Source organism: Python bivittatus, unplaced genomic scaffold (genome assembly GCF_059951505.1).
Source record: "Python bivittatus isolate LINGU-HERP-01145 unplaced genomic scaffold, Pbiv_v1 ctg000520_np1212, whole genome shotgun sequence".
Taxonomy (NCBI): Eukaryota; Metazoa; Chordata; class Lepidosauria; order Squamata; family Pythonidae; genus Python; species Python bivittatus.
In genome coordinates, this window is record NW_028277080.1 from 542,760 (window position 1) to 686,938 (window position 144,179).

The 144,179-nt window shown below is 38.7% G+C and overlaps 2 protein-coding genes across 5 annotated transcripts in view; one reads left to right on the plus strand and one right to left on the minus strand.

The window, feature by feature from the left end:
- Positions 1–4,393: 4,393 nt before the first annotated feature.
- TNKS (tankyrase) lies at positions 4,394–104,162 on the minus strand. Of its 2 annotated transcripts, XM_007434776.4 has the most exons (27): positions 103,535–104,162; positions 96,169–96,393; positions 92,362–92,457; positions 64,323–64,359; positions 63,641–63,716; positions 50,174–50,268; positions 45,834–45,900; positions 44,591–44,777; positions 42,670–42,791; positions 40,620–40,711; positions 40,451–40,529; positions 30,686–30,857; positions 28,817–28,896; positions 25,928–26,073; positions 24,802–24,967; positions 19,797–20,016; positions 19,544–19,653; positions 18,703–18,891; positions 17,686–17,923; positions 16,803–16,885; positions 15,864–15,984; positions 15,181–15,278; positions 13,532–13,606; positions 11,785–11,890; positions 10,659–10,845; positions 7,738–7,894; positions 4,394–6,266 (listed from the first exon to the last, which is right to left on the minus strand). In XM_007434776.4, the coding sequence occupies exons 1-27, from the start codon at positions 104,088–104,090 to the stop codon at positions 6,180–6,182; spliced, it is 3,867 nt and encodes a 1,288-aa protein (XP_007434838.2). In that variant the 5' UTR covers positions 104,091–104,162; the 3' UTR covers positions 4,394–6,179. The 2 variants fall into 2 exon arrangements, with proteins under 2 accessions (XP_007434838.2, XP_088003584.1); XM_088147458.1 differs by lacking the exons at positions 64,323–64,359; positions 96,169–96,393; positions 103,535–104,162.
- Positions 104,163–140,064: 35,902 nt separating this feature from the next.
- PPP1R3B (protein phosphatase 1 regulatory subunit 3B) overlaps positions 140,065–144,179 on the plus strand; it is a 75,480-nt gene continuing 71,365 nt past the window's right edge. For 2 of the 3 annotated variants that reach the window (XR_015797349.1, XM_007434774.4), the window contains exons 1-2: positions 140,065–140,261; positions 141,386–141,490. Coding sequence is in view for 2 of the 3 variants with exons in the window: in XM_007434774.4 (XP_007434836.1) it covers positions 141,486–141,490 (5 nt within the window). In the remaining variant the exon portion in view is untranslated. Of the gene's footprint in view, positions 140,262–140,287; positions 140,642–141,385; positions 141,491–144,179 lie in introns of those variants that run through there. The other variant, XM_007434775.3, reaches the window with a different exon arrangement.

The following is a 144,179-nucleotide window of genomic DNA, read 5'->3' on the forward strand; positions in this document are numbered from 1 at the left end:
TTTACTAGTAATTATTTTTCAGCAGAACCAGTACACAAAAACATCTACTTTATGATCAATAAATTACAAAAATGGTATTCAGTGGCATACAGACATTTTTGTTTAGATGCATATTTTGTCTCTTTTTATCTTCAGACCTACAGATTAAAAGGAACATGAAAGGAAGACAGGAAGAGGAAAATAATGCCTTACATTATGGCACAAACGTTTATGGAACATTTCTGCTCCACAAACAAGCTATAACGTATTTGTTAGCCTTTAAGCTGCTACAAGACTTTGTTTTGATAAAATAGATGTTGTACAGCTATTCCTTCGAAAATGGTTCTCTATTGTATAGTCTGCCTTTTCCCCGTCTAATAAAACATGAAGGAAACGATATTACAAAACTCTTGTGCAAAGCACAATTATACATTATGTATTTTGTTCTAAGCCATTAACATCTGGCACCCAGTATAAATTCTGTAAATAGAGCAAATATGCATGATTCCATTTTTTCATAACCAATTCTTACTGTTTTATCTAAATCTACATTTTTGAATAATTTAATTTTGGCATTATAGGAGGGGGCACCCAAGAAATGAATAGCACAAAGCCCTGCTTTCAAACCATGGAAACTTTGATTCTAGAATTTTAGCTAAGTTTGTTGTTCTCTCACATATAATATTTGTAATTTGAGTAACTACACAAATTGTGTTTTAATGGAGACATAATGATCAAGAATTCAGGCAATTCCAATTCCGTTCTATACTTTTCCAGAGCTATGAAAAAAAATACAGCATACATAAACCTTGTTCCTATTGGCTGCAAAATACTGAGAAACCATTATTAAAAAGGGAAAAAAGGTGAAGATGCACTCTTGGTTTTAGAGTGATGTATGAACCCATCCAAGAAATGAACCACGGTGGATGAGTTTGGACTGTGGTAATTTAAGAATAAACAAATTCCATTATGGATTACAATTATATTTGAACTCTGACTGTAAAATCTCCAACAAAAATGGAGCTTCTCATGCACGCATAATTTATATCTTTGTTTAAATAGAATCAGCTGGGGGGGGAGAATGCCTTGTTACACTTTACCACAACAGGTTGCAATCAGGTAGAGCGTATGGAAATACTAGAAATGTAACTCTTCCAGACATTTATATATTAGATAGCAACCTCATGTACAAAGTACAGTAGTTGCAAGCCAGATCAGCATAAAGCATGGTAGCAGATGATAAACTCATCGGCTTTCTCCACATTGACAACAGCTCCTACACAGACGCTGCCCCTGAAGCAAGGAATTGGATCACAAGAACCACTGCAGTTATGCAGGCAGGCCTTCGAAGTGAGGGAGTCGGCGAGTGGACTTTGCATGATGGGCTCTTTTTCATAAATGGGAACTGAATTCTAGAGTTCAAATGGTACATTTGTTTATGCTTTATGCTGCCACGAGTACATGCTTCAACAGACTGCATTTGGTTCATTATTTATGTAGTTGTGTCTTAGTCACACCAGTCCATGAGAATATGCAGTTGTGGTTTGGGGGGAGGAGCTAAGAAAACAATATTAAAATAACAGATGCCAGAATGTCATGCATGTACATTAAGTTGAAGGCATATGTACAATCAAATTTTCCAAAGTGACAAAATTCAGTATTCTGGTAGGCAGATGGGGCCGAAAATGTTTTGCTGCCTAAGGTAGAAAATGATCCAACCATAGTGAGAAAAAATAAATAGCTGATGGTTTATTGTCCTTTAAATCTCACTCCATGTACTTCTACCTACCACTTGAGTCATTCCTGCATTTATTCTCCTACTGATTCCTTAAGGGTTGAAACATATATCATGGAAGATCTACGAATTAACATCCCAATTTTTCATTTTCCAAGTGGGGGAAATCCTTGAATTTTTCTCCTTGTGCCATTTCTCAGTTCAAAATTGACCTCTTGGAACTGGTGCTTGGCCTACAATGGGGAAAAGAAGATATGGAAGACGCAGCTGCAATGGGGGGGACTGAACATCTTCCCCAATTCAATTCGAGCCTATCCATTACGATCACCTCACTATATTGGCTGACAGATCTCCTATGAAACTTCTGCTTTATCTGGAGACTCCAATCCGGAAGTTCTGCCTTTTTATTCTGAAAACAGCAGCTGCCCGCCTTTGGCCAACAAAATGCTGTTCTCTTGCATCTGTTAATGTTGTTACTTCTGGCATTGACAGATAACAGTCACAGAAGAAAAAATATTCTGTAAGTTGGTATCGGAATATCATTGTGGCAAAAAACAAACCATGATGCAATCTCAGGCATTCAAGAATGCTGAGGATTATACTCCAATAAGAATGATGACCATTCCCAAGATTCCTAGCACTTCCTAGCCTCTACACTAGGTTTTCCAGGTTTCTGGAGAAAGACTTAACCTTATTTAAATCAGAGGCATGCACAATATTTGAAACCAAATGCCCCGTGTTTTGGAACTCGCATAAAATAGCCTAAGAGATAATATTCATAAGGTACCATATCTGAATTGGTTGCAATTTCTAAAGAAAGCTGTAATATATTTTGCACTTCACAGTTATAATATTTTCAGAGAATTCACAGAGGCTGTAATGGATGTAAATTTTAAAGTACACCATATTTTTCAATGGATGACTATTTTAAAAATCTCTTTATTCTACCTCCATCCTCATTTATAGTAAGAGGACAACTATGATACCACCTCATCCTTTGTTTTCTCATTTAAAGAATTCACTAAAACGTTTCTACTGCAGATTCATAAGCACAAGTCTTTCTTCTACCAAGTACTTAACTCAGAGGAAAAGCCAAATTCTACATCTATTTGTTTTTGCAAATTCCAGCAACAAACAAAGCAGAAATAGAGTAGCTATCAGCTTACCTGATCTCTCCTTTCCCCTCTCCTCACTATGGCGTGTGACATTTGGGCAACCAAATATAGCCAAAGACATTATTATAGCTGCAATCCTCATTTCCGAACTCCCAGGATTGTAAAATAAGCAAAATATGCTCAACAGCTTTTTCACCAATTTACATTTATAGGTATATACCTAAACATGTAAACTATAATACGACAAATGTGTCTTTGCAAATACATACATCATATAAACATATTTGTCAATGAATTGGCTATAGGCTCCTTTTCAAAACTGAATGCTGCTGCAAGCAGATTCACTGCTGTATACTTAGCGCAACTGTCACAAATGACCAAGGTACTTAAATTTCCTAATTGTGATTACAAGAATAAGTGCTGGAATCAAGCTCACACAGATAATGCTGTATTTCTCTAGGGTTATACCTAACGTTGTACTGTAATGTTAAGCCTGTCAACTTTAATCTCTTTGAAAAAGTCTCAACCCAGAGCATGACCCTTTCTCTCATACACCTCTCAGTGTGGGACAAAACCAATATTTATGGCATCTTATCATCTTGATGTGGCTGGGATTTTTTTTCCCCAGTGGGTTGAAGGAGGCCCCAAAGGTAATTTATTTAAAGCTAACACAACCCTTGCTACTTTGAAGATTGTGCGCACACACAACCAAAGCACTTACCAGGCTTTCTACTCAGAACATATTGGGAGATATTCTACTGAATCTATTAAAGTCTTATCCCAAATAAATGTATTTCAGAATCAAGTGTACAAGTTCTTTGCAGCAATTCTCAACTCCTGTATCTGGGAACATTAACTGTTGTGTTACACTGAATGATACTGAATGCTATTATCTGGAATTTGTTTTTAGGATATCCCATATTAGGCTTTTAGATCTCTGAAGACTTGAGTAAACATGCATGTATATTTTTCAAAGTCTGACCAGGAAGAAGTAACAAAATCACATTACTACAAGACAAAAGTAATTGAAAATGAAATTCCTTTGACAGCACCTTTTACTCTGCACAAAACAAGTTACAAAACACTGGCAATTTGAGATTCTCAGAATTTAGGACTTAAATTATCCATTAGATTAACCATCACACTGGAGGAAAAAGACAACCACAGAATCAAATATTCTCTCCTACTGGAGAAAAAGAACATTAGGCTTCCACACCCATGTAAACCATTTGGCTTAAATACGAAGAACAGCTGAATTCTAATTAACATCTACATGGAGCTGGCAAAATGTAGATCTTCACATTTATTTGCAATTCAACCACAGTTAGCACATTTCCCAGAGCTGTGCTTAAAAACAGAGGTTTCTAAATGAATGTTCATCTGGATTCTAACCGTGAAGCCCCAATATACCTTTCCAAACTTAGATATTTATTTTAGAGGTAAAACTATCTTGGTCAGCTTGGGCCTCCATCACATGCCGAGAAACCCAGGTAGACCGAGTGACTGAGTGACCACAAATAACAGAAGCAAAACTAAAGGTTCACAGCAGTTACCTTGTTTCATCTCCTGGATCAAGTGCTGAATCTGACAAATGTTTACATGATTTTTCTTGGCTATTTTTTTTTTTTTTAAATGTCTTTGGAGGGAGTTTTTTGGTGATGGCTTTGTCATTAGGTAAGACTGTTGCCCATTTCCAAGCAGATGCCAGTAGATTTCATAAAATAACACTTTTACTTTCAAGGAATAAAAAAACTTCTATGGAAGAACTACATTATGAGTGAACTTTCTTTGGCTGTTTTAATTACCAAAGATTTTGCAAACGAGTACTGCAGCCTCTCTCTATTATATATTCTATTTATAGATTTCTATTATTATTTGTTTTTCCCTGAAAGTCATTGAATTGCTTAAAAATGCTGTTTGTTGGGGGGGGGGTTGTTTTCATTGGTAGAATTTTGATATTATATTGATGATGATGATGATGATGATGATGATGATGATGATGATGGTGATGATGATGACAATGATATGTAAAAGGATTCTTCACAAAGAAAATTTAGGGGGATCAATTTAATGGACAGAAATTAATTAGGAACTAAGTAGCAGTCTTCTGGAATAAGAAAAATATAAACTCCTTGATCTATTGGTCTAACTAGTCTTCGGGGGTGGGGGGAATATTTGCATGGAGTTCAGCATGTGAGTGAATCCAGACATAACGAGTTATTCCTATTGAAGGAAAAGGTTTAAACTTTCATACCCCAATAGCTCATCTGTAAAAAAGAGGTCCTTTTTGAGTCTGCACACAACATGTGAGATCTGAAACAGACTCCTAGCTCACACCTTTCCTCCTTTGTCATTCACTATCTGGGGAAAATATTAAAACACAAAACAAAAAACAACAGGAGACATCAAATTCAACTGACCATGAGGAATTTCACTAACTTGCTCACATCTTTGCTTGGGCAGGGAGAGGTAAGAGGAACCTCTGCCTATTCAGTTTCATCCAATAAACGATTCCTTATGCATTTTATCAGAGACATTCAAAGCATGCCGCTAAGGGCTACTGGAATATTAGACACGAGAAAGCAAAATAGAAGAACAGAGTCCATTTTCCAAAGAAGCTGCTATACGAATGCTAGTATGAACTCCTCATAAAGAAAGAGGAACTTAGCAGGGATAATGGAGGGCTTCTACCTTAAAATTATGTTTCTAGCAACATAAAAAAGAGTTCATAAAAAGTGCAAAAAGAATCCCAGACCAAAGAATTATATCTCTAATACCTTCTTGGATAAGAAATTCCTATTGCATTGTTAAGTGTTTTTAGTCAACTTGACTTTGTGCAAAAATATCCTCAAGGAGGGCCTGGCTCATTTTTGTAACAGAAGAAAGAAGTGAAAATAAATAGCTGATGAAAGACTTCTAGAAAGAAAAACGAGCCTTGAATGTTGAGAAGGTGGCATGGGTTCAACAGAAGCTATGCACATCACTACAGCTGTTGCATCAGAATTTGCTGCTGTTTTTTAAAAAGGGTCGTAGCATAGCAAGCACTACATATTATGTTCCTGCATACCCAGATTGAAGCAATAATGTTCTCATTAGACACATGGCAACTGCAGGGAAAGTGAGCCTGAGACAGGATGTTAAAAGGCAAATCTTTGTAAACATTTCCTCAAAAGGAATAGTAGCAATTGAGTACATATCAGTTACTCAGATTCATTTACAGAGCAACGCTTTATAAAACACATAAAGCAGTTCCAGAATGATGAGAATTCCATATAATGTTGATGTTCTGAAACTAATCTCAACCATCCAGTCCTTAAGTCACGTAATCTACTTCAATGAACCAGCATCTACTAGGTCTTCTGCTCTGCAGCCACTGCTGTCTGTGAAGGAGTATCTGGCTTTACAATTTGGTATGTAATGAGATACTCAGGGTAAGCCTAAGAATAAGCAGATACATTCAAATTACTGCATATTATATGGAAATAATTCAAAACACAGCAAAAATTCATTTTATCCATTTTTTACATTACTTCTGTCTAAGGAACCACAGTTGTCTGATCTTTTTGCTTTTTCTAACACAATCCATTTAATATCTATCACATTATGTGGAACAAGCACTTTTCCATGCTTCCAAATATAAAATCTTCTTTATTACTTGCTCATTGGGAGCCAAGAGCATACTCTAATGGAGCAGAATGGATGTATGAAAGCAAGGTCAGCATCTAACATCTTCCTAGGTATTGTCTGAGTCAGAAACTACTCCTTGATGAAGGTAGGTAAGCTCCGATCACCAGGAACTGCACTTAACACTTCTGGGGAGTGCAAAGGCCAAAGTGGGTGAGGCATTGGTGGAGCTGATTTTTTATCTTATTTTGGGGAAGAAGTATTGTTGTTGTTAAGTCTACTGTAGGAATTACACTAGACTATATCCAAAATATGGGTATCGGATGTGGACATATATTCTTTTGCAAAGTGCTACTACACTCCTATTTGCTGGTGCCATGCTTGCTCCTTTCCTCCTTTGGAGAAAGGAGATGGCATGGAAAGTGATAAAAATTTTGGAAGCATCACTCACAGTCTTATTCATGAAGTCAAGGGAAGAGCAGCATTTGAACAGGAGCTGGGAAGAATAAGATCTTTTCATAGTATGACATTAAGTATAACAAATCATACTTAATATAAACAGTTAAGCACTCTCCTAGACTTCAATGAGTAGAACTGCTTGCAAACCACTCTCTGTAATTTTCAAAAATAGTAAAGGATGTCCTTCTGAAGGCAGGAGCCATTATTTCTTGGAGATTACAGTATCTGCTAGAGTAGTCTGCCACAAACCATGGGTGTATACTGTTTTAGGCCATAGCAAGTTTGGATAACAAACAGAAACCTTTTGCAAACCATAGATGATGCTGTTCTGGAGAAGCATCCAGTGGCTGCATGTGGGCCTCTGATAGGGTGTATTTCCTGCGTAGCTTTTTTATAACGTATCCTCAGTAACATGAAGGCGTGGCTGACCATATGCATAGTATGTGAATGTGCCTTCAAGAAATGTATTTATTTTATTTTAAATCTATCAGCGACAGAGAAAAGTACCTCTGCGGAAGGTAGTATAACTTAATCAGACTTTTAAAGCACGTTTTGGGGACTCCAGGCAGCAGGAAAACTGAAACAAATAGACACTTGCTCCTTATGCAAGACAATTTGCACTATAAAGCATGGAAGAATCATGTATGCTTTTAAAACATCCAATTTGCTGCAGAAATATTGTGTAATGCTGAGGCTAACCACAGTTTGCTGTGAAAAACATGAAGCAGCCCTGACTCCCTTTGGTGGTGCTTAACAATGTACACCTAGTGCAAAGATTTTGGTGAACCAATGAAAAAGATCAATGTCATTTTCACATGCACCTACCTGTTCCCCTCTATAGATGACATACTCGGCATAGGCGAGCCCATTGACGCTTGGCCTGCCAATTACAGAGTGATGTCCTGGAGGGGCATGGGCCATTTTCATGGTACTAAACTGCAAGAAGGACTTTCCCAATGTCACACGGCAAAAAAGCATTTGTCTAAAAGAAGATAGGAAGAAAATCATTTGAAATAATTTAAAAACTGCAGCAAAACATTTCATATACATGATGTCAGAGATCTAAAGTTTGTCAAACTCTTAATTTTCCATTCTCAAACATTATTTAAAGTGGAAAAGAGGGTGAGTTTTCTTTTTTGCTTAGTTACCAGCTCTTATGAGAAATATGCTACTATGTTTTTTTCCCCACTTGCAACATGGAGTCCTAATAGCGTCTCTTTTTTTTTAACTGCAGTGACTAGATTAATGACAGTTCAGGAGCTAGTTCAGAAAAACTCAAGATAATTCTTCCACAAATGCATGAATGGCTAAGCAAGCGATTTACAGAATACCAACACATTCTGTAAATAATTGGGTCCTCAAGCCATTGCAGTTTGCATACTGGAAGAACAAAGCTGTATTTTGTCATTTCAACTCTTTGTTTAGCCATTAGAAACTGCCAGCATGGACTCAGAAGCTGTTCACTGATAGCTCCTTACAAGAAAAATGGTATTTTATTCTAATGCTCTTTGTACCATGTTTGACTTTGTATATACCTCCTGGAGCTTCTGGAGTGCAGAGTCCCCTACTTACAAACGGGTTACATTCCGAGAGGCTGTTCGTAAGTCCGTTTTGTTCGTAACTCCAACAAGCAAAAAAAAAAACCAAACAAACTGCAGTTCGCACCTTACATAAGCGGCAGCGTTGACATAGGCGCTTGCGGAGATGGCGTAGGGTCGTCCTCTGTAGTTGAAACAGCATCTTCCACATTCCTGAAGTGGTCCAGTGAACTTTGGGTGGTGGTCTTCCTCTTCTCCTCATAAATGATGCTGTAGCACTGGATTGCATCATGGACAGCTGCAGACATCTTGGTGAAGTGCTCCATGTTAGGGTCCTGCATTTCAACAGTGATAGCACTTTCTCAATTAAGCTGAACCCCTCTGCCATCAGCTTGGTCTGGAACCACTTTGGTGGTTCGATCTCTTCTTCTTCCTCTTTTTTTTCACTGCTCCTCCAACTCCATGAGGTCTTCATTGGAGAGGTCCTCTGTCTGTGCAGCTAGCAGCTCATGGAAGTCCCTCTCCTCCAGGTCAAGCTGAAGCTCCTTGCTGAGGGCAACCAAGTTGCTGATAACAGCCTGTGACTCCCTTTCTGCCACCTCAAGCCCATGAGAGTCTTGAACGAACCGAGGGCACAGACGTTTCCACACGCTGTTCATGTTCGCAGGAGTAACCTCATGCCAGGCTGCATCAATGTCCTTGATGGCCTTGTAGATGTTGTAGGACTTCCAAAACTGGAGCAAGGTCATCTGTGAGTCCACTTTGGTTGCCTGGACTGCCTGCCTAAACGTGCACTGAAGATAGTATTTTTTGAAGGTTGCTATCACTCCCTGGTCCATCAGCTGCAGGAGGGAGGTGATGTTGGGAGGCAGATACACAACCTTCACGTTCAGATGGAAATCGTCCAAGGTGGACAAGGTGCATTATCCAATATCAGCAGAATCTTGTACTCAATGTTTTTCACGTGGCAGAACCTCTCCACTTCCAGGATAAAATGGTGGAAAAATCAGTCCTCAAAGATGAGAAGGGTGACCCAAACTTTCTTGTTAGCCTTCCATACAACAGGAAGTGAGTTTTTTGAGATCTTCTTGAGAGCTCGTGGGTTCTCAGAGTGTAGACTAGGAGCGGTTTTAGACTCAGGTTACCAGAAGCATTGCCACCTAACAGTTAGCCTATGCCTTGCAGCTTTGAAGCCTGGCATGGTCTTCTCCTCCTTGCTGATGCACGTCTTGCTGTCTGGCATTTTCTTCCAATAAAGCCCTGTTTCATCCACATTGAATATTTGCTGGGGCAAATAACCATTTTCATCAATTATCTCCTTGATGATTTCCAGGAACTCTTCAGCTGCAGCCTTGTCTGCACTTGCTGCCTCACCACTGACTTTCACATTATGAAGATTCATACAAGCCTTAAAGCGGTGGAACCACCCATGGCTTGCAGCAAACACCTCTTCAGCAGCATCTTCACCAGCCTTCTGTTGTAAGTCATGGAATAAGTTCTTAGCCTTCTCCTGGATCAGCATTAGACTAAGCAGCACACATCGCTGATGCTGGTCTTCGATCCACATGCCGAGCAGCGCCTCCATCTCTTCCATTACTTTTCCTCTCCTCTTGCTTATTATTATGGATTGCATAGGCACTGAGCTTTTCACATGTTCTGTGATCTTGTCTTTGTTCTTAATGATCGTTCCGATAGTGGAATGATTCATGCTGTAGGAATGTGCCACGTTTGCCATCTTCTCCCCACCCCCTATTTTCTTCAATATCTCCATCTTTGTGAGCATCGTAATGGATTGCCACTTCTTCGCACTACCCCGCTCCCCTTCAGGACTCTTGTGCTTAATTGCAGACATTTGCAGTCTGCAATTTGCAGTTGCTACACACCAAACACAACCGACCATGCAAGAAGTCAGGACTGGAAGTCGGAACCGGAAGTCAGGAGATGGTGGGAAAGGGTTAGATTGTGGGATGCTTTCTCCCGACTTCCGGCCCGAACTTCTGGATCCATCTTGTTTGTATCGGTGGAAGTTCGCAACTTGAAAGATTGTATCTAGGGGACTTTCTGTACTCATATTTCAGCATTCACATTCCTCCAAGCTAGAAAACTAAGAAAACTCTTTTTTCCCATTTTTCATCTGATTTAGCATTTCTTCAGCTATGGAAACACTGTACCTGATTTTCCAGATACTCCAATTTATCAAGAACCCACCTGTGGCAGATATAGCAGGACCTGTCTTTGTGTGTAGGACAGCCTGTGCCTCCGCCAATTCCATATACATATTGGTTACTTTTAGAGGAATTTTCTGCAAAGTAAATCCCAGCTCCAAACATCCCTCCAATGTATGCATGCCTTTCATCAAACCCTTTATGAATAATAGCATTAATAAAAGGAGATCCTAAAATAAAAAAAAATAACACATGTAAACATATATTATACATTACAGGAATTGTAGCCTCATCATAACATCATATTTGCAAAATAATTAATCAAAGTTCAATCATATAAACCAAGGAAAATCTGACAGAGGATTTTGATGATTCAATGGGTTTTCAAGAAAATTATATCTGCATATCCAAGGAAAATGTTTTACCTCCCACTCCTAATCTTTTCCAGTCAACAGGAAAGCTTAAGTTATTTTATGGATTCAGATAAACCAGCACTTACTGATATGTGTTAATATTAAGTATATTGGAGAAGCTCTTGGGTTGGGCTTTTCAGAAAAGCAGAATCTTTGTTCAATTCCCTGCATAAAATAAAGTCAGCAGCTGTGCCATCTGAATCTTTTCTTCTGACAGGAAGTACTTGTGGCACTGGTTAACATCTATGAACATGTTCATTTTTATTGCTAAGCAGTGTATGCCTGAATGACTGGCAGATTCCTTTTTCTATCTGTGGAGAAGGATGGCACAGGATGGCACACGGCATGCCTCTCTCACTCTTTTCTTGACCTGCATCTTTATCACATTCCATGAGATCGGGTTAAAAAAAATGCCCAGACAAAACATTTGTCATAACAGAACTGCACCCACAATGGAACATGTGGAACAGTGTTTTCATATCAGGACTTTTCTACTGTGTCCCCTCCTTTTCATCATCCACTCCTTTCTCGGATTCTTTATGGAGTTGGGAGACACTCTAGAGCCTTATAGGCTCTGGAGTGGTGCGGATGTACCAAAGAGGCATGAAAAATCAGCCAGACCAATTTTGCTCTTTGGAATTGAGTCCAGAATCAAGCACATAGCAGAATAGTAAATAAACAAAAGTACAATTTATGTACATTTAACCAGTTTTGTTGTACTGCAACTACACATTCATAGAGAGCCACCTTACGCACCATGAAACAACATGCGTTCATTGTGATGGTTATGGTTTTCTTCTGAGACTTCTTTCTGCCGATGACAAAATCTCTCCCTCAGTTTCTTATTCACAACCTTTTGAATCTATGGAAGAATGAAAAAAAAAACATTAACTAAGACAAAATAACAAACTCCTGTGTCAATGTGACCATATAAGTTTTTAAAATGATTTCTGTGATTTAAAAAAACTTAGTTTTAGTAATGAAGACGGGCATAACCAAAGGCTACTTTAGAGTTGCTCCTTCTTTTTGGCAGCTTTGCCTTCTGATAGCAAGGCTCACAAATATACCTTAAAAACAGAAGTTCATGCATCTCGGGCAACCTCAAGCAGCCCAATTTTTTTCTGAACTGTGAAATGAATATGACTTAACTACTTAAGACTCACACTTATCGTAGAATATCACATCACTCCACTTTGTTTCTCTTTTTAAAACCATATTTATGTACCATATCTTTATCCTTAACATATCTAGTATATAATGCTTAACCTTCCCTGCAAAGTCTACATTAGCAGATTATTAACTGAATATAATTTGAATAAAAATAAGCTGTTCACCCACTCACTAGGACTAAAATATATTTGCTCTTGATAGAAACTGCACATCCTTTTGCCACCTCAAAAGAATGGAGCAGAATTTTTCCTAAATGGGAAATGGGACACTACTGTAGCTGCTTCCATGAAAGACAACAGAGCCAAATGCAAAAAGCACTCCTATTCTAACTCTATGGGGCCACATGAAATAAGTAAAATAAATTAAAAAAAAAAAAAGAGGGAGAACCTGAACTAGAAATCTGATAGCCTTGCAGATAAGTGGGTAAAGAAATTCACATATTCATATCCTTTTTAAAATCCCTGATCAGTTAAAAAAGTCAATATAAAACATAATAATTACTTATTGCATATTTACATTTACTGTATAAAGTAATAATCGAAGAGTTAATATTTTGAAGCCACCAGGGAGATGAAAAGTAGCTGAAATGTGCAGTCTTCCAAGTTGTGGTGCACATTAATATAAACAAAGCAGCTTTCCTCCAACAGCTAAATTTGCTTGGCCCTTTGCAAAGGCCTGCACGGCTGTTTCAAAACCTGTCCCCAGTCTCTTTGCTTTGCTGGCAGGCTCCACAGAAGGATGATCAATGTGTGCACCTGCAGACATGTGGGAACAGCCTTTGAAGCAGCTGCACAAACATTGCCAAGGATGAAGTTACTTTAGTGCTTCAAAGAGACCTGCTTTGCTTGCAGTAATGCACTTTGTATTTTTTTTTAATATATAATTTTTATGAAAGAAATTTTTTACAAACTTAAAAGATGAACATGAAAAAATATAGAAGAAAAGTAAGAAAAAAGAAAGATAAAGAGAAAAGTGTTGAAAACAAAAGAAGGCAAAGAAAAAGAGAAAGGGAAAAATTACTTAAAGAAGCAACTTCCAATCTTTTTTATAGCAGTTACAGATATAGTTAATACCATTTCCCCCTTTCAAAATTACATAATGTAGTTCTCTTCTCCCCATATACAGCCCTTTTTAATCAGTAAATGCAGAAATCACTAGTTCATTTTTATCCATTTTCAGCACCTCTTTCAAATGCTTCACCCTGCCCTGGGTGATCTTCAAAATCAGGAAACTGACACACAGCATCACCCCTACTTCATTCCCACTGGGATCAACTTTTTGGAGTTTCCAGTAATTATTTTTGACCTAGGCCTTTAAGGCCCTTGAAACTTACCCTAATGACATTGTACCTGTTGAAGATTCCCCCAGCATTACCACCATCTCTGTGTTCCCTGATGGTACTCTGCATCTGTAAAACAATCAAATGGTAAAGTCAGTAAATGTAAAATCTTCTTTGACTTGATATCAATCCCTGGATAAATCCAGGGGCGTGCTGCCAATAAGCTAACCACAGCAGTAAAAAGACTGTGTGTGGGTGTGGGGGGTGGGTGGGGAAGGGAGGTAGAGAGAACAGTCTTTATTTGGTGGTGGTCTGGAAAAACAAGGACATCCTGTTTGTCTCGCTTTTTCTTTCCTGCTGTTTATATGGAACCAAGTCAGTCAAGAGAGATAAGAGTGATTAATGCTGCTAGGCAACAGTGCATGAGCCCAATCTCTCTAGGGTGCTCACACCTCCTTGGGATCTAATAGCAGCCTTGGGATCTGCCTTAGCTCTTTCATTCCTGTGGTTATAACCAGGCTGCTGTGAGCAGATCCTTCCCATGTGCTCCCTTCTACTTCACCTTGCCACCACCATCCATGGTTGCAACGATAAATTTTATCAACTAATATTTTTTGACAAGAAACTGCCTTGCAAAGTCCAATCCAATGCACCTCTCTATAAATCCATGTATGTTTCTTGGCCAGCATAAGGAAGAGGTTTGCCCTTGCCCCCTGGTACATTTCTTCACCTCCAAGTTTAGCTTATAGCCGGGTATTCCTAGAAAGTCTCCCATCCAGATACCAGCCAGCCTGGGCTGACTTTGTTTAGCTTTCAAGTACAGAGGACATTAGCTGGGTGCTGCCAGATTCTGACTCATAAAAGCAAGAGACTCTTTTGAACTTTGGGCTGTATGAGACCAGCCATGCAGTTTGACTTCCCTCAGTGATAGCAAGACTTCATTCCTGATTTATTTCCAGAAGCTGGTCAACTCCCAAGATTCTATCTGCACATAATGTATTATCAGCATATAAAGACTTTCAAAAGAAGGCAAATTACAGAAGAAGGCAAATTACACAAGTCCTTCTAAACCGAACCATCACTGGGTTAGTGGGTTTGGGACTGGATATAAGGAGAAATGCTTAAACTTTTCCCTGTCTGCTACTTTTGAAATTTCCATTTTTTTTTTAACTAGAAAGAGGCACGTAAGAACTGTTCAGACTGAAGGAAAGTAATACTTTCATAAAACTCTAAACTACAGCACACTGCAAAGTCTTTTTAAGACAGAGGAACTGACATAAACCAAGATATGTTGCATTTTATGCAAACAATACATGTAAGCAGAAATATATTCCTACGTGACAAGAGAATGTCCTTCTAGTCTGAAACTGACTCAAGGATGTGACAAACTTCCACCCTAGATTTCTATCCTTTGTATATCTTGACTGCTCTTTCCTGGACTGTGCTAGCTTGTGTCCCATATTTCAGTAGATAATTTTAGCTATCATTTCAAACAATTCTGACAAAGAGTAAATTATATTTCTAAATTGTTAAGTAGGATGCTAGTAATAAAGGTAGATTGCATATGTACAAAATTCCAGTAAGTTATCTAGAGTTACTTGACTAACTGGGTGCTGGGCAGTATAAAAATGTTTGTAAACAAACAATTGTGTTATATTCAAATACCTATCCTAAGCATGTCTAAAATTGATTTTTTTTTTTACCTCCTCTTCCACGGATTGATATTCTTTATCATCAGGAGCAAGATCTATAAGAATTGTCCCTTGACTGACACAGTGAAAAGTCAGATAAGGATTGGTGCCTGAAAAAGGAAAAGATGTTAAACTTGTATGCACATATATACACCAACTATAAATCCAGGACTCATGGACTACTGTCCACTGCCATCATTTAAAAATTGCTGGATTTAAGAGTAAGTTAAATTAGTTGTGTTCTAAGGTCTGCAATCTGCCATAGAGATTACACAAGAGCTAAGATTCTGGAGTACTCATAAAATATACTTACTTTCTCATCACAGCTGATTACAAGTCTCAGAGAAAGAACAGAATGGTAGTTGCTTAGATTTGAAAGATTAGGACAATGTCCCTAAATCTGGAGAATGACAAGAGCTACATTACCTGGGAGAGGCTGATAGCATTTGGAACCATCACATGAATGAGAGTATTAGATATGGAATAGCCAAAAGGTATAATATGGAAAATGATTCTGGGTATACAAAAAAACCCAGCTCTCACTTCTTGTTTATTTATAAAATATTTTTATTTTGTTTTTATTCTCCTTTACTGCTTTCCCCAAACGAAGACATCTGAAAGATTTCTGTAACTTAGGGAGACTTTAGCTTCGTAGCCGAATCTCAAATTGATTTTCAGTATGTTAACAGACTTACCCTGTTGTCCACCTAGAAGTCTCTCTACACCTTTGATTAACTTATGACGATGCCCGTAGGCATTGATGCCAATTTCTTTCAGCTCCTCATGACCCATGTCTGCTAGTACATCCAAGGTAATCTGAATAGCACAGATAGAAGAAAAAAGTAGCATTTTTCACTAGTCACCTTGAGCCTAGGAAAGACAGCATAAATATATTTTAAGTAAGGATGAATAAGGCCCAGCTGGGTGGGTCAGATATGTTGTACTGGGGGCAGCTAAAGAGAGGAGGAGAATAGCTGGTGGCAGGTACCAACCATTCCACTCACTTTCCAACTTTCTGGCCAATTTGAGTTTCATGCCCCCAGCATAGAGAATAATTACAGAGAGCAGAATTGGGAACAGAATTATTCAGGTTTGCTGTGGGTTTAGAAAATTTTAATTGGAACTTCTCTTGCTGAAGCAATAAATGGAAAAATGCTAGGTAATTAACATAAGCACCAAGATTCATTCATTTTTGTTTTTAAGGTAGAACTTAGGCAAATTATTTGCACATTAATTGAAATGAGAAGAGACAAAGTAGATCTATGCTATACAAGATGTTGATTCCTGGATTTTTTTTTTAAAGAGGGCAATAGGGCTGAAGAAGGAATGAACTGGTGAAAGTGTCACTTCAACTGCTTTGCTCAGGTTAAGAGGAACTGCTCTTTTTAAATTTTGTTTTCTAGAAAAGCAGGGTTCATACCATATTACCACTTGATTCATTTGGAAGGCAATTTATCATAAAGTATGTCAGGTTGTTGCTTTAGAAACAAGCGCCCAAAGCTCTCTTCAACAGAGAATCTTAGCTATGTGATTCTTTGGTTGCTAACCATTATATCTTATCATTTCACGCACATTATTGAACTGAAATAGAAAAATAAATGCAACCCTAGGGCAGGGGCATACAGAGTTTTTACCTGTTCTGTTTCAAATATATCTCGAAGATGCTCCAGACCTAGGCTTTTCAAGAACTGGCTGATATTCATGTCAAGACCCACAACTACAACAAAGAAAATATCCTTCACTGAAGTATTCAACACAAACTATCCACCAAGCTTCAATTTAAATCTTTAGTCCTTTAATTGTAATCTTTTTAATCCATAACACCTCCTGCTACTTATTGCATCTTCTACAAGAAAGCAAATCTTTACTAGAAAAAATATAAAGAATAAATAGGAGATGCAGAACCAAGATGTAAGGGTTTTTTATGGGAGATACTTTGAATTCTCATTATTAATAAAATCTTCTCTTTTGGTATGCATTAAACTACTGAGGGACTACATGTGGCAGATAAAGCTACCATTTGCATATTCCAGTTTCTCTGCTCTTTCTTCTTCATCAACATCATCATCATCATCATTATCATCCTGCAATATTACACAACTTCATAAGTAGCCTACTCATGCTGGTTGATAGCATAACAAAAACAGACTCCTTCCAAGCATCCATCACCTTATATTTTTTACAAGTCTTAAAATTTTGGCTATGCTTTTATATATTCCTTATACCAATGAAGTTTATCCAAAGAACAGTTGTGTACAGGTTCATTAATTTAAAATCCCAAATTTAAAAAGATAATTAACAAAGTCCAGAAGAATAGTTATTCCAAAGGGAACATCTGTTACATCTATTTCTTCAAGTATTAGATATTTTTTATTTGACAAAGCTTAGAAGTCAGGATTTAAACAGGACCCCAGACATACTTCCTCAGAAGTAAGCCTTGCTATTTCTTCAGATGATTTCCTATTGTGTGCACTTAGGGCTGCAACTTTGGCAATTTCTTATAGTCAGGAAGAGTACCTTCTCCTTCTTTCCTCTCTGTTCCTGTTGCCCCATCTCCAGCATTAGATGCCCCTGCCACCGCAATTTCAGCCAGAGGTCCTGCAAGGTTATCTATACTGCTGGCAGCAGACAGACAGGATGGAGTTGATGCTGGTGAAATGAGAGAGGCACTAACAACAGTAGCTTGAGGTTTAAAGCATGTTGGCAAGGCTTCTGGAGGCATCGCGTCAATAAGGAGGGCTCTGATATCATCAGCCTGGAAACAAGATGATATTTTTAAAAAATAAAAGCAAAATCAACCATGTTTAAAGATATACTTTAACCAGACAATCACCTCTATACTCAAAAGCAGGTCTGTTCTTTAAACTAGCATCTACTTGCAAATATTCAAGTCATCAATCTTTGGAGTAGTTCCTGTTTTCGGAGCTACTAATATAAAGCTTGAAGGGCGTTTACCTTCCAGAGCACCTTGAAATACTACAAAATTTGTCTTTACCCCCAAACAATTCTCTGTTAGTTTTTAGCTTTTTTCAAAATATAAAATTCTTAGGTTATGTTCTCATAGCAAAGCATTTCAATGGCACATATTTGATCTTGGAAGCTAAAGATAAAATTCAAGCAATAAAACAAGATGAAAGGAAAAAAGCAAGTTATTGAATAGCAATTGCAGTCAAGTAATTGCTTGAATGAAGCAATGAGTTCAAAAATCAAGGCATTCAATTTGCACAAAACAAAAATACTTTCTAATCCTGCCTTGCCGAACAACCAATTTATACTGAGCCAATGCGGTGTAATAAACTAAGTGGTGGCCTCTAACTTCTGTATTGCTTACTGGATGATAACAGAGCACACCATACACTCAGACTATCCAGCTCCACAACGTTCCTAGAGAAAGAGATTCAGGTCAAATCCATATACATGTACTGAGATGTTTCACCATATAAATGTGGCCAGTGAAGAAAATAAATAACTGTCACAGTAGTCAGCTGATTTAAGTATTGAAATAAGAGTCATTATTTTTTAAAACCAACTTACTGTGGCCAGATCTAAAGGTGTCTGGCCTTCTTGATTCTTCATTGTTGGATCTGCTCCATGTGCTAGAAGTAGAGCACAGAGCTGCGTCCTTCCTTTTTGTGCTGCTTCATGCAATGGTGTAAATGCCCATTTATCTGTGGCATTTACACAGGTATTGTACTTAATCAGCAGAGCTGCTATATCAACATGCTGGGGAAAAATGGAAAAAATACATAATAGGAAGAATTCCCAGTTCAAAAAGAGAAAAGCAAACACGTTAAATGATTTGTTATGCATTCAGAGCTATGACGCAGATGGATGCATTCAGCACTGGAAATATAAAAATTTATATATTTAGGTAGTTCCTTATAGAGAGATCTATGAGCAATGAACATATTAGTTAGCCAGTATGTAAAATATACTACAACTCCAGATTGAGGCTCTTTCAGTTCTTCAGCGATCTAAACTTTCTTAATGAGAGATGCACTTGTCATTTTTATTTTTCTATGCAGAAACTGAAAAAAGCTAGCATCAATTACAACTAGACAGAAAATGGAAGATGCAACTTCTTATTCATACATCATTTAATCTAGTCTTGGTTTTCACCTTCATAACAGATAATTATTTACCAAGAGGTAACATGACATTCACATTACCATAAAACAATTATGTGTTTTGTAGCAAAACAAGTCTTATAATTCCCCTTGTACATATTTTAGCAAAATTTTATAGAAGACTGAAATAAAATCAATTTTATGCTGCTATTCCCTTTTGGCTGCTCTAGTTTCTTCTTGTTTTATATTCATTAGCGTAATGCAGGTTGTAAGTTTTGACTCTACTGAGATTAATAAATAATGCTTACCCCATAGGATGCTGCATTATGTAGTGGAATTAATCCTCCCTTGTCTTGAGCATTAACATCAGCACCATGTTCTAGAAGATACTCAGCAACTTCCAAATTATTATAACCAGCTATGTGTAAAAAAAGTAAAGTATCAATGAAAACTCAGCAATTAAGGAATCATAGACCAAATAAAATACATATTTTAAAAAGTTTGCTATGTCCATTCTAAGGAGGATTTCCTGTGAATAAATTAATCCAATAACTCACTTACCAGCAAGATGTAATGGGGTGGAGTTCCGTCCCTGGGTATCACGGCAATTGATGTTTTCTGGAGAACATAATTTCTGAACTCGTGCTAGGCAGCCCTTTTTAGCAGCATCCAGCAGTGCAGCATCACCTCGCAGCAGGTCCTGTATATCAGTATCTCCCTCTTTCACCAAGTCTAAAGGGGTGTTGCCATCTCTGTTCTTTTTGGTTGGATCTGCTCCATGCTGCAAATAACATTTCTACTGTTTTACAGCTGAAACCTTTATCCTCCACGCCACCAAACATAGTTCCCATGCTGTTTATGTTTTAATATTATATAGCACTCTCAAGGTGCTTTAAAAATAGTATAAGCAGAACAAGATCCCTATTTTAAGAACATGTTTTCTAAATTTAGAAGACATAAAGGAATGCCATGCTATAAATAATATCTAACTTTAAGCTGATTTCATTTCATGACCTGATTCATTCTCCAAAGGACAAAAGTTTGCGGAAGAATCATATATGTATTTGAAAATATGCACCACAATCCATTCAGCTTATCACTGCATGGAATTAATTTTTACAGAGCAGAAGAGCTTTAGTCCAATTAATGCAGTTACATGATGACTCCAGAATTTATGCATGCTCATTATTCCAAACCACCAGGCACTTCCGTGGACAGCTAGGACATAAATATTTGTGTGTGTTGCAGAGGGGAGTTTTGGACTAAGAAAAACAAAGGGATGATTATAAACCATTTTTTAAAACTTTGATCCCCATCAAAGGTTATAGTAATATATGCTCTGATCACCTGTGATGGTTACAGGAATTATTTAGCCATTACTCCAAAGCAGGCAGCACAACTAAGCTGTAAAGCCCCAAGGAAGAGAAGGCTTGGGATCTCCAGCCACCCACTCTTCAGCCTCAGAATCACTACACAGGTCATTCTTTTTTTCAGCCTTTCTCATGACATAACCAAGACCTTGCTTTGTACTTCTAAGGCCTGATGCTAGATGGCACTTGGTTGTTGACATAACTGGCATTCCTACTCTGGGAAACTCTAGCTCTCAATGTAGTTCCCATATTGGGGATTGTAATCTAACTTTCATAATCCCAAATTAAGGATACTGGAAGACTGATACAGGGTAAACCTGTTTTGAATAAGAATGCCCAAGGATGCCCAAATAAATGTTTCATGAATCTACTTGTTTCTTTTAGATTCCAGGGGATGAAAGTATTAAATGAAGCTGTGTGTGTGTGTGTATAAATATTTGTTTTGGGTTGATACTCTAGCATCATGGAACTACTTCTTGACATCATGACATCAGGTTCTGGTAATTTATATTCCAGCATCCAGTTATAACACTTAACTTTTTATTAAATGTTGGTTTAACACTTAGTTGTGCGGTCCCGTATAAGCAGTTGAGAAATATATATTTCAAGGTTTTAAAGAAAATATTTAAAAGTTCCAGTTGCAAATAAAAGAGAAACATAGCTATTATTGACTGTTACACTTAGGCAAAGTAACGTATCTTTTTGGTTGTATTTCAATAAATGTGTGAGAGAATAATAGAGCACATTTAATAATCAGGCCACAGATCCATCAAATTCAACATTCTGTCTTAAGAATAATTAACCAGATAGCTTCCTCCAGAAATCTTTTTGGCAAATCAAGAAATCTTTCTTAGTCTATAACCATAAATATTCTTGAGTTTTGATCTCTAGTCTAGTGTGTCATACCCATAATTCTCTCCAGAATGGACAGCCCAGCATGGGCATGGCGGAGAAATCTATTATAAAACAACCTTTTGAGACATTTTATGGGGAAAATTAAGAATGAAATGCTAAATTAAATTGTTAGTGAAAGAGATAAACAAATCTGATTATGTGCATGACAATGCTATTATTGACAGTCTGAGAAATATCCAAAGCATTTAGAAAAAAGCAATTTTATGCATAACTGCCTTTCTAATTATTAAAACATTTAAAAATGGATGAGGAAAGTATTGGATATATACTAAACTCTCAGTTTAATGGATTTCAATTTAGTTGGTTTTGGACAAAACAGATGAAATTTTACTCTGGATACCACACCTCAGAAACGGACAAAGCCCGTTGTAGGTTTGTTAAATCAAGGGTTTACCATATTTGTAGGCATCAGCAAATGCAAAAGAAGTTACATGTTTACACTCTCATAACAAAGGAAGTATAGTTGACAGAAAGCTAGCAAAAACAACATTCCATTTCTCAAATTGTAATGCTATTCTGAAGATAGAATTCTTTAAGAGAAGAATATTAGTAAATAGAATCAATGATGCTGAACAATGTCTGCCAAATGATATGTCCATAAAAAATATTTAAACAATCTTTCAAACAAAGCAGTATTTTTCTTTTGTGTTATTCTATAAATTACTGTATTCTTTTCAACTCACTTCTTAAACCCAAAGCTAGCTTAACTGGCTTGTTCTGTCTACCTTGAGGCTCATGAGTCCAAGTGAATTCTCCAATAATTTTCCAAGAGAATTACTCTTTAAAATAAAATGTCCTTTGCAAGTTCCAACATTAGACTTTCAAACTCATTACTATTAACCTTTTCTTCTCAATATTTACTCTTAAATACATACACACACTCTTATTAAACTACCTAAACTTCATTTTTTTGGAAGATCTAAATTTTCACTTCTTTATATTTCATCAATACATGAGTTAAGAAAATCTAATTTAAATATAATACTTAAATATAGCAAGATTCTTGTCTGAAATTGTTTCCTGCAAAAGAACTATATCTACTTTTTCTTACTCAATCCAGTTATTTTCTATCTGTCAGTTACTGGCCCTACTCCAAGTCTAGCCACAGTGTACTGCATTTAATATGTTGCTCCAAATGAGGCTATGGGATAACATTAAACTCAAAAGAAATAGATACACATCTTTATTGGCTACATGTTGACATCTCTCTTTTGCTAGATCTTAATGGAAAAAAAATTCGAATGAATGTTAATTTTTTTATTTAAAAATATCAATTATCCTGGAATAGACTCATTAGTAAAAGTGATTTCTATATATAGGTTTTTGCATTCTTTTCCTTACTCAGAGAGACAACGCCTCTGTGACTCTGGGCACACAGAAACAACAGAGCATGTGCTTCTCCAGTGCTTGTACTACATTCGTACTAGCCTCATCTTACCATTACTGCATAAATACCCAGGGCACAAGGACAATTCTATGCCTCCCTGCTGCTTTCAGATACCAACCCTACTACAACATACAATGTTGCCAGGTTCTAAGCAGCAGCACTCAAAATTTGTTGGATGATGACCTGTGCTATAAACTAGACTTAATGAGCATCATGTTCACCATATTAGAGTGTTCTGTAATTTGATAAAGTCTTCCACATACTAACCTTTTGTGCTACACCCATCTAATGCTCCTACCATTTAGATTCTTGTTTTCTATATATACTTTCTGTTTTAATACATATAACTTTTATATCTTCTAGCTCTTCATATTTTTTCCCTCTGATGTATCTTCTAAGCTTTTTAATTGACTGTACCCCAACCTCCTTATTTTGGTCTATGACCATAATAAAGATTTGACTGACTTCTCCTAAGGAACTTCCCTACCCTCTTTTTTTTGTGTGTGTGGGGGGAGAAATACCTTGCAACTACAATGGCTCTCAAAAAAATTCTGATACCATGTCAACTAAGGAGAAGCCAGGGAAAAAGATTAGAGGTGCTGTGATTTCTTTTTCCCCAGAGGAGCAAATGATCTTTCTCTTCATTGTGGTCTAGAACTAGATATGGACAATGGTAGCCACCTCCTTCACATCACAAGGAATTTGTGTATTAATCTGAGGAGATAGCACTCTCTCATTAGGTTGATTACATAAAACAGTTCAAATCTCCCCTTCCACAGACTGTGGGGAAAACAGAAAGATGGAGTAGGCCAGATATGATAGCTCCAATTGATAGCTTCAATTCCAGCCATTAAAACTTGGTAAAACCTTATGAAAGTTGTAGTTCCAAACTTCTAAGGTTAATCAATTGCCTATTCCCAAGGACAATTATCATGGTTAGTAATCTCATGACTATCAACATGAAGAAGTAAACAGGAAAGAATTATGTTCATACCCTGCTGAGTACCACCTCAAAATATCTGGGTGCTTGATTAAACACTATTTTAATCTTTTCTGTTTTTGTGAATCATATAATATTATATAATATATAGCATGTTATAATCAGATAACTTGCAATGAATCAAAGAAACACAGAGCTTCCTCCTCTGCATCTCTCCAAAGAGCTTTGACAGAATTTAGACAGATTTCTTTTCAGAATTTCTCATGGTTCTATCCCAGTGGGAGAGACAAATAATTAAATACTATTCCAATTCAACCTTGGAACCAGTTTCACTTTAAGTAAGTGTGCTCAGAAGTTGCACATCAGCATCTGACTACCTAAAAGCCAGAATTGTATTCTGATGTTTAATGTAATGTAGCAGTTAATGTTTACCCAAACAAGCTTTTTTAAAACCCAGAATGAAGTTAACACAATTTTGGTAAGAATCTCATCATGTCTCTATAATGGTGTTATCTGAGTGACCATGAAGTTTCAGCCATAGCATTTTTATCATACACTCACATGACAAAAGCAGGTTGCAAAAAAGGGGGAAAGCTAATTTTAGGAATTAATTTCTCTGCCTCTCCAATCTGAAAGATTTACTTGTGGCATTTTATTCTAATTGTTGCTAATAGTTCTGCAGCAGATTACAGACTAATACTGATATGCAGATGATTGACTGTACCATTCAGTGCACATGCAAACTATTTATTTGCAGAGATATTTCAATTTATAGATATATTGCAACCTAAAATTAGAGTGCAATGCCTTCCTTATAAACAATAGAACTGTTTATTATTATACTAATAAGAGTTTTATTCTGAAGAAAACTACATGGAATTGCTGCATATATTATCATGTGTCATAGCCTGAAGTAAGCAAAGAGTCTTTAGGAAAACAGTTTAAAGTACATACTTTGAGAAGGAGCTTGCATATTTCATATTTTCCCTTTGCTGCTGCTTCATGTAGTGGTGTAAACTTCCACAAATCGGCAACATTAACAGAAGCCCCATGTCGCACCAATAGCTCTGCAACTTCATAGTGTCCATATGAACAAGCATTGTGCAGAGGTACTAATCCACTGATAAATAAATAAAAAAAATTAAGATCATTTATCAAGATCTAAAAGTAAAAAATGCAGTTATTCTTCAAACTAATTGCTAGCTTATTTTTCTATTTTATTGACGCTATTAACTGAAGTAGTAAACTGTTTGCACTTCACTGGGGAAAAAAAATCAACTTTCAAGAACTGTGGCAATAATATAATGACATCACTGCAAGGGTGAGACTGAGATATCCAAGATGGAGAAACAGCAATCTCAGTTACTGCATGCATTAATACACTATTGAGCAAGATTTAATAGACTTGAATTTCATCTACTTTTCTTTGTTGTCTACAAAAAACATAATAGATGAAGACTTTGAACTGCACCTAAAAGGTTAATAAGGCCCTGGGAAGCAAGCATAGAAGCAAAAAGGCTGCAAATGAGTTCCATTTATTTGTTTATGGACCTAGACAAATTTTATGAATACAACAACTACTGGAGGATGGATGGATGGATGGACAGACAGATAAAATAAGAATGAAAATGAAAATTTGTAAGACAGGCCTGAAACAGTTCAGAACATACACAAGTATGATTGTCATTAGGGAGGTCGATGTATCTGCCAGTTGTCACCCTAATGAGAAGAGCACCAATTTGGGCCAAGAAGACATATATGTGGGTCATATAAAATGTTAAAAAAAATATCTAGGGAATAGTCCAGGATGAGGGGGAAATTGCACCATAGCACAGATGGTAAATACTGGCTCTGTCAGATTGGATGTCTTAATCCCAGATCCTCTGTTTAAATTTGGCCAAGCTTTTAGTGAGCAGATATTGCTGGAACCAGTATGCCAAATCATCATGTATTTCTCTCCTTAGGGAAGAAAAGAATGCATTTAACAAGGTAAAGTGAACCAAGGAAATTTCCCAAAGGAGAGAAAGAAAGAGCTCATTCTACCCATACAGAAAACAGTAAATTGCAGGGTCTCAATTACCCTTTATCCTTTGCATGCACATCTGCTCCGTGATGAAGCAAGTATTCAACTACTGAAACTCGATTATAACCTGCAGCAAAGTGCAACGGAGTTGAATGACGTCCCTCCAAATCTCTGCAATTCACATTCTGCGGACTGCAAAGTTGCTGCATAAAAATGAGAAAAGAAAACATCCATAGTAGAATTCATTGCAGACATTTCAAACAGTCCACCCCCAAAACATTATAACAACAATAATAAAGATTCATGTGACAATATAAAAAATAACTAAGTCTCTGGGTACATGTCATGTCATAATAAAATAACTAAGGTTCCACACTGCTGGGGTTTTTTTTCAGAAATTTTAAAAAATCCAAAAATTTGAGGTTAGCATAGCACTTTTCAATTTGACACATAGTGCAAAAAAAGGGAACTTCATCAATATGCCATCATTTATTTTTATTTTAACTAAGAAAAATTAATCATTTGGAGTTTTATTGAAGGAGAGCATTTCAAATCTGTAGTTTCATTAATGCCATTTAAAACCCCCAAATCATGTGCACTACAATTAATTTAATTAGGTGTCAAGAGTTGAAGCTAAGAATTATGGCATTACATAATGCTCGTTTTATTTTTAGGTGCATCGCATCACTTTCAGCTAGACTTAACCAGCTGTATAACCTTCCTATAACTTTGGTAATAAATGTGTACATAAATACACAATCCCCTTTTATACTGATTAATGTGTTTTAATGAGAAATTTTCATTACAGATAATTGATTTCAGTTAGATATGTACAACAATAAACAATAAAGCTTAAATTCTGCACTAATATGTTGTTGTTGTTGTTGTTGCTGTTGTTAGATTTTTCATCCCACCTTTTTTATACATAACTCAAGGAGGTGAACATACCTGAATTTGTTGCCTAAATCCGAGTTTAGAAAGCTCACACTATCACTGAAAATTCTACCCTAGTTTTTGTAAGATTACAGTATCTTAAATACTTTAGCAGAAAGGAGGTTTATAAAAAGATTAGGGCTGTGCAGCACCTTGGATTCAAATGGAAAAATGATGGTTTGAAACATGTGGGGGCACAGACATAGCAACTTGCTAAAGCAACCGCACTTTTCTTGGGATCATGTGGCTGCCCTCCACAACACAACTGTCACATGATCCTGAGAAAAGACATTTGGTTTAGAGAGTTGCAGACATTTGCACTGAGCATGAAACTGAGCAAACTCAGGGAGGCAGTGAAGGACAGGAAGGCCTGGCGCAATATGGTTCATGGGGTCACGAAGAGTCGGACACGACTTAACGACTAAACAACAACAACAGACATTTGCACCCCTCCATGTTTTGATGCACCTTTTTTGCTGTTGAAGCCAAAGTATTGCATAGTTCTGATATAAATGATTTTGATATGGTATGCAAAAGGTAGTCCTCAAGTAACAACCATTTGTTCAGCAACCATTCAAAGTTACGACAGTGCTAAAAAAAGGACTTAAGACAGGTCCCCCAAATTAAAGCCATTGCAGCGACTCCGAGGTTATGTGATTGTGATCTGGGTGCCTGGCAACCCGTTCGCATTTATGAGCAGTTGCTAAGCACCCTGTGTTCACATGACTGCTATTTGCAACCTTCCCTGCTGGCTTCCCACAAGCAAAGTCAATGGGGAAGCTGGCAGGGATGGTTGCAAGTTGCTCGGGTAAGTCTCCCCCACCCACCTGGGCCTTTCTTCGCTCGCTCTCACACATCGCACCGTGCCCTCCTTCCCCCTTCACTCACTTGCATGGCACCGTCCTTCCCTTCTTTGCTCACTCGCATGGACTAGTGCCCTCCTTCCCCCTTTGCTTGCACACATGGGCCACGCCTCTTCACACTGCACTGTGGCTCTGGGGCTTTGCAGGAGGAAGGCGAATGCCTCACAAATGGCCAGCAGCTTCCAATGCGAGCTGGAGAGTCCTTAGCGCCTGTAAGCACCCCTGAAAATTCCTTGAGCAAGCGAAGGAGGGTGCAGTGTGTGTGTGTGTGTGAGTGAGCAAAGGGGGAAGGAGGATGCTGGTGTGTGTGAGTGAGTGAGTGGTGGGAGCAGTGCATGCAAGTGAGTGGAGGGCACTGCTGTGTGTGAGTGAGTGAAAGGGGAAGGAGGGCGCTGGTGTGTGCAAGCAAGTGAAGGGGGAAGGAGGGCGCTGGTGTGTGCAAGCAAGTGAAGGGGGAAGGAGGGCGCTGGCGTGTGCAAACAAGTGAAGGGGGAAGGAGGGCACTGGTGCATGCAAGTGAGCGAAGGAGAGAGCGGTGCACACATGCCAGCGAAGGGAGACAGAGGGTGCTGGTGCGTGCGTGCGAGCAAAGGGGGAAAGAGGGCCAAGAAGCCCGAGCCGCAGTATGGCAAGCAGCTCCAGAGCCATGTGGTCCTGGGGCTGCTTGGAGCCCTGCAAGGCAGGGTGCAGGGCCACCAAAAGGGCAGATATGGTGGGGGGAGATAGGCAGGCAAGGGGAGTTGGAGGCAGTCCCTTACCTTACTGAGGCTCAAGGCTGGGAGTGACCAAGCCTGGAATGGCTTGGATTGGGGTGGTTCCTCGGCTAATGACTGGCAGAATTTGCTTAACAATGGCAATAGGGAGTGCCAGGATTGCTGTCGCTAAGTGATGCGGTCATGTGATGTCTCGCTTTACGACTGCATTGCTTAGCAACGGAAATTCCGGTCCCAATTGTGGTTGTAAGTAGAGGACTACCTGTATTAAAAAAGGAAGTAAAAATTTCTGACAACCTAAAAATTGAATTTGTAGGAGAGAAGCATGTAAGTCCAATGACCACTGCAGACCATCATGATAAAATAGTTTTTTTTCATGATATTTAAAGTGGCCATATCTATCTTAAACTTCTTGTAATCTTTAAACTCCAACATACCTTTACAGTTTCCAAATCTCCAGCCTTAGATGCTTCCAACAGTCTATAATCCACATCAGAAGTATGTACTGGGGTATTTTCTACTTGACAGATGAAAAAAACAGTAAGCATTGCGGCTTTACAGGATATTTTAGGTTAGAAAGTATCATTAACGCTCAAGAAGAGTGTATCATTACTTCTAGAATTGTGATTATAACTGAGTTACAAGTATGAAAATTCCCAGCTCAAATCTCATCCCTTGCTTAAGCTCATGGAGTTAACATCAGTCCCAATCTTGTAGATGGAGAATAGTGTTGACTCAATTTACATAGTTCCTGTTAAGGTAAGTGTCAATAAAAGACTTAATAGTGCTAACTTACTAATATTTAAAAATACTTAATCCTACATGCATATATATGTACCAATCATGCTATTCCCTTTCAGATGGGCAACTTTAAGCAAAGCCCAGAAAAGGAGTAAGAAATAGCAAATTTAAGAAATGAAAGGCATGACATCTGAAAAAAAGAAGGAAATATAGTTAAATCTAGTTTACACCAACATCATTCAATATACTACACCTGTAAGAAAATGTATAAATTGGAGACCTAAACACCTAAACTGCACTTCCCAATTTTTATTCCTCTTGCACTCTTTTGATCACCATGCTGCCAAATGCTTCCAAGGCAAGCATAAACTAATCTCTTGTAGTTTTTGCATTCACACTTTTTCCTTTGTACAGTGGAACAAGAACCACATTCTTCTAATTATCAGACACAGACACATTCTTCACATAGTAAAGTCAAACATTATGACCGTAATAAAGATTTGATAGTAAAGTTATACAGTCTCTTTATAAGCAAAGCTCATCCATATTTTAACATTTCTCCAGTTATAATATCTACAACGGCAACCTTACCAATTTTCAACATTCTCGCAGCACTTACGACTTAATAATTTTTTTTTTCTTGGACACCAACATTTTAGCATTTGCTATTCTGTGATATATCACAATTATTCCCTTTGAAATCTCTAGAATACTCCTTCTACGTTTCTTCACTTGTTTCATCCCAAATAATTAAATCACTTTTGCTTTTAATTCTGTTTACTGGTTCTTGTTTCATCACTTCCAAAATTATTTTTATTTTCATCAATTGCTTCTTTTTATGTTAGGAATTCCTTGTTCTCAAGGTAGATAAAATAGAGCAGTAATAATAACAATACAATTCAATGAACAAGCTCTCTAATTCCAAATAAAAACATTTTGTCTCATATATACCTTCGTCAGTTTCATCCAAATGATTAAAAACATCACCACATGCTTAACATGTGCTCTTAGAACATTTCCCAGCTCAATCTCTGTAATAATCTTAAGACTAGCACAGTTAATTTGATCTTCTATTTTCTTGTATTCCTCTATCACAGTTGGAGCCATGTATTAAAAAGGACAAGTGGCAAGCGGTAGGAAACCGACATGCACATTTTCTGTCCAGACTTTTAATGTTATTTTGTTGTTTAATAATAAAAGATGAGAGACGTGAGCAGATTTATGAAAAGAGAAATTAAGGCCCACTAAGTTTATGTAGCAGAAAATGACAAGCAGTAGGAAATAGACATGCATACTTTCTGTCCAGATTTTTAATGTTATTTTGTTGTTTAATAATAAAAGATGAGGCATATGAGCCGATTTATGAAAAGAGAAATTAAGGCCCACCAATTGAGTCATATTTCTATTCTAAAGTTTTTTTTCACACTTTAAAATTGCTCATAATTCTGCAGAACTGCAGAGCAAGATAATTAGAATGAATTTCAAAAATCTAAAATTAGAACCAAACAGGCTTTTTTTCTGAAAATCAAAATTACCCTTCTGTTGTCAAGCAATCAAATACCTACCATTCAATATCTGCTGCACTGCTTCATTGCCCATTTGTGCTGCTGTGAAACCTTGTAAGGAGACGATGGAGGGGTCAGAGCCATAATTCAACAGGAGGCGACACGTCTGCAGGTGACCTGCCAAAGCAGCCCTGTGCAAAGCAGTCTGTCCAAGTGTGTCTAGTGCATTCATCTAAGGAGAAAATAAATAATACATACATTTATACATATACACTGATATAGAGTATTTATATAAAGTTTTCCATTGAGAGCTTATTTATTATTTCTACTTCATTTCACAACCTATGTTGATAGACAGGCCAAGAAAGCAGCTTCTTATGAGTAGAACAGGTCCTACTTCTTTTTCATCTTCATCTTCCTCAGGGTGCCATAACAGAATGGGTTATTGGGGTATCAGGAGGCCTTCAATGCTTTAACGTTCCCCATTTATATGAATAGGAATTTAGGGCTGTGCAACAATCCAGACTCAACAGGAGAGAGGCGATATGGACTGCAAGTGAGTAGCACTTACAAGAAAAGGCACTCATCTTTAAGGAGTTACTGACAGGAACTACATGAGTGCCACCAAGCATTTAAAATCACCCTTAAACCTTTGAATTTGGATCACTGCACAGCCCTAGTTATTTCCCTTAAGGAGTCAAAAGGATTTTATGGGGACTGGTGAAACTTTACACTGAATACCAGGTATTCACCCGAAGTATCTCTTCCTCTCACAGAAAAACGATCATGCTTCTGTAACACTAGTAATTTGTTCTGCAGTTTGCCAAAAGTGTATTTTTAGGATTATGAAAATATTCAGTCTTCTTCCTAGGGTTCCGATTCTGAGCCAGAGGTCTCCATGCAAGATACAGTTGTTACTATCTCTCAGGAAGTGGACCTCACTGACTCAGGGCAATAAAGGAGTCCCTGTGGCTGAACCAACTCAGAAGATAATGCTACCATATATGGCTGGCAAAAATCCAGATGACCATTCAATGGGAGCAAACAGATACAGGAAAAACTAATCCTTCAATTCCATCCAGTGATCAAGATTTTTGCAAGTCCAGATACGTTGGTTGTTGTTTCCAACTCTTTGTGACTGATGGATATTATTTCAATAGGATTGTCTACTTGTAACTACTTCTTTGAATTCATGTAAGCTCATGCTTGTGTCATCAGTGACAGTACCTAACTATTGTGTCCTCCTCTAGCCTCTTTTTTGAATACCTTCAATTATTCCAAGCACCATCTTCTCCAATAACTCTTACCTTTGTGTTATGCCCAAAGTATTTAAAGTATAGCTTCATTATTAGTACTTTCAGTAAGCAGCTGGGTTTTACCTAAGTCAGTACTGAATGACACAGTCTTCTTATAGACCAAGGTATTCTCAACCACCTTCTCCAGCATCACAGCTGAAAGGCATTCATTTTTCTTTGGTCAGCCTTTCTGATTGCCCAGATTTTATAGCCTTATGCTACAACTGGGAAAATTATGGCCTTAATAACACATACCTTTTACGTCTGCGTGAAATCTCTGCACTATAATATCTTGTATAGATTTGCCACAGACTTTCTCTCAAGTAGCAGATGTCCATTTCATGGATGCAATCACCATTCCTGTGAATTTTTGAGCCTAAGAGAGTAACTACTACTGTGTCTTCTGCCTATCTGCATTGGACTGGCACTACCTGATTTCATAATCTTAGGGGGTCTTTTTCAATATTGAGCAGCAGACCAGCTTGTACATTCTTTGCTTTCATAAGAGATTCCTTAAGGCTTCCTTGTTTCTAGCCCTCAGAATAGTATCATCAGTATAAGTAAGGTTATTTCTATTTCTTTAGCTTGGCACTTCTCATCCTATATTCTGCATACAACTTAAATAAACACAGTGACACTATATAATCTTGGAACATTCCTCTCCCAATTATGAACCATTTAGTTGTTCCATGTTCTATTGCTTCCTGGTAATCACAGAAAGTATTCAATGGGCAGATGATTTGCTACATCCATATTTTCAATGGCTATCCACAATTTGTTGAGGTCTATACAGTCAAAAGCCTTAACAAAATCACAGGATTCTCCTGTGTCCCTTTCTGATTGGACTGTGAACAAACTCAGAAGTCTTCAGTTTTGAGTAAATACTCAATTCCAAACATAATTTGCATTTGAATAGTATGTGGTTGGTACTGTTTATTTGATACATATCCCATTTTGATTCAGCAGCTCAATGTGGCATACACAGTACTTTCTTCTCCTATTTTTACTTACGACACATCTATGCAAATAAGCAGCTTACTTCTTATTCAGGGTAATTACTACTTCTAAAACACAAGTAATTATTGAAATTTAGATGAAAAGTATACTGTGTAGCCTGAAATAAAGCCACATTAGACTAAGTTAGCTCTTGAGAAAGATTTCGCATATAATGATGGGAGGTCCCTCATCCTGTAATAGATGGATCCCTCCCTTATTTAACTCTACAGAGCATTTTTGCAGGAAACATCCAGGTTTAGTTTACTCCTGCAACTACATATGAAAACTGTGATGCCAAGATACTCGTGAAGATATATCAGGGATGTGTGTAGAACAAAAGCTTCAACACAGACTGTCTGGAACTCCCCATCCATCACTCCACTTAACCTGGAGTCTGAATTAGAAAAGAAAATAGGAAACCAGATTTCTCATTAAAGCCTCCTAAATATATTGCTTTTTAGCTGTTTGCTTTTTCCCCAATAAAGAAAATGTTAATATAGTAGGAAAATTATGTTCAAAATATATGCAAGCTATAAGGTACAAAAGTAAAGCATGAAACTATGAACACAGTCAAATACATAGCAAAAACATAGTAACCCAATTATATATCAGGAAGATGTCATAAAATAAACTGGTAAAAGGTATCTTCATATTTCAAATTACTTTTCTTACAGTACAAATACAGTAAGCTCCTTTTTCCTATCACTGAATTCATTTTTCAGGAGTGAAAAATAATGTATTTGCAACTACAACTGAAATGTTCCAAGCACTGCATTAGGCCTCCATAAATTAAAAGGACACTTACTCCAAGTGTATTCCATTAAAGTTTCTTTGGACTTTAGTACAAAGCAAATACCAGCAACAGCACAGAACCTTGCCCATAATCAAGAGAGTACTTTTTAAAAAACCATGAGATGTACTTTTTAAAAAAAAAGAAAAAGAAAATTGGGGATTTAATCGCCTCCATCAGGAATGCAACACAAATCATTAACTTCTAAAATGGAGATAATGTATTATTAAGGCAGGTATCTTGTTTTCAACTGGAAACCATGTACATTTAAATTAGAATTATGTGCCTTTAAAATAGGAAGTAATGCAGTTACTTTCCTGCTACTGGCAATAGCAACTATCACTTGTTCCATTGTTGTGTGCTGTTCTGATTGCTTGTTTTTCCTAAATTTCCATTTATCTTTGCTAAGAAAGAAACAATTGTTTTCTATTATCCTGTACCCAAATAAAATAGAGCAAAAAACCCCCTGCTTTTTCTTCCTAGTAGTAAGGACTATTCTTGGTATATGTTTAGATGTTCTAAATATGGGCTCTCAATTACAGTATTACTGGTAATAATTGAACATTGCCCAACTGCTGTGGGTTGGACAAAAGAAAATAAAAACATTTCATTATAGCACAAAACCAACTTGTGCCTCTTGTTGAACATGTTCCAACCAAGCAAAGCCAGTATTTCTTGCCTAAAATATCTATTCACCTATATAAACTTGAATTCAATTTTTAAAAAAGACACTTCTATTCATATATACATTAATTCTGCATTTTATTTTGCCCATTTCAAAATTAGATCAGCATTTAAGTTGATATTAAATCAAAATTCCAACTAATAGAAGCAAAACAGATTGAGGGATATCATGGTCACATTCATTAGTATTAAATGAAAATTTCTGTAATGTCCCATTGGTTTTCTTATAATAACATATAAATTTTAAAGCAGACTTCCCCAATCTGGTGCCCATCAGATGCATTGAACTTTTATGTCCCAAAATTCTTGGCCAACCTGGCTGTTATTCTGCAGCAATGCAGCATTCAGTACTCATTATAGCATTATGTTCTGCCAACATCTGTATCAGCTCAGCAGCGGAGCAACAGTTTGACAGTTGTGTATTACTGATTTTGACAGTTTCCAAATTATTTGTTTTCTAGAGATGAGGACATAAAGAGAAATTCTCAAGTATTTTCTCCTCAGATACATGACAAGAGGTTATGGTGGAAGCTTCTATTGGATACTGAAGGTAAGAAACTAGAAAGTGACTGATAGGTATCTAGGAGCAAGGTAAAATGAGCAAGCCACAACTCTCTCTACATAATTGCAACCTCCCAACAGAAATTTAATATGACCTTATTAAAGCTAAGTAAACAAAAATGGCAAAATGCTAGAAGTCTTACACCACAGTTTCAAGTCCCTATCTATATGAAAAGAACGAAATCAGACTTCCTAGTACATAAAGCACTGTCCCATATTTTGGCATTTCTGGGAGAGAATATTAGCAATTAGGTTATCTCAACCTCTCCTAAGACGAAGAATGCGCAAGCCATTAGAATAGTTCAACATGTTAAGTAATTTCTCCTCTCTGGCCCCAGTATTTATACATCAATAAGTCTCATCTTTCCCTGTTTGCGTGACATTATTTTTGCCCACTGCTTCCCATAGCCACTAACAATCAAGTGAGCATGCAGGCAATGCAGCCCTGTGGATGTAAAAAGATTGTCTGCACATGGTCAACTTCCTTTATGACAACCCATCAGTATCCATGGTAATATCTTCTCAGCTTTTAAAATAAGGTAACTTCGGTGGGTTCCAGATGAAAACTTCCACACATAATCACTGCCAACTCTTGTTGAACTGCAGCCTTAAAAATTAGGAAGATGCGCTCTTGCAATCTTTCTCACTGTCGATGTTCAGACAAATAACTCTCCTCCCAAGCTCAGTCTCTATCCACTAAATACACTTATTTCAGTGGCATCTAAACAAAGGCCACAAAAAATAACAGTCACAAGAGTGTTTACTAATTAACCTGCCTCTGAGCAATCTCCAGTGTTTACGGCACACAAAAGAGCAGGGGAGATTATATAGAAAATTCCCCAAATACATCTTTTAAGGGTCACTTCCAACAAGGCAAGCTTCCAAACACTTCTGTTAGAATAGAAGACACACATAACTGACCTATAACTTAACCCTTCTGCCTCTAATACATACTTTCCAAGACCGGAATAATTCATACCTATTTCAAGTAGCCAGGCCAATATGGAAGCTTGTCATTTGGATGACCTAGACAGAATTTCACACCATAACTGATGACATTACTAGAACTGTAATATTACCATGTGTTCTACTGTATTAAATGCTGAAAGACTGTCCAGAATCTGCAGATGAAATTGAAAGTCAGCCACCATGTTTGATGCAACTGGGATTGGTTCTGACTTTTAAAATTCTTTATGGTTTAGGAATAAGATATGTGGAACTATTCATCTTTGAATATTACTGGTATAACAGGCTCTACAGGAGTGTGGTTTGGTTTGTCCTGTCATTTGCAACGAAGTACATGGCTAACTAAGAGGAAGCTTTCTCCAATAACAGAATGCTGATCCCAGAAAAATCCACTTGGTATTATCTTCACTATCATTTTGGCACCAAGCAGAGTTCTAATTTACCAGACTTTTTTTGACTTTTGACTTCCAACTTTTAAAATATTGTTGTATTTTAATTACTGGATTTTATGACTATTTGAATTTTTTTTGCTATACAGGTAATCCTTGAATTACAACCACAATTGGGACCAGAACTTCCATCACTAAGTAATGCAGTCATTAAGTGAGTTGCACCTGATTTTACCACCTTTTTTGCCGCAGTTGTTAAGCAAATCACATGGTCCAGCTTCCCCCATTCATTCTCCTTTCAGAAACCCCCTGGGAAGTTCACAAATGGCAATCATGTGACCCTGGGACACTGCAACCATTGTAATACATGGTGGTTGCCAAACGCCCAAATTTTGATCACATGACTGTGGGGACCCTGCGATGGTTGCAAGTGCGAGGACCAGTCATAAGTCACTTTTTTCAGCATTGTCATAACTTCAAATGGTCGTTAAACAAATGGTCGTAAGTCGAGGACTACCTGTATCTGTATCTAGCACAAAGTGAATCCACTTTGAGATCCTTTATATTAATGAGACAATAAACAAAACATTCACTACCATCAGTTAAATATTCAGAGCATCCAGTGGCCAAATACATTATTCAATCAGCAAGAAGCTCACTTGGGAAACCCATTCTAATTAACAGCCTGAATGAACAATTATAGAACAATTTTGCCATTTAAATAAGTGGAAAGGATCTTTCCTAAAATGCTTCCCCACAGAAAAATAGAAAAAGTGAACAGCTGGCTTAGAATTCTAGTGCATTTGTGGATCTCTATATCAAAGTATTTTATGGTCCTATAAAACCTGCTTGGAGCAATGTCTACAACAAAAAACTAGAGAATAGCACTTGTATAATATGGCCTTAAATTATAGTGCACCTGTCTCGCACACAGTTAAAGCACTGTTGAAGTTAAATCTCTAACAAGATATAATACAGAATAGGTACATAAATTTATTTTCCCCCCTCCATTTACAATCCAAGATACAGTTTACTATAACATATGCACAGTAAACTGCATCTAAGAATTGTACATCTTAGTTAAGCACAAAATTACTTCTAACAGAACTGGCAGTCATCACAAGGCCTCTGTGTTGTCTGGTATCTTGGTGCTTAGATACCATCACTGGGCCCCCAGGCATCCAAAATCTCATTCAAACTTTATACATAATCTCAGATAGTAACCTAAACACACTGGAAGTGTGGCTTGTGAATAGGTCAGCTTTCCAGAAAAGATTGAAGAAATTTAGGAGCACAAAAAATAGGTCATACTGTGAAATGTTTTCCCCCCCCATGCTTATTATATATGCAATTACAGCATTCCTATATCTAATGACTACTTAAAACTTCAAATTAAATTATTCATCTAGAAAGAATAATTAGCAAGTGGTACAGTGGGGCAAAAAAGTATTTAGTCAGCCACCAATTGTGCAAGTTCTCCCACTTAAAAAGATGAGAGAGGCCTGTAATTTTCATCATAGGTATACCTCAACTATGAGAGACAAAATGGGGGAAAAAATCCAGAAAATCACATTGTCTGATTTTTAAAGAATTCATTTGCAAATCATGGTGGAAAATAAGTATTTGGTCAATATCAAAAGTTCATCTCAATACTGTGTAATATATCCTTTGTTGGCAATGACAGAGGTCAAATGTTTTCTGTAAGTCTTCACAAGGTTTTCACACACTGTTGCTGGTATTTTGGCCCATTCCTCCATGCAGATCTCCTCTAGAGCAGTGATGTTTTGGGGCTGTCGCTGGGCAACACGGACTTTCAATTCACTCCAAAGGTTTTCCATGGGGTTGAGATCTGGAGACTGGCTAGGCCACTCCAGGACCTTGAAATGCTTCTTACAAAGCCACTCCTTCATTGCCCGGGCGGTGTGTTTGGGATCATTGTCATGCTGAAAGACCCAGCCACGTTTCATCTTCAATGCCCTTGCTGATGGAAGGAGATGTTCACTCAAAATCTCACAATACATGGCCCCATTCATTCTTTCCTTTACACGGATCAGTCGTCCTGGTCCCTTTGCAGAAGAACAGCCCCAAAGCATGATGTTTCCACCCCCATGCTTCACAGTAGGTATGGTGTTCTTTGGATGCAACTCAGCATTCTCTCTCCTCCAAACACGACGAGTTGAGTTTAGACCAAAACGTTCTACTTTGGTTTCATCTGACCATATGACATTCTCCCAATCCTCTTCTGGATCATCCAAATGCTCTCTAGCAAACTTCAGATGGGCCCGGACATGTAGTGGCTTAAGCAGGGGGACACATCTGGCACTGCAGGATTTGAGTCCCTGGCAGCGTAGTGTGTTACTGATGGTAGCCTTTGTTACTTTGGTCCCAGCTCTCTGCAGGTCATTCACTAGGTCCCCCCATGTGGTTCTGGGATTTTTGCTCACCGTTCTTGTGATCATTTTGACCCCACAGGGTGAGATCTTGCATGGAGCCCCAGATCGAGGGAGATTATCAGTGGTCTTGTATGTCTTCCATTTTCTAATTATTGCTCCCACAGTTGATTTCTTCACACCAAGCTGCTTGCCTATTGCAGATTCAGTCTTCCCAGCCTGGTGCAGGTCTACAATTTTGTTTCTGGTGTCCTTCAACAGCTCTTTGGTCTTGGCCATAGTGGAGTTTGGAGTGTGACTGTTTGAGATTGTGGACAGGTCTCTTTTATACTGATAACAAGGTCAAACAGGTGCCATTACTACAGGTAACAAGTGGAGGACAGAGGAGCCTCTTAAAGAAGTAGTTACAGGTCTGTGAGAGCAGACATCTTGCTTGTTTGTAGGTGACCAAATACTTATTTTCCACCATGATTTGCAAATGAATTCTTTAAAAATCAGACAATGTGATTTTCTGGATTTTTTTCCCCATTTTGTCTCTCATAGTTGAGGTATACCTATGATGAAAATTACAGGCCTCTCTCATCTTTTTAAGTGGGAGAACTTGCACAATTGGTGGCTGACTAAATACTTTTTTGCCCCACTGTATAAGACATCTTCATTCTTGGTTCAAAATTACTGAATGAAAGAATATTTGATTCTTCTGAAGCATACACCAATGAATATGATAAACTTATCCACTTCTCCAGTAATCCACCCATTAATTGAATAAAAATATTCGTATTCTAGTATGTTGTCCCAAATACCTAACAGAATAAATAAGCATTTATTGACTGATAGGGCTGGGCAAGTCTTCAGATTTAAAGGTGCTTCACACTGCACGGGTATACAAATGTAGCACCTTCTGCAACTCTTTAAACCAAATACATCTTTTCCCAGTTATGTGATTCTAGGAAAAGAAACATCTGCTTTAAGGGCAGTTATGTGATTCTAGGAAAAGACACATCTGCTTTAAGGAGTTGCAGACATATACTAGGTCTGATGCACATTTTTGACTTGGAAAACTCTATTGATTAATTTATTAAACTGCACTTAAAAATGTATTAACAGGAAATGAATAACTAACCTTCACATTGAGAATATAGCCGCATATTTCATTTTTTAAAAAAAATATTACTATCACATGATTCCAAAGATTTAATTAGCATTTAGTTAGCATCCTGGTTGATTAAAACAGAAAGCCAGAACAATGTCAGGAGGAACATGGGCAGATTAGCATATGTGGCATAGGCATACTATTACTCTTGTTATATTATGGTATCTAACGTTGCTATGGTAACATCAGGAAAATATTCTTAGGTTTTTGTTCATTACATCTAATGAGAAGCATCTAACTGATTATGAATGAGTTTAGCAGAAAATTAATAAAAGGAAATTATTTTATCCCAATTCTTTTAAGTTAAAAGACTTTTTTTCCCTAAAATCCACCTCTCTAGAAGCTTATAACAGAAGACTCCAGAAACACAGAATATAAGACAAATAAATCTGATCAGGAAATATATACAATATAGTTCTTCCAAAGTTCATCTACATTTAAATTAACAATTCAGATTCTGTAAGGAACAAGACAAAGTGATCTACTCCTGAAACAGCTATCAGTGTAACCATTAGAATAAGCATGGGTCATAGCTGTGAGATGACACACAAGGCCACTTCTCCCATATACTGCATTACTTAAAATACAGAACAATATTTACCTTTGCTCCATGTTTATGAAGAACTTCCATAACATCATTGTGTGCTCGTTCAGCAGCAACATGCAAAGGAGTCATGAAACTAGATTGGAAAAGAGATAAGATTAACAGCTTTCAAAGCTTGCCTATTCCATCTAAATGCAAATGTTGCAATTTCAAAGAATAAACATACTCCTTGTTTTTTTCATTGACATTGGCTCCTTTCCGAAGCAGTAATTCAGTAACTTGCTTCCGTTTAGGGTGAAGAGAAGACACAGCACAGTGCTGCAAAAGAGACAGCATCGTACATAATGAAAAGATTGTAATACGTCTGTGCAAATTAAGAGTATGGCACTAGGAAAGCATAATTCTATGTGATCTCCCCTATTCTAAGCTGTCTATCTTCTTTCCTCAAACATTAGTGCCACAGGAGCCATGTGAACAAATCTTTCTCAATCACTTCATTAAGTATTCTTGGTTGATTTCAGCATCTCAGGCACTTCTCTTCTCAGGTGGTAGTTCTATGATCCTTCCATTGATATCTACACCAGCAGCAAAACCCAAAAACTGAAATAAGCAAGAGAAAACAACCACCAAAACCCCACATACACCTAGCCAGCAAGTTTCCATCAGTGCTCCAAAGGCATTACGGAGGTATTAGAATGGGTGTAACACTTGCTACCTAGCCTGGTTTTATTTATGTTTTTGCTGGAGGGAAGCTAATGCCTGGTTTTAGATATTCCAACTGAGGAGCCAGATTATCAGGACTTATCTGGGACAGAGAGAATGAGAGGTAAAATATTCATTTCAGCTCCCCTTCCTTTTTCATGCACTGAATCAAAGAACCATTAAAGTATGTGAAGAAATAACCTTTGCTACTACTACTACTAATAATAATGTTATGTTTTTATCCCACTTTTTCTTCAAGATGATTATAGGTCATTTACATGGAGATCTCCCTTAATTTTATCCTGTAACAAAAACTCAGAGTAGTAGTTTGTGCAGAGAAATGAGTGGTCTCAAACTACCCATTGAAATTTCAAGTTGGATACAACCTCCTTCCTCTGTGAGACCTGGATAATATGGAATTCCACTGAACATTAGTAATTATTACTACAGGTGGTCCTTGCTTAGTGACCACTTGTTCAGTGACTGTTCGAAGTTGTGACAGCACTGAATGAGTGGTACTTATGATTGGGTTAGGGTTAGGGTACTTATGATTGGTCCTTGACATTCCGGCTGTCACACCAACCCCATGGTCAAGTGATCGCGATTCAGGTGCCTGGAAACCAGCTCACACTTATGACAGTTGTAGCGCCCGCAGTCATGTGCTCACCATTTGTGAACTTCCCTGTTGGCTTTCCACAAGCAAGTCAATGAGGAAGCCAGCAGGGAAGGTTGCAAGTTGCTTTGGTAAATCTCCCCCAGGCCCAAAATCACTTGCGTGCACCGCTGCAGCCAAACATGCACACACACCCTGGCTGTAGCTACCCCCATGCCTGAAATCACTCTTGTGCGCTGCTGTAGCTGCCCGCACACCCTCCCTTACCTGGCAACAGCCACTTACCTGCCTCCCTGCTTGCGAGCCACTTAGGACTTGCAACATCCTGCCAGCTTCCCCACTGACTTTGGTTGTTGAAAGCCATCAGGACGTTGTGAGATCATTGCTTAATGACTGCGATCCTTGCTTAACAATGGCAAAGGGGACTGCCAGGATTGCCATCGCTAAGTGATGCGGTCATGTGATGTTACGCTTTACGACTGCATCGCTTAGCAATGGAAATTCCGGTCCCAATTACCATCATTAAGCGAGGACTACCTGTAGTTGTGCTCTATAATCCTTATCTCACAAGTGTGGAGATGGAATGAACCAGAGGACAGGGTTGGATGAAATCGGCAATGTGATCTTTCTGCCTAATCCCTGAAAAAGAACAAATTTTCCAACAGATAAGTAAATCTATCCTACTCTAACAAATGTTGATCATTGCTGAAACCCTTATGGTTGAACAAAATACACCAAGTATTGAAGGGACTGCACAATACATTTCAGTGAAGAAGGAAAAAATGTTTAGGGCCAATGGAAGAGATGTTTCCTTCAGATTCTTTCTTAATTTGGCTTTAAATCAATAGCAAGTCAATCATTAATTTTTAATAGGTGAAACTCTATGGATAACTACAGGTATGCCCAGAAAATCTTAAATGTACACACAGATAAAGCAAGAAGAGTGACTCCATGATCTCACCAGTGCTGTCTCATGAGATTGTGGCTGCTTAAAATTAATGACTTCCAAAGCAAGTGTTTTCTTGACTTTGGCTAAATCAGCTTCCCTTGCTGCTTGTAATAAGGAATGTCCTTTGAATTCATCTGCAGAAAGGAAAAAACATATTTACAGGTTATAAATGTATGTTGTAAAACCAGATTTATAACAGTGGTATAGAAAAATAGTGTAGAAGGGAAAAGTAATTCCTTAGTGGACTGTCCCAATATATTCTCTCAAGTAATGCTTGTGAAAGACAAAAAAAAAAAAATCCATGATTTAAGAGGTACAGACAGTTCTCAATTGAAATAGTTTTCAGTGCAAAATAAACTTACTGCAGATATAGTTTCTTTGTTATTCTCTGAAGGCAATATCAATTCTGTTTGACAACACCAAATAATTAAGGTAGTCAAAACAAAAATGGATGGCAAAGAACTTTAAATTGAAAAAAGGGACATTAAAATTGCAAATGTGATTCAGTGTATGCAAACACAAAGAACTGGAAGGAAAAATATAACACCTTCACATACAACCTGATTGAGGCTAGCTTGCAATCTTTAACCAAGAAAAGGATTCTGAGACTGTAGTAAACAACTCAATTAAAATGTCAATTCAGTGTGCAAAAGCTATGAAAAAGGCAAATCCCATATTGTGGATTCATTATGAAAAGAATGAAAATAAAAAACATAAATATGCTTTTCTATTCTGTGGTCACATTTAAAATACTATATATGATTCAAGTTGCCACACTTCAAAAAGAGCTTTGAGAGCTATAAATATAGCCACTCCTCATTTAGTGACTCTTGGTTAATGACCATTCACAAATACGACCATAATAAACAGTAATAAAAAAATCATTTTCTGACCAACACACTCATTTTCAACCAAATTTCATGAGCCTGACAACAAAAGCCTTCGGTGTGAAATTGATCATGCTCTGGTCAGTTTCAGGCAGCAGTGGGAGCTGGCTGGAAGGTTCTAATCAACTAATTAAGGTCACAGAGCTGAGCTTGTTAACTTGTGATTAGCACTTTTTAGGGGAGCGCCACGATTATGGAAGTTGCTGCCCAGATACAAAGTGATGCCCAACTAAGTCAGCTTTGAAAAGTATGGAAGGACAAATTCATGGCAAATAATGTTTTCAATGATTACTAGTTATAATACCCATAAATATTAACTCCAGTATCTGAGACAACAGCGCTTCTGAAAACATTAGGCAGAATGCTACTACTACACTCATACTGATAGTCTTCCTTTTAGCATCTGACTGAGCAATATGGCATCACAAAGCTGGACCAAAACATCTTAAGTCCAACACAGGCTTTAGGCATTTGTTTTGTAATTTTTATTGCTCCCAGTAATGAGGAAGTGATGGTGATGAGAAATTAAAACCTTACCCTCTGTAACTGATAAGGTTAGGTGGGTCCTGACTGTGCTCACTTTTCAGAAACCCTTGAAGACCTGGCTGTTTTCCCAGGCATGGGGGTTGGGCAAGTTACTAAGCCCATACTGTTGGTGTATAGTGTCTTTGGTAGCCACTCTATGCTTTAGTTGGTCCTGATATGTATTTGGTAGCCACTCTATGCTTTAGTTGGTCCTGATACGTATTTTTTATATATATTGTATTTTTTAATCTTTGTTAGACTCCCAGAGTCGCATTAGTGAGCTAGGTGGCCATATAAATAATTTAGATAAATAAATAAAATAAAATAAATAAGAAACATAGGCAACAATCTTTTAAATTTCAGAATTCACCAAGAATTCCCCAATTGTAGGGGAGCTATCAGACCAGCCTTCCTTTAAAAGACAGAATACTGTTTTTAATACTGTAGAAAACATATTGAATTCTGTAGTTAGCAATACATCCTGCTGAGAATGATAACACCTTGCACGTAGTAATACTTACAGGTGAGCCTCTCTTTGAGCTCAGGTGTTGGTGCCATATCAACAGCACTTTTGCCATGACAGTTGACTAATGTTGGATCTGCACCATGACTGAGTAACAGAGAACAAACTTCCACACGATTCTTAGAAGCAGCTTCATGTAATGGGGTAAACTGCCAAAGATCCATTGCATTAACACAGGCTCCATGCTGAGTAATGAATATAACAGGAGGAAAAGACAACCGGCATTTTATGTTGTATCAATATTATAATTATTTTTTAGTTTTAAATAAACTAGGTTTGATTACCTGGCTTGATTATTTGATAGAAGCCTTATATTAGAACTGATATCTAACATATGTGAAATAATTTAATCATTTCATTTCATTATCTGAGCAAATATATTCTGCTTGACATACCAAAGAAGGAGATTAACCCATGATATTTGTTTACAAGAATCAGCTGGTGTAACAGATCAGTTACAGTAAATCTTGGTATAACAGCACTTGCGAATCTTCTGTTTATATCTTAGCTTAAACACAAACCTGATAATTGGCCTGGGGCAAGTAATGTTTGTTTTATGAAACAGTGCCATCTTGTGGGATTCAGGAGACATGCTTGTCATAGTGCCTGCCCAATGAAACAGCCCCCCCTGCCCCCTTAATCCTCCTCCAAGAACTGGATGGCCCTGACTTGCTGGCTTTCGCAAGGCCATCAAACCCTAGCTTCTCTTTCAGGCATTAGGGCCAGTCTGCTAGTGAAATCTGTTATGTGTGTTTTGGGGGCTGTGAGTCACTTGCAAGATGCCTTGGCTCTTATAGTCTATTTAATTTTATTGTTCTGTTTTTATATTGGTTTTGATATTGTTGTTAGCCACTCAGAGTTATTCACTTAAATTGGGCAGCCATATAAATTTTCTAAATAAATAAAGTAGTTCTACAACATAGATGGGAAAAATGGAATAGGTATGTTATCATTTCTGACTTAGTAAAATTAGACTGAAGCTCCAGTAAAAGGAGGACTGATAATTTAGCAAAATTGGAGACAGCTCTAACTGTTCTATAGTGATGAACTGTTTCAAATAAGGCGTGGCCTTTTTTTAACATGTAACAGGGGGTCTCTAAAATATTCTCTTTATCTATCTCACAAAGGCATACAAATGATCTCAGAGTGCAATACAACCTACAATTTGTAAACAGAATAAGCTCCTTCATGTTAATGACTGTCTTCACATAATTACATGATTATTAACTTATCCAGTTCACCTTCAGCAGCAATTCTGTGACTTCATAATGTCCATAGGAACATGCGTTGTGGAGGGGCACAAGTCCACTATAACGAAGAAAAAAAAACACGTTACTTAATTATTGAGAAAAATAATTCTTCACTACACTGCACCATACATTGCAGATTACAGTTAAACCCTGAGATATTGACTTAAAATTTTAGCCCATAGGGGAAAATGATCATGTTATCTGAATTTCTAACATCCAGAGGAGACAGAACTGAGACGAATCACACCTGCATACTGGATTTCAGAAGAACAGACTTTATGAACCCCAAGGAAAGGTAGGACAGGTCTAATGACTACAAATCCTTAAAGAGAAAAGTGTCCAGGAAAGATGGGAAATTCTATGAAATGAGATACTGAAAGTAAAACTGTAAACAATCTGAGAGAAAGAGAGAGAGAGAGAGAGAGAAAAAAATCTAAAGAGCTCAGTGTGAGTATAAAATGCTGAAGAGAAAAAGGGACATGTATAGGAAATGGAAGGAGGGGAACATAACCAAAGAATACCTGGTAGTCTCCAGAAACCGTTGGATTTCCATTAGAAAAGCTAAAAATCAGAATAAGCTGAGGTTTGCAAGAGATATCAAAAACAAACAAAAAAATTGGGTATGTAAGAAATAAAAGGAAAGTCAAAGAGATGTAGGTCCATAGCAAGGACAAAGTGATGAAGCAGTAATGGTGATGATAAGAAGACAGAACTTAACTCCCATTCTGCAACTGTCCTCAGAAAGGAAAGGATTTCTAGCCAATAATAGCTCCGACTCTGGGGGAAGGACAGAACTGAGGCTCAGGACAGACAGGTGAAGAAAGAGAAAACCTAGCTAAATTACATGAACTCAAGTTTCCAGGGCCAGCTGGATTACATCCCACAGTCCTGAAAAACTAGCACAGGTGATGTCCTAGAAGACTGAAAGACAGCAAGTGTCATCCTCATCTTCAGAAAGGAGAAGGCTGTCTTCTTGAAGTCTACACTGGGCAAGATCTTCAAACCGGTTATCAAGCAGCATGTTTGTGAGCACTTGGATAGCCATGAAAGCACGGGTTTATGGCATATAAATTGTGCCAGACTATCTCCTTCTTTGATATAATTACAATCATTATTTAGCAGAACAGAAGGCTGTAGACATGGCATACTTGGATCACAGCAAAACCTTCTACAGGTTCTACTCATGATATATTCTCCTTCATAACATGGTAAAATATGGGCTAGGTGATACTACTGTTAGATGGACTCAAAGTTAGCAGAATGACTGTACCCAGAGTACTCATAAATGGCTCTACTTCACTTGGAGGGAAGTACTGGAGTACCACAGGTCATTTATAAAATTTGTAGATAACACAAAGCTGGGAGAGGTACCTGATATGTCAGAGAAAAAGAGAAGTTTTAACATCTATTGTCCTATATTCAACCTCCCATTTGGAAGGAAAGTTGTTGAGAAAGTGGTAGGGCAATAACTGGAGAGGGATCTTGAAGAAACAGATTATCTGGATCCTTGGCAATCAGCAGGCCAGGGTATGACATGGAAACTACTGATTGCTCTCACTGATGACTTGTGACATGGTATAGATTGTGGGAACACGACTATCTTTGTCCTGCTAGAACTCTTGGCGGCCTTTAAGATTGTCAACCACAGCATTCTTCTGGATCACCAGTGAGGACTGGGAGTGGGAGACACCATTTTGAAGTTGTTGCATTCTTTCCTGTGTGAGTATACCCAGTTGGTGATTGAGGAAGGGGAGAGGTCATATCCACAGGCACTTTCATATGAGGTACCCCAGGGTTTGCTTCGCTCCTATTAACATCTATATGGAGCCATTGAGAGATGTAATCTACTGGCATAGAGTGAGGTATCATTAATAGGATGATACAGATGCAACAGGAGATGTGGTAGAAGTCCTGACCCAGAACCTAGAGGTTGTCAGGATCTGGATGGGGAGAAACAGGCTGAGACACAAAGTTGCTATTAGTTCTGATGATAACAGATTCTGGGGTGATACCAATTTTGGCTACTGATGGAGCAAGGCTGCAATCTGGGAGGCCTCCAATGCTCATGGCTCCTACTAGAGAAGCAGGTGGAGACTGCCCAGAATGGCTTCTGCTCAGTTTTGGATGGTACATCAGCTGTGGCCTTCTCTAGAACAGGATATTCTGAAGAAGTTATTCTCACTCTTGTCATGCCTAGATTACGTAAATTTACTCCACATGAGGGTGTCCTTGAAGATGACCCAGAAACTTCAACTGGCACAACATGCAGCTGCCTGTATGCTTCTGGACAATTATGGTACTTTTATGTATCACCACTGCTGTAAGAGCTGTTTTGGTAATTGGTTTGTTTCTTACTGGAACTCAAGTATTGGTTATGATGCATAAAGTCCTAGACAACTCAGGGCCTAGGTATTTTAGAAGGCCTCCATCCCAAGTAAATTCTCCCTGCCTGACCTAGAAGAATAGGGACTGCTGCTGAAGGTACCTCCCCTCAAGAGGTATGATGGGATGGGGAAAGAGGCAGGGTTTCTTAATGACTGTTCCTTCCTTCCCCCTAAGTTTTCCCCCTAAAACAGTTCCCCTAATTTTTCTAACATCCAGATTTAGAAAAATATTAGTTCAATTACACAGAGAGCCCAATAAATGCAGCCAGTTTTGTGGCCTTCAATTAACTCCCAGAATCTTTCACATCATCACAAAACTGTATTGCTGGTCTCTTGGCCTCTGAACCATAACACAAAGCTCAGATTTGTTTGAACCATGCTTTCTTAGACAAACCAGGGTCAATCTTGAATACAAGCAAATTAATAATAGTGTCATCAGCAAATTCCTAGTTTGCCTCCTCTCCATTTTGTACTCAAACAATATCCCAAACATTTCAAAAGTTTGTCTCATTTGTGGAAATATACTTTTTTCCTTTTTTATGTCTATTGTATTAATGTTTTCTAGGAATGCATAGGAGACTGTTCAAGCATTCTATGTAGCCATGACTTCCAGAAGATATATCTGCTTTAATATTTTGAAGAGGGCTATTTTGCTTGCGCTAATGCATTTGACAAATTGCTTATTTTCAATGCTTTGCACAGTTCTAATGTTTTCTGCCTGCATAAGTGTGGGGGTGGTATCTTTCAGGGGGTTCTTTTGTTTTTCTCTATTTTGGAGTTATTATTTGTCTTACTGCTGTGTGTATATATTTACATTTCATTAAAGGATATATTTTGCTTATATTTTTGGATGACTTTCATAATGTTTAGATTTTTATTCCAGTCAGAATTCTGGGTTCAGATATAAAAACCATGATTAAAATAAGCTAGCATTCATGAACCAGTTTCAAACAAATGCTGGAATGGTGATATACCATCTAAAACTGAAACATGGTTTGCTTCTTAGAATAAGGTCAAACTTCAAATAAACCAATTAGGCAAAAGAAATCCTGCCTCAGTCTTGTATGGATCACATCAGTGTAACATGCCTTCCAAAAATACATAAAATTTGAAAGCTACAGAAAAAAAATATTTAGCCCATTCAAGGACTCAGTTCTTCCTTAATAAGTTGAAAAGTAAAACAGAACTTTAAAACTGAGGCAATCCACACCATTCATAGGCAGGAAAAAGGAACCCAACAAATTTACAGCTACAGCTGAATACTTTAAATCAAACTCATAGAATAGAATCATGGAGTTGGAAGGGATCCAAGAGGTCATCAAGTCCAACCCCTTGCACACTGCAGGATTCACTACACCACGCCTGCCATCATAAGTTACAGGGGAGTGACACTGTTACTGTCTAAATATTTTCCTCATATCTGGGCAACATACAAGTGTTATATTTTATTTAGCATCTAAATATAGTGGGGGGGGGAGCCATTGTGTGGACATTTTCCAGGTTTTATATGAGATAGAGGCAACATGAGTACATGCAATATGTAGGTTTCTCACATGAGTTTGTCTGACTATTCCACTTTTACTCAAATCAGTATTTTATTCTTACTGATAAACATTCTAGGCCATTCCATAACACAGTCCTCTGGATGGCTCACAGAATATAACTAATTCAAATATACGCTGCAATAAAATATGCTAAGATGGAAAGCAGAATAAAAAAAAAATCAGAGAATAATGACGCAAACAGAAATAAGAGAGTAAATATACAAATTTTAAAAAATGTAAACAAGATTAAAAGCAACCAGCTTCAAATGACTTTAGGGGAAGGGAAGAGGCCTCCAAATAGTATCTTTGGATCTGTGTGGATGCCATGAAAAGGTGTTTTCACCCATAGCTCCTCTTACATCATACTAGTGCTATCAAAATCAAATTATACAATTTTACCTACCCCTTATCCTTTGCATGGACATCAGCACCATGCTGAAGTAAAAGCTGAACTATACGAACTCTGTTATATCCTGCAGCCAAATGTAATGGGGTAGACTGTAATAAGAAACAGCAATAAAAGAAGTAAGTTAAACATCTTTCCAAAGTGAACCAAAATTTCAGATTGACATTAATCACAAGTAGCAATGCTAGCTGAGTATGTATTACCAAAGTACTTTCCTCAAATTGCAGTTTTTCATGCTGTATGGCAAAATACTTTTGAAAGTGACAGGATTTTTTTTTTTTAAAGGGAGGGAGGCTGCCAAAGGCTGGAAGTAATACAATCTAAAGAATAAATTCTAAGCACTTAGTACTGAATAACATGAACCTAAATAGCCATCCTTTAGCCAATCCTTTAAAAAAAATTTTTTTTTAACCCTGTCATTTACAATACAGATCTCCTAAATATAGGTTTAAATATGGAAAAACAGGTTTAAAATATTCTTGACCTTATATATAGAATTTACCATGCCTGCTATTTTGTGGTAGCCAATATTTTCTTGAGGTTTCTCTTTCCCGCTTTTGCCAACTTTCCCCAGAATACCAGGCTTCACTTCTCTGGATTATCCGACTGAAAGACTAGGGAGAAGGTTCCTAGACTAACTCAATTACAGGGCAATCAAGTCAGGCAGTCTTCTGTGCCTGCTTTATGGTATTTGTGGCTAATATAAACTTCTCTCTTCTCTGCAATTCAAGACACAACGTGTCCTACTCAGCTATTATCTTCTGAGGAAGCCTTTTGCCTATTCGGCAAGTACGGTATTGTGCTTCTGGCACCGAGACTAAAATAGCTACACATCTCCAGCATACTGTATAAAAGCTCAAGGCACCAGGATCACAATAACATCGGGCTTTCCATGTGAGTTTATCCTCTCAGCCTGTACAAAATTATAGAGACGTCATGCCAAGCAGTGCCACAGAAAGCTGACTTCAAGAATCTTTTAAAAAGAAGCTGCAATTTTTAGTATTTCCTTCATTTTAATGCTTTAATGTTTTTGAGAGTTCAAGTCTTTAAGGACTTTGCTTCTTGAAAGAAAGCTCTACTAACTGGCTCAATTATTAATCATTCTCATAGTATCTGTGGCACTCTTACTACAATCCATAGAAAGAACTAGCAAAGCCCGTGACATAACACTGAAAGCAACAATGATCAATGTCAGATTATATTCAGTTCCCTAAAATGTAAGGCTGTATGTTAGAAGATTAAATGCACTGACAAATCTTTCAGTTATAGTATTAAATATTTAAACATGAATTAATAAATTACAATTTCAGACAAGAAATTCTATATCACAGGTTCTGGGGGCCCTGGGATCTCAATTGGGCATAAACTTTTATGGACATAATTAACATTAGGAGAAGAGCTAAAAAAGCCTGTAATATTGAGAATTTTGTCCAGTAACAGGGAAAAGATTCTCTTTCACAAAGCCTATACTTCTCTAAAGTAAACAAGATGACAGATGTTTGTAATATAGTGTTCCTAATCAGGACTAGAATTCTGCTTCACACAGCATGGAAAAGTAATAACACCATTCGACACTCTGATGGCATGTAATTACCTGGATAAATAACTAATTCAAGCCAATATTAACATATAGTGCTAAGCAGTTTAGAATAGGCAAAGCAGAAGAAAGCTCCTTCCTTCCTTCCTTCCTCCCTTCCTTCCTTCCTTCCTTCCTTCCTTCCTTCCTTCCTTCCTTCCTTCCTTCCTTCCTTCCTTCCTTCCCATTTATGTAGCCACCCATCTTAAAACAACTCCAGATGTCACTGTGGTGTTTTATCAAAAAATGGGATAGAAACATTTTAAATAAATGATATGTGGAGAGTGCCAGATAATTTTTTTTTTTTTTTTTAAATCTGTGCTCAGTCGTTACCGACTCTGCAGTGACTGCTTGGACGAGTCCTTGCAGTTTTCAAGGCAAGGTGTTTCGGAAGTGGTTTGCCAGAGCCTCCTTCCTAGGGCAGAGCCCAGCTGGCGAGCGCAGGAGGAGGAGTTTCCGTTGCTTTTCGCGCTTACCAGCAACTGCTCCTGACTCCTTTTGCAAGGTGCCACCAGCATTTTTCCTCCCACCGGAGTGAGAGTCCCCATTTATCTACTCACATGAGTTTTCGAACTGTTGGGTTGACAGGAACTGGGGCGGAAACAGGAGCTCACCCTGTTAACGCGAAGGCTGGACTCGAACTGCTGAAGCGTCGACCATTTCTGGCCGGCAACTTTCAGCGTCATTAAGCCGCTGTGCCACCACGTCCCCCGTGCCAGATAATGGGAGGTGACAAATATTGCCCCTACCTATCTTCAAAAAGGAGATGGATGAGGAGTACAGAGGGGAAAAAAGGGCACATTAACAGTTATGTGACAGCAGAATACTACAGGAAGAAGAAATTATGATAGAATGACACAAACAAGCTGGGTCTTCATAAACAACTCAAGCTTGTACTGGTTTGAAGAAAAAATAATGGAACTGCAACAGTGACTAGCTAACATTCAACACATATGGGAGGATTTCTTAGGGATGAATTACAGGAGCAACTGAAAGGGATAGTGATGTTCCACAGGAAACTAAACACTGGAACAAATTTAATGAATGAGAACAAAGCAACAATTAAGAAAATATTCTGTACCACTGAAATTCAAACCTTCCAGGCTTCTGAAGAAGAATCAAGCATGGAAGAGCAAAAGAAAACTCTAATAAACATAAACAAGAGTCTGGAGCTCAGAGAGCAGAAGTGAAGTAACTGACCCCTGTAAGACAATACAGAAAAGCACTGAGATCTTCCTTCATTCTTCCTGATCTCTCTTGCTGATAACTTTCTCCTTCAGAGGATGGTAAAAGGCTCAGAAAATCAGTGACTAGCTAATGGAAAGATGATAGATCAATGAATTGGAAGTAACAAGAATGTTGGGGAAAGTGATTATGTAATGTTTGAGTTCTTGATTTTAAATTAAATATGGATGTAATCAAACTCTTATCTTCAGCTTCAGAAAAGCAGATTTTAATAAATGTAGAGTAGTGCTAAGTAGCATTCCGAACAAGGAAAGTTAATGGAAAAAGAAGCACTAGATGGACTGGAGTTCCTATAAGAGGAGGTACTATAAGCACAATAACAAATACTTCCAACAAGAGGAAAACAGAATACAGAAGAAGCCAACATGGCTGCTATAAAAAAACTAGGGGAGATTAAAAAAAAATTAAAAAGTACACTGATGGGTCTGGGACTGTAAATAAAATGAACGAATTAAAAAGGTACATACAGAATTTACAAAGAGGAAAAGAAATCAAGAAAGCAGGTTAGTTAGAACTGCAGAAATGATTTCAGAAAAACTGATGTTTAAGAATGAGCTGAGGTTGGCAAAGGATACAAAAGGGGCTTCTTCAACTATGTTCAAAATAAAACAATGAAAAAAAAAACAGTATACCATATGCTCAGTGAAGATGGCACAAAGTTAAAAGGTAACAAAGAAAGGGTGAATTAATCCATTTTTGCTCAGTCTTCAAACATAAGACAGGTATTCTACCAGGCAATTGAGAAGAGCATACTGAAGGGACAGACTGCAGCTTAAGTTTATAGAAATATGGTCAGGGAAAACCCACTTACTCTGAATGAGTTCAAAACTTCATGGACAGATAATTTGCATCCTAAGGCACTAATGGAACTTGCTGATGATCTGGCTGAATCTCTATATAATTATCTTTGAAAATTCCTGGAGAACAGGTGTTCCTTTCTTCAAAAATAGGATAAGGAGGGCCCAGGGAATTGCAGACCAGTCAGTCTAATATCAATATCTGAGAAGGCATATACTGCTGGTTATATTGCCAGTTCTATAGGGACACTTGTTTGCAGCTCTGCCCTGCTATGAGGGCTGCAACTGCTAAGGGTTATGCAATGCTTTACTATGGCGGTCTTTTCTTTTTTTGATCTATTACTATAATAAGGTCTTACCTTCTCTTGAAAACTTTGCAGTCAGCATCGATTTGTCCAGAACAAATCTTTACTAACCTTGTATATATATATATTTTGAGTTCAGTGAACAATTTGACAAAATACCCCATAACATTCTTATTAGCTACTAAAGCATGGGCTGAGAATATGAATGACATTTAAGTGAATACATCTGAAAAGAGTACTCAAAGATTGCTCATCAACAGTAACACACTGATGAGGTATTGAGTATAGTCTATCATGATTCAGTCCTCAGCCCAGTACCCTTTAACATGTTCATTGACTTTGATGATGAAATGGAAAGAGCTTATATCACATCTGGAGCCAAACCCCAGAAAACAAAGGAAATCAAAACCATCTTGACAGGTCAGAGAAAGTAACAGAATGACATCTAATAAAGGCCAATATGGTGATTTTTTGTTTTCCAAGGATTGGACACACCACAGCATAGAAGATAACTGTACAAAATGTTTTATTGTAGCAAGTAATAGGCTGTTGCCCTGGGTTAACTCCACCCTCTTAGGCTTCGCAAGCCACATAAATAAGTCTTTAATGGCTAATCCTTATAACAATAAAAGTCTTAACATTTGTAAAGTGGCATACAACCTTTGTCTCCCTCCAAAAAGTTCCTGCGCTTGTTGGGATGAAGTGTTGCCTCAGTGTGGTTGCTCCTCTTCCGGTTGCTGCCGAGCTTCAGGCCAAGGTCTAAGCCAAGCTCCAGGCAGCAATCACACCACAGTGGGCAGCTTACTGTAGCTCCTGGTCCTGGCAGTTGACTGATAACCCTCTTGCTTGCCTGTAATAGTTGTACATTCCCAGATGTCACTTCCCACTTCCTTGTCTGCTTGTTGCCTTCTTCTGCTTTTTTCTCCTACACACCCATACTTTTGTAGGCTAAGGGCCTGGGTGGGGTAAGGCTGCCTATGGACACCTGCACATTCCTAAAAATGCCAGGGTGTGGCTCAATTTAGCCAGACAGCTGGAACACCGGCATGGATGCTTGTGAACAAATTGTGTGAGTGGGGGAATGATTCCATCTCTTCTCAAATTTCTGATTCTAATTAGTTTTGAGAAAATAGATTGGGGAATCACTTACACTCTTCAAATACCTGAAGGGATGCTATACAGAAGAAAACCAAAACTGTCCTCTACAGTCCCAAAGTATGGGACATGGAAGAAAGGAGTTAATTTACAGGAACACAGATTTCACTTGATTGTTAGAAAAAATGTCCTAAAAATAAAAGATGGTTGATAGTCCAATCAACTACTCAGAAAGGGTAATTTAAAACTATCCTTTACTGGATGTGTTCAGGTAGAGACTGGAGAGTCTGATTTAGATTTCTGCACAGAGGATGAGGTTGGACACCAACTATGAACTAAACTATCCCTTCCAACTCTATAATACCATGATAACGAAGCATAAATATGTAAAAAAGATGTTAAGAAAAATCTTAACAGAATGTAACTTTTCAATCTGAAGTATATGAAGGTAGGAAATTAGTGCAAATGACAAGAAATGAAAAATACATGTCCCTCAACATGTATGCTCAAGTAATCCATGCAAATAATTTACAATATCCAGTGTGGTGGAGTGATTATAGATTGCAATAGGACCAGGTTCAAATCTACCCTAAACTAAGAAAGTTCACTGGGTGACCTTGGGCTAGTCATTCAGCCCAACCTACCCTACCAATAAAGGAAATACAGAATATAAATCTAATAAATAAAATAACCATCTGTTACAGCAACTCAGTTTGAATACTGTGATTCAGATAGATTAAAAAGGATTTCAGACAGGGCCACTGAGAGACAAGAGGCATATTAGGGAGTGATTCCTCTGAGTAAACTGATCCCACAAATATACTCAGGAGACATTAGGAGAGAATACATTCATCTAGAAAATAAAAACAGAAGGAAAACGTAGGAACAATAAATAAATCTGTTGGCTTAGCTGGCCAGCCTTCTGTACTGGAATTCAACTGCTAGAGAATGAGAATATATTACAATATTTGTGTCAGAAACCTCTTGTACATTCCATTAAGGGTACTGTGCATGCAAATTCCAACTTTACCAACATAAAACAACATAACCAAATTATCAGAGATTGTCATCCAAAACATCTAAAGAACACTTGGTTGAGTATAGTATGTTATTAACAATGGTAAAAAGAAAATCTCTTTCTTCAGCAAAATTGCATCAGGACAAGATAGCTGCCTAATAAGAGGAGCTGAACAACATTTCTCCAACTTTCAAAAAAGAAAAACAAATCTATTCATGGAAGAGGTCAAGAGCCAGCAGAATATCAAGAGCCTGTTTCCATTCACCACTGCAGCCTTTAATACCAACCCCAGGCATGTTTCTCCAGATCTCCAAGCAGCTTTTATGGGGAAACGGAGAACAAACAAAAAATAGCCTTCCCCTTGATTCATAGATTAGTAATCGGGACTCAAACAATAATGGACACAAAATTAAGGAATCAGAACCGGAACAAAATCAGCTTAACAAAAAGGGAACCTTTAATTAGTATTTTACTGGGATGTTGCCAGTAACAAGTTATACAAATTGTTATTTTAAAAATAACAATGGTATCAATTAGCAAGTTTCCTACTTTGCAGATAAGACTTGAAATACCACAATGAATGAATGAATGAAAACAAGATATCTATTTTTCCTACCTGAACTTAAAGGCCCTCTATGTATAACATTTATATCTTGCTTTTCTTCCAGTTCTCTTCCAAGTATATAATCTAACAATCTTGTAAGGCAAGGCTGAGATACTGTATAGTAACTGGCTCAAGATCATTCAGAATGTTACATAGTTGACTGGGAATTCGACCCAGGACTAGGAACACTACATCATCTTATTTCTGTGATAACTAAAATAAGGACTATTTTACAGGATTCTTACGTCTCCCACATTTGTTTGCTGCACTCTAATATATCCACCTTTTGTAAGTAAAACAAAACATTTTCCAGTTAAGTATAACATAATCCATTGACAATATTTGGAAATAGTCGGTGGTATGGTTATACAAAACTGGACTATCAGGTTGGGATAAAAAGTCCAAGTTTACATTACAACTGTTAACCAAAAAAATGAGCAGTTGAAGATTAAGTATCCTTAGCATTTAAAAATAAGAAGGATTCTTCTAGGTATGTATTCAGTGCTTCAGAAAAGCCTTGCATGTAAATTCTGGTTAATATCTGATAATTATCTAACCTGATCAACAATTAAAAGTAAAACTAATCAAGTATTTATTAAAACACTGTCTATTAAAGTGAAATATTATCAGTGTGAATCTGGGAATCCATCCAACATTATAATATACCAAAATGGGCTCCTCTTTTCCTTCCCTCAAGAATTAAGATTTACAATTTATATACAAAAAAAATTATTTGTACATTAAATTTCTCTTCACATTCTCATCAGTTATAACATTTGAATTGTGACTTTTAATCAGCATGTTACTGTAGCTAATCACAGAGCAGGACTGGTGAATCCCAGGTTCTTATTTCCAGTCCTGAAATTCACTGACAAAACTGTATTAAAAATCTCAGCATTGTTTTGGGGCAGGGAAGGATTATTTGCATGGCAGAAGAATCATGTATTTGCCTTACATTTTTCCAAACATGTGTATGTGTACGTATGTGCTTATGTCTATGTGTAATTTTATTCCAGTCTCCAAGTGCATAACTTTATACAGCATAAATAACAATTGTACATCTCCGTTGGAGGAGACATGGAAGTTATCTTAACAGTATACAGAGAACAATAAGGGGAGTATTATATATTTTTTCTCCATATTTCATGAGCACGCTTCTTAGGCTATGCAGAAATTATTAAAATTAAGATAAACTGCATTTACATAATATGCAGAAAGGGGAAGGAAATTCTTGTTCCCATTCCCACAGGTAAAATCACAATAGTTAAGACTTCACATGCTAGTAATATTTCAACACTGCATTAATTAATACCAGCTAATGGAGGAAAAGCAAAATAGTTTCCACTTCCCAAGTAATAGTTAAAGAAAAGCAGTGAAGCACTTTTTGAAATGAGATCCACTCAAATAGCTCTGCTCCATTTGCAGAAAGCATGGAGAGGTTTTGGCTCTAAACTGGGGTAGCATATCCCTCTGATCTTTCCTTTATACTGAGGGGTTTACAGTATTATTAAGTATATTCAGCATTAAAAGAACACTCATTTGCGCTTCAAGCTGCTTTTATTTTCCAGTTTTTAGCACTATGTAATAACCTAAGAGAAATCCATTTTCAGAAATGTAATGCAAGTAGATAAAACAATGCAGAGATATTGAAGTTTACTTTCCATAAATTTCATCCTGCACTATAAACACTTTAAGGACTGGGAGACATCTTGGAAACAGTAGTTTTGGGGGATCTAGTTTAGTGCCCAAGAAAACTTCAAATAATAAACCGATTTCTTAATTATATCACTTGAGACTATACATAAGACAATGCATAATTTAACACACCAATATAACTCATAGAATTAATCCTTCTGCACAGGATTCTAGGTATCAAGAAGGCCTCTAGGCTTGGTTCCACCTGATATGCCAGACTTCTATACATACAGATTTACTTAGTAGGGGACAGGGAGAGAAAACATTTATACATGAATGTCCATTTAAGTGATGAGCTGTTTGAGAAAACCAAGCCAGAAGTGTAAGAAAAATCTCTCATGTATATAACAAATCCTGATGATTAGTCTTTTAGGATTCTATTGCTTTGAAATAAATAAAAAGTGAATCAGCAGAAGGTGGCAGCTCTTGAGCTATAATGTTTTATAATATAGATGAAGAATAGCAATAAAACTTGGAATAACTAATTGGTTTATCAGTGAAGACAGGACCTCCTTGGGTAAGAACTCAAAGGAACCTCAAAGAACCTTGAATGGAGTGAAATTGTTTTTTAAAATAATGGTTCCACTGTGGATCACAAATAACTTGGCTTTATGTCAGCCAGAAAGATTTCTTGAGTTAGCTAGGCTCTGCAAGGTTTACTTTTTTTTAAGGAAGTAATGACTTTACTTGCCTGGAGAGCCAGTTTGGTGTAGTGGTTAAGATATCAGGCTAGAAACTGAGAGGCTGTGATTCCTAGTCTCGCTTTAGGTACAAAGCCAGCTGGGTGACCTCGGGCACTGTCTCTCGGGCCTAGGAAGGAGGCAACAGGCAAACCACTTCCAAAATCTTGCCAAGAAAACTGCCTGGACTTGTCCAGGCAGTTGCCAGGCATCAACAATGACTCGAAGGCACACACACACACACACACACACACACACACACACACACAAGACTTTACTGGGTAGGCAATTTATTTCAATGCAGTATTTTAAGTTACTTAGTTTCGTAACATTTGGAAAGTTTGTTTTATTTTTTCTTTATTGTTGTGCCCAATAGTTAACATTCTGTATACTATATGCTTTGTTGAACTGAATTGAGGACATTTGTTATTTTATTTATTAATAGTTTGTATATTTTTGACAATATACAAACTATTATAAATTATAAATATACAATATACAATATACAAAATTATAAATTATAAAGCCATAGGATATTGGCTAATTCTTCATTTGCAATTCAATTCACAGTCATATACTAAGACTACAAGTGTATCAGAACAGCACATTTACATTGCTAAAATATGTATAGGAAGCAAATAATTTAGAATTTTTAGCATCTTATTATATGTCTACTAATTTTTAGTTGCCTTGAATTAGCAGATATTATTTTTTTAATTTCAGAAGGAAACTAATAATAGCTGGTACCCACTATATGCTGTATCCTCCAAAATACATTGTTTCTCTGCACAAGAATTCACAAAATAATATTAAACTAGGTCTTATTAAGGCCAATGAAAGTACACAGAGCAGAATTCTGTATCATGAACAATTTAGGGAGGAGGAGAAAGCTACTTTGTTTTCCAAATCTCTCTGCAAGCCTTTAACCCTGCTTGTTATCTGCTTATAGGCCAGGAATTGGGGATCTACTAGAACAGTGTTTGAAATGTTACTAGGGGAATTGCAAAAGAATAATACATTAATGAAAATCACTGATGCTCTCCTTTGTCCAGCAGGGCTCTGCTGCATCTCAATTCCCCCACTAAAAGAATGAGCCCTTCCTTCTGTACAGGGGCAAAGCTGGATCCAACAAATTAGAAATAATCCTTTCCATGGTTATTGGTATTTTATCTATTCTGTTGCAGACTCAGCTGTACATTTAGGGGTTCTAGTGAACAAAGGCTGATCTAATTAACTGCAGTTCGTGAACAGGTTTAACATCTGGATAAATATCTTCATGTAATACCCTGTCTGGTTATCTGCTTATTTTCAATTTTTTCTCCCCATCCAGTAAGTTAGGGCAGAGTGGGTGCACTCCAAGCCCCTTCAATTAAATTCTGCCATCTTGCTGGACTGATTGTGCCTTCTGTGTCGTGGCCCTGACCCTCTGGAACAGCATTCCTCCAGAGATTCAGATGGTGCCCACTCTCCTGAGCTTTCGGAAAGCCCTTAGACCTGATTCTATTCTCAGGCCTGGGATTAATGTAGGTGTGACTCATTGGCCAATAGATATACATACATACATACATACATACATACATACATATGCACGCACACACACACACACACACACCATATGTGCATGTGTGTGTATGTATGTATGTGTGTGTGTGTGTGTCTCTCTCTCTCTCTCTCTCTGTATTGTTTGCTGTTCTAGTTGTTTTAGTCTGGGCTGCTTGTGTTTGTGGGTATTAAGTGTAAGCCACCCAGAGTCTTCTGGAGTGGGCAGCTATATTAAATTGAATAAATTAAATTGTCAAAGTTAGGCATTGATACGATGATTTTCTTAGTTACATTTTAATTAGAATAAGGTTCCTAAACCCAATTATATCTCTGCATTAATTCTGCAGCCAAATTTCCAATATAGCCTTTTAAAAGGTATTTTTAATCTGAAAGTAAAAAGAGTTTTATTTTCTGCATCTTCTATTAGAAGATCTGAGAGAAACGTCGATGTTGGATCCCAATGATTATACCACATTAGCTTATCTGGCTCTTACACCAGCCACGTATATAATGCAGAAGCATTTTAGCATATTATTTTACTACAATTTGGGTGGGGTGTAGGGTATATATGCTAGTGATCTCTAGGGATGTGAGAAACAAGAAAGCTTTAGTATTTCCAAACAAACATCACAGCAGCAATCGTGTTTAAGACAATTCCCTCAAATGTATATTTCTTCAATAAATGCAGACATATGCAATCCCACCCTGAGTTATGATACAATTAGAAGCACTACAAATGGATGGTCTCATGTATAGTAGAAGAGTTCTCCCTGACAAAACATAGGTCAGACATTATGCAGATGGAATCCAGTGAGCAGTTCTAAAACCCACAAGGACGATATATGATTTTAAGCAACTGAAAGAAGATCCAATTAATTTTAGTATTAAGAAATAAAATCCAATTGTTCCTTCATAGTAATAATAAAAAACTTAGAATACTGGTCATTTGCTGACCTGTACCAGATCAGCAGAACTGTCATTATGAGACTGGGCAATTTACCCTACCTTACTGGCCCAGTTATGTACTGTATATTGTTAAAAGTTCTTAATAATAACTGTTTAACCCATTAATTAAATGCTTTTAATTAATCAGTCAATTGTTTAAATCCATTAATTAAATTTTAACCTATTTATGTTCTCTTTTAAAAGAAATTCAACTTTTAGACCTACTTATATTCTGCTACAGCTCCACTTTTTAAAAAGTCCAACACCTGAACACTTCCCTCATTTAATTACTGTGCATTTTAGAACATTCAATTGTATTATTTATTAATTTATTAATTACTGAACAATTAATACTGTCCTTGATTAAGGGCTGCTCTGGATTTCACTCAGCAATTATTAATATAAGCAAAAGCCAAAGGCACTCAGACGCCAACCATCCACAGTATCCCTGGTCTTGTGGGAACTGATACTGCAGAATCAAATCTGAAAAAGCAGAACACTTGCTCACCTCCTTTCTGTTTCTGTTCTTCTGAACGCTGTCAGAATTCTGGGCCCTTAGCTGCTACTCTGCTGGTGGGAGAAGAAAAGATGGTGGTGGTACAAAGGATAGGTGAGCAAAATGGGCAGGGGCAGGTTTGAGAGAAAAGAAGTCTGGGGACTACTTTTTACAGAGGCAATCACTGTGACAACCAAAATGATTGTCCAGAGAACAGAACGGACAGCTGGCTTATCAAGGCAGAGCAAAAGTACGGTCTAACAGGACCCCAGCTTTGCCTGGGGGTAAAACTGGCACCCCCAGGGGCTGTACCCCACAGTTTGAAAGCTCATGATTTGAACATTAATCCAACTAATGGTTGTTCTAATGCAAAAGTAAAACTTAACTAACTTAATCAGCTATTTTAGAGGGAGAGGAAGTACAAAGTTTTAAGTTGGCTCAGTGTCAATTACTTAATTCTGCTTCATTTAACAAGATATCTATAACTATAACTAAACCAGGTACCTGGAGGCAATAATTCTAGTAAAATATCCAATCATACTTAAGATATATGTATATGTAAGATATATGAGCATAATGTAAGAGCTATGAATATTGAAATTATGGAAGAATGTGCTTCAGCTGTGAACTGCATCCAAAATATTTTTTTAAATCTTCACTGCATTGAATTACTAATCAAATTCTTTGAACAATTTAACTCCCAAACAGTCTGCTGGCAGTGTATGAGCTACAATCTGTCCCAAATTATATGTCTCATGTCCTGCCCCCAAATTACCTGGGGAGATTTCAGTCACAGAAGCTGAAGTACCTGATTACCCATTTCAGGTAGTTATTAAGAACTGATGGACACTAAGAATCACTAAAAGACAAAATAACCATGCTGCATGAACCCAGGTAAACTGTGAGATTAGAATCTATTATATCAGATTATAATAATACATAAATTAATGAAGCCTCTAATTAGAATTCTGAATTTATAAGTTCTTCCTTTTCTTTACTTCAAACTGATTAATTTCCTTTAATTCCCCATTACGTAAAACTGCAGCTAGACAATTAAGTGAAACTATAAAAATTTGGAATGAATATACAACAAGATTAATCAAATTGATCTGAAATCTGCTATAACTAAGCTAGAGGACTGAAACCCTATTTTTCACAGTCAAAATACTCACACAGAGAAAACTGTTCATTTACAGTTATTAAGAAAACCCAAACTCACAATTTATACTCATTAACAAGCATTCTAAAGCACAATGCCAGACAGTCATTTAAAACAAATGTCATGATCTCAACTGCATGATCCACTACCTCTGTCAAGCTCAATATTGGACACATCATTCAATCTTATGTGATGAGATCCAAATTACAATCCACAAAACTGGTTGGGTTATCACATTTTAAATTGATAAGATATGTTGACCAGCTGCCAAAAAATTACAAACAGATTTATATTTACACAGACTTACTTTTCGCCCATCACTTGCATGGCAATTCACATTTAAAGGTGTCAACAAAGCCATTAGTTTTTCTTCATTGCCACTCCTGCAAAGAAGAAATGGAAGGAAGTCCCTTATAGAATATATGAAATGGAGTTTCACATTAACATCATGTTCACAGAACCTCCTTGTATGCATTTTGACTTACAAAATATGACACTTCAAGTATTTCCTTTAAATATATGCCTATATAAACATATATCACAGAATAATTTCTTATATTTTAAATATAATAAATATACATTTCCCAAGTTGTTGCAATATTCCTCAAGACACTATAAATAGCTTCCAGCCTCTTGCTTAAGGTTTTCTGTAACATATATGTAAATGTAGGATGTGCCTTTAATCCATAAAGTAGAGAATTAAAAAATATCCTAACATATAATTTCTCATTAAAAATAGCTTTTTAAACATAATGGAATTTGAAATACATTCTGTCAAAATTCAACTATATTGTAGGATTACAAGCAAGCACCTATTTAGCTTTTTGCAAGTAGTTAAATCCAAAGGACTCATGTTAACAAGGACTGTTTATCTGCCCAATTTTATAAAAAGATAATGACAACATGACAGATCATAAAAACCCATTTTCACCCTGATTTCTACCACCTCTCTTCAAAAACAATACATTTGTATTCTGAACAGCACTTACCTAGCAGCTTCCAAGAGTTCGTCCTTCTTGTATTCACCTAAATGATTGCAAAATATCATGCTGTTAGCATTTGGCAGAAGACAGATGAAGAAATGCAGCAGGAAGCAAATACAGAATTAAACAGAGAACGGGGGGGGGGGTGACAAGCAAGCCCACACCCCGCTGGGTGATGGAGCTGTGACGTTAGTCAGCTTGTGAAAGCAGCATCACCAGTGCCTTGGAGACGGGCAGCAAATTGACGCAGCTTCTTGTCCAATCCTCAGATGAAATGGCTTTCTTCAGACAACCAATGAATGCTGAACCTCTGTCCAGAAACAATCCCTCTGATAACAGCATGGCAGCTGAATACAGTGTCTCCTCCCCCATTTTTCCTATTCAATCTCTTAACACACTAGTGTAGCATAAAGGCATTGACACACCCCAAGACTTTTTTTTAAAAAAGGTACACGTAATCAGGGTCTGAAGCCATTGGTAACCCCACAATTATCTTGCAATGGATTTATTTCAGAGCTTCTTAAAACTGTGTCAAAAGTGTATGTTTGCAGCCTTAAGAAAACCAGTGCACCATAATAAAAGAATATGGGAAAGACAAAAGTATTGTGACAGTAGCATTTTAAAATCGACCATTAAAATGGTTGTCTATTTTTGTATATTTTGGAAAGAATGCTAAATTCATACTCTGAAATTTAGTTCTATCTCACTGCCAAGTCCTCCACTATCTGAAGCATTTTGCCTCTGAAAGCATTGTGTTAATATTTTAGTCTTTTAAATCTTTATAAAAAATTGTAGTAGATAATTCTGCATTATCTAGAATGCTGAGACATTTCAGAGTAAAAGCTATGAATTCAGGGAAATAGAAAAATCTTTATAATGGCAACCTGTCTCCAAGAAAGAAATATTAAATACAGATGGGTTACTCCATTTCATTTGGGGGTCTTTATGGATGGCAAAGCTTTTATGTACTCCACAGAAGATGCTAAGAAAATGCTTGACTCATGAACTACAACACAACAGGAGAAAAAGGATCCAGACAGACAGAAGACCAAAAACTGGATCAGATGCTTTTACACCCATACATTTAACTGATCACTGACTTCATGGATCAAACTGAAATATTTTCAACAAACATTAAGAGACTGAATAGTCCATCCAAAACAGGTAAAAAAAAGAAAAGAAAAAATGAGAATGCAGACACAATATATATTCATGAGATACATATTTAAAAAGACCATGTTAGTTTGTTAGAATGTAAACATTTGGGTCAAAACCATTTGGATTCTGGTGGGAAAAACAGAGTAGCAATATATATTATGAACTTATCATGGACCATGGAATTCCAGATGAAGCAGAGAGCCTTTAATTACTAAGGTTTCAAACTGAACAAAGGAAAATTACAATTGCTTCAATTTATGCTCCAAAAGATAACAAGATAATGTAATTTTTTTCAAACACTTCTTGAAATTGCAGGATATTTTTTGATTCTTGGAAACATGGACAGGATTCTTTCCATAAATCTCGACAAATATGGTTCATACCAAGAGTTCTGCAAATTGTCAAAAATATTGTTGATTATATGTTGTTTAGAGAAAAACATTTACTTATTGTTCCTTTTCTCATAACATTTATTCAAGGATAGATATGCACTGGATACCTACACTATTACCTAAATGTAAAGAAGTTGCAGCAAATAAATTTAATTTATGCAGACCATAATCCAATAACTGCAATATTGCACAGAAGAATCACTGGTTTGAAAAAAGTAGAGATTGAATGGCCTATTATTATTACGATATCAAATTGAAGTGTCAACCTGAATTAAAGAGCTTCTTCCAACTAACTCAGCTCTTAATGTTTCTTTATTCATAGTATGGGAATCCAGTAAAGCATTTCTGAGAGGATTATTTATTTCTTTGGCATTAAATAGTAAGGAAAACTTCAGAGAACATTCTAGTCAGTTAGAGAACTCCACCATCTTTTATTCTTTATTTTACTGACCTTATTTATTGTGGTTTATTGGGTTTCATTTTATGAAGTACTCATGTTATATTTATTTTAAAATTAACTGTGGATGTCTTAACATTTTTCATAGCATGTTAGTTGCTGAGAGTCACCAGATTGTGGTAGGATGGATGGATGGATGGATGGATGGATGGATGGATGGATGGCTAGACAGACAGACAGAAAGATGATTCAAAACTATCACAATCAATGCAAAGCAGAAATCAATGCTGGATATAATACAAAAGATTAAAATGATTTATGAACAGCTAGAAGCAAATGAGACTTACAAAAAGGTGAATTTCAAGAAGGTATCAAAGAAGATACTGTTGTCTTACCAAATGAGAAAAGATCTATCACCTCAATATGGGATAGTAGTAAGAAATGTGTTTGAACTACTGATGAGATGATATAGCATTTTATAAAATTTTATTCTCAATTATATGGAAAACAAACAGGAGGTTTGGAAAAGACTAAAGAATACTTGGATGCAACACTAATTATGAAATGTGCACATCAGCAAAAGGAATCACTTAACAAGACTACAGTATTTCAGAAGATGAAACAAAGGAAACAATGCATTAGTTAAAATTGAATAAATTTCCAGGACCAGATGCATTTCCACTGCATTTTTGTACAGCGGAAGACTTTCAAATAAAGTTTGATGAAACCATAAACTCAAGTAATGAATACAGTACAGCAGCATCAAACACTCCTTCCTTCATGACAGGAAGATTTTATACAGACATGGCCAAAAGTATTGTTACCCCCTTTTTTCCCAAAGAATCCCAATTTGCCTTGAAATAAGTTGAAATTGACACAAATAATGGCATCCACCATTCTTTATTCCATAGTCCGTAGAGCAGACTCTCTACTTTTATTGTATGACAACATATTTTTCTAAATAATAAAATAAATAAAATTGACATGGACACAATTATTGGTACCCCTCACCTAATATTTTGTAGCACACCCTTTTGAGGCAATAACTGCAATCGAGCACTTTCTGTAGCTCTGAATAAGACTTTTACACTTCTCAACTGGCAATTTGTCCCATTCTTCTTGAGCAAACTGCTCCAGTTGTCTTAGGTTTGATAGGTTTCGTCTCCCAACTGTAAGTTTCAGCTCTTTCCATAGATGTTCTATAGGATTCAGATCCAAACTCACAGCAGGCTACTTCAGAAAGTCCACTGTTTACTTTTCAACCATTCTTGGGTTCTTTTAGATGTATGGGTCATTATCCTGCTGGAGGACCTATGACCTGTGATTAAGACACAGCTAACACTGGGCATAATATTTCACTCCAGAATGCCTTGATAATCTTCTGATTTCATTGTACCCTGCACAGATTCAAGCTACCCAGTGCTGGAGGCAGCAAAGAATCCCATAACATTACGGAGCCTCCTCCATGTTTCACCACAGGGATGGTATTCTTTTCTTTAAAAGCATCATTTTTTCTTGTGTGAACGTAGAGCTGCTGTGACTTACGAAAAAACTCTACTTTTGTTTCATCTGTCCAAAGGATATTCTCCCAGAAGGACTGTCAGGCTTGTCAGCATTCAATTTAGCAAACTCCAGTATGGCTTTTTTGTATGTTTTGCAGAAGTAGTCTTCCTGGGTCTTCTACCATAGAAGCCACTTTCAGTCAGACAGTGATGTTGATGTACCTTGATGCTGGAGGTCAGCCACGATCTATTTTGAAGTTTTCCTTAGTTCTTTTTCCACCATTTCAACTATCCTTCTGTTCAACCTGGGGTCAATTTTCCTCTTGCAGCCATATCCAGGGAGGTTGGCTTCAGTCCCATGGACCTTAAATTTCTTCATAATATTAGTAATCATGGTCACAGGAACATGAAGTTCTTTGGAGATTGTTTAGGAACCTTTACCTTTACCATCTTCCTCCTCAAAAAACTGCTTTTCTTTCTCTTGTCCATGTTCACTGTGTAGCACACAATGACACAAAATGCCTGAGTACTTTTCTCCATTCAAATAGGCTGAGTGACTGATTGAGACTGAAGACACCTATGGTATTAATTAAAATAAATAGTTTGCTTGAGAGATCACTAAAATCCAATAATGTCTTTTAACTTTTAAGGTACCAATACTTATGTCTATGCCATTTTTGTTTTATTATTTACAATAATATGTTAAGTTATACATCAAAAGCAAGGTGCACCATGGAATAAAGAATGGTGGATGCCATTTATTTGTGTCAGTTTCAACTTATTTCATGGCAAATTGGGATTCTTTGGGAAAAAGTGGAAGGGTACCAATACTTTTGGCCCCATCTGTATCTCTAATTTATAAGGAGGGGAACAATCCAACCCATCTAAATTCATATAGATTTATTTCCTTACTGAAGATAGATTAAACTTTTGAAGGTTATTCTTGCAGGAAAGTTAAGAGTCTCTTTAGTGACTTAATTCATCCTGCTCAGACTGAATTTGTCACAGACATATGAAAGATAGTGGTAGATATATTTTGACCACTGATAAAATCATAAGAAAGTATTTAAAATTTTATTGATATGGAAAAAGCTTCTGATAAACTGGAATGGCTTTTCATATTCATGACTATGAAGAACATGAACTGTGGTTAGAGTTTTCTCTCATGGATACAGAATATTTATCATTAACAAGAAGCTAAAATAATTATAAATGGATTTCTGTCACAAAAATGTGTTGTTATGAAAACAGCAAGGCAAGGTTGTCCTCTTTTTCCTCTGTTTTTACTGCCATTAGAACCAATGGCAAGGAAGATATGGCAAGAGAGTAAAATTTCAGAGATGAACTGGGAAACCAAGAGCATAAATTAAAATCATATGCTGATCATGTTATACTTGCTGTTACTAATCTAAAGGGTTCCACAGAATCAATAATGGAACAATGGAACAAGCAACAATGGAACAACAATGGAACAAACATACAACACAGTTTAATATACATCTTAAACTAATCAAATACTTGATAATTTACTTAACCAGAAAAAGATTTATTTAAAAGCAATTATTTACAGATTTAGAAAAATATGTTTTAAGATAGAAAAGCTAAAGCTATGTTAGCTAAGAAAAATATCAACAGTAAAAAAACCAAGGATTATCTTTTTATTCCCAGTAAGAATTGAAGAAAAGATTTTGAATGAATGGCAAAGAAAAATAACTTCATTTGGTTAAATAAAAGACTGAGAATCAAGTTCAGGATTCTACAACATGCCTGTGATTGTATTAGTTCTACAGTCAGATGCAAGCAGAAGTATAAAATGTGAAAAATATCATTTAATCATAGTTATTAAAAGTATGGAACAAATATAAAGGAATAAGACTAGGCCTATTCTTTCTTGCTTCGATATTAAATATTTACTTTCATGAAGGCAAATATGCTAAAAAGCTGATTGATAAAAGATAACAATACATACATATTGCAAGATTTAACAAAGATGAAGCCTTCTGAGACTCTCCTTGGCGAGAAATGCCTTACTGATTTCAATAACTTTAAATAAACAAAATAGTTCAAAAGGAACCTCAAAAACAAGGTAACATGTTTAGAGATTTGACTGCATTCAAAATCCAGAATATCTATTAGAGCTTATATATAGGTTCTTACTGAAATGTGATTCAGAAACTGAAGTCAAAGATTCATGATTAAATAGATGCCGAATTTAAACAGGACAACTGATACACTACAATGAGAATATCAACAGAAGAAAAATATTAAACTTACTGTGAATATTATACTCTGAGAAAACTGGTGTAAGATTTTCCCCCCCATTTCTCCAGTGTTGATTGCCAAAATACATAATGCATATTCAAAAAAACTGCTAGAATTTTAATAGATTCGATCATTCTTCCATATCGGGTAGCCAAATCACAAAGCTCAACAATTTTTAAAGATGATACTAACTTTAATTTAGAAACATTTTATGAACAATAAATCTGCACATAGCCTTCTACCACATTCAGAATTTGGATTTCTTTCAACTTAAAAATTTAAAGCATTAAAATTTGTCTGATTGCCCATAAAGTTAAGGATGGACTGCTTCAGATTAGTTAAAGGCTCTTGCTAATTGTTACTCATTTGTCAACCTCTGATTAGTTCTTAAAGTGCTAAACTGTCTTATGAGTATCATTATATCTGTTCAAATCTAATGCAACCTGTTAAAAATAATAGTAGAATGTTTTTACTTTTCCTTTAAATATTCTGTAAATTCTTTCTGTAATTTTTATATTTTATTAAATTTATAAAATTACTCTGGACAGCATACATTAAAACAATTTAAAACAGCACAAAATAATGATGTCCGGAGAAAAAAAATACTATTTCTGGTGAATCATTCATTGCACAAGGGGCCTACTACCCACCCTAGCCCAAGGCCTGGGCGGAGGGCAAATATAAGGGCTTGTTTAAACAAGGTCAGGAAGGCCTGCTTCCTAGATCCCATTACGATTCTGAAAATCTTTAATCTGTTCTTTCTTTTTCAATTTCCTTCCAATTTTTTCCTCCCTGCCCCCCCCCCTTTAAATGTCTTTAAACTCAAATAAATATGAATTGGTATCTTTTCTTTGTAACTAGAAGCTGTAATGTAGTATCTTCTTACATAATATTAGTAAAGACAAAGTTTAAATCTTATGACCTTGAATTTCTTTTGGGTGGCCTCAAATTATCCTTTGAAACATTACCACTGGAAACTGGAAGCAAGGTTTAATGCAATCTTAAGGCAACAAACACTAACTGCAGCACAGGTCTTAAATTTGGCTTTATTTAAATTTAGAAACATGTTATAGGAAAATGTGTTTTCAAATATGAGCTCCACTCATGTAGCGACCCAGCCTTATTCACTGCAGCTCTCTCCTCCTTTCTAAAGTTACCAAAAGGTTGTCCACTCTCAAAACAGTATGAGCAGCATCACATCATGAACTCTGTTGCTCCTGTATACATTACAATGCATGCACAAAAGGGGCAAAATTTGCACTATGTCAGCACAATGCTGCTCTTGTCATGTCTTCTCCCCCGCCCCCTGATCAGATGCCACTGATGCTACTTGTTTCAGATGCTTTTATTAGGAGAAAACGATGCCCGCATCTCCTTAAGGGATATAGGATTAAGCTCTTCCTAAAAAAAGCCATTTATCTTAATTTAACCATCTATGATAACTGCCGTTCTGAGTCTCATCTTCCTTTCTCAAGCAGGTTCTGGACCAGAACATACCTTTTAAAATCTTAGTAGTCTTGCAGAAAAATTAATTATTTGGATACATTCTCATCTGGGTTTATACCTAGTTTTGAGATCAAAATTGTTTTTATCATTTGGCTACATATGTGCTTATGAATTGATTCATTTCTCAAAAGCTTTCAAAATTATTTAGTACCCTTCAGGGTTTCTCAGTGGGCTTGGAGGTCACCTACTAATTTCAGTGAGGCTGTGTAACCCTTGCACAGGTAGCACATAGGCAGCTTTTGGATGGAGCAGAATAAATATGCTGAAGTTTAATCCTATAATGGTATGTGGGAATGACTTTGGGAGACGGGGCAAGAGCAATAGCCAGGGCAATGGTTGGATAAGCGGCAGCTTAGCCTGCAGAAGTGCTTCTTGGCAGGACTACCTTGCAAGGCTGACAAATCCAGACAAAATATTATTAGTATCTATAGCATCCACTCTCTTAGGGTTCTGGAAGGCTCTTAAGACCTGACTCCTAAGGTCTAGGCTTAGTCTGTTTGTGGAGCCCTATTTGTTATTTATCCAGGCTGTCATGTTTTGCTGTTACTATTTTTATATACTGTAAGCCGCCTGGAGTCTTTTGGAATGGGCAGCTATAACAACTTTAATAATAATAATAATAATAATAACAACAACAACAACAACAACAACACACCACCACCACCACCACCACCACCACCACCTTGGGAAGGACTTGATAGGTGGACAAAAATGCCAAATCCAGTCTAAACATCTGGCTGACTGTGCGGCCAACCATAATAAAGGAAAACTATAATCTTGGTAGAATTCTGAACATTGGATGGGGTTACCCACTTTTCAAAGACCAGGTTTGTAACTGGATGAACTTTAGAATCTGCATGTGGAATCACAGGTGGTAGCAGTAGCCAAGTGTGTCTTTTACCACCTTTGGTTGATACAACCAATGTGACCCTATCTAAATTCAAAAATGCATAAACTTGGTCTAACTCCTATAAATTACTTTGCATGGGACAGACTTTGAAGGGAACCTGGGAAATTCAGCTACCAAATGGAAATACTTGAGTCCTGGATAGTTGCTTTTATTTCCAAGTCCAATTTGTTCATTTCAGCCATTAAAGATTTAAAAAGTTTATAACCTGATTATTTGATATATGAACCTATCCATGTTTTAAGATCCACAGAGGCCCTGTATCTGGGCTACCATTAAGTTGGATTGCCACTAATGATAGGCCTTTCTTAGTGGTAGTGCTTCCATATCAAATTCCAGAAAAGATGCTGCTTTCTGTGGTTGCTCTTAACAGAGTTTTGAAAAAATTCTCTCTTTAGATTCCAATACACAATTTTTGATAATATTCTAGTTGTTATATATGCCACTTTTGCTATTTAACTTTTAAACTTAACTAATTCTGACTGATTCATTTATAATAAAGCAGACCACTGATTTAAACAGCCAATTAGTTATTCCAGACACACTCAGAGATGAAATTAATGTCAAATTAATTGTCATATGTCATGTGTCAATTAATATAAAAATATACATGACAAATAATCTGAGCTATTGTTTCTTCAAATACTGTAACATTACTATGAAGTAAAGGTGTGTAAAATATGTAGTCAAAATGTCCCTGCTCCAGCCTAGTTTGAAGCTGAAAGATTTTCAGACTGCAATACAGAGATCAAATGGCCCATTTCATGATTCCATCACCTCCTATAAGGTTGGAACAGGCCACTTTGATATTGGGACACTTTCAATAAGATTAGAACATAACATTTTGCAGGAAAGAAAAAAAAATCAAGCAATTTGGAAAGAAAACATAATCACCAAAGAATGTCCTTTAATCTCTCTCCTGGAGATGACTTACACTTTGCCACTCTTCCCCTCCAACAAAAAAGATCTAAAAATAGCCTCTTCTATATAGCCTCTTACCTGAACTTTCACCTTATTCTCAGTGAATCTAAGATAATACTCCCATTTTATAGAATTATTTTGGGGGGAAAGACTGTAATCTCTTCAACTGAACACAGTAATTAGCAACCCTATTGCACTCTCATATGATAGGTAATATTGCTCTCATTTTACTCTTCAGTCATAAACCGTTTCATGAATTTACTAATGATTTGAAAAGTTCCCTTGACTTGGTGGACATTCAAATACTTTAAACCAAAGTTTCTTCAGAGACAAAGTCAGCATACACAGCAGAAATAAATCAAGTATTTTCATTATCTTATTCACTCAATTCACTTATTCATTGTGTTATTCACTCAAAGTAAAACAAAACAAAGATTTAAAAATTGACTATGAATTGAAAATACTAAGAAAGATTATTTCTGTTTTAGTCTGTGAATACAAAGAAGCAGGAGTGGGAAAGATCAGAACCAGTTACATAGCTTTCAAGGACTGTATAATTTAGCATTGCATTGTCTCTCCTATCATAGTTAACAAAATCTGAAAATTACTAAAACTACTGATGGACCCACTAACCCCGGACTGCTGAAATTACAAATATGATTTAGGGGTGGGTGGGTAATGTTTCAGATTTTGTTTAATAAAATGTAAACGCCACTTTATGTGTGATTAGCATTGCTCAGATAGTACTTCTGCATCTGCACAGGTAATCAATATAATTACTATTTTCAAACAATTTTATTAATGTATCTTCAAAATTACAGAAGTATGCACATTATCTTGTAAAATACTGTACTGAATTATACATTACAGGTAGTCTTCACTTAACAACTCTAACTGGGACTGAAATTTCCAATGCTAAGCAAAGTGGTCGTTAGGCGAAACATCATGTGACCACACTGCTTAGCAACGGCAATTCCAGAAGTCCCAGTTGTGGTCTTAGGCAAGGACTGCACTGTCATTAGTCGAGGACCTCACACTTCTCCAGCCCTGCCCTGCCCACTTCAAATCCCCCCACCCACCAATCTCCCAACATCTCTGCCCTTTTGGCCACCCCGCACTCCATTCCCACCACCTACTCCTGCTGACCCCTTGCCAGCCCCAGCTGACCTTTGCCATCTTCCTCCTGCTGATTATGAGGTGTGCCTGACTGAGACAGCTGCTGGCCTTTTGCAAAGTGCTCTTCATCAGCAGTGGGAGGAAAGGCAAAGGTCAGCAGAGGTAGGTGGCAGTGGAGTACACGACGGCCAGAAAAATAGAGATGGGGAGGAGACAGGTGGGTGGGGAAAAGTTGAAGCACATGCTGGGGTCATAAATGCGGGTGGGCTGTCAAGCGCCCAAATTTTGATCACATGACCATGGGGGCGCTGCAGTGGTCATAACTTTGAGGACTGATCATAACTATCATTTGTTCAGCACCATCATAACTATGAACAGTTGCTGAATGAATGGTCGTTAAGCAAGGATTACCTGTAAGACGTTTTCATTATGAGATGCATACACCATTATTTATATAAACTATGAACACATCTGATTAATGATTTAAACCAGAGTTGTTGGTGGGTTAAAGAATAATTTAAATCTATTTGTCCTATAATTCTGTGAAAGGAAATTTATATCTGAATGAGAAGTTTTAAAGAAATTAATAAATGGGATGAGAAGAGGCCCTGAATACAAATGGTAGAAAAATAATTTTTTTATGATCTTATATGTACATATATTTTTACACCCGAATCTGAGCTTTTCATAATTTTGTGATGTGGTCCATAAGTAAAAAATTTGCACAAAAGTGTATTAAGAGAAATGTAAATACTAAGACATGTACACAGAAAGCAAATTAGGAGAAATACAGATAATACATATACATGAATTTCCATGGAGACTTCCTGCTCACCATAATTGGCAGTGATGCAGGAATGGAATGAAAGGAACTTAAAATCAGACCAATGAGAAATTCAGCAAAATCAGTAGTGACAGATTCATCCACCCCTAGTATCAACTAAGAAATCAATAATACTCATTTAATGCCAAATCTCAACTGGTCATTTATTTTAGAACATAACATATTAGCAAGAGCAGAGTGTACAGTAGTCCTTGACTTACAACCACAATTGGGACTGGAATTTCCATCGCTAAGCGATATGGTTGTAAAGCGAGATGTCACATGACCACATTACTTAACAACCGCAATCCCAGCAATCCCCCTGGCTGTCATTAAGCGAATTTCACCAGTCGTTAGCCAAGGACCCACACCAATCCAAGCCATTCCGGGCTTGGTCCCTCTCAGCCCTGAGTCTCAGTAAGGTAAGGGACTGCCTTCAACTCCACCCACCCACCTATCTCCCCCCATCTCTGCCTGTCAGAACCTGCAGCAATCGAAGGAATAGCCAAAAGAGGACTGATTTACTGGGGATAATAAATGCTGGTTTTGCTTGCTTTGATTCTGCCATTTGTAACAAGGAGGGGGAGTGAAAAAAGAGAGACCCAGTGCCATCTCGAAAGCCAGGAAGGAGAGGTGTTATCAGGGTAAGGAATTCACAAGGCCATAACTTGGTGAGAAAGAAATCTAGACTTGACACTGCCCCTTTGGCTGTCCAACACCCTGCTTTGCGGGGTGGCAAGCAGCCCCAGAACTGCATGGCTTTGGGGTTTCAAGCAGCCCCTGAGCTGCAGCACAGCACAAAGCTGCAGCTGCTCCAGCCTAGCTACGCAAAGCCACCCCAGGAAGCTGCAGCTGCCCAGCCCAGCCGCCCCAGGAAACATTCATTTGCCCAGTTGCCTTCTCTCCCAGTTCCCCGCACCAACCTTTACCTTTTGTGCCCAGTTCCTGTGGCCGAAGCAGAAGCACCTCACTGCCTTTGCTGTCTCCTTTTCGGACTCAGCTTCTCTGGCGAACTTTTCCTACATGTGGTTCCCTGAGCCTTTGGAAGGGGGCTTGCTTTTGCTGGCTTTGCACAAAGGGGCAATTGCTGTCATTGTTATTATTATTAACTCTTTGCACAAAGCCGGCAAAAACAAGCCCCTTTGCAAATGGTTTCACTGCTGTCACCCAGGGGGGAAGGCAGGAAGTGGTTTCATCCAATGGGAAAGGGCCAGGGGTTGGCTCAGGGAGCCATGTGTAAGAATCGTTCACTGGAGAAACTGCTTGCAAAGGGGCTTGCTTTTGCCAGCTTCATGCAAAGGGGCTTCGTGGCGTGAAGGGCCAGGCTGGGCATGCCTTGTCAGCAGTGGGGGCCAGAAGACGGCAAGATGAGCTGGGGCAGATCTCAGGGGGGTAGGGGTCTCAAAGTGCAGGATGGCATGGGCGACTGTGGCTGGGACTGGGCTGGGGTGTGCCAAGGCAGAGTGCAGGGCAGCCAAAAGAGATGGCGGGGGAGGCAGGCGAGTGGGAGAAGTTGAAGCACTCCTGTGGTCATAAGTGCAGGCAAGCACCCAAATTTTGATCATGTGACCACGGAAGCGCTGCAACAGCCATAACTTCAAGGACTGGTTGTCACTTTTTCAGTGCCGTTGTAATTTCGAATGGTCGCAGAACAAATGGTTGTAAGTCAAGGATTACCTGTATAAGCATATTAGCTCTTCATCGATTAACTCTTCAATGGCAGGGCCAATGGAGCGCAGGACAGCAAGGCAAGCAGAGCCCAGGGCGGCAGGGCTGGTGGAGGCAGCGGAATGTAGGGTGGCCAAAAAGGCAGAGATGAGGGGGAGATAGCCGTGGGGGGGGAGTTGAAGCACCTCTGCAGTTGTGTGGGCAGGCTACCAACCACCCAAATTTTGATTACGTAACTGTGGGAGCACTGCAATGGCTGTAACTTCAGGGACCAGGCATAACTACCATTTGTTCAGCACTGCCATAACTTCTAATGGTTGCTGAACAAATGGTTGTTAAGGGAGGACTACCTGTATTGTGCTTCTCATTATATATAATACAAAATTAATCTGTATTTATTCCCTCTGGGAGAAAATAAAAGCAACCTTCCAACCTAACTTTTTATTCAAAACATTTATAACACTCAAGAACATGAATTTCTTGGGCCAAGCAAATCTACTAATCTCCTTCAAAGTGTGGCCAACCTCCAGTCCCTGAATCCATGTATGTGTGTGTCTGGTGGCCCTTGGACACAGCTTGGACTGAAAACTGGTGATGTGGTTTCTTGCCATTCCCACCAGGAACATGCAGCCTCTAAAAGAAAAAGATACTGAATCTCTTAGTACATTTCATTTAAGTTATTCTTACAGTTATGTAATATTTTACATTCTGAATATGCAAGCCAGTGTGGCAAAGTGGTTAAGCTACTGGACTAGGAATAGGCAGACCCAGGTTATAGTCCTCTCTTAGGTATAGAAGCTGGCTAGGTGAGCCAGTCATTCTCTCTCAACACTAGACTGGGAAGTTTAAAAACATCTGCCCACCTACACTGGACCAGCAGAGTAGATTAGCATCTATAATCTTCAATAAAGAAGTCTTCAGCCTACAGAAGTTTGATCTAAGATGATCATCATCATCTTCTTCTTTTATAGTTTGGATTATGTACTTCTAATATACATGATGGAAAAGTAAAAGGGCTTGGTCAAATTGCTTAACTAGATCTTTGAAAAGTACATTTCTTCCTAAGCCTCCACTGTGATCATTGTCATAATGGCATTTAAAAGCATGCCTATCAAATTTGCAAATCACTTATTCTGACAATGTTTATTTTCATTATCCCATCCACTTGAAAGTGCTTCAATGTTCTAGCACATTAAACAGTATCAAGCACAGGAATATCTAACTGGCAACCTCTGAATCTTTCTTGTATGCATAATGTGCTCCCACTGACTTGGCATTATGGTGTTATGCAATGATATCCTCAACTCTCTGTCAAATGTTAATTATGGCCTTAATCTTGTGACCTCTAGATTGCACTTTATATGGGGCTGCCCTTGAAGAGTATTCAGAAGCTTCAACTGGTGCAAAATGTGGCAGCATGGGTAGTTACTAGTGCCAGTTCCTCGGCACATATGTCACCACTGCTCCACAAGCTGCACTGGCTTCCAGTGTGCTTCCACGTGCAATTCAAGGTGCTATTTGTCACTTTTGAAGCCCTTCATGGCTTAGGACTGGGTTACTTACAGGACTCTCTCTCTCCAATTGTTTCTACCAGTCCTATCCAATCTGGCAGGGAGGGCATGCTCAGGGTACAGTCAGCTATGGAATGTCGGCTGGTGGGGCCCAGACCGAGAGTTTTTTCTGCTGTGGCACCCGCCCTTTGGAACATCATTCCCGTTGAGATTAGATTGGCCCCGTCCCTGTTGGCCTTTCATAAAGCCTTGAAAACTTGGCTTTGTGCTTGAGCCTGGGGCCCTGGTCGTGGGTTAAAGCCCATCTTCTGTTTGTATGGATGATAGGTTAGATCATGCCCTGCTGCTATGTGTTTTTATTTTTGTTTTACATTATGTATTTTGTATTTCTGTTTTCTTGTAAGCCACCTATTTATTTATTTATTTATTTATTTATTCGGCTTGTATGCCGCCCATCTCCCCCACGGGTGACTCTGGGCAGCTCACAATAAAAACGAAGAAATACAATTCTCTCCAAGATGGCTAAAAACTATAAATAATTTATAATCTATGTAACCTAGAGTTACATAAAAGCAAGAGGGTGGCTATATAAGTCAAATAAATCAAATAAATCATATAAATAAACAAATAAATAGGATAATAGATACTAACTCATTTAATGGGGTAATAGATATTAATCCAATCAAATATAATAATAAAAAGTACAGCTATGAATTATCTAATGAAATTAAACAGATAGAGCATTAACTAATAGAACCAGCCTGCTCTAAACTAATGTTCTAAATGTTTTCTTGTGAAACTAATGTTCACTGTAGTCATATCTAATTCTTGCAGCAAGGCACCAGACTTTGGCTTGTCATTGTTCCTCTGTACCGCAACTATTTTTATAATACCAATCAGGTCCAACTTCACTGTATTCAGATATGCTCTTCATCCTTCATTCTCAAATAAACATCCCTTAACATTCTCTCTCTCTATTCACTTTCTCTTCTCTATACTGTACAGGTAGTCTTCTTTTAATGACTGCCTCATTTAGTGACTGTTCATAGTTATGACAATGATGAAACAGTTTGCAATCAATCCGTGCATTTACGACTTTCGCAGGACTGTAAAATAAAGGATAGCTGAAGTAAGATCATAAGCACAGTCGCAATTTTACTTAGTGAATGCTTCACTTAACTACCAAATTGCTGATCCTAATTGTGGTTGCTAAACAAGGACTACCTGTACTTGGAAAATGTTATTGACTCCAGCAGCCTCAACTGTCTGAAGGTTCTAAAACAGAAATAGAACTCCCATCAGCTCCAGCCAGTATTGTCATTTCTACAGCTTCTATGGTAATAATATCCAGAAGACCAGAGATGCCCTGTTGTGGCTCTTCTGTCATATACTAAATCCAAGGATCTGTTATTTTCTTAGTTTTCTCTACTACCTTTGAACATCTGGTATTTTCCCTACAATCCTCTGTGTATCCTCAAAGTTTTCTCTAGAGGCCCTGAAATCTTCCACAGCAGAGAAAAATTGGATATGCATAGGAAACTGCAATGCAACAGGAAACTGCAGGTGGCAGTGCAATTGCACACCTCTTGGGTCTACTGAAAGAAACAGTTCCATCAGTGGAAGGAATGCTGTGAATTTCATTCGGATGTCTATGACACATTTCTTCCTGCTGACCACCATCCTACAATGTCATATTCTACAATCTGAGAAAGCAATCCTGAAGTATTCTTCTCTTCTCCAATAATTCCTCACCCTTAAGTTATGAAATTACATCTTTAGCTTTATGATTTTTCATTCTCTGTTGCACTTTATATTCAATATATAGTACATTGCCTCTTAGTCACAATGCCTAACACTTTGTACATTCAGCTGGCCACCAAAACCTCATCTTAAAAAGATGGTTAAAGAACTGGAAAAGGTGCAGAAAAAGGCTATAACTAGACTATACAGAGGTTGTAAGGAATATTCAGCTGAACTCAATGGATTTCACTTTTGACTAGTTAAGTCTAGATCTACATAGCAAAATAATCAAGAGCTTGAAGAATTTTTCTTCTGGAAAGGAGTTAAGAAAGAAAAAGACAGCAAAAGGGAAGTTTGATGGTTTTATAAAATTAAGAATCACAACTTTTGTAAAGTACTCAAGCCTGCTAGAGATAAATAACATTTCACTTTTTCTTATTACTAGAACTCATAGTTGTCCAGGATAACTCATAACAGGTTTGGAGACATGCAAAAATGATGTACTTAATTTCTGATACACCATGAAATTGTGTATTCATTTCCATCACTGACTGCTGGCTAAGTTCAAAAAACAAAAGATGTGTGGCAAGAAAAAACAATTTTAGAAGCCAGTATTGTTGAATGTGGAAACTGGAAAATATCAAAATATTTTAAGAGACATCTGAACATTTAAACAAATCAAGCCATAAGGCAATCCATTATTGTATGAGGGGACTTGTGGTAACACAGAAGATCATTACCTTTTGCTCTCTACACTTCCTAAATATACTTCAGAGGATCCCTAATCTTTCTGATGGGAAAGTTGGGGATCAAGAGGGTAAAGAATAATTTAACTAGTGCAATAGTAACCTTTAGGCAATCCCAGCATCCCATTTCTGCCTCTTTCTCCAAAGCATCTTGAGATTGCTCCACAGAAGTTTGGTAGCAAAATTGGGAGTTGGTACCTACATTTCCACACAGCTAAACACCTCTTTAAAAACACCCCAGATAATGTTTGTGGATTCCTAGATCCAGAAAGGTAGCTTTATATTAATACCACCTAATCATAGACATATACCCATATGTGTCTAATCATTACTGCTTGTCAGATTACCGTCAATTTATATTGTTGCTGTTGCTGCTGCTGTTGTTATTATTACAATTACTACCTAGATTTCAGCTGAAAACCATTGGAAAGCCTATGATTGCAATATCCTAAATGACCCTATGGAAACAGCTAAACTCATACAGCACAATATTTACCTTTGGTAAATGAAATGTAGCTTAGAAAGAAATTACTTAGCAAACTTCTTATAAAATAGCAAGACATTGACTTTCCAGATTATTTATGAGGAGCTGTGTCCCAAGAACTTCTTTCTTTAATTGTTAACATTAGATGTCAGCCACGGAAGCTCACTGTATGACTTCGGGCTGGCCACTCAGCCTCATTTATCCCCCAACGACCTTGTGACAAAACAATGTCATTTTGAACCCCTAAAGAAAAGGCAGCATATAAATCCAACACAAAAAATAATAAAGAAACAGTCCTTAGCTATTTCTGAGTTAAAAGGCAATGGGCACCCTCTCTGTACTTTAAAACAGAACTGAGTAACTTGTGAAATCAAGGAGAACTATCTAGATTCTCTGGAGTAATGCATGACTGAAATGTTCCAAACAACTATGGTTAGTCCTCGTTTAGCAACCAACATTGGGACCAGCAATTTGGTCACTAAGTGACACAGTTGCTAAGGGGAAAATCACATGATAGCCACTGTGCTTACAATTATACTTCAGCTTTCCTTTTCCCCCACTCCCTGCCCTTTGGAATGCTCATCCTGGTGCTGGTATAATTACAGGTAGTCCTTGCTTTATAGTAATTGGGACCAGCAACTCTGTTGCTAAGCGACATGGTCATACAGCGTGATGTCACATGACTGTGCCAACTTACAACAGCAGTTGCGGCAGTTCTGGCCGTTAAGTGAATCCCGCACGGCATGGCATCACACAATTGCCGCTTGCAACCTCCTGCCAGCTTCCCCATTGACTTTGCTTGTCGGAAGCCATCAGCAAAGGTCGCAAATGATGATCACGTGACCACAGGGACACTGTGATGGCCACAACTACTCTCTTGTAATCCCTTCCTCTGCAATCTCACCACTCTGCAAGGGGAGGGAGAGAAAAAAATGGGTTGGGCATAGGAGAGATTGCCTAAAGTATTGCTTGTTTAAGCAATCTCTTCGCTCTGTGAAGAGAAGGGAAAAAAAACAGGTCAGGCACAGGACAATGTGTACTAACTGACTGTAATGGCAAACTGAGAGAGAGAGAGAGAGAGAGAGAGATTGCGAAGGTCATAAATGCATGCCTTGCATTTTTGCAAAGTTATTTTTTTCAGCACTGTCGTAACTTCGAACAGTCGCTGCACGGGGCAGTTGGTAAGTGAGGTCTACCTGTACGTGAAAGTAGTATATGTATTATAGTTCGGGGAGGGAACACTAATATTTCCTATGGTCATGAGCACTCTTTTTTCAAGAGAAACAAAATGAAAGTATTCACCAAAACGTTTCTGGTAAAACTAATCATTTACTAGCTAGCTACATTCGGGTTTGATGGATCCAAAACATGAAAAAATATGTTCTTTGTTGTTTTCTACCCATTTATTAGAACCAAAAATTATCTATAGCTGCTGATCTTAAATGTCAAGGAGCGGTCTCTTTGGAAGCACCAATTAGAAGAAATGATGCTGGTGCCTTCTGATTCACTTTTGTCCTCCCCACAAAATACCTCAATTTTGGGAACAGGTATTATCACAATAGATGTTATACAATTGTTTCCAGTCAGTCAGTCTGATACTCAACAGAATAACACATAGCACAATAAATTATTTAGTCTTTAAATCATGCTATGTGGGTGTTATTTTTAATTCAATTCAAGTACCTATACATTTACCCACATGTCAGCTGAATGCGGTGAAGGGAAAGTCATAATTACTTTTTTTGCAGGTTTCCCTTCATCTTTCACAATATGAGAATGCTTTTTTTTTTTTTAGCTGTAATAGATACAGTACAAGACTGAAAAGCTAAAACATGTTGGGAAACAATCAAACCAGAAAAATAAGATGTACATCTAAAACAGAGAAAAAGCAGGCTTATTTAACATCCTGAACAGAAAAGTATGACATTTAAATATGTAAATGGTACAAGTCGACTTAATATGAAAGTCCTTTTCCTACAGCAGAGACAGGGCATTCCGATGTCAGTTCCTATGGGAAAGGATAGCTCCCTTCCCCATTTCAGACTGATAAACCAGAGAGCAAGCCCAAAGAAATAAGCAGCCCTACATCTATCTGCCAGGGGCATTTAGTGTTGAGGACAGCTGAGATGTCTTCACTTCTAGCAGAGTGAGAGACGGTGCCCTGTGAGATAAGCTTATTTTAACTGTTGCCGGATGCAGGCCCTGATTCAGTTGGGGCTGGGAAAGAAAGAAGGAAATTCTATATTCCTCTGTTCTACTCAGGCAGCCCTTTGATGTCTCCTATAACATCCAATTTCTGCCAATTCTTCTCTAATTTGGACTTGGGGTGGAGGCAGCAGGGACAGTTCCTGAACCTGGTGAAAGATGAAATTCACCTGTAGACACAGAGTAACAGTGTCTGGCTGGATGATGCAGATCTCCTTCTTCAAAGAGAACATTTCTGTTTTTGAAATATTCCTGGAGCTATTAGGAATGCCATTTTCCAAGTCAGGTTTTCCAGGAATAATTAGTATAGGGGCTTTTAAGTTCTAGTTGGAGGTACCAAATTGGGTAATGATGGATAGTTAGCAGTCTTACTAAAGAGACCCCCTTGCTGTAAGGATGGATTGAGAATGTCATTGTTCATTGGTGTTAGGACCTAAAAAGGCTGATACCTCTCTACCAATGTTACTTGGACTGTAATCCCATCAAGGCCCAAAAGTAGGAAAAACAGGACTTTGGAAGTAGAAGTCAACAGTGGAAAAGTTTCCTTCATTTTGACCATCTGTAGAGGGCTTGTCATGTTATTTCATACATGTGAATGTCAGAAGGTTTTAGGGATGCTAGAATAGTCCACTAGGTTTTGTTATATCCTATGCGGGTATGGTAATCCCATACAAAACCTAGGTATGAAGCTGAAACCTGTTGGGATCCAGATATTTCAGTCTCTGGCTCAGTGGGTCCAATGATTCTGAAAGATTCTATGGTTCTGATGTCAACAGGTTTCTAGGTCTGAGTTACCAGGGTGGGCAATTGGGGCAATTGGGTGCTATCAGTGTAAGATTCACTCTCTGATCTGGAAACACTGTCTGATGTTGAATTGGTAGAAAGGGCAAGGCATAAAGCAGGTCTTTGGCCCAGACACTGTTAGCCAAATAGCTGTTGCCTTTGCTTCCTGAGATGAGAACCATGAGATGAACCACTCAACCTTGCAACTGATGGTGGTTAGTAGGAGGTTCATCACTGCATCATGAATATCAGCACAACTGTTTTAAGTATCCTGAGGCTAAGGCTTCATTCACCAGGGTCCAGGTTTCCATGGCTCAGCCAGTACACTGCCAAACTGGAGATTCCCTGGGCACATTCCACCATGAGAGAGGGTATATTTTATATCACCCACAGTAGGACTGTCTGCCTCTTTCATCAGCTGCCTTGTTCTGTTGCCCCTCTCCTCTAATGTGGGCTTCGGTAGTCCTGTCTTGTCAGGAAGACATATTGGCCATCTGGAAACTCTGAAACTTGCTCAGAACCAGCCACGCTGCATATATTTCCAGGAAGTTTTGGCTGTCTTGGGCATCCTCTGCCACCCATTTACCTTGGGCTATTCAGCCTGGGTAGTGGGCATCTCATCCCAAGGTTGGAATCTATGGTGACCTGGATCTGGCATGAGGGCCACATACCCCTGCCCTGGTTAGGACTTCTAACAGCCACCACTTGAGAGGAGGTTAGTCCTCACTGTTGGAATCACCAGAAGCCTGTGGAATCTTTGGGTTTTTATGGTCTAGAAGCAAAGAAACAGCCACTGAAGAGGACAAAAGTAGAATCTCACCCATGATACTGAGTCTGTGCAGACAATAATTTGGTCTGGGAGACTGGCAAGAATAATGATGTCCAGGTGGCTAGCCTGAAAAGATCAGCTGCTATATAATTTACTTCCTCTCTTTTGGCATTGAGATCAGGCCTCCCTGAACAGTACTATAGGGTGCAAACAAGCTGAAGGATGCTCATCTCTGAAGCCCATGTTCTTTCATGAATACTTTGGGATGTGATAACAGCAAAACTGGAGGATAAGAATTGACTGTGGGGGCCCTGGTCATCAAACCTAAGGAACTTAGGTGGGATGGGTAGATAGAAAAGTATAAACAGGCCTCCAGTAAATCCAGTAAGGGCAGGACAGATTTTTTTCTTAAGTGGCTCTTTCTTAAGTTTCTGTATTTGATATGGTGATTTACTTACTTGCAATCCAAGATAGTCCATCGTTCCTATTCTTGGGAATATGGAGTATAAGGCAGAGAATCTCTGGCCTCATTAGACCTGTTTGATGGCCTGTACATCTTGGATAGAGTTTGTGGTCTCAGGATCAGCTACTGTTTGATCGCCTTGTAAAACTTGTGATTGGGATGTCAAGGAGGCCTGATGAATTTGAAATGTATAAGACTATCTTTGGGACCCATGCATTTGATGTTTTCTGTGAATCTAGATGTTAGCAAATTGTGTTAGTTTCCTATATACAGGTAGGCTAAAACGGTCACTGTATTGATACTCCTCCCCCCCTTTTGTGAATGGAAGAAGGGATTCCTCCTGACTTGGGGCTGGTTTAATCTATTTTGGGATTTCTATCTCCCACCTCAGATGCTCTATGACTCTTGTGCAGATCTGTTTGGATACTATAAAGATGAAAAGGAATGGGAGGTGTAATTGGGCATTCTGCTATCCTTGTTTGCTTTTGTTGTTGGTGGTGATGGTGCTTAAGGACAGGGCTTTCTTCATGTTTTCAATTAGGACATTATCAAGAGCCTCTCTGAATAGCTTCCTCCTTAAACAATCTGGACAGGAGGACAGAACTGGATTTAGAGGCTACATTCCAATTCTCTTCCAGTTCTCTTCCGGTAGTCATGTGAGACATAAAGCCTCAGCTGAGAAATGAAGGGCAAGAATGCATGCGTTAGAGTCTGAAGCAGAGTTTCAGATTGTTTCTCCAGGTCACCACCAGTGGTACATCTGCATTTCTGCATTTTCATGAAGCTTTAGCGTTAGTAACAATTTGTAGATGTATATATCAACCTTCTCTATAAATTATCTCTAGATATTGACTCAAAGGCTGCTTTCAAATTACTGAAGGTGTCATAGAGAGGTCCATATGATTGGCTAGAACCAATCAGCAAATTTCCCATAAAGGTTTCTATCACATAATTTACTAATACTCAAGACTGACCCAAAATTGGATAGGTTAGTCCTTATTGCATAATTAGCTCCTTATTGCACTGGGCTGTTTCAGCTGGGAGGTTAATGGCATACTAAAGAACAGGGAAGTAGCACTTGCAAGCTCACTAATTAATTTAATTGGGAAATCTCAGCTAGAGTAACCTTGACCACACACTTAAGCTCCTACCTGCATAGTAATGTACTGGGAGCTAAACTCACAATAAGGGAGAATGATTACTATCAGGATTAAAAGCTACCTTAAAAGCAATAAAACTGGTAAAAAAAAAATGAGGATATTATCATATAATCATTGTACTAGCACCCCTGTCCTCCATCAACCACTCCAATTCAAATCAATCAATCAAATTTCGTGGCTAATTGCACCACCCTCCATGCCTCTCTACTGTTAATTCCTTTGTCTAGCAGTGGGGTCTAATTTTGGACAATCTGTTGGATTTAGGGCCTGCATTATTAAAATGAAAGAGATTTATCATCCGGGACCTGTCTGGGATAAATACTGACTTCCATAATCAAAGAGTTTAGGAACTTTAGTAATCCTCAAACAAATCCCAATTGCCATTAATTTGAGATGACAATCTATAGGGAGAAAAATAAGCATTTATTAATAAAATGTTTTGACTTCCTATTTTCAAATTCAAAGCAATGGCCAAAGAGTTACACAAAAAGTGTTCAGAGGTGATTGAATGCAATTTAGCTGAGCAGGCCATTCAGATATCCAGGTGAATGTTGTTCCCTAGATGTAATGGGATGTAAAAACAACCTTGAGGAACAGGAGGAAGAGTTGCAACCAAGACAACAATCAGATTAAAGAAATGTAAGACCAAAGCAGAAATGTAATTTGAGAAAATGTTTCAGACTTGACTCTCCCTAGTTTTCTTAAAAATAAAGGCAAAGAGGGGGCAGGCACATTAAACTTACAAGATTCTGTTACTGTAACCCTATAATAAAAGTAGTATTAGCATTCATAACTTTGGTTTCCTAATCTGGTCTACATCAAAGGGCTGGCATAGAAAGGGGCGGCAATTGAGAAGGCTTGTCTTCGTGATCCCTGAAAATGGCAGTCCATGAGTAAAGGCGCAGTCCATGAGCAAAGGGATTAACATGGTGAGCAACCCTACCATACCAGATCATATTGGGTGGACAGCAGTATTGTGAAAATCCAAATCCTGAACCATGAAGAGTTTTAAAGGTGTTAACTAGCACCTTGAATGGCACTCAGAAGCCAACTGACAACCAGTGTAGCTCTCAAAGTTGTGGTGTTCTATGAACAAATTGTGAAAGTGCCTTTAACTACTGAAGGCACTGTATTTTTTTATATAATTCTATTAAGGATTTTAATTACAATAGTAAAATCCAATACAAATTAAAAGAAAGAAGAATAAAAAGAGTGAAAGATGCAAAGGAAAAAAGTAGAAAATAGAAAGAAAAAAAAGAAAGAAAAGTTAAAGAAATGTATAAAGAAGTGATTCCCAACCTTAATCACAACTAAATAATTAGTAACTCTTTACCCCCTTAGTTTACAAGCAATGAACTCTTCATCCCATATCCCATCTCTTATCTATAGACAAATCCATAAAGCATAATCTTTTCAGTCTTGGTGTCAGCAGAAAATCCATTAAGGTTTACCAGAAATAACAACATATCTTATTTTAACCTTTATCAAATAAGCCAATTTTATATTCCTTCCTTTTACTTCTAACAGTCTTAATCTTTAGTCCATTCAAATAATGGTGTAGAATTTCATTTCTTTTCATTTCTTCTTTGTCCCTTCCCACAAGATTTTTCAAAGTTTTAACAAGCCTGTTTTGTAAATCCATTATAAAAAAAGTATCCAGGTCACTCTCTTGGTTTATTATTTGTATTTTCCTTTTGATTTTTGAAACATCAGCTGGTTTCTTTTGTACCTTTCTTTCTGATATTCTTTTCCATGTCATTCTTGTAGCCTGTCATTTGTAGATCCACTTTCGATGCCATCTCTGTCTTGTCAAATAAAGCTTGTTCCTCATCTCCCATATCTACCATAACATCTTTTGGACACAGTCTATTCATAGAAGCCAATATCGCTATTGACACTGTTGATAATAACTTCTGATTCCATTTTTCAAAAGTGTCCTTCAGTATTTTCAATGTTATGTTTTGCATCATTTTATAAGTCCCAGTTAATAGCTGTCAATCAGGCTTGTGTATTTTTCTCCTTTAACTAAAATCTTCAGTTCCCTCTGGTGTCCAATTTTTAAAATTACTTAAAATTAATCAATTTATAACTTTCTAGGATCAAAGTCTCATTTAGTTTTTTGCTGTTTATTTCAAATTTTTAAAATTCTTAAGCTTATGATTAAATTTTTCTTTCATTAAGGACTGAAGGCAAACTCACCCGGCTTTTTCAGACTTGTCAATCCAAAGGTCTCTAATAGCTTAAAAGTAAACAAGCAATTCCCTAACGTGATTAGAAAAGGAAGTTTGCGAACATAGTGTCCTTTAAAAGAAGCCAATTATGGTTGCAAGCAAGATGGCTATTCCCATCATTTCCCAGTGCTGAAAACCCACCAAGGACTGCTGTCTTGCAGTCTTCTCACAAGGAGCAACTGTTCAGAGCACATGTGGGTGATCTCCCGTCCTCTCCTTGTCTGGAGAGGTTCTGAAGACCTGGCCTGCTCACTGGCTTCATTCTTTGCCATGGTTGTTGGCTCCACTTTTTGCAGAGCCGTCTTCAGTCTGCCATTTCTTCCTCTGGAAACCCTGAAGGCACTATATTATAGAGCTACAGCTTCTCATTACTCTACAAGGCAGCCCTATGTAGAGTACACTGCAATAGTCCAGTGAAGCAGTAACTGAGGCATGACTATGAATAGAGCCAACCAGTGGAGTTGCAACAGATGTAGCTGTACAAAGCTTTCCTGGACATAACTGTCACCTGCTCAACCAGCAGGAGCTAAAAGTCCAGAAGTTACAAGCCAGTTCCATGAGGGAGAGTGTGATCCCATCCAGTACTAAAACTGATATTTCTCTGGAATTGGATAGCTTCTAAATCCAAGCCTAACCCTGTTTCTCCCTATTCATACCCTAATAGCACCAGATACCAGTACAACACTTCAGTGGTATCACCTGCTTGGCCAAGAGTCAAGATGTAAAGTTAAGTATCATCAGCATACTGATGACACCTGAACCTGTGTTGAAAGATGGTCTCACCCAGGGCTTCATGCAGATACTGAGTAAGAAAGGGGGGACCATTGAGCACTGTGGTACCTCACAACTAAGGAGTCATGAAATGGATCTCTCCCTTCTTATAGTCATTGATTGGAACCATCACTTTAAGGAGAACTACTGCAACACATTGCCTCCCACTCCCAACCATTGGAGGCAGTCCAGAAGGATATAATAATAGTATGGAAAGCCACTAAGAGATCATGCAACACCAGGAGGGTTGTACTCACACTAGAGGGTATCCATAAGTGCAATTAATGTCATTTCTGTACAATTCCTGGATCTAAAATCTGACTGAAATATGTCCAGATAATCAGTTTGCTCCAGGGCTCTCTCTGCACTTATATCCTTCCTAACTTCTCAACAACTTTTCCAAGGAAGAGAAGGGTGGAAACTTGCTGATAGTTATCCAAAATTTATGGTATCAAGCAATGGCTTCTTGAGGAGGGGGCATGTTTTTTTCAAGGCAGCTGGCAGTACCCCCTCACCCAGGGATGCATTTATCAACACCCTGACCCAGACCCCAGTCACTTCCCTGGCAACTTTCACAAATCAGGAAGAGCAGGGATCCTGACTACAAGTGGGTTAAAACTCTAAGAACTCTAAGAAAAACTCACAAGAAAAAACTCTAAGAAAACTCACAAGGCAAGGTCTCAGTCACCTCAAGTCTTGCCCAGCTCATGTTACAATTCCTGAAGGAAATGAGTGATTTTGTCTTCCAAAATTATTCATTATTAAACATTTCTTTTATATTCTCTGGGCATTTGCTAACTTCTCCAATTCTGATGAGAAAAAGTTTATTTAAGATTCAGAAGGCAACATAGTTGTAGATTCCAGGCCCATATTCCAATGTGAAAAAGCCTGAAAATCCATTCTGCATGCAGATAAAAGGGTTTGTTAAGGACAGGTCATGCCAAACAAATCTGATTACCTTCTTTGATAAAGTAACTAAATTAGTGGACCAAGGAAATGCTGTGGATATAGTATATTTAGATTTTAGTGAGGCATTTGATAAAGTAGACCACAGCCTACTTCTTGGCAAGATAGAACAATGTGGGATAGACAGTACCATTACCAGATGGAATTCCAGTTGGCTGACTAACTACATTCAGCGTGTAGTCATTAAAGGAACTACATCTATGTGGAGAGAAGTATGCAGTGGGGTACCTCAAGGTTCTGTCTTGGGCACAGTGCTCTTCAACATCTTCATAAATGACCCAGATGAGGGGATTGAAGGGGCACTCACCAAATTCACAGATGACACAAAGCTGGGGGGAATTGCTAACACTTTGGAAGATAGATGTAAGATTCAGAAGGATCTTGACAAACTTAAGCATTGGGCCCTTTCCAACAAGATGCAGTTCAGCGGAGAGAAAAGTAAGGTCCTGCACTTAAGCAGGAAAAACCAGATGCATAGGTGCAGGATGGCTCAACAGTAGTGCCTATGAGAGGGATCTAGATGTCCTGGTGGACCACCACTTAAGTATGAGTCAGCAAGGTGTTGCAGCTGCCAAAAAAGCCAACACAGTCCTGGGCTGGATCAACAGAGGGATAGTATCATGATCAAGGGAAGTGATAGTACCCGCTCTACACTACACTGGTGAGGCCACATTTAGAATACTGCATCCATTTCTGGTCACCACAATACAAAAAAGATGCTGAGGCCCTAGAAAGAGTATAGAGAAGAGCAACAGAGTTGATAAAGGGTCTGGAGGCTAAATCCTATGAAGAATGGTTAAAGGAACTAGGTCTGTTTAGCTTAACCAAGAGAAGACTGAGGGGAGACATGATAGCAGTCTTCCAATATTTAAAGGGCTGCCACAGGGAAGAGGGTGTCAATTTATTCTCCTAGCACCTGAGGGTAGGACAAGAAGCAATGGGTAGAAGCTTGTCAGAGGGAGATCCAACCTGGAAATAAGAGGAATTTCCTGAGTGAGAATTATTAAGCAGTGGAACAGCTTGCCTCCTGGAGTTGTGGGTGCTCCATCGCTGTAGGTTTTTAAGAAACAATTGGACAACCATTTGTCCGAGATAGTATGAGGACTCCTGCCTTGGGCAGGGGGTTGGACTAGAAGACCCCCAAGGTGTCTTCCAAATTTATGTTCCTATTATTCTTACTTGTGCTTTCAAAATTTCAGATATCCTTCTTTCTGATTATAATAGATATAAAAGAGGAGAAAGATATACTGTAGTGCTTCTCCCAACTGTACTTTTTTGAATTAGAAGGCAGATGAGAAAGGCAAATTAAGGATGATGTTTAGCATTAACCACTGTTCCATTTCCATCTTAGACTCTTCAGTTAATTCACAAGAGCACTTACAGATATGTACTCTTTAACCAAAATAATTCAATTACAAATTGCAAGTGCTATCATCTGCCTGAAAGTAAGCACAGTAAGCAATGTAGATTTTGAACCCTTAACAGCACTAAATCAACACACAGAAAACCCAGATAGAACTTTAGGAGGCTAATTACACGTGTCTTTACAATCATATATACTCACCAGTAAGTACAGCTTTTGCAGAAGGATCTGCAAGATCCAAAGCTGATTTTCCATCTGTGTTCCGAATATTTGGATCAGCTCCGTGTTGCAACAGTACTGAATAAAGAAATAAGAATAATTCTCAAATATTTGGCATATAGAATAAATGCAACTGCCAGTAAACGCATACACTAATCATGCTGCCAATTTTTTCAACAAAGATCACAATCCAGAAAGCTGCTTTCGTTCAAGAGACTATTCAACTACTGATTGGTTCTCCCTCAAAGGTGAACATCCCTCCTCATATCACATAACAAATTGGCCCCATAAATCAACTACTAGGCTTCAAATTTTCTCTAAACTGATTATGGACAATGCAGAATTGATAATGAAATGTATAGAACGTTTTAGAGCATGTTCTCTATCTCCTTTAAATGACATTTGGTATACATGCTTCAAAAAGTATTTTGCCATGAACATATCAGTTGTCTAGAAAATATGCACACATAATTTGCTACAAAGTTTTTTGAGTAAGTGGACTCTCTAATGCATTGATTCTTCTAAAATATACCAAATACCATGATCAAGCACAGTCGTCTTACACAGTCTTATCGGTCATTTTGCTAACACAAAATTAACAACAATTATCCTTAAATAATATTGAGGAACTGCAATCTTTTACTGCAAAACAGTATATGGCAGTAATAGATAATAGTATTCTCTGGTGTTGAAACACTAATAATGCTGATTTTTAGTAGCTTAGTTTCACTTATTAGCCAATAGTTCTTTGCAAATAAGTTACAAAACAGCTACCTATTTTACTTTACCAGACACTCACAGACTTTCAAAAACAAAAAGCCAAAACTATTTTCTTTTAATAATACAGATAACTGAGAAGCATACTTTATTTCTCCATTCTTGATCTTCATGGTAGAAGTAACAATTTAGCTAACACAAAATATTTATTCTAGATGACAGAAATCCAAGTGAGATAGCACTCATTCAAAATAACTAATGCATTAAATATATTCTCTGAATTAATGAATGGGTATCTTTTCCTACTTGGGGACAAATAGTTGTTTATAGGAATGCTAATTAAGAACATATACAGCTTAGATATTTCATTATTTCCACTTTTATAACCTCCCATATCTCATATAACAGCAGCCTGAGCTGGCTGCCATAATCTTACTTTATACCTTTCACCAACTTTACTAATTACTCAACTCATTAATCCTGTTACGTTCCACTTAACAGAAAGCCAAGTAAACCACATGTAAACTGTAAAAAAATTGCACTGAAGCCAATTTTCTTCAATGTAATAACAAAGATGACGCTAATACTTACGTAAAACCTTTATATTATTCAGCATATGATATAATTGTAGATTCCAAAGCATCAGCTAAACTAATGTTACAATATAAATTTTATACTGATAAGGTTTATTAAATAACTGTCTTCTGAAAAAATGCCACGTGTTAAGATAAGAAAATGCATATCCAATATATATCCCACTAATAAGACTGAGAGTGAGATGGGTAAATTTGGATAATAATGAATCTAATTTTAAAAAATTCCAAGAATAAAAGTATTTTGTCACAGGCCTTTGAAATAAAAGAAGAAGCTGACACTAATTTTTGATGGAAAGCAACCTAAATACCTTATATAGGTAGTCCTCGGGTTACAATTGCAATTGGGACTGGGATTGCCATCACTTAGCAATGCAGTCGTAAAGTGCGATGTCATTTCTGTTTTTTCCTGGCTCTGAGGTCCACTGATAACGGTATCACCAGATACCAGGGTCAGACTTACTATAGGTAGTCCACACTTACCGACCACTCATTCAGCAATTGTTCAAAGTTGCGACAGCACTGAATGAGTGGCACTTATGACCGGTCCTCAAATTTCTGGCCATCGCACCCCCCCAGTCATGTGATCATGATTCAGGCGCTTGGCAACCAGCTCACAATTACAAACATCATAGTGTCCCGTGGTCACCATTTGTGACCTTCCCTGCTGGCTTCCGACGAGCAAAGTCAATGGGGAAGCCAGGAGGAGGTTGCAAATAGTGATCACATGACATCATACCTAATGACCACACGGGAATTGCCTAACAACCGCTGTCATAAGTATGGAACTGCTGTCATAAGTCAGCGTGGTCACTTTACAACCATGTCAATTAACTATGAAGTTCCCAGTCCCCAATTACCATTGTTAACCAAGGACTACCTGTATTATAATATAAAAGATGTAGTATAATTCAGTGAAACTAGAGTCTGGATACCACTTTTATAACTTCTCACACACATACACACACAAAAACACATTTTTCTAAAAGATAACCTTGTCAAAAAGTTGTTCCTCAACAGACAGGTCAGCAATATAGTACTTCAGGATGCCCATATGCCCAACAGGCTTCTTGTGTCCCACAACTTTCCTTCATAAAGTTTATCAATCAGTGGAGTACTGGGACCTTTTCTGCTTTTTTGACTGAAAGTTATAATCAAGAAAGTGAGAATATCAGATTCAGGTTCTCTCATCAGATATATCCAGCTGATTGAAAAATGAAAAAATAATGGGACTAGCTAACTTCTATTTTGTACCTTTTCTTTTGTCATTCGTTGTTCAAAATACAACAAATACAAAATGAAAGGCAGTGGGGCTAAGCTGTTGAACTGGCACTTGGGTCAAGTTGACCATCAACCCTTCCTCAGTGGAAACTCACTATGTGACTTTAGGCTAGTAACTCTCTCCCAACCTAAGGTACCTCACAAGGTTGTTGCTATGGGAAAAAAATGGGAGAAGGAAATGTTACGTATGCCACCCTGAGTTCCTGAATGAAAGGCTGGATATGATTTTAACAGAAGGGAGGGAAGGATCCAATAATTAATGGAAGAAAACTTTATACCTGCAGAAATATCATCTTCTTCTATCTTATACTTAATTTATTGATGGTAGGTGAACTCAAGGGCTCAGGGCTTGAACAACTGAACTATCTTCTTGCAGTCATGTTTCCAAATGTTAGCAACCAGCTTACTACTTTTGCTCTGCTGTCATTTAAACTTAGAAAGAAATACTTCTTAGTCATAGCTCTAGGTTTATCTTGTTTTATCCTTCTTACGTCTACTATTCTTTTTATTATTTCATTTTACAATCTTACTATTCCACTGTTATTTTATTGTATTTTATGGTATGTTATATGTTATGACCTTACTTATTACTTAATTTAGTTTTAGAAGGCTTCTGGTTACTTTGGAAGTACACTGTCTAGTCAAGAATTTAATAATCAATAAGGAAAGGACTAAAATGATACGTTTAACATCAAAATCTAAATGGCATACAGGTCAAAATCCAATCAATTATATTCTTATATCATTATCTATGCACATTATTTTCTGCCTTATGATAATGGTAATTCAGTGTCATAGCTGCAAAACCTGATGCTGAAAAAATTATGGGAAGAATTCTTAAATTTTACATATGTATTACATACATACACAGCTATCTCTTATCTTGAATCTAGTAAAGTTGTAAATTAATCCCAAATATTGTATGAATCAAATATCAAAATTTTTCAGGCCATAGACGGTAGAATTTTATATTTAAATTGAATTTGGCAATGCTTGAATGTAACATTGTTTTGGCTGATTAAGTTTGATTCTATTTACTTTATATTTTTTGTATTACCTAGTAAAAACCTTATAAAATACAGTTAGAAGACTTGTACAGACTTCTCAATGGAATTTCTAAACATGCTTTGACTTTGATACTTATGTAATTCTTTAACATAAAAGACACCCAAGACATTTTAAAGAAAGACACACTTACCAATACACACATCTATCTTGCCTTTAATTGCAGCTTCATGCAGAGGAGTATAGTTCCAGTTGTCTCTGGCATTTGGTTCTGCTCCTTGACACAGCAAGAGGCTAACTACCTCAGCATGACCAAAGGAACAGGCATTGTGAAGAGGTATCAATCCACCATCATCACGAGCATGGACATTGGCTCCTGTCTGTAGCAAGTGTTCCACAACATCCTTTCTTCCAAAACCTAGTGAGAAACAAGTTGGATTAATGCAAAATAGCATGCACAAATATTACCATAGTATAAGACACACAGGAGTATAACTCTCTAAAATACATTTTACTGAATTTATAATTAGTCTACTGCTAATACACTGCAAATAGTGCAGCTCTATCTTGCTGAATTATGTATCCTGAGGTCCAGCTAGATATTATATATGTACATCTGTAGAAGTAGCTGGTTTTTCAAAAACTTAGAAGTGCCAATTGAGAAATATTTTTAACCTTTTCTTTCCTGCCAAAATCCTTTCCCACAGCAAATAACAACAGCACCGCAATATGGAAGATGATCTAATCTCTTTTACTGGCCTGCTACAGATGAGAAACTTTCTATAATTGCTATTTAAAAAGAAAACATATATATTAAAGTGCATGTCTACAGTAATAACACATAAACCAACCAGTTAATAAATTAAGTTGTTAGATTTAAATCTCATTTTTCCTTCAGGAAGTTGCTCAAAGTGGTTACAGTATTTAGTTCCTGTTCACAGAATAAAATTTAAAGTATCACAAAATCATTTGAACCATGATACAATATGGCTAATAAGCCTGAAGTTGTTAGAAACAGTACCAATAAGTATTACAAAGCAGAAGTAAAACAAAAAAGCATTTGAAATATTTATTTGTACTTTTAATTCTACAAACACATATACATAAGTGAAAATGTAAACTTTTTCTTTACTGCAAATCTGGCAATAGCCCAGCAACTTCCACTTTTTTTTTTTTTTTTGGCTGAAGCACCTTAATTACCAAATCAGTTCCTTATCTTGAAGGGAGATAAGGGTACTCCTGCACTGGTTTCCAGGAGATAATTTTTCAAATGATCAATTTATATCACTATTTCTGTTGAACAGCAGCATTCTGGTTAGATCTATAAAAATCATAGAAGCGTATTGCAGACACATGATAATATAATACATGAAGAGAGGACGTAAGCCCTCAGGAAAAAAAATGAACATTGTTGAAATCTGTAATAATACTATTCATAGATTAGGTTCACACAACATGTTAAATGAGGCTAAAATGAGGTTGGGTTGTTTCTAGTTTCCATTGTTGTGGGGATCTGATCATTGTCTTGGTATGTTATTTGTTTAGATGGAGCAAGTTGTCAACCCAGTTAACCTAGACTTAGAGTTTATCATATTACACAAAGTCAGCCAAATATAGGTAATCTCGACTTACAACAGCAATTGGGACCGGAATTTCCATCACTAAGTGATGCGGTTGTAAAGCGCAACCACATTGCTTAGTACCAGCAATTCCTACAGTCCCAGTCGCCATCATTAACTTAATCCCACGGTCATTAGGCAAGGCAATTTCCTGCTGGCTTCCGAGAACCAAAGTCAGCGGGGAAGCCAGCAGGAAGTTGCAAGTCCCAGGCTTACAGGCAGGTAAGTGGCTGCTGTTGGGTAAGGAGGAAGCAAGGAGGTGTGCAGGAATGGGTCAGGGAGGATGCACAAGGGTAAAAGGGGGTGCATAAGAGGCACTGCATGGGTTGGGGAGGGTACGCAAGGGTGCACAAGAGGTGCTGCGTGGGTTGAGGAGGGTCAGGGAGAGTGCACAAGGGTGTGAAGGGGTGCATAAGATGTGCCATGCAGGTCAGGGAGAGTGTGCGAGTGGCCAGCGCAGCGCAAGCACAGAGGGGCTGGGGGAAGGCACGCAGGTGGGAGAGCCTTACTCCAGCGATTTGCAACCTTCCCTGCTGGCTTTTCCCCATTGAAGCCGGCAGGGAAGGTTGCAAATGGCGATCATGTGATCGCAGGGACTTGGCAACCTGTTGTAAGTGCAAACGGGTTGCCAAGCACCCAGATCACGATCATGTGACCATAGGGATGCTGGGATGGCCAGAGGAACCGCCTCTCCCCGATTTTGCCTGCCCGTCCCATCAGGTCTGGCAGAGAAGGAATGCTGCGGATCCCATCTGCCAGAGAATTATATTTGGTGGGTCCCAGGAGGCGGGCGTTCTCTGCCGTGACGCCCGCCTTGTGGAATCTTCTCCCATCAGCAGTGAGATTAGCTCCATCCATCTTAACATTCCACAAGTCCCTCAAGACCTGGCTATATGATCAGGCCTGGGGCTCCCAGGGGACTGGGGAGATTTTACGATGGCTCCCTTATTAATTTTATCCTCTCCTATTTTGTGTGTTTTTACAGCTTTTTTATTTGTAATTGTTTTTATGTATTTATTCTTTTTAATTGTTGTATGCCGCCCAGAGTCACCGTGTGTGAGATGGGTGGCTATATAAATATGATAAATAAATAAATAAATAGCCACCATTCGTACAGTGCCACTGTAACTTGGAACAGTCGCTGACCAAATGGTTGTAGGTTGAGGACTACATGTAGATAAAAGGACAGGATTGTTGCCTTGGTCTCCTATTTGGAACACAAACTGTTACATCTTGTTTCAGCATGTCAGCACTGTTTAAGAAGTTGTAGACAATGTGAGTCTATTTTGCTGATATCATATGGCAAATGTTTACCCACAATATACTAATTTTTAAATAATTGGTTCTCACATTAGACATCTTCAGTCTAATCCCAGGTATACAGATTGTTACTGATCTTCCCCTATACAAGGTACCTTCTTTTAGCTAAAACAGAGAAGGCCCATGTATTTCAGATTTTCTACTCAGCAGCTGCTCCAGTTGCTATGTATCAATATTATAGGTCAGAATTCAATTTCTCCAATCAAAACTGCCTAAACACATGTGTGTGTGTGTGTGTGTGTGTGTATTTATGTGCGCACAAACTGCTTCAATAGCAACACTAATACTTCTATACTACTCAAGCAAGATTATAGGGCAGAGATGCACAACCCAAAAGAGCCCCTGAAAGACTTGGATATCCAACTCCAGAGACCTTCAAAATTGTTACCAAGCTATAGTTTTTATGTGATAGAAGGGAAAAATCACTAAAAACATTACTAGAATAATCATATTACCTACATTTATCTTAATTAAATTTAATTAAAAGTAGTTTTTGTCCTGGCTCCTCCCACTACTTTTTGAAATGTGCCCCTTATTCTAGCCATAGGCTTAAAAAAAGTTGCACACCCAGTTCAATTAATTCTGTCATCCTTACTTTATATTTTTAACATTTCCCATGAAGAGCATTATTAGAGCTTAGGACCTGAATCTATTACCCAGAGCCCTGAGTGTCCATTACAGCCAATCTCCCCCCCCCCCCGCTCCATCCACTCAAGGTTTAATTGTCACCTGGAGAGTTATTCCTAGGAGGGACTGAAACTAGAGAAAAAACTATCTCTTTCCCATATGATATAACAATCAGAAAATGTCTTCAGTGGCAATTAGGTTTCGGAATATTAGCTCTAGTAAAAGCTGTAAAAGCTCTACCACTTAGTGACTGATAAGTAACCCTTATCAATCACTAAGTAACCCTACCCCAATGTACCTTGAAAATCACTGTCTACTCCAGACACACAGCGATTAACTTCAGAAGACAATGCAAATCAGGGACATTAAGCAAAAGTCAATTCTCCAGTTCCTATATACTATAACATTCAAATATCACCACTTGTATGTCTACTAAATACAGGGGGGGGGGGGGACTCTTCCACTGGCATTAGCTTTTATCTCTCCTCTTTCACTGTTTGTTCCTCCCCCCCATTCCTAAACTTCTCCTGACATTCTGACATCATCCCATGAATTTCTGTTTTATTTCACTTTATTATGAATTTAATGTATAAGATAATGGTGTGGAATGGAAATGAATAACTCTCAGTTTTGCAGATGAACAAAGATTTATGACTACTACACTGTGAACCAGCTATGTACAAACAGATAAATCTTTTAAATCACTTGTACATTTTTAGATGGAATTTCAGTTATTTTCATCAGCTGCCTAAAATATTTGTAATGAAAACATAGCATTCTTAATATTTTATATCATAATTTGAAAAATATTAATCCACTACCTCGGATTTTGGACAATTGGAGAATCTTTCAAGCTCCCTGAGTGTCCAGAAAAATCTTCCTTGGGGCAGGAGGGAGGGGATAATACACTTCATCCTCACTCTTTCCATCTTCAAGAAAGGAGTGCAGAACTTTTTCTGCCAGACTTTTTGAGCAGAATATATTTTTTAATTTTAGTTAAGCTTTAACTGTTTTGACTATGGCTGTTAATTGCTATGAATAATTTATCAGCAGGAAGACAGGTATAAATTGAAATAAATGTTTGAGTAAATATAAGTGTCTCATCACTGATCTTTTTACTCAAATATTAAAGCAACTCTGAAAAAGGTGAGTATAGCAGACATTCTTGACAGTTGGTCAATCAGTAGTGGTTAAGTCTCATGTGCCTTAAGATTGCGACTAGTAGCAAAAACTGGAAAAATATGCATATATACATTATTTTGATCTGGAAACAAATAATAGCATATCTAGGAGTAAAATATACATATAAAAAAATGAACAGAAAAGTTATCGCACAAGCTGACTCAAAAGCCTGTATTGGCATAACAAGCAGTTTTCCAAATTCCACTTTTATTCCAATTTGGAGTTGGAGTAAAAACTTGTTTTTAATTTTTTAAAAAATTTGTTTTGAATGGTGAAAGTTACATTTTCTGTGCTTTATGAATGTTTGGTTTTTATTAATTACCTTATGTAAATTAAAATAATAAAAAAAAACATTACTTGCTCCCTTGACCAATTTCTGGTTTATTTTCACTCCTTCAGCTACTCATTTCTACATCTCTGTGGATTAAAGGCTCTGAGATCATGGGTTAGAATGATGGTATAATCCTAAAACAAACTGTTTCACACCATTTCACACATCTCTCTAAGCCAAACACACCACTTTAGGGCTTAGGATGTATGAATCCAACCTAAATCATGTCAATCCTGAAACTAGTATTATTCACTTCTCTAAAGTAATTTTTAATACAGCTTCAGAAAACAATTTCTACATAAATGCCCTACCATTGAACCTATAACAATTTTCACACAAATTAGTGCAGGTGAGGCCTAATCAATATCACATACAAACTGAGAGCATCATCTCCAATGCATCTATTGTTTGTGTCTTCAAATCAGTTTTTTACTCCTGGGATTGCCTGGACAAATCCCTACAATCTTCTCGGCAAGGCTTTTCAGAAGTGGTTTGCCCTTGCCTCCTTCCTAGGGTTGAGAGAGAGTGACTGGCCCAAGGTCATCCAGCTGGCTGTGTGCCTAAGATGGGACTAGAACTCACAATCTCCCAGTTTCTAGCCTGATGCCTTAACCACTACACCAAACTGGCTCTTTTAAGGCATCTGTTGACCCCTGTATATTCAGGATAAGATAGCTGTTGGTGGGCAAACTACTCTATGTTACACAAACAAGTATTAGAGACTCCACAAGTTTTTTTTTAACTTTAAAATGTTGACAATCAGAAATATTTAGGATAGCAGAAAGGGAGATGAAGGGAATCATTTGAAATATCTTTACTGCATTTTATCTTATGCATCTCAGAAAAGCAGCATAATTGCTTTAAAAAGTTGTGGAGTTTTACCAGAACAGGCAGAGCAGTTGGTTTTGGATAGTCTGCGCCCAAACTTAAACATGTGTTTTTCATATTTTTGGTCCATATAGAGAAAAAAATGGGACTGTTTTTTCCAGCTATGTACCAAACACGGTTGTGGAAACAACATTATATTTGTTTCACACTGACTGATATGCCTTCCCAAGAGAATGCTGGGAATAGCAGTTTGGGAAAACAGGCTATTAAACTGATTTAACCATGTGATTTATCCTTTAAGTCCCTCTTATGGAAAGCTTCAAAAACACTTGCTGTAATTATAAACTGCTTTTGAGAAGAGAAAACCATTATTTCCATGCATATTGTTCCTCACATTATATAACAAAAATAAACATGCCAGGTATATAATCAGCCTGCCTCTGAGTTAGCTCTTCAAATCAAATCAACTTCCATAATTAATTGTTCAGGTAAAATAATTCCAAGAATCACACATCCAAGTTTTTTTGGTGTGCTTTCCCACTATTTTTGCCCATTTTTTCCTTAGAATATGAAATCTCAAATTTATTTCTCTGATGTCTCATACTACATAGACCACTCAATGGAGTAATTTTTTATAAGCAGTTGATTTTAGCAAGTCGAATTCATGAAACTTTACACCATATAGTCTTTATTAAGATACCTTACAAAAATCCCTAACAGGATTACTGTAGATCTTACAAAAGTCATAGGCTGAAAAACACAATGTGCGGAGTGATCCTCAGAAACAACTGTCACTAAGCTGGGATTAAGAACCTATGGTGCTCTACACCCCTTGTTCTTTAAATGAATGAAGTAGTAAGGGATTTAGGACTGTTCACCTCTCCAGGGATGATTCCAAGTTACAGAGAATCCTTCTCACAACTTTCCAAGAGCTCCTTGTTCTCATCCTCAGTAGCTATAAATGTCCTCATCAGATGATCCATAGAGGATGGGCATTCTCTAGGCAGCCCTTCTGGGCCAAACCCTCATAACTTTCTGGGTTCATGCACCATATTAACACAATGGCTGGATTTGCATCATAGACTAAGCCAAAACAGATTAACCATATTATGGCTTAGTGCAATGTGCAAACTCACTTTGCTCTAACAGCACAATCTTTCCCACTGTGCTGCTGCTCCTTCAAGGAATCGATACATTCCTTTTTCCCTTCCCTTATTTACCTGTTCTCTTTCCGACCCCACCAGTCCAGTCCACCTAGGAAGAATGGAAAGGCAAGCAAAAGAAGGCAGGCACTCTCTCTTGACATGAACTCAACCACATTCTTCTCTGGACAGTACAAGAACTAGCCTGAGGAGAGCCAATCCTCCTTACCCTGCAGCTCAGGCAGAGCAGAGGCTGCTCCTACAGAGGGAAGCTAGCAATTTTGCTCCCTTGTGTGCAAGGCTCTTCATTGCTCCATACAGAAGGAGAGGGAAGACTTGAAGCCAGTTATCGCTTACTATCATCCCTTCCTTGTGCCAAGAGGGAGTTGGAGCCATTCGCCCTAGAGGAGCCTGCACTGTGAGCAACTGTTTCTGCAGGGACAGCAGTGGCAAGGCGTCCCACAAAACGGCAGTTTTGGTGCTGCTTTTGGGCTCCCCCGGGACTCTCACCTGCCGCGAAGTGCAAAGGGGTGGATTTCCGCCCGGCCATATCTTTGGCGTTGACGTTCGTAGCGTCCACCAGGCGCCTGACCCGGGTTACGTCCCCATTGCGGCAGGCCTCGAGCAGCTCCCGAAAAGCGCCGCTTCCCACGGGCGGAGGAAGCGGCTGCAACGGCGGAGGGGGTGGGTCGGGGCTGTCAGGAGCAGCCGGGCTGGAAGCACCAGAGGAGGACGAGGACGACGAAGACCCGGAGCTGCTGCTGCTGCTGCTGGTAGCGGCGCTGCTGGCCCCGGAGCCTGGCGGCGGGGGAGGCCCAGCGCTCTCGCCGGCGCTCTCGGGAGAAAAAGGCCTCTCCGTCACCGCCGACCCTTCCCGGCCGCTGCTGGCGGGGGCCTCGCCCTCGAGTCCGGCCAGAGTGGGCCGCTGCTGAGGGGAAGCTCCGGTGGGAGAAAGGTTGGGGCTGCGAGGCGGCGATACGGGCGTCTGGGCTGGGTGATGACTTGGAGGGTGAGGGGGGTGATGATGATGCTGCTGCGAGCGACGCGACGACGATGCCGCCGCCATTTCCCCGCTCGAAGAGCGCTCTGGTCCTGTCACTGCGGCAACGGGGACGGATTGCCCGCCCTCGCATCCGGCTTCCTGGGGCCAATCATGGGGCGGCGGTGCGGAAGTGACGTAGAAGGCAGTGAGATGACGGAAGATGATGAGCGGCACTCTTTCCCCGGACCCAACGTGGAGGGCCGGGTGTTCGGTGGCTTGGGAGTTAGCCGTGAGGAACGGGGCTCGGAAGTGGACTCTTGCAATGAGCTCGGTTCCTGGCGCTTTCATGGAGTCCGCCGTGTACTTTTCCAGAGAGTGGTTTGCCGCTGCTTTCTTCTGGATTTTTTTTCTTCCTAGTCATAGTTCTGGTGTGACTAACCAGATCTCACCCAGCTCACAGTGGTGCTCAAAAGTTTGTGGACCCTTTTGAATTTTCAATATTTCTGCATAAATATGACCGAAAACGTGATCTTTCTCCGCCCAAGTCCTAAAGTTAGATAAGGGAACCCAGCTGAACAAAGGAGTCCAAAACATTTACTTGTTCATTAATTTATTGAGGAAAATGATCCACTAACTACAAATAACTAGCTTTTGAGGCCAGACAAGACGGCATACCTCAAAGTGAAATGGTAATTAGATTCGGAAATGACTCTACAATGCTACAGGCAAGGTTCGACTATATTGTGTTATTCATTAAATCCACTTAAAATCTGGTTGATTTAAAGAATCCATTTGCATGTCTAAAGCTAGGCTTACCTTTTGGCTCTAGAGTAAAACCACAAAGCCGGCTTACAATTACCTGCTACAGTGAAAAACCAGATCTCACAGTTTGAGACATTCACAGTTGGTTCAATGTTTTTGGGAAAAGTACCTTACTCTTTAACACCTGAAAAAGGACTCAAAAAAGGGTAGGGAAGAGAATTGTCTGGACTTATTCTGCCGGGAAAAACGCTTTAAAGAGGCTTTCAGACTGCATGCCTTATTCAGAAATAACTTCCTGGTGTTTAGTGGGGCTTACTCCCAAGTAAATGGGAGAGCCCCTGTCAGGGATGGTAAGTTGCTGAAATAACCACAAGGGGGCACTCTTGCTGCATTTTTGAAATATGGTGGTTGAACTATATTCTGAATCTTTTCTACTGTTAAACATTACTGTAGGATTTAGAAACATTCAAAAGCTCTGCAGAATCAGGACAAAGGCCCACTTAATCCAACATACAGTGTCCTACACTGACTAACCAAATGCATTCAGGAAATTTGCAAATAAGAGCAAGAGGGTGATAGCTCTTTTCTGCTGTGACTGTCTTCCAACTTTTTCCAGTGTGCTTCCTGTGATTCAGAGGAAGTAAAGTTTCCTTTGAGTTGAGTTCAGTTCCTAGTAATTTCATGGACACATCCTTGCAGTTTTCTTGGTAACAGTACTGAAGTGATTTGTCACTGCCTCCTGAGATGCTTTTCAATTTCTCAGTCCAGCCTACAACCAAAGTGTTATCAGCAACTGAGTTCCAAACCAATTCTCTAAATCAATTTTCCAAATCAACTTTCTCAACCTATTTGACAATTTACACATGTGCAACCCCCCCCCCCATTTTCCAAATCATATCAGTCATCTGAACTGAACTGATTTGGTTCTTTGAACTCAACATTTGAATTAAATAGACAGATTGAATTAATAATTCAAATTGGATCAGATCTAGCCGACAAAACTAGTAGACACTAATAGCTAAATCCTCCACAAATTTGTCTAGTTTCCTTGTAAAACCATCTAACTTGGGGTCCATCACCATGGTTGTCCAAAAGGGCAGCAGTTACTTCCCAGGAGCCATAATTAATGATTAAATCTACAGCCAGGGACAACATCTGCAGTTCCAGGAATAAATATGTGATTCCAAGAGATTTGGAGCAAAATAAAATTTAAGTAATGCAAAAATGGCTTTACTTTTGCTGATGAAAAAATAACTAATCAACAATGTCAAATTCAAGTGAACTCCAGATCCAGAATAGGATTCATGCTTTTCCCCATCATGCAGACTCTTTACAGAATGTTCATCAACATTTCCAAGGGAGCACAGTAATGGTTTCTGCTCCAGGTGCAGAGATTAAAGGTTTAATCCCTGGTCTCTCCAAGCAGGGTTGGGAACAACTGTAGTCTGAAACCCTGAAGAGCTTCTGGGTTCTTTTTAGACAATATTGAGGTAGATGGACCAATGGTCTGACTCAATATAAGGCAGTTTTCCATATTCCCATATTATGGGACCTTTTTCCTGACAAATCTTGTGAAGTTGTTAAATTTATGAAAAAGATACACCAAAATGTTCTGTCATGGAGCCAAGCAATGAAGCAGACATCCAAAAAATGGTCTGGTACATTTTAATGACTTGTCTAAAATTACATCTGATTTTGCACCTCTCCTTCCCTAAGACATCCTGGAAATATTTGGCGGCAGTGAATTCAATAGTTTAATTATGCATTATATAAAGAAGCATTTCTTTTTATACCTTCTGTGTTTCACCATGTTTTGTTTCAATGGGTGAGCCTGAATTATGACATTGCAGAAGGGGAGAAGAACTTCTCTCTATCCATATTTACCATACCAAGCATGATTTGCAAGCAGTCAGAAAAAAATAGACAGCTACCGTGAAGAGATGGACAGCAGACACACACAGGCACACACACAAAATAGACATATGCTAGGAAATGGACAGGTAAAATGCACATGGAGAAATGCAAACAGTGGGTAGAGACAGAGGCCATGGGCAAGGAGGACAGAATTTTTCCCCTTCTCATTCAAGTGAGTAGAGAAAATAGTTCAGTTGACTTGAGTAGGAGAGAATAAAGCTTCCCCCATCCAAAATCAGCTAGCAAGGTGGAAGGGATGGAGCAAAAGACTCCATAGACATAGGCTGGAAGACAAAAATCTCCCCTGCCAGAAACTGAGTGGTTATGTGTATACAACCACAGGGTTTCTTTCTGAGACATGGTCTTTTACCCCATCTGAGTTTTTAGAAAAGGAATATTTTCAGTTCTAATAAAACACTATAAGTACACCTCTCCACTTTCTTGGGAGGAAAACCCTGCCTTCTTGAAAATAAGTTAGTGGGACGTGAAATTCATCCTCACCAAGGCTCCCTATTGTAATAAAGTCTGAAGGTGGGCTTTCAGCATGTCAGTCAATTTTTAACAATGAAGGTTATTCTATTTCTTTCATGGAAAAATACTTATGAAGCTGAAAAGAAAAAAAATACCCACCTCTATGAACTTCAGGGATAGAAGATTATTAGCTAGGAGTGGGTTTCTATGCCCCTCAGCAGTTTCTGGCCTGGAATAGTTTTTATTATTTTGCAATTTAGCTTGTGTGTGTGTGTGTGTGTGTGTGTGTGTGAGAGAGAGAGAGAGAGAGAGAGAGGTGCAATGATGCCTAGAGAGGTTTCATGTCAACCCCAGTGTTATATGAACTGCCACTAATCTGAAAGGGCAAAATAAATTCTCATTTTGCAAAAGTATTTGAATCTTCATTTCTGTGTCCTTACATTTATTTTGTCTCACTGTTGCTGCTGAGGTTTTAGTTGCTGAAGATTATTCAACAACTATTTCTCTTGCAGTAAAGTTCTGGTTTTAATGTTATTCTTTTTGGAAACAATAGTTTGGATGACCTTTTTAGAACAAAAAAAGCAGCATAAACATTTTTAAAATAAAGATTGCTATTTTGACTACTGTATTTCCCTCTGAAGATCAACAATAGATTACTTCATTACAATATAAATGAAGAATTCTTTGTAAAGTGTCTGTATTTAGGATGAGAAAATATAATTCTTAGGGTTCGGCCTGGCTGTACTGTAACTGATATGTACTCTGGTTGGTAATACTGAATTAGGCTTATAATGTTGCTTTTCAGGCCTGAATTGTATCTGAAATAGATTCAGGCTGATATTGTTTGTGTGTGTGTGTGTGCTTGTAACTTTTCTTGCTGTTACCTAGGATTTATAAAATGCATACTTATCATGTAAACCTTGTAAAATTATTTCAGTAAATTAGGAAAAGAATACTTAAATGTGTTCTTTGCTTGTGTCTCATCATCTAAAACCACACCATGGTATTTACAGGAGAGAATGTCTGAATGTGTTGTACGTATGAGCACATGTGCTGGGTTGGGAGATTTGTAGTCAATTGGGAAACCCAGATATCAGCTCTGGACCCCAGGAATACATTTTAGGTGATGTCTGGCATAAGCATTATTAACAGAAGACATGCAGTATAAACTGGGGCTATCAGATAAGTTAGTTCTTACCTTTAAACCCTTGGCAGTAAACTATGAAAACCTCCCCAGACCTAACATTAGTAGAGATTTCTGGAAAACCTGGGGCAGAACAAAGTAAAGTTGCCTTTGAGTTGAGCTCGACGCCTAGAAATTATCTAGACCTATCCGTGTTTGGATCTGGATGTGTTTTTTAGCAAGTCCTTGGATCCAACTTTTCAAAGAAACTTTTTCTACCTCCCGACAGAAGATGTAACACCTGAATGGGTCCATGCCAGATACTTTAATTGCAAGGTGCAGTTTTCATTCCTATTCCATACAACCAGTTTGAAGCCAACCCTCTATTGTCTTCAGTTCTGATCTCCAAATGCTGAAACTGAGGGGCCAATCAATTCTCCTTCCAGCTGGCCAATAGATGAATTTTTTTAAAAAAGAGGATGCAAACTCTGTTACTCACGTCACACACAACACACACACACACACAGAGAAATAAATTGTTAATATTCTCCATCCATATTTTCAGTACATTCATGTTGTGCATATTTGGTAATTTTGCAAGAGCAAAATGAAACAACAGCAACAAAAACCATCCGGTTGTAAAAGGACCATTGCTTCTGATACCATTAAAAAACCTCTCCAAGCTGTAATGGTGAAAAGATCGCATGACCATATTTTACAAAACCTCAAGCCATGATTGTAGGTTGCAATGTAGAGTCTGTGTGTGTGTGCGTGCGCAGGAGAGTGTAATAGTTCACTTGAATCCTGAGGCTGGAGATGGGGGAGCCAAAAGGTTGAAGCAAACTGCTTATGCTGAGAAAATCGAGCCAGGCAAGTTTTTTTTACAGGCAGAGACATTCACAGCTAGCCATGATGTTGCTAAAATTACAAACATGTCATGATGCAAGCTCTGCCCCTTAGGTACTGGCATACTGTCTGATGTCACAACACAAGGCCAGAGTTTGCATCATGAAATATGTCTCGTCACTTTGTCTCATTCCCCCACCCCATGTCCCTATTTATAAAGACTATGAAAATAGGTAGCCCTTGACTAAAAGGATTTAAATCAGGTTCACTGACAAGGTTGCTTGCATTCCTCCCCTGGCTTAGATTACAGTAGACCTTAAGCAAGGGCTTCCTTGTGCCCCAGGAGCGGGCAGGCAAGGGAAAAGGCAACAGAGGAAAAGCCCCAAAGTGTTACTGAAGGGATAAAAAGAGTCTAGTTTGCTCTATTGTAGTTTCAAATAAACAAGCAAAGAACAAGAAAAACGTATGTTCAGGGTGGTAGTTAAGGGAAAGTTCAGAGTTAACCTTGAACAGGGCAAAGTATGCATGTAGCGAAGTGAATGGCTGCCTTATTTCTGGACACACTGTTCACATTCCAAATATATTTGTTAGATTTACATCCTGCCTTTCCTTCAAAAGCTCAGAGTGATTTCTCCCAACTGCTTTTGTAACTGGTCTGTTGTACAGCTATGGTTTCCACACTCTGTTGTTTCAAAGCTGCAATACTATCAGTTGTATTTGTGGAACATTGCTAGGAGAATATGTACTTTCCTTGTATAAGCTGTGGAAATCAAACCAGGGAGTTTCCTCTTGTCATTGTGAAACTGAGTAAGAAATTAAGAAATTGACCAGAGAAAGTTATCTGGAAAAATCAGGTTGTGAAATTCATAGGAGCAGAAAGGAGTATTAGGTATGTTCACCACCTTGAATTATTTATAAAAATAATAAAGGTGGATAAAAATGAATGAATGAATGAATGAATGAAATGGGCAAAACACCAAGTAAATGAGCAAGAAACACCCATGATTGTTATATTTTGTAAGAATTGGTGGACAGGTAGAGGCTGATTTCTCACTGATTTCTTAGAAAAATAAAACAGATGCACAGGAATCATAGATTACATCTTTGTACATTACTGTAATTGACGCAAACTGAAACTAAAAAAGATCTTTACTACCGTAATAGACTTTCTAGCACCTCCCACTCAGTCTAGTGGGTTCCTCTTGGTCATGTTCTAAAACAGGTCACGTGCCCATATTTGTATTGTAAAGCTACCTCAACTACACTGGTATAGATCCTGCCCAGGAAAAGAAGCAAAGTTGTGGTTGCTCTATGAAAAACCTGCCAATATTAAGAGTGGAAACTACACTCAGTCTGTAGCAGTATTTGCATTGCACTTCCTCTGTATTTGTATTGCACTTCTTCTGTAAAACGTGTTTAAATTAATCTCCACCGACTATTTGCAAGGTGAGCTCTTTTTTAACCCTATCTCACATTACCCCTTAAAATCTAAGCACTTCTTACAGTTAAAAAAAAAAAGGCACTAAACCTACAGAACAAGTAAGGTTTTATTAAAGCAATTGATTTTTCTGAATATTTTTTGGGATAATTTTCTCAGCTGACTGCTGCATTTTTAACTTATAATCATTTTCCTGAATCACACAAGGCAGTTGTTCTAGGTATCACTGGCTTGTACTATCTGTACTCCCAATGGCAGGTACTCTGGTCTTCTTCCACCTCCTAGTCCCTATCATAGCGATGTGCTCGGAAATGCAGAATGGCTGATATGGTAGCATTAGAAATCACCTGAGTATGGAAAGGAGTCAAAGTTTATTTCATAATGACTAGGAAGCTTTTGAAGGTTTTCATACATTTGTTTGGATTCTTAATAATCTATCTCCCATAGTACAGTTTGCTAGAAGTTGCCTCTGGGATTTTTTTAGTTTGGGAAATGTTGTGGATTCAGTCTGAAGAAGGAGCACAACACTGAGGAGAAGAACCTGGTTGATTGCAACAATCATTGTTCAGGGTCCCTCTGTCTTGTAAAGCAGGCACCCAAGGATCATTGCAATACAAAGAAACTTTGGGGTTTCTCTATGTTGCAGTTCCTTGTAAGGGCTGCCCCTGGGCTGTGGGCTGTACTTTGAGCTGGTGAGGGGGTTTCTATTCTTTGGTTTGGGTGGGATTGCAGGGGGCTTTGTCTGGGGGGCAGGGAAGGTCAGTTTTGGTCTGATAGGATTAGGCAAAGAGATGAACTGGGTTTGACCCTAGTCATGTCCAAAGGACAGAAAGGAAAAGGATGCAACCTCCATTTTCTTTGTTAGGTTGGTTTTCAGAAAACAATAGATCCATGTTCACAAATGTATTTATTTCTGTCTGTGTGCCAACATACATTGGTACTTCTCTACTGCCCACTTTGAAGACTCAGGGTGATTTACAAACATGCAAACTATAATAATAAAGGATAAACCTAACAATGACCCATTGACCAAGACAGGCCAAGTCAGTCATTTGCATCAAAAGCTTGTTGAACAATCTTGTTTTTAAACCTTTATAAAGATGAGCAATGTGGGAAGACCTGGACCTCAGCAAGCAAAGTGGTCCATAACACGGGGAACCCCACTTTTTTCAGCTCATGCACCTCTCAGGATGCACACGTCGGCTAGGCTGGAACTGAGTGGGAGAGACCATAAATATCAGGTGCAAAGGCAGGTAGGGCTTCATAGGTGATAACCAGCACCTTGAATGAACCCAGAAGATACGGCAACCAAAGAAGATAGGATATGTCACTTGAATGCTGTAGTCAGAGGCTGAAGAGGCAGACCAGGCAGACACTCAGACTGAAGAGCTAGCAGGCAATCAGACAGTTGCAGCAGTTTCAAGAGACAATAAGTCTGAGATGAAACCCAATTCTCATCATGAAGAGCCAAATTCTGGCAGGGTGCTTAACCCAAGCACATGCCACAGCTACCAAGGGCTCAGCGCAGGCAATCAGCATGCCTTTTTCAGAGGAGAGAACAGCGACACCCCTAATCAATCCAGGACATTTTTTTTTTTTTAATCTGCACTCAGTCGTTACCGACTCTGCAGTGACTGCTTTTGGACAAGTCCTTTGCAGTTTTCAAGGCAAGGTGTTTCAGAAGTGGTGTGCCATGGCCTCCTTCCTAGAGCAGAGCCCAGCTGGCAAGCGCAGGAGGCGGGGTTTCCGTTGCTTTCGTGCCTTTTTCAGGCGAGTGCGGCTTCCGCGCTACTGGCAACTGCTCCCGACTCCTTTTGCAAGGCGCCGCCAGCATTTTTCCTCCCACCGGAGTGAGTACCCATTTATCTACTCACGTAAGTTTTCGAGTTTTCAAACTGTTGGGTTGACAGGAACTGGGGGAGGAAGCAGGAACTCACTCTGCTGTGCGAAGGCTGGGCTCGAACCGCTGAAGTGTCGACCATTTCTGGCCGGCAACTTTCAGCGTCATTAAGCCGCTGCGCCATCGCGTCCCCCATTCCAGGACATTACCTTGGCCTATATAAGAGCAATCTCCAGCCCCCAACTCCCCAACTCCAGACGGTTGACCCTGTCGCTCTTGTTCCTTGCCTTTCATTCAGACCCCAGGCTTGACATTTGGGCCAGCTTGTGGAATTCAAATCTTGGATTGTTATAAACAACTCTTACAGCTTTGCCTCTGACTTTATCCTGCTAGCCAAGCACTACCACTCATGATACAAAAGGCAAATTGTCAAGCCTTTGAACTTTCTAAGTCTCAAGTTTTTTTTCTTCCTAGTATTTTCCCACAGGTGCAGGGTTCCGCTTTTTCAGATCAACCAAATGTTGATCCATTGGTTGCAACAGGAATTTACCAACTGCCTTGCCACCCAAGCATGACGTCGTGGGCTGAGGGAGAGGGACTGGCCCAAGGTTACCCAGCTGGCTTTGTGCCTAAGGCGGGACTAGAACTCACAGTCTCCTGGATTCTAGCCTGGTGCCTGAACCACTAGACCAAACTAGCTCTCGTGAGATTGCATATAGAGAGATAAAGTATAGGAACTGGAAAATGCTAACGATGTATTTTATTTTTATAAGGAGGGGACAGAATGCTGGTTTGGACTTGGATTCAAAAGAATCTGAGGAGGCAGGGTGAGGTTACTCAGCAACTTTGGGCATTAACACAGCTTAAAAATAGACATGACTATGCTCGTATCCACCTAGATCTGCAAATAGTCAAATTCAGTTGGATCAATCTTGGGTGAATTTTAAGCTGGATTGAGAAAGACTGTCCCCCAAGATTCAGGGAGGGGGGACTGGAAGTACACTAGGTGATACAATGGGCATCATATTATATATTAAGCAACTCCAGTTCATGAGGGTGTCTCAACAGGAGCTAGTTCTTGTGAGGTGTTTGCTTAGGGTGTAGCACAATGAGGCCACTCTAAAATAAATATTGACTTGAAAATTGGAGACATTCCTTAAAGTCTAGGCACAGTAAGAGCAATCCCTTCCATTCATTTATGCTACTTGTCAGAATCCCTCTTGCATTTTCGAACAATGGTAGAACTTTGCCTGGATCTGCCTTTCTCTGCTCTGTTCAGATTCTTTCATTCTCTATCCCCGATCCAGTTGTTTTTTTTTTTGTTTTTGTTTTACCTTACCATAATGCTCCCTCGCTAGCCAAAGAATTTATGGAAGATGGTAGTTTCAGTTTAATAGTCCAATTCTATAAAGACCTACTCATTAAAAGCTTTACAGAAGTCAGCAGAGTTTATTATTGACAGAATTTCATAATGACTAATCCAAAGTTGGACATTCACACCCATTTTCGAGCCTCAGAGTTTATACTTTTTTATTCCTGTCCTGCATCAGCAGTTATCATTCCTTTGGTAAATATCTTCAATGTCAGAATGTATGTATATGTATGTACATATATGTGTATGAGTCTGTCTGTCTGTCCATCCATCCATCATCTCTATCCAATTTCAGCCCAAATCAATGAAAAAAGTCTCTTCAATGAAGATTATATACCATAATCTACTATGGTGATCCAGCGTGGATTGGTAAATAGATGTTTTTTGACTTCCCAGTCTAATGCTGAGAGAGAGAGTAACTTGCCCAAAGTCACCCAGCCAGCTTCCATACACAAGTAATTACATAACAGATGGTTATATATAATTTGCTTCATGCTAGGACAGAATTATTACAGCATAGTCCACATTTAGCCAGCTCAGTGGGACTCCTGCCCAGGCTGTAATTATTCATTAGAGCAGAAATATAGTTTACCTATTGGCCAAGTCTGAAAAGCCCCATTCAGTTCTTTCCTGAGCCAGAGACTCATTAGCTGTAAAGCAATCCCCTCTCTCTCCAGCTTGGCCTCCCCATCCTGCACCCTACAATATCTCCAAAGGTTGTGGTAAGGTTGCTCAGCTAGCATATGCATTAAGCATTCAGGAAGCATATACTGCATATATATTTTCAGGCTGAGCAGTAAAAAAAAAAAAAAAACCCTCATCCCTATGGGTGGTATGTGTCTTCCTCAATCTCGGGTCCTCTACCAGAGGCCTGGGAGTTTGAGGGTTCTGCGCAGTATCTTAGCTGTTCCTGGCACTGCACTCTTCTGGACAGAGAGCTCTGAAGTTGTTCCTGGGATCTATTGGAGCCACTCTCCCAGCTTAGGAGTCACGGCCCCGAGTGCTCCTACCACTGGGACCACTCTGGCCTTTACTTTCCACATCCGCTCTAGTTCTTCCTTCAGGCCCTGGTACTTCTCCAGCTTCTCATACTCCTTCTTCCAGATGTTACTGTCACTTGGCACTCCTACATCTATCACCACCACTGTCTTCTGGTCCTTGTCTGCTATCACGATGTCTGGTTGATTGGCCAGTCCCTGGCTGTCCATCTGGATCTGGAAGTCCCACAGGATCTTACCCCTGTTATTCTCCATGACCTTTTGTGGAATCTCCCATCTGGACTTGGGAGGGTCTAGCCCATACACTGGGCAGATTTTCCTGTACACAATGCTGGCTACTTGGTTGTGCCATTCAGTGTATGCTGTTCTTGCCTGCATCTTACACCCTCCCACTATGTGTTGGACTGTCTCTGAGGCCTCTCTGCACAGTCTATACCTTGGGTCCTGTCTAGTGTGGTAGACCCCTGCTTCTATGGATCTGGTGCTTAGCTCCTGTTCTTGTGCTGCTATGATCAGTGCCTCAGTGCTTTTAGTCCAGCCCTTTCCAGCCACTGATAGGATTTCCCAATGTCAGCCACCTCAGCTATCTGTCGATGGTACATCCCATGCAGGGGCTTGTCTTGCCATGGTATTTCCTCCACTTGAACTTCCTCCCATGTCTGCTGCTGCCTGAGGCATTCTCTCAGCAACTCATCCTTGGGTGCCATCTTACTGATGTACTCCTGGATGCTCCGGGTTTCATCCAGGACAGTGGCTTTGACACTCATCAGACCCCACCCGCCCTCTTTGCGGCTGGTGTACAACCTCTGGGTGTTGGACTTGGGGTGGAAACCTCCGTACATTGTGAGGAGCTTCCGGGTCTTCACATCAGCAGCCTACATGTTCTCCTTTGGCCAGCTCACTATACCGGCCGGGTATCTGATGACTGGCAGGGCATATGTGTTGATGGCATGGATCTTGTTCTTCCCATTGAGCTGGCTTTTCAGGACCTGTCTTATCCTTTGGTGGTACTTGGATGTTGCTGTCTTCCTTGCCTCCTCATTGTGGTTCCCGTGTGACTGTGGGACACCAAAGTATTTATAGCTGGTCTCTATGACTGCAATGTGGCCCACTGGTAGTTCCACTCCATCAGTCTTAACTACCTTCCCTCTCTTTACTATCATCCTGCCACACTTCTCCAGTCTGAATGACATCCCAATGTCCTCGCTGTAGATCCGTGTCAGGTGGATCAGTGAGTCGATGTCTCGTTCACTCTTAGCATACGGCTTGATGTCATCCATGTAGAGGAGGTGGCTGATGGTGATTCCACTCTTGAACTTTTACCCATATCCAGTCCTTGTGATTATCTGGCTGAGGGGGTTTAAGCCTATGCAGAACAGCAGTGGGGACAGTGCATCACCTTGGTATATGCCGCACTTGACGGCCACTTGTGCAAGCTGTCTTGAGTTGACTTCCAGTGTTGTCTTCCATAGCCCCATTGAGTTCTTGAGGAAGGTCTTTAGTGTCCTCTTGATTTTGTATAGTGCCAGGCATTCACAGATCATTGGTTTGAGTTAGGGTGGTAGTAAGGATTGTTGTGAGGGCTCTATTGGCATCTTCTGGCATACTATCTGATAGTACCTCTCCACTGAGCCTTGGTAATCAGTCTCGAAAGTTGACTGAAGCTAGCTTATCCATGATCTTATGCCTCATATCAGCTGCCGTGCTCCATAATGGAGGAGGTGGCAGGGACATTCCAGGTTCAGGTGTTGGCTGCACATCCAGTTGTTCTTCCAGGCCTTCTTGAGTCTGGGATGTAATGTGTAGTTGGTCTAGTCTTGTATATACAGTGGTACCTCGGGATACAAACTTAATCCGTTCTGTGACTCTGGGCGTATCCCGAGTTGGTCGTAACCCGACGCAAATTTCCCCATAGGGTTCAATGTAAATCCGGTTAATCCGTTCCGCCCTCTGAATTTGGTCGCACCCTGAAGCAAATTTTCCCATAAGGTTCAATGTAATTACCATTAATCCATTCTGGCGTCCGCGGACCACGCGTCAGTGGCGGGAAAACGGCCGGGCGCCGCACGGCGGGGCAGGAAAATGGCCGCGGACCACGTGTCAGGGGCGGAAAAATGGCCGCGGACTACGTGTCAGGGGTGGAAAAATGGCCATGGACCACGTGTCAGGGCGGAAAAATGACCGTGTCCCGAGGCGGAGTTCGCACATCGAGGTAAATTTTTGCAGCCGGAGCTGGTCGTAACCCGAAAAGTTCGTTAGTAGAGGCATTCGTATCCCGAGGTACCACTGTATATAATCTTCACCTGAAAGTAAGATCCATCAGTGGCAATGCAGCTTACTTCTGAATAGACAAATGAGTGTTGAGTAATCTCTTGGTTACTGTTCCAAAATAAATAATTATGAAATGAAATGGTTTAAAATAAAATGTAGCCTAAAGTACATAATTAATGTGTGCTATAATGACTCAATAAATGTCTTCCATACTCCTGGAGGGCCCTTTTTCACACATAGACAAGCAAATGGGACTCAGTATCTGGGACTGGTCCATTTCAGATTGGGAAGGTGGGGAACAGGTATTTTATTGGACGTATTCTCCCGCATCCTGTCAAATTAGCACGCTAAGGGAATGATGCTACCCAAACAACTGTCCTAATGAGACAGTTTTATACCTGGGCTGTCTTTGAATCTACTACTCTAGCTTTTGCTCTGATTCAGCAGATACCCTGTTTGGATGTTGCTGTTTAATAGCCTATGTAACTGAAACCGTTCCTGGTTGAACGTGGTCCTTACGTATTGACTTCCCTGCAGTTGCCTTTAGGAAAAAAATCCTTACAAGGCCACATACAGGGCCCTCAACAGGCTGTAGAAGCTTTATTAGAGAAGGCAAATGGGGGATGGCGTCAGACCTGTGCTTTCTTCTGGACTGTGTTCAGCTGCCCAGGAAAGGCAAGACTGTATGGGAGAAAAGGAATCTGCAAGAGGAAGGACAGCTAGAAGGGGTGGCCAGGGGCGTTCTGTAAATAAATTGCTGCTGTGTCATGGATTATATCCCCCACTACAGTCATTTTCTGAATGGGCAGGAGTCTTCCCCAGCACTTACTGTGCAAGAGCCCCACACCATGTTCTCAAAGTTCCTTTCCACCCCCAAACTGGGAGTTAACTGCTCTATGTATTTGCTTGGAAACCTTACATTACATTATATTTATTCGGTTACATTAAGCGTTTTGATCTGTTATAACAAATATCCATAATGAATATTTTAAAAGCACATAACATGTATATATATGGGGGGGGATGTATTATAACTATATATGTATATGTTAGCAGTTTTTTGGTGCTGGATAAGTCTAAGATAACCATGTCTGGGTCAGGAGGTCTGGACTGTTCCTCCCACACCAGAAGAATTTCTCGCTTGATAATAGAAACTCCACAGGACCAGATGGAGCAGCCCTCTTTCCTCGCCAGAGTTACTGGCCATTCTGATTGTCCAGGCTTTGATGATGAGGCAGATGGCAAGTCTTCCCTGAGAGAGATTCGTTGCAAGAAGTATTTAATCATAGTTGAGGAAAATTACACTTCTATTGCAGTGAAGTTAGACTTCAGTGCAAAGTTAGATCTCAATGAATAGGTACGCATATGTATGTGAGAGATCTATATCTATATCTATATCTGTATCTATATCATCTATATCTATATCCTCTATCTATATAATACTCAGATACACAAAAAGACACCTTAAAAGCATTCTCTCATATATCCCAGCAAGGTCATATAAGGCAAAGATGGAGAACCTCCAGCTCACGGGTCTAATCCAACTTTATCAAGGGAGGCCACCCAGCCTGCAGTAACAGAACCACAAGTGAGGGCAGCCCCATCAGAAAGCTCTCCCTTTCCCACAACCACACAAATTGCTTCTTGCACTCTATACTTTCCTGATGGTAGAAGATGCAGGGAAGATGAAGGTGGTAAGAGCTACCATTGCAGGCACTGTACTGGAAGTACTTATAAGTATGGCTGTGTTTCACTTGTTCTACACTTTCCTCAATGGAGAAAGGACAAGACTGGATTTTCATGCAGGTTGAGGTCAGGAGTGAAGATTGCTATCTGCTTATCCTGCATGGATTGTCAGCTGTCTGCTTTGCCCTGTATAGGCAAATTAAAGGAATTAGGAGTTAGAGTTACTGTGGACGGCATCAACTTCTTCTCCATAAATCCTATCTTACGATATCGTTCAGTCTGCTAAGGCAGGTGATGGACTGCGTCGAACCCAGGGAACTGATTCAGTTGCTCACGTCATTAAAGGTAAAGAAGAAATAGCTTAAATATAGCTCAGAAAGTTATGAACAATCTGTGCACCTGCTTGCAGTCTGAAATGATACCATCTAGGGAAATCTTGCCTTGTAGTTTATGCGAATGCATAGACTGGCTCTAAAATAGAGTTAGGAAGATCATTAAATGATAGTGATACTGATAATGATCAAAGTAATAGAGAGACTCTAAAGGAAAGCAGCATCTGTCATTCTCAGCTGCTATCACTGGTATCCTGATTGATTTTACCCTAACAACACCTCTCTTGGTTGAACAAAATACCTTTCTATGAATAGCTGCTAGTCAAATTCTGTAGATCCAACCTAAGCTATTTACAGCAGCCAACAAATCCCACATTCAGAAGTGGTGCTGTATTTTCAGAAAGCCTGGGGAATATCGACCACTGCTACACATGGCTACTTCTGTTAGGCACACAGAGATGATCTTTAAAGAGGGCACTTGATGTGAGCTTTAGCAAAATGACATTTACTCTTCTAAAAACTGACTCACACTACTGTGTTTGTGTATATGCGTGGGTGGATGTGTATGTACACAGATACATATGCATTGTGATCTCTCTCTCTTATCTATCCATCCATCCATCCATCCATCCATCCATCCATCCATCCATCCATCCATCCATCCACCTATCATCTAATTTATCTCAAATTCTCAGTTGTTAATTTATATGAATCAGTCCTGCCCCCTCTGTTATGCACTGGGTGGACTGTCCACCTTTAAAAAAATATTTTAACACTCATTCACACAGTGGGGTTTGTTTGGCCATTCTTATATCCAGGGAGCTCAATGAGAACCCCATGAAAGCAGAAGTGTGCAGTAGCATCTTCTGCTTGTAGTCCAATGCCTGGTAGAAAAGCAGATACTGAAGTTTAGCTTACATGAACTTATCTATCCCCTTGTGACAATTATTTAAGTTGGTCATCATTTCTACATCTGCTAGAACAATTCTATGGTTTAATGGTATGTTGTATGAAGGACTTCTTCTTAATTGGGTCATAATTATCTGCCATAATTCAAGCTTCATTGAATGACTCTTAAGTAGCAGTATCTGCAAGGGTAGGGTCAAAAAAGTTAAGACAGTGGTCATGACAGTGTGACCTAAGCTCTACCCCTTTGTACATGCTTTGTACAACACTGACCTGAGAATTATGTGAGATGGAGAGATAGATAGATAGATAGATAGATAGATAGATAGATAGATAGATAGATAGATAGATATAGTTTTATATGCCCCTATCATCTCCCCCCAACCCTATTACTTTTTTTTTCCTGCTTTTTTCCCTTAAGGTAAAAAAAAGTCCAAGCTTTCCCTGGGGGAATTTTTCCAACCCCTTGGACATTTTGGATATCCTTTTCCACATCTTATCCAGTACTACAATCTTATTTTAGCTGTATTGTGAGCATAATTGTATAGAACTATGACATCTTTCTCATTCTTTTCCTAATGATCCCACAAATGATTCTGGTACAAGGAGAAATATTTAACCCCACCCCAGGCTATTTCCTTAATCCAAACATTTGTTGTTAGGAAACAAAAATAAATCATGTGTTCCAATAACGGGTCTGCTAACTGACCTAATAGTTTGGCCTCCAAGAGCTTTATGGCACCTGAAAGATGATAACAGACATGTGTTTTTACAGACCAGAGTTTACTTTATGAGATGCATGATCTGATCTGTGGACAGATAAATAAAAGGATAAAAAGGAACTCTGAAATATGTTGATCTCCAACCATATTTGTATGTACAGACAAGAATTAGTTCAGTCATTATTTCCTCTTCATAGCTCCATAGCCCTATTCAGCTATCGTGCCCTGTGCAACCCTGTTTCCAGATTTACTAGATGCCTTACTTTCATGCCATGTTGGAGTCATCCAGGCACAACTGGGGAGGGCCACATTAGAAGCCAACATTTTGAAATGGTACAGTGTTACTTTAGATCACAGAGCACACTCTGATTACTCAAGTGGGTTTTGAGCAATATTAAGTCAAACATTTCCAGGATGTTCAATCATTTGCAATGCTTTTATTAGATGAGAAAGCCCTGGAAAAGGTCTGTATCTTAGGCTAGAAAGGCAATATTGAGGTTCTATTAAAAAAAAAATCCTGTTGTGTTATAAATAAAACTTTCATATAGTTCAGATATTTTATACTTTCCTTTCAGCTGAGATTCAAAGCAGAACAAGTCCTAGATCTCCTTAATATCTGATCTGGATGGATGTCCATTGCATTAGGACCAGTGATTCTCTTAAGGTACCCTTCAGAAGAGGCCCAACTCCCACAGAGAAGATTTTATAAATGTCTCACATAGGGCATTTGGGATGCTACCTTCTGTCCCTGTCTCCAAATACACCTGTGTATTTTTCAGACATAGCCAAGGGGTACCAGACATTATGCTCAAAGCCAGATCAACAAGCCAATGTCCCTTCAACGTATTTTACTCCAGCAATGTTTATTAAAAGGATAGAAGTGAAGTAGTACTCTTGTGCTCAAAGCTTCTGTTCTACTCTGCCTGCCTTCCCCTGCCCTCCCCTGCCCCCCCCCCCCCGGTAGCAACCAGTGAAATGCAGCAAAGCTGGAGTAGGGTGGGAAACAGGACTCTCATCCTTCACATTGCATACATTCTTTTTCTAGACATGAAGAACAAAGGCAATTTTAGGTTGCTGTTGCTGCTCCCCAACCATAGTTTTCTACCATTTTGAGGCAGGCAGTACAAGGAAACAGTGGTATACAGCCTATCCATGTGGTGCAAACAGAGCATGTAGCTTGGTAAGCCAAGCTCAGGTACACAGGAGATGTATACAGTGAAGAGAGGGCAGCTAAAGTACCCAACAAGTCCATTCCAAACAAATGAGACAGTGCCAGAGATTCAAAGAAGCAGGTACAGAGAATTATCCAGAGACAGGCACAGTTCAAGAATTTGGCAGAGAAAATTAAAGTCAAGATCCCAAGGAGAACTGCAAATAAGGTTTATGTGCAGAAATACCACAGAATTCTAAACCCATCTAGGATTAATTTGTTCCCATGAAGCAAGGTCTATTCAAGTTGCCCAACATGAGGAGATAAGAACTTTATTCCAAGTCAGAAACCAATCAATTTAGTTTAGTGTATTTTCTCTAGCCTTCCTCAAGACTGTGTGCACTTCAATTCCCAGAATTCTCTAGCCAACTTAGTCATTGTTGAGATTTCTGGGGATTAAAGTTCATACAGCTAGTAGAGGGCACCCAGATTGGGTATGGATGGAAGACTGTTTACTCCTTCAGACAGGAATCTTTCTCAGTTGTATCTCGATATACTGAAACCATCTACATAAGCTTTATCACTAAGCTACTGCTTTTCTTATAACTGACATACCGTATGGAGGAGAATGATACAAAGCAAGAAAAAGCTGTAATATCAAGTATTTTTTCCCCCTGAAGGGCTATCCTTTATGAACATAAATCAAGGAAACAGAAACTCCTGCACGCAATTTAGAACACTCTTGCATAACTGAAGTTACATTCTTACAAAAAAGTGATGCTAGAAAATGTCATTGCTGGTGGCATGAATCATAATTATTTCCATCTTAGAAGTCTTTTAGAACAAGCAGTCTGTTCCTACCATGTGCCTTTCATTTCAAGCAGACGAGATTTATAACAGCTGATTTTTGTTTTTGTAGGTTAAAGGCAGAAGATAAATTTTATCTGGGTGGAGTGAATCAATCCTCACTCAGAAAGACTAGGCAGTGCCAAGGAATACTGAATGCCAATTGATAAGCAAATTTACAGACTTCCTGCTAACTAAATAAGCAATGCTAAGTCGGCTTGGCGGAATATAGATCTTGGAGCCCACTGCTCTCCAATCTCATTTCCGATTAAAATGCGGAAATGAACAACGCTCAGATTCTTCTGCTCCAGTGGTAGGAGATTAAAAAAAAAAAAAAAGATGGGAAAAGCATGAAGCTCCTGTGCATTACAAATTATTCCTGCAAAATTTGAAACTCCAGTTTCAAACTGGAATACAGGGAGGAAAGGGAGCTGAAGAGGCATAACTGCTTGGCTGGAAATTCAGCAGAACGATGTTTAGTTGTAGCTTTAAACCTTGTTCGCTGAATTCCAGCCAAGCAGTTATGCCTCTTCATCCCCCTCCTTCTAGCATTCCAGTTTTCCCCAACGCATAAATTCTGTGGCCACAAGTATGATTTGTCTCCACTCAGAAGTCTGAAGGTGGGCCCAGGTGCCCTGAGTTACCTCCCTGCCCCCACCCCAGTGCGAAACAAGGATCAAGAGGCTTAGAAAATGCAAAACTATTTTTTAAAAATAAAAATCATCATTGGGTTTTTTAAACACCCGGTCAAATACAGACAGGGAATGTCCATTAGCTCTGGAATGTTTAGAATCCATTGGGAAAGGAAAACAAAAGAACTAGAGAGAAGAACAGAATTCAATAAGCAGCTTCAACAGCCTATGGCAGTGTTCCTCAACCTTGACCACTTGAAGATGTGTGGACTTCAACTCCCAGAATTCCCCAGCCAGCACACATCTTCAAGTGACCAAGGTTGAGGAACCCTGGCCCATGGTGTCTGGAGGACAGAGAGCTGGAATTTATCCCTCTGAACAAGAGCATTCTTTTGATAAGGAGATGGCTATGCTGAACATTTTCTAGCAGGTCTCGCTTCTTGTTGTTACTAAAAACCCAATTTATAAGTGCCAATACTACCCATGGTATTTCAGGGTGGAGTATATGTTATACGCCATCAGGATGTAAAACAAGGTGCCGTGTCCATCTGTGATTAGCAATGGTTACCTAGATGACCACTGCATTGATGTGCTACTGCAGCGGTTCTTGAGACTTTTTCAGGGGGTCCATAAAGTCAAACAAATAAATATTTTAAAATTTCTCAGTTTTAATTTCTAATAGAGTAAGAATCGATAGATATAACCCACATAACCCAAAGCTCTTTGGGGTCCTCAATTGTTCTTAAGAATGTAAAGAGGTCCTGAGACCAAAATGTTTGAGAACCACTCTGATATTGTATTATCACTTTTAGATGGCCAACCGTTGAATGGATTCCTATTCTTAACTTTGTGATAGATTGCATCTCTTTTCTCACCTCATACAAGCCAACGGAATGAATGTGTTTGACAAAGACACCAGCTGACTTCAGAAATGTACAGAACAGGACTGATTACACACCAATGGATAAACCCTGGGTAGAACTCAGGTGACTGGAGCCTGCAGTCGCAAGCATCAATACCAAAGTCCAGTGAGAATGTCTAGCGCAGCACACCCAGCTGAATCAGATAACTGCAAGAGCATATCAACATGCTTTTCCCAGACAGCCTCGCTGAGAAATATCCCAACCCCTAGCAGAGTGATGATTTAGAGCTTGAACCTACAAGCGGGATACTCCTAGGTCAAGCATGCCATAAACATTCTCCCGCATACCAGCATAGATAACAGAGTTTATTTTGATCCTCTGCACCAAGAGGAGGCCCCTACCGCTGAACACTAACACACACTCTAGTTATTTGGGAAGAATTGAGAATGAATGAAAATTTTTCACCTAATAATTCTTCTTCCTGCTCCTGCTCCTCCTCTATGAGAGGTGATTAAATAGCCATATACAGGTAGTCCTCCACTTACAACCATTTGTTTAACGACTGTTCAAAGTTACGACAGTGCTGAAAAAAGTGACTTACGACTGGTTCTTGCGCTTATGACTGTCACAGCATCACCACACTCATGTGATCAAAATTTGGGCATTGGGCAACCGGCATGTATTTATGATGGTTGCAGCATCCCAGGATCACGTGATTGCCATTTGCAACCTTCCTAGGGGGCTTCCGACAAGCAAAGTCAATCAGGGAAGCCAGATTTGCTTAATGACTGCGTGTTTGCTTAATAACCGCAGCAAAAAGGGTTGTAAAATTGGGTGTGACTCACTTAACAACCGCATTGCTTAGTTCCGGTCCCAACTGTGGTCGTAAGTTGAGGACTACCTGTTCTACATAAGTATGTCATACATACATAGTCTGCTAGTCTTAAAAGAATTTTTATATTTCATTTCAAATATAGTATCTTAAAAAAAAATACCAATCCAAATGGCACTTAAAGAGCCAAGTTAGAGTCAGAACTTGCAGTGACAAAATGATCAAAGGTTAAGAACCAAACACAACTGAACAGAACAATGTGTTAGTTCAGGAAATTGAAGTGAAACTAAGGACACAGTCTTCCTCCCTGCCCCATCCCATAATGTTTTGTGCTTTTTTTCCAGCAGCAGTAGCTACATCCTAGGGTCTTGTGGCATTTTAAAGACAAACAGATGCATTATATCATGTACGTTTTTGTGGATTACTATCTACTTTGTCAAATGTCCTAAGAGGAATATTTCACATAAAGACATCTGTTGAAAACAGAGAGAGAAAGGACATGGGGAAATGGGGAAAGGACAGGTGGGAGACAGAATTATCTCAGTGCCATTAGGAACTCTGCAGTTTGGTGTGACGCAGGCATTGTTGTGTACTTGAATATGTCTAATATGTAGGGTGCTAACAAATCTTGGTCTCTGTGGTCCCTGTTTAAATTTCCAGATGAATTTGAGTACCTTTTCAATGAAATAGGACACTTCATTCCTTTTTCTAAAGAAGAGCCCCCTTGAGGTCAATGACAAAGTTTTCTGGGGAGCTAAAATGGTTTTGAGACACTGATATTTCTAATGGCAGATTTGTGTCCATTTATCCTGTTGCGGAGATATGATCAATTGTCCAATGTAAAATGAAGTGATAGATGATAGTACAGTATATGCCACACTGAAGGATAAGCAATAGTATGCTGTCAGTAACTTTATGTCCTGTAATAGTTTTGCCAATAAACATGAGGATGGAGATGGCATCTCAGTTGGACATAGGGTTTGAGTCTTTGTGGCATAATCTATATCTGGTGGCTACTTACGGTTTTAGATTAGTTGCCTGTCTGTAAGCAAGTACAAGCCTACTACTTAAGACTTGTGAAAGGGAAATGCCATTATTTATGATGGCCTGGAAATCACTGATGAAATATTTGAATGGCCTTAGCTGGAAACTATGCCTAGCCAGATGATAGGTTCTAACTGATCTTGGCTGATTTAAAAAAAAAATTAACCAAAATCAAATATGGTTAGTTACATGTTATGGAATATGGTTAGTTGAATGGTTTTGGAAATCCAACCATTCAACCAAAGCTGAAAAAAAGAAAATAATGGTGAACTATTTCTGTACTACAGGTACAGAACCACAATTGGGACTGGAACTTCCATTGCTAAGCAATGTAGTCCCAATTTTATGACCTTTTTTGCCATGGTCGTTAAGCAAATCATCACAATTATTAAGCGAATCACAGGGTTGTGAAGCAAATCTGGCTTCCCCCATTGACTTTGCTGGTTGGAAGCCTCCTGGGAAGATAACAAATGGTGATCACACGATCCCAGGATGCTGCAATCATTGTAAATATGTGCCAGTTGCCAAGTGCCCAAATTTTGATCATTTGACTGTGGAGGTGCTGTGATGGTCGTACGTGCAAGGAGCAGTCATAAGTCACTTTTTTCAGAGCCATCATAACTTAGAACGGTTGTCAAACAAATGGTTGTAAGTCAAGGACTACCTCTATTGCCAAGAAAACGATAAGGGCATGCACATGAGTTGAGCTTGATTTAAAGGATACTTTACATAACTGGGAGTTGTAGGTGACAATGTACTCTTATTTTCTCTTCTGGATCTGTGTTATAATAGGATATACAGTATGTAGAGAGAGAAATATATCAATTCCAGGAAAATTAAATCAGAAATAAAAGATGGAAGAATGGAAGACTGAGATGTGGTGGGATTTATACCCCCATTTCAGAAAAATGAAAAAAGATCTTACTTTCTCATTAAAGAATTAAAAAAGAAAAATTCTTGAAGGGAAACGGTAAACTCCAAATATTGTGATTATTTTATCTTCTAGATGTGTGTTATAATCATGTTCCTGAAAGCAGCATGGCCTTGTAGTTCCATTTTCTGAGAGACTGAAACACTAACAATTTAAAATATGCAGATAGCTCATTATGAAAGTAAAAATGGACATTGAAAATTCCAAGTTACTGTTTAATATTAATATCTGCATACTTAGTGTAATGTCAACCTTTTTGCTTAGTGCACTTACGGTTGATGGCAAAGAAGTAAGTGGTAAATACTGTAACTTTGTTTTCTTGGGCTCAAGAATAGAGAAAGATGGACCAGGTGCTGGAATAAGGCCAAGATTAATCCTAGGCAGTAAGCAACAATAGACAAGTTCATGAAGGATAAGGACATTTTAATTACCAAATACTACAATAGTTAAAGCAATGATCTGTTCAATGTGATGTACAACTGTGAAAACTGGACACTAAGAATGAGCAAAAGAAATAAAGTAGACACTTCTGAATTATGTATGGAGTTGGCTACTAAGAGTACCATAGACTGCCAAAATAATAATAATCCTGATCCAAATAAAGAGTAACTTCTCCCTTGAGGCAATAATCAGCAATCAGAAATTCATGCACTTAGATTAGACAACAGACTAGAAAAATTAGTATCTTTGGTAAGGTTGAGGAAAGTAGATGGGGAAGATAAGAGAAAAAGATGGTCAAGATCAAAGAGAATATTGGAATGTCCTTGGAATTATTTTGGAGACAGGTCAAAATGGCCAACATTTGTCTATGAGGTCACCAGGAGTTAAGCATGATTGGATGGCACCTAACCAAATAACTGACATCATTTGAGAAATGCCTGATTTAAATCCCTTACTTATGTGACAGATGGGTCTGAATTGATGTGGTGGCCTTATTAAATTTGGCTGTAAATAAAAGGTTTCATGGTGTGTCCTGGTTGGAAGCTGGACTCATGTACTATAAGTATATATAGCAGTCAGTTGGTTTTCTTGATAAATGTAGTGCTTAAATGTTCATAGTATAGATTCATAGTAATGTCCAGAAAAGAATTATGAATGGATTGGTGTGTTAGAATTATTGATCAATTAAAATTGTTGAAATACTAATGGAAATTTGCCAGGATCTATTGTCTATGAATTCAACTAAAAATCATCAATGAATCTCAGGGAGAGAAGGGATTTGGAAGGCAAGAGCTGAGGAAGTCTTATTCTCACACAAAATGTCAGCATATTGTGGTGTCATACATATTCCCATGGTATGCTCTGTCTTTGATCTGGAAATATACAGTACATGTTTGCCCCCAAAGGAAAGTACTAATGGACAAGTATGAAGTGACAGTGGTAGTCATCTTTGTGGCAGATCTTAGTATACACAACCTCAGCATGGATGGTTGTTAGGACATCCTGTTGAAAAGGGAAGGTTAGCTTGAGTGGAGAACAAAGTGACTCTCAAGCTATCACCGCTTCATTCAGCTTTTCAGTGGAACAATCCTTTGAGGTGGTTCAGAAAGGGAGAAAGGAGTGAGATCTCCAGTAGCAGCATAGACCTCATAAAATAGAAGAGTTAGGATGCAGATTGAGCTGGTGTGAGTTCAGCAATTTTTCCAGTAGTATCTCCTGTAATCAATCAATCAATCAATCAATCAATCAATCAATCAATCAATCTCTTGTAATTCTATCAGTCCCCTCCCCCAGCTCTCTCCCAGTTGTTTTTTTCCTAACATAATCTTAAAGGATTTTTGTCATTGTCTTTATAGAGCTTTTGAGTGTACGATGAGGACAATAGATGAGCTGGAGTCACCCTCTCCTTTGTGTGAGCTGTGTGTTCCCAGTTGTGTTTCCATGGAGTGAACTGCAAGTTATTCATTGCTTCTGCCAACCAGGGGTTTTGTGTGGCCATACTTATTATTTTGATTACTTTGGAGCAGGGGGAGATTGGCACCATTTTGCCTCTTCCATTTCAGCTTTGGCAGCACTAGGTGCTATGATGTTACCCATTTTTATTAGGCCAGTCACAGCTTTGTGTTTACCATGGCCTTTCACTGGCTCCTTGAGGTGTTGCTGGTCATGAAAGCAGAACTGGACTTCTTGGTCACTTGTGGTACCAACTGAAGATGAAATTCACTTGTGATCAATCACTCCCTCTTTATACTATAGCCTTCCTTCTCACTTGTTACGTATCAGCCATACTATTTTTGAATACAAAATTAATGCTTTTTCAGAAAAGCACCAAACCTCAGACCACAAGCACTGAGCACCTCCATGTCTATGACTTGTTGTCAGGCAGCTGGACAGGTAGATAAGCATGCCACTCCAAGAGTGACTGGTGCTTATGTTCCCACTGGCAGGCAATGCTTGGTGGGATGAGGGAATCCACCAATTGCTTTCTTTAAATTATACTGCACAAAATCAGGAAGACACTCCTAGTTCTCTCAGCAGAATATGGTTTGGCAATGAGGGCAACACAATCTATGCCAGCATACTTTTCTGCCATCTCAAGGACAGAAGGATAGCAGCTTAACATCACCATCTGGTTTGATCCTCAGAAGCCCTCTAGATCACCAGCCTATCTGTTTCTCAATACAGGATATAAAAAGCTATTATTTGGAAAGAACAGGAGGAAGACAGCTTCAAACTGCTCTTGCTGCATCTACAGAAGTTACTTCTGGTTTTTGCTTTAGAGTCTTCTCAGAATTGGCTTACTCACTGTGAAATAGGAAACAACCTTCATATACAGTAAGTCTGCCAGACAACAGTAGTTAATGAACTAATAACTGCAAAAATCGTAAGATGCTGCGACAACCAGGAAAATAAATTAAGATATAGAGTACAGTAACTGAAGGATTTTTTTTCTGTGTGGCAATTGAAATCTCTATTTTAATATTATTTTTGAGCTGTCTTGTGGCATATCATTTCTCCATGCCACAGGCTCTGACTGGTTCCTATCATGTTCATTTTCAAGTCTGAGGAAACATTTATTCTTGCTTTATAAATCTTGTTTTCATTTAATTTAATCTACAGATTTGCACAGGAAACTGAAATCCACATGCTTTCACCATACTAAGCTTTTTCAGATTCAGGCAGGCCAAATTATATTAACAGAAAATCTTAGCCCAAATTGTATTTTGTACTGTTCGTTCATCTATTATATTTCTATCCCACCTTTTTCCAAACTGGCATGCATGGTCCTCACCCAATTTTATCTTCATGACAACTCTATAGAGTAGGTAGGCAGAGAGAGATTTGCTTCAAAGCCCCCAATGAACTCTGCTGCTGCATGATTTGAACATGAGTCTAGTCCTAGTTATAACTTAACCATTACATCATAGTGCACATCAGGATTACAGCTATGTGGTGGGGAGCTAAGTATACATTTAGAACAATGTTTCTCAACCTTGACAACTTGAAGATGTGTGGACTTCAAGTCCCATGCTGCCTGGGGAATTCTGGGAGCTGAAGTCCACACATCTTCAAGTTGCCAAGGTTGAGAAACACTGATTTAGAAAATGCTACTAATTTACTTTCCACTTAATAGTGGGAATTACCTTCAATCCACTTCTTCTCTGCTACCAGAACTATGGTTCTGCGTTCCAACTAGCCCAGCATATAGACAATTCCATTAATATAGGGATGGGCAACCTGTAGCTGTGATCTGCATGAGAACCTACAGTTCCCATTTTGCTGCCCCAAGAGTTACCCTTACAATTAGTGCCGCTATATTTTTCATTGCTGCCAAAATTCAGTGAAAAAAATGTCTGAATTTTAGTGGCATATTCTTTCTTGGTATTTTTACCAAAACTAATCAATGTAGTAACCTTTGTGAAGCAGTGCCATCCATTTCTACCATTAATTTCCCCTCCCTCCCTCCCTCCCCAAAAAACAAAGAACTGAAAATGTTCAGGCCCCAAAACTGTTTTCAGGATTTCACTGGAAGCTCCTTCTCCTGCAACTCTTACAGACCAAAATAATACAGGTAGCCCTTATATAGCGACTGTCTTGTTTAGAGACCATTCAGTTACAACGGTGATTAAAAAATAACTTTATGACTAATTCTTGCATTTCTGACCTTTGCAGGTCTGTAAAAAAAAAAAAGGGAAGCTGATGTAAGATCTTAAGCGGAGTCAGAGTTTCACTTAACTGCTTCATTTAACGACCAAACTGCTGGTGTCAATTGTGGTCACTAAACAAGGACTGCCTGTACTTTTTTTTAAAATGCAGCTTTCAAGCCCAAAATGTTGCTGGCACTAGAATTGCCTGCATACATAAACTTGTGCTAAGTCATATATGGCATGTTTGGTTTTAAACATAGCAGATATGTGAATCCAGCCCCAACATTGCACAGCAGATTGATTGCCTCATTCTGTCTTGCATCAAAGCACATATATTCCATGAGAAAATGTGTGAGTGAGCATAGTATGTAGTGATGTACTGCTAGGATCCACTTGGGTCACAAAGTGGTGCCACTGATTTTACATATTGAAGAGTAGGAATTCTGTGACTTGTCAGGTTCGGTCAGCACGGGGCTTCAGGGAAGCTCGCAGCCAGACCACGCGGAATCCACCGGCGGTAGCTAGCGGGGAAAAGAGGAACCGAAAGCGCCGCTAATTAACGGGCCACCTGCGCCCAGCCAAACCGGAAAACCGCAGCGGAAGCTTTTAACTATAAACTGATAACGGCGCGAGCCAGCAATGAACGGGGCCGCAGGCAGCGAAACAAGATCGCAACGCAGCACAGAACCCGCGGGCTTGCACGTAACGGGGAGGAACCAACCCAGCCGGAGGGGGACTGGCAATCAAGGACAATAGACCCTGACCGATCCTGCCATCATGAACAATCAAGGGGGATTATTGGGGGCCCATAATCCGCAGCTGCAACGTGATCGCGGGGCGGGAAAAAAGCGCGGGAAGGGGGGAATATAACAAGTGATGCAATTGTACGAAGCCAGTCCTGGCTTTGCTTGTGACTACTACGTTACGCATGAGTAAACCTTCTTTGTGAACCACACGTGTCACGAGAGTTTCTCTGTCGAACGGGGCAAACCTTACATGACTAACGATGTTGCAAATGATGAATTGAAGAACTGATCGAAGAGGGATTTTCTCAATTTTCTGCATATAATATTTCTTTCATGTATATATGCCCCCCCCAAAACCTCCAACCCCAATGACATTTTCCAGAACATAAATGTATCAATGGTTTCATTATACAAATGAATGAGTCAGCGCATTGATCCTTCTAGCAGCCCACTAGGAATCGTAAGGGAGTGAGACTGGAGAGCAAGGAGACAGGGTTGCATCTGTGAGGCTGAAACAACATTGAAAAGGGCATCAAGATTGCTTCAGGAAAGACCAAACATGTTATGACCTACAGAAATCTCTCCAAATTGTCAGGAGTGATCAAGATTGAACAATAAGGGCTATCCTTTACTCAAGGCAAAGCTAAGTCCAATGCTAATGTTCCAATGGTGAATCTCCTGAGCACTGAAAGATTTCAAAGGCCACAACTTCCAGAATTTTGTTTCCTTTCTGAGAGACAATACCAACACCAACAAGCAACATATGGCATCTTTGTAAAAGAGATGGCTTTCAAATATTCAAGTGGGAGAACAACTGGAGGTGAACAACCACTGATATAAGGCAGCAGAACTGGACTTTATCTTCAGGCAGATGAAAGCTGTCTCGCCCAATCTTGCTACCACCTACATCTTCTCTGTCCTTTTTATCTTTGACTTGAACTTCCTCAGACTTTGGTATCTTATTCAGAGTCCCAGCAATCAGGTAAATTTTCCCCAATTGTTATATGCCATCTGATAAATCAGCTGTTTCTTCTTCTGGTTAGCATACTGAGTATGTTAATATGGATGAACAGCATATTGCTAAGGCATGAGTGGGCAGCTTTAATGGACAATAGTCCATATATAAATGTTGCCATCCTAACTATTTTGGGTATCCTCTTTCATTAAATGGTTCTCATCTGGCCAGAAGCTCTTTACTATTAGTGGTAAAGAAATGGGGGATGTGACTTCATGCATCTCTGACTCACTGAATCTATTTCAGTAATTCTAGTGAATTTTGATAGCATTTTTTCCTTCTTACTTCTGCAAATGTTCCTAAAGCACAATATAGCCCCATCTGTCTCAATTATAAGGGCACATCCCAAATATCCACTTCATATATCAGACTGTGTGTCATACAGTGAATAATTAAGGAGGCTTTGCATGTCAAGAAAGAATTTACCCATAATTCTCTGTGACAGAATTTTACAAGGCATAGGAAAGCAATTTATCTTTAGTATAAATAAGTAAAAGTCAGCACATAGTCTTACACATTTGAGGTTCTTTGTCCTGGCATGCCTGACTTATTACAACATGAAGTATTTGGGGGTCAGTTTGTCCTAATTCAGTCGGCAACTCAATTTTATCATGGCTTCTACGCTACTAAAAAGTTTCTAGTGAATTCCAAAGTTTGCTCACTATTTTTGGTTTTCATCATCCTTAATGTGTGTCCCATTTCTTCAGATTCTAGACGTAGGTTTAATAGGTTCATTTCCTTTCGATGACAGAATACTGGATAATTTCTAGTGGTGTGCACAAAACAAAACCAGATAAATAATAAGCTTTGTTCTGAGTTTGGAACCACATGGATCCACTTAAAATGTTCCATCAGAACATTTCAAGTGGCCTGTACTCTAATCGAATAAAATGCAAAATAGTTTGAGTACTCCATCATATGGGATAATGGGGACTAAAAAAAAACCTTGCTTCCTTGTTTGTTTGTTTTTCCCCCTGTAGGAAGAATTGCTGGGATCTTGACCAAAAAGATTTATCTTATTTTTCATGTTTTTAAATATCTGTGTGAAGCAACCAAGGTGAGATCAAATAAAGAGATTTAGAGTAATGCTCTGTCAGTACACTGATGACATGCAGCTCTTTTTGTTAATCAGTGTTGAGCTACAATAATGAACTTTACAAGGGTCAATAAACTTAAGATCAACCTATACAGAAAGAAAATTCTGTTGTTTACTGTTTAGTTGCTGTATCAACGGCATTCAACCTGCTTCAGAAAAAGGACTCACTCCCCTCTAAATGATCAGATTTGCAAAATGTGAGTGCTTTTAGATTCATCTGTTCTTCTATGACACTATATGCCTTCTATGAGGTTAGACTGGCACAGTGGCTCTGGCCTAGATAGATCTAGCTTTGTTTGAATACTAGAGGTTCAAATCAGGTTCAAGATTTGCACATCTTAAGAGTGTGGCCCTAGGGTACGTAATCTATTAAATTCTTCATATTTTGGTATTATGTTCTTCTCAGAACTTGAAAAAGAAGAGAGCAGTTTGGAAAACAAAGCAAGATCCAAATACCCACAAATTCCTCCAGTATCAGGGAAATGGACAGCTAATTCCCGTCCATCAAAAAGTGGCCAAGAAGAGAACTAAGAAAGCTCCACCCTAACAACTCAGAGGTAAGCTGTATTCTAAAAGTGCAAGCATCTAGTTGTCAAGATTGCTGTAATCTAATCCCTTTTCTTTTTCGACAAGTCCAAATCTTGTTTCACTTTGCCAAGAGTTTGACACTTGGGATGACAGTAACTGAAGGAGCACTTCTGTATAATGCTTCAGATTTGCTTAAGCATGCTTGGGAATATAAATACAGCACCTGTCTGTGACTCATTAAAACAGCCATGCTAAATTCCTCCATGGAATCTAACAGCTTCTTCAGAACTCCGATGCTACGCCTCCTCCCATGCTGAGCTACGGTGATTACAGGCAGTCCCCAGTTTAAGAACAAGTTCCATTCCCAAGGTCTGTCCTTAAATTGATTTGTATGTAAGCCAGAACAGTATTATTGTATAATACTGTATAAGTAGTATTGTGTAATTAACTCAAACCATTATGTATTTAACTCAAATTTTGCTGCAATAGGCTCCATTCTTAACTATTGGTTGACCTTAAATCAGGCATTCTTAACCCGGGGACTACCTGTACACTCATGGAGCTTATCTTTGTAGCCATAGTCCTCCAGCTTTGGAAGTTCTTAACTAAATGGACATAACTTAGATTTTAAAAACATTTTAAAGGGTTTGTGGTTTGTCTTAAGAAAACTTATTTTAAATGGCAACATATAACAATTTTAAATAAAATAAATACAGTATACTTGGTTTGAACTTTTAAAGCCTTAAATGGCTTGGTTCTCACTGCATGGACAGACTTTTGTTCCTCAGAAGTTATTGTTGCAAAAATTGCTATCTGCTGCTGTCCAGCTTCACAAGTCTTCTCACCAGCAGCTTCCAGAAGCTGAATGTTGTTTCCTGTGCTTACCTACTGAAGACCCAGGGTTCAGTGAGTAACGGCAACTCTGCTTGGCCAACAAAGTTTGTTAAATTTCACTACAGGCTTCTTGGCAAGCAAGCCAGGTCATTACCAGAACCAAACAGAGTCCATTTAAAAGCCACTCTCATATTATGCAATGCCTGTTTTAAAATTAACTCATCGGCCTCCACAAAGATTCCAATTTAGGACAGACCTTGGGGAGAAAAACACTAAACAATGTAAATTTATTCTTTGGTCATGTCCAGTGACTTGGAGGTAATTGTACTTGTTTAATCTGGTCACTCTTTAAATAGCTGCCAATCTTCAAAAAGCTGATGCGTGTTCATGATGAAGCAATTTTAAAAGCTTTTTGTAGAGATTTAGAGAGTTAGGCCCCAAAATGATAGCACATGTACCTGGTGGGTTGAAAATTCACAAAAACAAAATTAAAAGAAGAAAGCAACATTTTAACATTAAGATTTAACTTTGTATTAAGTTTCTATCTCCCCATATCTCAAAAATACTTTATCTCAGTTCCTCATCCATCTAAATTGCCTAGTGGTGATGAAATGTGCAAATATTTTTTGAGCATGGCCAGAGTGAAAGAACTTTAATTGCCTCCTGATTTTGGAAAGGCCAAAGCAGTAAGCAGCAGCAGGGGATAACAAATCCATTAAGTACTGAATTCAGTCATGAACAGTATTTCACACTATACCTTTACTTTGACAGAACAGTTGGAATCTTCTCTGCTCATTCCTCTGAACACAGTGGCAATTGTAAGCATGCGCAGATGTTTCATACACATGTACCCACTCTCTTAAATCTATCTATATGGTCGCTAGAAGTCGACAATGACTTGATGGCACGTAATCAATCAACCATACACTCTTAAAAAAAAATTCTGTGTTTCATCTCTCTTGCTGAGTTCCTTTGTCATAATATTGATATTCCTGCATCTTGAAATAATACGTTTTTATTTGAGGTGGAATCTTTTATACCTAGATTAATAAATGAGCTATAACAGATCCATGGTAGAGAAATGACTGCTCTGACATTTTTTTACCAGAAGAAAAGGACAACTTTTTTGTGTATCTCCTTTGCTGCCTGAGAATTAATATTTTGCAACAGAGACCTACACATAGGCAGGAGAAATTCCTTCTTCTCTGACCAATAAAGTGGAAATAAGGCACGAAGGAGATTGGTGCCCTTGGCATTTTTTGAAATTGTGATTTGTGTAAGTTCACAAATGCTTAGAATTGCTACTGTGTTGGAGAGTATAAAGGATATGGGCAGGTGGGAGAAAAGAGAAGGCTGAGGAACACCACTGAGACATGGAAGCCACATCTCCTGCCGCCAAGAGCAAGGATCAGCCTTCAATGGAACATCTGCAGTGCTGAGTCTTCTCACTGCAGGCTCCTCCCCATTAAAAGGGGAGGATGGATGAAAAAAATGGATGAAAGGAAAATAGACATGGGTTAATCACCACCAAATAATGGCAACAGTGGAAAGATATGCTATTTACAGAATTGCCATTTTTTTTCTGCCAGTTTTCTTAAGTGATTAATAAGTGCCCAACGGGTAGAAGGCAATAGTTAAATAATACATATTCATATAACATGAATGTAGCAAAATGTTCAATACTTGTAAACATGTATTATTTTTGGTACTCTTTACAGGAACTTGCTAAGGTGAATTGTATTATTATTCCCTTTCTGCAGGATGAAACTGAGAAAGCCTACGGTCACCTAATCACAGCGTATAGCTTTCTAACCCACAAACTATTCTAAGCTATTACATCACACTGGTCTTTTCTCTGTCACTTCATCCTCTTGCACTGAAAAGAATTTACATCTCAAAAGATGCCTATTAAGGCCCTCCCAGGAAAATAAATGTCAGTCTTAGTTGAAATAAGAAGAAATAATCGCACCTTTACCAATCTAGTGCCATCACCCTGATAAACACTTTTTTCCAGAAGAGGTTATGCAGCATACTAAGAGTGAGACTCATTAAAGCCAAATTAAGAGAGTATTATGTTCTCCATGCATAATCACAAATCTAATTAACCTTAATGGCCTGTGGCGGGGAGAAAGGTGATGGCCTTATCAGCCTAAACTTCAGTTCACAACAGCAGGTGTCCTTGGTAAACAGACCCAGCATCATTACAAGCAACCCCAGAATCAGAGAAACGCAAAAAGCAAATCAGCTGGGAGGCCTCCTATGCTGTCACATCTTTGAAATGTATTAAGAAAGCCACTGGCTTTAGTAGACCTCAATTTCAGATCAAGCAGGCTGAATTCCCGACAGTTATGAAGAGCGTCTATCGCTGCAAAATATTATCTGCGATTTTTATTCTCTTAAAAATCCCAAAGCAGATTAGAATAAAATAACAAAAAATACAATATCACATGCAGCAGTATGCATACCTTTAATAGGATATTCTCTTTCCTGAACCAAAAGCGGCCTTGGGATTTTGAGTTTCAGTAGAAGAATGGAGCAAAAAGGTACTGCTTAAGGGTTTGCGGGAGGGGGGGTGTTTCATGTACTTTTCTGTTCAAAACTGTTCCTTTCACTGCTTTCTGCTACTGAGGCAGGAGAAACCATATGCAAATGGAGCAGAAAAAAATAGCTGCTTATGCAGCTGCTGAAACCCAGAAACTCCTTTCCATTGAAAAAGCAAAAACAAATCAAAAAAACAAAAACAAAAAAAAATCCCAACTCCAAACAAAACCCAACCCCAAACAAAGCAAACCCTCAGTGCATGCATGTAGCAAAAAATTTGACCTTATGGTAACATGGTGATTGCACCAATTTTCTGAATGTGCTGCTGTTACTTTCATTGTCCAAAGGGCACTGCATACTGTCAACAATATACACCAATCCTACTGCAAAAGAACATCAGAAGATACAGGAAAGTTAATTGATCAAGACCAAATCATATCAGGCCAGGTTCCCAGTGACCAAACAGAAGACAGAAAGTTTGATAAACTACTTAGAAACTGATGAAAACTTACTCTGAATTATTTCAACTTTTTTTTGTTGTTGTTCCAGGCCTATATCTGTTCTTTAATCTCTCCTTTCTCTTGTTTCCCAATGCATGCCGTCCCTTATTGAAAACTCCCACATTTGTCAATCACGATCATGCAGATATTCACACTGCAGATCAAACAATGTGACTCAGGGCAGGTATCTGCTCTTTACTACAGTATTCTGCACAATGAATGAGCATGGTGGGTATGAGTGTAACTGTAATTATGTACAGACATATGATTCTTGAATGCATGCACTTCCAAGATACTCAACACTCTGCAGCTTAATTAAAAAGTCATAAAACAAACTATCAGCTGCTTTGCAGTGCAAACATTTAATTAAAACTTTAATTAAAACACTATAGCATAGAAGGTTGATATTGAAAGACAAGTTAATATTTCATCACAATTCCATTCAGTAGCTTAGAGTGAGTCATAGTAATGACTCACTTAAGTTAACCAAACATACTTCATGGCACACCATGGATTTGAACTCAGTCCTCAAATAACAATTAAGGTCTATAATTCATGATTATCTCTTGATTTCCATACACCTTCTGCCAGTAATACAATTATTTTTTTAATAAAATGGAAAACATTATGAAGGAACAGCTGGTTGGTTATATTTGAGATGTTCTACCTGGGACAGCCCATTCACACACGAGAAACATCACCTTAAGTAAAATCCACACATGAACTATTCTCAAGTGAGAAAAAAGTCTCCATGGTGATGCTGCTGAAAGTCTTACTATCCAGTAGCAACTGCTGGAAGACAGGAATTAAGCTCACCCTGGACTGAGGCAGATCTAGATTCAAACCCCAACTCAGCCATGAAATTCACCTGGTTACCCTGGGCCTGGCACTTACACCCAAAGGACTGTTGCAGCTTAAAGAAAAAAGAGGGTTCAGCAAGAAATTTATACTGCAAGTTTATACTGAAATCTACATATAATACCTAATATATTATTGCTGTTTTCCTTTTTGGGGGGGGTGACTTTGAGTCAGTTTTTTGACTCCTGGTGAGTGCCAGGACAAGTCCTTGCAGTTTTCTTGGCAAGTTTTGCAAGAAAAATTTTGCCTGCTTTCTAGGGCTGAGAGAGGGGGGGGGGACTGGCCCAAGGTCACCCCCCCGCCCCCCGGTTCCGTGCGGGAAGGGAGGACTAGAACCGGCCCGGTGCCTGAACCACTACACCAAACTAGCTGTTCTCCGCAGAACTCCCGAATTTTAACAGCCGTTTTTGAAACAGCACTCCAAGTTCTCACGCACTCCAATATGTTCGCTCTCTGCTTACGGTATTAGAAAGAAGGCGCCGCATTTATCAAGAGTTCCTCTACTGTATTTGGCACTATACCCCGAGTGGGGAAAACGGCCTGCGAAGGTTTTACACAGCAACCCTTTCAGTCCCTCCATCGTTATATGGGGGGGGAGTTGGGGGCCCCATTCCTGCACGCCGGCCCTTCTCCGTCGGGGTGGCTTTAGCCCCACTCCGAGTCTCCGCGCAACGCAGAGAAGCTCTGTCGCTTACTGGAACCGCAGTCACTCCCACATAGCCAGCCTGGCGTTCACGCGCTAGCCTCCTGCTCTTCCACGGGGAAGCTCCGCCGCCATTGGTTGGCACGGAACGTTCGGAGCACGCCCATTGGCTACCGCGCAGCTTACCCCCCTGCAGGAGCGTTCGCGATGAAACAAGCGTTCTTCACAAGTAACGAGATCGGAGCTGCAACGGGAGCAGGATGACCCAGGAGGAATTGGTTCGCTAGGGCGGGACAGATGATCTTTAGCAATTGCTGGACCGCTCGCTCTACGTGCAACTCTCTCAGCTAAAAGGCTTTAAACGCTGCTCTGTGAAAACAAAATCGGAGACCTTGATGTGCGCTCTAGGCATCCTGAAGTTTTCCAGGTATAAAGTGGGAGTTGAGGAAAACTTAACCCCTAGTATCTTTGCTTCGAGGTGGGCTGATCCGGTCATTTCTTAGTATTTGCTTCCGAGGTTTGCTTCAGAATGAGCCATAGAAGAAATGTAAACTGATACTTAGCTAGATAATGTACCCAAAGCGATAATCCTGTATCCGGGTTAGCTTCCGTGTTCCTGAGGCTACTCACCTGGTGGGTGGGTGCGCGCGCGAAAAAGAGCAAGAGTCTAAAATCCGTGTGAACATAATGGGAACGGGCTACGATCTTAGGAACGATTAATAGAAGCAAGCGTAATTAAAATTGGTGCAATTGGAATGAATCGCCCTGGAAGCGAAACAGCTTGAAGTTCGCAAGTAGCTCACCCAGGTATGTTGGTAAATGCTGCTTTCTGCATCTGGTTGCTGCGAAAGAGTTTGGGAAGAAGTTTTTTTTATGTTTGTATTTGCCCCCTCTGCTTTTTTTCCTGCTTGGATGGATTCTTTGAATGTTGTACTATTTTCTTCCTGGAATTAAAAGCACTGGCTGCTGAATAAAAGTGACCTGACCAGGTGCGGATCGGAGGAATTCCTAGCTGGCCTAGCGATGACCCCATCTGGCAACACTTGCCTTTTGGGGATGCTCACAACAAGCTATAAAATTCATTCAGGGTTGTGCATGATTGATCTGGTGCTTGTGGAGAGATCCATTGGAATGTTTTCCCTAAACTTCTCTTTAAAAGTCATGCAGATAGCAAAGGGGCATTAAGGTGCACATTGATATCAAATAAGCCATGAGGATTAACAGTACTTCTTTACTGTTGCAAGAGTATTGATGATCTAATCTTCGTTTTTACAGTTTGTTCAGCAGTAGGGCCGCTGAAATGAATGGGTCTCACTTGTGAAAATGTTTATTTGGGGACGGACTCTGGTGTCTTTCAGGCAGTTTCTTCCAGAAGACCTTCTGCTGCGGCCCAAAGAAGGTGTGCAGTGTCTGGGGAAAATGGAGAAGTTTCTTGGTCTAGATCTTTCCTTCTTACAGCTTTGAAGATAATTTCCTTTGGCTTGCATGTAGAAATGGGAGGGACTGATACTGTTTTCAGATGTACTCACCCACCATATCATCTTGTTTTAGGGAATGAATTTGTAATGCCTGCAGGATGTGAAATTCTAGTGCACCTCTGTCTTCTGCCTCACAGCTTGAAACAGCTATCCAGTTCACTTCCCTTGCCCCTATGAGGTATGTCAAACATAACTTTTTTTTTAAGAAGCAGGAAGAATTTTTTGAAAGTTCATTTTGTCCCTTATCCAAGATCACTTATATTGCAATCTATTCTACCATAAGAATTCAATGAGTTTTACTCCCAGGTAAATGGATATATTTCTGTAGGCTTACAACCTATATCTTTTAGTGTATCCTATTACATATCTTGATATATTTAAATCACTCCAGGGAATTCTGAGGATTGTTGTTTGGAGTGCTATCAGATATCCATAGTCCTTGAACCAGCATATGGCTGTATTCTCTGAACAGTGAAGATGTATTTTGTGTTTGTGTACCATGTACAAGATCAGTCTGCACTTCCATGTTATGAATATGGTTTAGCAGGGTGACCCCTGACATCATAGATCCTTCCTACAAATATCCAGGAGTGTGATTTTTCTGCTGCTGACTTTGTTTATATTAGTAGAAGGATGACTTAACTGTGTGAGCCCCTGGCATGTCCCAAAATATCATACCTGATCTAATCAGTGAACTATTTTTAGTAAATGTCAATAAGATAAATATTTAAACAAGACTGGTAATTTAGCTGAGATTGCATAATTAGGAGTGGGTGCTGTCATTACAAAATGTTAAATTTCCATACTAAGAGAGTCAGCTTCATACAGTTGAGCATAAATTCCATTGTCTGCTCGTGTTTTCATTCATTCTCATATTCCAAGGGGGGCAAGCCACATTTAGAATTAAGAAAGAAAGAAAAGAGATGCACCACTCTTGGTCTTGCCCTCCTTTACAACAGCTTCGTGCTCTCTGAATTTTAGTTGCTGCATTTAAATGGAAAGGCTGCTGCTTGCTTGTGGCACTTTTCAAAGGTAGGTATTGCAGGAAATCAAAATGATGGCCTAAAAGGACCTTGACATGATATTTATTATAATTTGTGGTCAAAGACAAACAAAAGAAAAGAAAATCCAGTACAGTCTAGTAAATGCAGTGGAGAGCTAACATGTTAGAGGGACAAAAGTTAATGCTAATCATTAAATGTTGGTGACCTTCTACCAAAGTTATAATTAATCACCCAGCATTTTCTAATTGCAATTGCAATTGATCAAAATGTAACAACTTGCATAGGAATATCTGTAGACTGATCCACTAGTAGAATGTGCATTTCTGGCCAACCCATGCATTTAATAAGAAGGGGCAGTATTAATTCAGAGCGCCAAGTATGGTATAAAGGGCAGCTCGGCAGCCCTTATGAAACTGCCTTGATGGCCACATCCAAGCAGGGCAGAGGTGCTCTAAGTAACATCCCCTTTAATAACATCCCTTTCCAAACATGCAGGAGTAAAACATTGTGCTTGCTAGTAAGTGCCTTCCTGTGCAGAACAGAGGAATGTAAGAGTTATAATTAAATCTGGAGAAAAATCTGCAAGAGCCCCTATAATGATGGTTTGAAACTTTGAGTCTCATTCTGCAGATTCAAATCAAGGATCCTCTGTTTGACCTCTAGTATGGCTTTCTCTGATCCAAGCATAAGCAGTGATTGAGCTGAGAAGCTGCAGTTAAAAAAAAAAAGAATTTGAAGGATACACTTTCTTCCGGGAAGAAATACTATAGGAAGGATTGGCTGAACCAAGGACTCACCCCAGAAAATCAGTTTCAAGCAGTATTTGAATTTTCCACAGAGAAGAAGTGTTTGGCCTGGATCAATGAACATGAAGCATCATTTTGACTTTATAATTTTGACTTTATAACTTTACTTACTTATTTACCTTGATCTGCAAAAGCAGTTCTTAGTCAACAGTGGCATCTGTAGTGTGATATTCTCCTCTCTGCTTCAAGAAGTCAGCATAATGACCTAAACTGCATAAACTTCGGGGTGTGCAATTTTTTTTTTTTAAATCAAAGGCCACTTTAGGCTTTTGAGTAGTATTCCGGAAGCCAGAAGCACAAGAGGTTGATGAGGCCAGGACAAAAATATAAGGACAGGAAGTGATTTAATTTACATTTAAATGAGAATGAAAGTAATTGAAATACTTCCACATGAAATAAAGCATCCCCTTAGGAGCTGGGAATTAATTATGTTCTAATTCATATAGCGGAGGAATGCATGAGAAGAGTGCTGTGGTATACGTTAATTATTTTTATTTTTGAGGCTTAGTAATGACTCAGTTGCAGTCAGTTCTAAGTGGTTTACAGTTCAATAGTAAATATCAACAATGTAAAACAAGGCAACCATAATAAGAGTATAAAAATAACAAAAGTAATTCAATACCATCATATCCTGTCCAGATTTCATTCATGACACCAGGTTGGTCTTGGCAGCATAATTCCTGAAGACTTTCTGGAATAGTAGGGTGTTAACCAGTCCCCAGAATCTCCTAAGGGTTGCTGTTGCCTCAGGGGACAAGCTGGAGAGGTGCCACTATAGAGAATGCCCACTTCCAGGCCCCTTTCAGAATGCCTTCTCTGTACACATTGGATGGGCACATTGTACCCAGAACAGAGGGTCTCGAAGATGCACAGGCCGCAAGACAGATAGGAATTAATATAAGAACTAGACCAGTCAGATCTTCATAAGAGTGACACATGTGGACACCGCATTTATGTATCAGGTGGAAGAATGAGATAAGACAGTGGTTTTACATCAGGAGACTGAGTCACTGATATCAGCTGAGTCAGGAGTCACCTCAGTTGGAAGGAATTATGG

Bases quoted from the DNA above. Each gene is read 5' to 3' on its own strand.
- TNKS (XM_007434776.4), bottom strand. From the start codon at position 104,090: ATGGCGGCGGCATCGTCGTCGCGTCGCTCGCAGCAGCATCATCATCAC. The intron at 44,778-45,833 runs GTGAACTGGATA...TTCATTACTCAG, and splicing joins TCACAGAATTGCTGCTGAAG to CATGGAGCCTGTGTTAATGC. The intron at 6,267-7,737 runs GTAGGTGCATGT...GCTTATTCTTAG, and splicing joins TCATCTATAGAGGGGAACAG to GCTTACCCTGAGTATCTCAT.